The 127,407-nt window shown below is 65.6% G+C and overlaps 37 protein-coding genes across 37 annotated transcripts; 17 read left to right on the forward strand and 20 right to left on the reverse strand.

Annotated features, from left to right (window-relative positions):
• Positions 1-661: 661 nt before the first annotated feature.
• On the forward strand, positions 662-1,214 carry EMIHUDRAFT_358337 (hypothetical protein; the record flags this gene model as incomplete). Its single annotated transcript, XM_005762343.1, has 1 exon — positions 662-1,214. A coding segment is annotated over exon 1 (237 nt), but the record flags the coding sequence as incomplete, so codon positions are not given.
• A 2,958-nt stretch (positions 1,215-4,172) lies between these two features.
• EMIHUDRAFT_452759 (putative ferrochelatase) lies at positions 4,173-6,364 on the forward strand (the record flags this gene model as incomplete). Its single annotated transcript, XM_005762344.1, has 6 exons — positions 4,173-4,580; positions 4,646-5,081; positions 5,160-5,227; positions 5,460-5,757; positions 5,827-5,954; positions 6,136-6,364. 6 exons carry the CDS (start codon positions 4,173-4,175, stop codon positions 6,235-6,237), a joined length of 1,440 nt encoding a protein of 479 aa, XP_005762401.1. The 3' UTR covers positions 6,238-6,364.
• A 3,560-nt stretch (positions 6,365-9,924) lies between these two features.
• Positions 9,925-14,656, forward strand: EMIHUDRAFT_216089 (hypothetical protein; the record flags this gene model as incomplete). The annotated part of the gene is made up of 13 exons (XM_005762345.1): positions 9,925-10,323; positions 10,423-10,947; positions 11,116-11,288; positions 11,360-11,498; positions 11,716-11,880; positions 11,968-12,006; positions 12,424-12,483; positions 12,994-13,053; positions 13,149-13,221; positions 13,277-13,362; positions 13,942-14,113; positions 14,261-14,289; positions 14,384-14,656. 13 exons carry the CDS (start codon positions 9,925-9,927, stop codon positions 14,654-14,656), a joined length of 2,193 nt encoding a protein of 730 aa, XP_005762402.1.
• Positions 14,657-14,872: 216 nt separating this feature from the next.
• EMIHUDRAFT_437959 (plastid transketolase) lies at positions 14,873-18,125 on the reverse strand. Its single transcript, XM_005762346.1, has 6 exons — positions 18,088-18,125; positions 17,787-17,912; positions 16,881-17,507; positions 16,093-16,666; positions 15,730-15,915; positions 14,873-15,615 (listed from the first exon to the last, which is right to left on the reverse strand). The coding sequence occupies exons 1-6, from the start codon at positions 18,091-18,093 to the stop codon at positions 15,050-15,052; spliced, it is 2,085 nt and encodes a 694-aa protein (XP_005762403.1). The 5' UTR covers positions 18,094-18,125; the 3' UTR covers positions 14,873-15,049.
• A 1,935-nt stretch (positions 18,126-20,060) lies between these two features.
• EMIHUDRAFT_358342 (hypothetical protein) lies at positions 20,061-21,252 on the reverse strand (the record flags this gene model as incomplete). The annotated part of the gene is made up of 4 exons (XM_005762347.1): positions 20,980-21,252; positions 20,706-20,873; positions 20,468-20,596; positions 20,061-20,401 (listed from the first exon to the last, which is right to left on the reverse strand). The coding sequence occupies exons 3-4, from the start codon at positions 20,478-20,480 to the stop codon at positions 20,061-20,063; spliced, it is 354 nt and encodes a 117-aa protein (XP_005762404.1). The 5' UTR covers positions 20,481-20,596; positions 20,706-20,873; positions 20,980-21,252.
• Positions 21,253-26,813: 5,561 nt separating this feature from the next.
• Positions 26,814-28,883, forward strand: EMIHUDRAFT_105388 (hypothetical protein; the record flags this gene model as incomplete). Its single annotated transcript, XM_005762348.1, has 3 exons — positions 26,814-27,092; positions 27,176-28,376; positions 28,459-28,883. The coding sequence occupies 3 exons, from the start codon at positions 26,814-26,816 to the stop codon at positions 28,881-28,883; spliced, it is 1,905 nt and encodes a 634-aa protein (XP_005762405.1).
• Positions 28,884-29,556: 673 nt separating this feature from the next.
• EMIHUDRAFT_216096 (hypothetical protein) lies at positions 29,557-29,925 on the forward strand (the record flags this gene model as incomplete). The annotated part of the gene is made up of 1 exon (XM_005762349.1): positions 29,557-29,925. One exon carries the CDS (start codon positions 29,557-29,559, stop codon positions 29,923-29,925), a length of 369 nt encoding a protein of 122 aa, XP_005762406.1.
• A 70-nt stretch (positions 29,926-29,995) lies between these two features.
• EMIHUDRAFT_452762 (hypothetical protein) lies at positions 29,996-31,277 on the reverse strand (the record flags this gene model as incomplete). Its single annotated transcript, XM_005762350.1, has 1 exon — positions 29,996-31,277. The coding sequence occupies one exon, from the start codon at positions 31,275-31,277 to the stop codon at positions 30,153-30,155; it is 1,125 nt and encodes a 374-aa protein (XP_005762407.1). The 3' UTR covers positions 29,996-30,152.
• A 62-nt stretch (positions 31,278-31,339) lies between these two features.
• Positions 31,340-33,402, reverse strand: EMIHUDRAFT_452763 (hypothetical protein). The gene is made up of 4 exons (XM_005762351.1): positions 33,247-33,402; positions 32,371-33,132; positions 31,956-32,214; positions 31,340-31,885 (listed from the first exon to the last, which is right to left on the reverse strand). Exons 1-4 carry the CDS (start codon positions 33,286-33,288, stop codon positions 31,359-31,361), a joined length of 1,590 nt encoding a protein of 529 aa, XP_005762408.1. The 5' UTR covers positions 33,289-33,402; the 3' UTR covers positions 31,340-31,358.
• A 643-nt stretch (positions 33,403-34,045) lies between these two features.
• On the reverse strand, positions 34,046-35,260 carry EMIHUDRAFT_437964 (hypothetical protein). The gene has a single exon (XM_005762352.1). It carries the CDS (start codon positions 35,220-35,222, stop codon positions 34,200-34,202), a length of 1,023 nt encoding a protein of 340 aa, XP_005762409.1. The 5' UTR covers positions 35,223-35,260; the 3' UTR covers positions 34,046-34,199.
• A 752-nt stretch (positions 35,261-36,012) lies between these two features.
• EMIHUDRAFT_43546 (hypothetical protein) lies at positions 36,013-36,609 on the reverse strand (the record flags this gene model as incomplete). Its single annotated transcript, XM_005762353.1, has 1 exon — positions 36,013-36,609. A coding segment is annotated over one exon (597 nt), but the record flags the coding sequence as incomplete, so codon positions are not given.
• A 2,428-nt stretch (positions 36,610-39,037) lies between these two features.
• EMIHUDRAFT_452764 (hypothetical protein) lies at positions 39,038-44,342 on the reverse strand. The gene is made up of 8 exons (XM_005762354.1): positions 44,055-44,342; positions 43,690-43,986; positions 43,408-43,618; positions 43,240-43,301; positions 42,953-43,117; positions 42,365-42,790; positions 39,849-40,283; positions 39,038-39,626 (listed from the first exon to the last, which is right to left on the reverse strand). The coding sequence occupies exons 3-8, from the start codon at positions 43,601-43,603 to the stop codon at positions 39,363-39,365; spliced, it is 1,548 nt and encodes a 515-aa protein (XP_005762411.1). The 5' UTR covers positions 43,604-43,618; positions 43,690-43,986; positions 44,055-44,342; the 3' UTR covers positions 39,038-39,362.
• Positions 44,343-46,126: 1,784 nt separating this feature from the next.
• Positions 46,127-48,043, reverse strand: EMIHUDRAFT_465316 (hypothetical protein; the record flags this gene model as incomplete). The annotated part of the gene is made up of 4 exons (XM_005762355.1): positions 47,912-48,043; positions 47,035-47,838; positions 46,649-46,804; positions 46,127-46,486 (listed from the first exon to the last, which is right to left on the reverse strand). Exons 1-4 carry the CDS (start codon positions 47,984-47,986, stop codon positions 46,127-46,129), a joined length of 1,395 nt encoding a protein of 464 aa, XP_005762412.1. The 5' UTR covers positions 47,987-48,043.
• Positions 48,044-50,265: 2,222 nt separating this feature from the next.
• EMIHUDRAFT_437971 (hypothetical protein) lies at positions 50,266-52,774 on the forward strand. The gene is made up of 7 exons (XM_005762356.1): positions 50,266-50,895; positions 50,963-51,226; positions 51,351-51,415; positions 51,637-51,884; positions 52,080-52,203; positions 52,311-52,314; positions 52,352-52,774. Exons 1-7 carry the CDS (start codon positions 50,287-50,289, stop codon positions 52,703-52,705), a joined length of 1,668 nt encoding a protein of 555 aa, XP_005762413.1. The 5' UTR covers positions 50,266-50,286; the 3' UTR covers positions 52,706-52,774.
• A 539-nt stretch (positions 52,775-53,313) lies between these two features.
• EMIHUDRAFT_216105 (hypothetical protein) lies at positions 53,314-55,353 on the reverse strand (the record flags this gene model as incomplete). The annotated part of the gene is made up of 1 exon (XM_005762357.1): positions 53,314-55,353. One exon carries the CDS (start codon positions 55,351-55,353, stop codon positions 53,314-53,316), a length of 2,040 nt encoding a protein of 679 aa, XP_005762414.1.
• A 343-nt stretch (positions 55,354-55,696) lies between these two features.
• Positions 55,697-56,756, reverse strand: EMIHUDRAFT_465318 (hypothetical protein). Its single transcript, XM_005762358.1, has 2 exons — positions 56,223-56,756; positions 55,697-56,137 (listed from the first exon to the last, which is right to left on the reverse strand). The coding sequence occupies exons 1-2, from the start codon at positions 56,749-56,751 to the stop codon at positions 55,794-55,796; spliced, it is 873 nt and encodes a 290-aa protein (XP_005762415.1). The 5' UTR covers positions 56,752-56,756; the 3' UTR covers positions 55,697-55,793.
• A 1,062-nt stretch (positions 56,757-57,818) lies between these two features.
• Positions 57,819-58,226, reverse strand: EMIHUDRAFT_216107 (hypothetical protein; the record flags this gene model as incomplete). Its single annotated transcript, XM_005762359.1, has 2 exons — positions 57,819-58,134; positions 58,207-58,226. 2 exons carry the CDS (start codon positions 58,224-58,226, stop codon positions 57,819-57,821), a joined length of 336 nt encoding a protein of 111 aa, XP_005762416.1.
• A 7,260-nt stretch (positions 58,227-65,486) lies between these two features.
• On the forward strand, positions 65,487-68,720 carry EMIHUDRAFT_67811 (hypothetical protein; the record flags this gene model as incomplete). Its single annotated transcript, XM_005762360.1, has 1 exon — positions 65,487-68,720. The coding sequence occupies one exon, from the start codon at positions 65,487-65,489 to the stop codon at positions 68,718-68,720; it is 3,234 nt and encodes a 1,077-aa protein (XP_005762417.1).
• Positions 68,721-70,257: 1,537 nt separating this feature from the next.
• On the reverse strand, positions 70,258-71,402 carry Rab5b-1 (GTP-binding protein). Its single transcript, XM_005762361.1, has 2 exons — positions 71,042-71,402; positions 70,258-70,812 (listed from the first exon to the last, which is right to left on the reverse strand). The coding sequence occupies exons 1-2, from the start codon at positions 71,336-71,338 to the stop codon at positions 70,486-70,488; spliced, it is 624 nt and encodes a 207-aa protein (XP_005762418.1). The 5' UTR covers positions 71,339-71,402; the 3' UTR covers positions 70,258-70,485.
• A 172-nt stretch (positions 71,403-71,574) lies between these two features.
• Positions 71,575-73,268, forward strand: EMIHUDRAFT_437979 (hypothetical protein). Its single transcript, XM_005762362.1, has one exon. It carries the CDS (start codon positions 71,599-71,601, stop codon positions 72,922-72,924), a length of 1,326 nt encoding a protein of 441 aa, XP_005762419.1. The 5' UTR covers positions 71,575-71,598; the 3' UTR covers positions 72,925-73,268.
• A 1,393-nt stretch (positions 73,269-74,661) lies between these two features.
• Positions 74,662-75,791, forward strand: EMIHUDRAFT_216116 (hypothetical protein; the record flags this gene model as incomplete). The annotated part of the gene is made up of 2 exons (XM_005762363.1): positions 74,662-75,436; positions 75,754-75,791. The coding sequence occupies 2 exons, from the start codon at positions 74,662-74,664 to the stop codon at positions 75,789-75,791; spliced, it is 813 nt and encodes a 270-aa protein (XP_005762420.1).
• Positions 75,792-78,210: 2,419 nt separating this feature from the next.
• EMIHUDRAFT_216118 (hypothetical protein) lies at positions 78,211-78,868 on the forward strand (the record flags this gene model as incomplete). The annotated part of the gene is made up of 2 exons (XM_005762364.1): positions 78,211-78,678; positions 78,761-78,868. 2 exons carry the CDS (start codon positions 78,211-78,213, stop codon positions 78,866-78,868), a joined length of 576 nt encoding a protein of 191 aa, XP_005762421.1.
• Positions 78,869-79,179: 311 nt separating this feature from the next.
• EMIHUDRAFT_216119 (hypothetical protein) lies at positions 79,180-80,756 on the reverse strand (the record flags this gene model as incomplete). Its single annotated transcript, XM_005762365.1, has 3 exons — positions 79,180-79,531; positions 79,605-79,689; positions 79,844-80,756. The coding sequence occupies 3 exons, from the start codon at positions 80,754-80,756 to the stop codon at positions 79,180-79,182; spliced, it is 1,350 nt and encodes a 449-aa protein (XP_005762422.1).
• A 1,594-nt stretch (positions 80,757-82,350) lies between these two features.
• EMIHUDRAFT_216120 (hypothetical protein) lies at positions 82,351-83,541 on the reverse strand (the record flags this gene model as incomplete). Its single annotated transcript, XM_005762366.1, has 1 exon — positions 82,351-83,541. The coding sequence occupies one exon, from the start codon at positions 83,539-83,541 to the stop codon at positions 82,351-82,353; it is 1,191 nt and encodes a 396-aa protein (XP_005762423.1).
• Positions 83,542-83,982: 441 nt separating this feature from the next.
• Positions 83,983-86,262, forward strand: EMIHUDRAFT_105404 (hypothetical protein; the record flags this gene model as incomplete). The annotated part of the gene is made up of 1 exon (XM_005762367.1): positions 83,983-86,262. One exon carries the CDS (start codon positions 83,983-83,985, stop codon positions 86,260-86,262), a length of 2,280 nt encoding a protein of 759 aa, XP_005762424.1.
• A 122-nt stretch (positions 86,263-86,384) lies between these two features.
• On the reverse strand, positions 86,385-87,050 carry EMIHUDRAFT_216122 (hypothetical protein; the record flags this gene model as incomplete). Its single annotated transcript, XM_005762368.1, has 1 exon — positions 86,385-87,050. The coding sequence occupies one exon, from the start codon at positions 87,048-87,050 to the stop codon at positions 86,385-86,387; it is 666 nt and encodes a 221-aa protein (XP_005762425.1).
• Positions 87,051-91,317: 4,267 nt separating this feature from the next.
• EMIHUDRAFT_105406 (hypothetical protein) lies at positions 91,318-92,923 on the forward strand (the record flags this gene model as incomplete). Its single annotated transcript, XM_005762369.1, has 5 exons — positions 91,318-91,962; positions 92,033-92,293; positions 92,366-92,461; positions 92,590-92,687; positions 92,752-92,923. The coding sequence occupies 5 exons, from the start codon at positions 91,318-91,320 to the stop codon at positions 92,921-92,923; spliced, it is 1,272 nt and encodes a 423-aa protein (XP_005762426.1).
• Positions 92,924-93,112: 189 nt separating this feature from the next.
• Positions 93,113-95,046, reverse strand: EMIHUDRAFT_452770 (hypothetical protein; the record flags this gene model as incomplete). Its single annotated transcript, XM_005762370.1, has 4 exons — positions 93,113-93,157; positions 93,445-93,690; positions 93,766-94,146; positions 94,480-95,046. The coding sequence occupies 4 exons, from the start codon at positions 95,044-95,046 to the stop codon at positions 93,113-93,115; spliced, it is 1,239 nt and encodes a 412-aa protein (XP_005762427.1).
• A 290-nt stretch (positions 95,047-95,336) lies between these two features.
• EMIHUDRAFT_105407 (hypothetical protein) lies at positions 95,337-97,809 on the forward strand (the record flags this gene model as incomplete). Its single annotated transcript, XM_005762371.1, has 4 exons — positions 95,337-96,277; positions 96,599-97,004; positions 97,106-97,390; positions 97,471-97,809. 4 exons carry the CDS (start codon positions 95,337-95,339, stop codon positions 97,807-97,809), a joined length of 1,971 nt encoding a protein of 656 aa, XP_005762428.1.
• Positions 97,810-100,921: 3,112 nt separating this feature from the next.
• On the reverse strand, positions 100,922-105,367 carry EMIHUDRAFT_465321 (hypothetical protein; the record flags this gene model as incomplete). Its single annotated transcript, XM_005762372.1, has 9 exons — positions 105,159-105,367; positions 104,900-105,049; positions 104,535-104,807; positions 104,338-104,436; positions 103,838-104,224; positions 102,948-103,808; positions 102,661-102,888; positions 101,862-102,521; positions 100,922-101,713 (listed from the first exon to the last, which is right to left on the reverse strand). The coding sequence occupies exons 1-9, from the start codon at positions 105,324-105,326 to the stop codon at positions 100,922-100,924; spliced, it is 3,618 nt and encodes a 1,205-aa protein (XP_005762429.1). The 5' UTR covers positions 105,327-105,367.
• Positions 105,368-105,987: 620 nt separating this feature from the next.
• EMIHUDRAFT_216129 (hypothetical protein) lies at positions 105,988-106,293 on the reverse strand (the record flags this gene model as incomplete). Its single annotated transcript, XM_005762373.1, has 1 exon — positions 105,988-106,293. One exon carries the CDS (start codon positions 106,291-106,293, stop codon positions 105,988-105,990), a length of 306 nt encoding a protein of 101 aa, XP_005762430.1.
• A 2,347-nt stretch (positions 106,294-108,640) lies between these two features.
• EMIHUDRAFT_105409 (hypothetical protein) lies at positions 108,641-110,408 on the forward strand (the record flags this gene model as incomplete). The annotated part of the gene is made up of 2 exons (XM_005762374.1): positions 108,641-108,683; positions 109,537-110,408. The coding sequence occupies 2 exons, from the start codon at positions 108,641-108,643 to the stop codon at positions 110,406-110,408; spliced, it is 915 nt and encodes a 304-aa protein (XP_005762431.1).
• A 1,231-nt stretch (positions 110,409-111,639) lies between these two features.
• EMIHUDRAFT_452772 (hypothetical protein) lies at positions 111,640-114,482 on the forward strand (the record flags this gene model as incomplete). The annotated part of the gene is made up of 8 exons (XM_005762375.1): positions 111,640-112,464; positions 112,653-112,744; positions 112,857-112,890; positions 113,026-113,223; positions 113,299-113,402; positions 113,476-113,547; positions 113,620-113,817; positions 113,888-114,482. The coding sequence occupies 8 exons, from the start codon at positions 111,640-111,642 to the stop codon at positions 114,480-114,482; spliced, it is 2,118 nt and encodes a 705-aa protein (XP_005762432.1).
• Positions 114,483-114,670: 188 nt separating this feature from the next.
• EMIHUDRAFT_216132 (hypothetical protein) lies at positions 114,671-115,072 on the reverse strand (the record flags this gene model as incomplete). Its single annotated transcript, XM_005762376.1, has 1 exon — positions 114,671-115,072. The coding sequence occupies one exon, from the start codon at positions 115,070-115,072 to the stop codon at positions 114,671-114,673; it is 402 nt and encodes a 133-aa protein (XP_005762433.1).
• Positions 115,073-118,867: 3,795 nt separating this feature from the next.
• On the forward strand, positions 118,868-120,095 carry EMIHUDRAFT_437981 (hypothetical protein). Its single transcript, XM_005762377.1, has 2 exons — positions 118,868-119,176; positions 119,247-120,095. Exons 1-2 carry the CDS (start codon positions 118,970-118,972, stop codon positions 119,871-119,873), a joined length of 834 nt encoding a protein of 277 aa, XP_005762434.1. The 5' UTR covers positions 118,868-118,969; the 3' UTR covers positions 119,874-120,095.
• A 1,690-nt stretch (positions 120,096-121,785) lies between these two features.
• On the reverse strand, positions 121,786-122,382 carry EMIHUDRAFT_216137 (hypothetical protein; the record flags this gene model as incomplete). The annotated part of the gene is made up of 1 exon (XM_005762378.1): positions 121,786-122,382. The coding sequence occupies one exon, from the start codon at positions 122,380-122,382 to the stop codon at positions 121,786-121,788; it is 597 nt and encodes a 198-aa protein (XP_005762435.1).
• Positions 122,383-125,039: 2,657 nt separating this feature from the next.
• Positions 125,040-126,833, forward strand: EMIHUDRAFT_105413 (glyceraldehyde-3-phosphate dehydrogenase; the record flags this gene model as incomplete). Its single annotated transcript, XM_005762379.1, has 2 exons — positions 125,040-125,843; positions 125,964-126,833. The coding sequence occupies 2 exons, from the start codon at positions 125,040-125,042 to the stop codon at positions 126,831-126,833; spliced, it is 1,674 nt and encodes a 557-aa protein (XP_005762436.1).
• Positions 126,834-127,407: the final 574 nt, after the last annotated feature.

Genomic DNA, 127,407 nt, shown 5'->3' on the forward strand with positions numbered 1-127,407 from the left:
AAAGGCGCGGCCCGACTCGATCAGCAAGAACAAAATCGCCGACAGCGCCGGTACATCTGTGCAAGAGATCCAGGTGTTCAAAACAGTTCGTGGTGAGAGAGGCGACTGCGTGTCAGGCAATCCACGAGCCACGGCAGCATACACGCCACGATTGAGCAAGTGTGTGCGGCGGGCACGCCAAGGGCAGGCCATCAGGGTGTCATGTCCGCAAGTGACGCGAACGAGTAGAGCGATACGAGGCGGCGCTTTGGCGTTGGTCGGTTCGGGGAACTGTGGGGTTGAAGCGATTGGCTAACATGGCCTCAACGCGCGCTCGCAGTGGTGAGCGTATGTGTGTGTGCTGGGCAGAGCTAGCGTACTCGGGACCGAGATGCGCTTGGCACCCCCCTGCTGCTGGGGCTGCAGCGGGCGCTCCCGCCCACACCAGCGAAAGCGCTGATTTCTCTTTTTTATTCTTCAAGAAGCGCATTCTCTAAGAGTACAGAGATTGCGGCGACCCCAAGAATTTTACAAGAACTCCCTCTCACAACACTATCACAACACTAGGCACGGAACTGGCGCGCACTGGCACTAACCAGGTACCTTGGAGCACTTGGAGTGCAGTCACAGGGCAAGGAGGTACGAAAAAAGAATTTTACGAGGAAAAAAGAATTTCGCGGGATTGCCCGGCGCGAGTGAGCCCCAGGCACCTAGCATCAGAGGAGAGCGTCCGGCTGGCTGCCTCGGAGGCGGCCACCCGACAGCAGCATGCTGCGCGTTTTGGCCGAATCGCAAGGCAATGCAACGGCACTCTCACGGGGCATGCCTGAGGCGGCTGAGGAGCACTCAGTCTGGAGGCCGCTGTTCCTTGCCGGCGTGCCCATGGTGCTGCTGAGCATCGCAATGCTCGCCGCCTACCACAGATTCAAGGAGAGAAGGCGCCGCTCCGCGTTGATCCTCTCGGCCAACCGGCTAGTTGACGTTTGGTCTGGCATGCACCTGACCGTTCGGTCTGTCCGCACTTCGCAAGCGGGGGAAAAGCTGCGCACGACCGAGCAGGTGTGAGAGGAGGCCGCGGTAGAAAGTGGCGTGTACCAATTGTGATGCGCCCCGGCGCGCGTGTCCAAAAGATATGTGCTGTGTTATATGTGCTTTTATGGTGTGTCTTGCGCGAGGCGACACCAACGGTGTGCGGCGTCTACGTTGTATGTTTCATAAAACTTGCATCAGAAGGCGGCGCTGCAGCTAGAGCACTCGACATTGCCCCCCCGCTCTCCGCCCGCTGCCGAGGCATCTCTCGGTTCTCCGACATCGTATCGACACCCGCGCGCGGCCGCGCGCCCGCGCCGCGGGCCTCTCCCCTCCGCCCCGGGCCCCGCGGGCCCCGTCCGCGGAGAGAGCGGTCCGCGTCCCTCCCATGTCCCAAGCGCCAACGCCATGCACAGCGGAGCAGGAGGCGGTGCTGGTGCCCTGCACTGGGGATATGCCACTCAGGTCTCGGGGCACGTTCTCTGCCGCGCAGCGGGCCAGCTCCGCGAGACGCGACCTAAGCGGGCTCTCGCGCGCGTGTCGGCCCTGCGCACGAACCTCTCGTGCGCACGTTGCGTCCATCCTCCACCGTGTGCGCCCTGCCCTCGCCGACGTCAAGGATTTAGGCGTCGAATTTAGGCGCTCCGCCTTACCTGCACAGTCTATGCTGGCACTGTGTGTGTGTGTGTGGGGGGTCGATCGTGACGAGCGCTTGCCTTCTGGCACCGTCTCACAGGAGCGAAGACAAGTCCCCCGTTGACTTGTCGGCTCGCTCGGGTCGCCTCCTTCGCAGCTCCGATTCTCTCCGTTTCTTCGCCGTTTCCGCGTTGCGCCGCGTACCCCAGCTAGGGCTAGGGCTCTCTTGCCCGGTTCCGATCGTCTGGCCCGCTGGGTGTGCTTCTTAGCCCCCCGGCCCTGGATGTGGGCTACTAACTGCACTCCAAGTGCTCCATGTGCGTACGGTATCGCACGCTCCCACTCACTAGTGTCTACGAAAAAGTTTACTCACGCCGTGTGTGTGTGGCCTAGCCGGTTTAGAGTGACGTCCTTCCGGTCCCCACCTGCACGAGCAGGATTTTGGAAGGACGCGTGCGAAGTGCCCTCCTCTTTTTTTTGCACGACTCTCGAGCTTATCGCCTCGCCGTCCTCCTATGAACAAGGAAACCTTCTCGCTCATGTGCCAGTCCGCGCCAGTCTGCGCCCTTGTCGTGCAGTGTGAGAGGCGTAAAAAGATTTCTCGCTTAAGGCACTTGTGCCGCCTGCTTTCCCTCTCGGTCGCCATAATTTGTATATGTCGCTTGCTGAGGCCTGTTTCGTTGGCGCGGATCATCAGGTGATCACGCGCACGGCGAAGGGTGTCTCGCTCGACATCGCCGCGGGTAAACTCGCTGAAATCGTCGTTGCTGGGTTTGCGGGAATCGCGGGCCCTGCCGCCTTTGGAACTAACCCTCGGAGACGCGTGTTTACTTTACGGCCCTCTCCCTGCGAACGCGCACCCCCGGGGCTAGGGCTCTCTAGCCCGTAACCCGATCCCGATCATCCGGCTCGCTGGGCGCGCTTCTTAGCTCCCCGGCCCTGGATGTGAGGTTGATAACTGCACTCCAAGTGCTCCAAGTGGCTATTAGAGAGAAAAAAGGAAAGGAAAAGAGACGGGGTGCGAGAGGCAAACCTTGTACATCCTAAGCCGCCGCCGCCTGCCGATCCCTTGCTCTCGCGGCTTCTCCCGCCTTTCGGCGCAACGCCGCCCTCCTCGCGGCATATTTTGGCCCCTCGAGTTTATCGAGCTGTCCTCGCGCAAGACGACTCTTCTGACGCCCACTCCGATCATTTGCCGCCAAGTCATATCGTTGCTCAGGCGGCCCACTCTCGAGTCTCGTGTGACGTGTCGGAACTGGTTGGGTAGTAGTCTAAGTTCTGAGAGCCTCGAGGCTGAGCGGGTCTAAGTGTGACTAGTCACGCTGGGGTGCTTACGCGGTCTAAGATCAGCGAGAGCCTCTTACATCGGCTAAGTCGGCCGTGGCACAGCCTGGGGCCAAGAGGCTCCCACCGTGATCAACGATACGGCGCTAGCCCCCAAATTTTCTTCGCCTGCGGCGGGCGCCTTCTAATCCGGATCGATCCTCCTCATGCCTCAGCAATCGCCGCCTCAGCATCCTCCTCTTCCGATTCTCGTTGCTCTTCTTGAGCGCAATCTCTAGCCAAACATTTCTCACATAAATAGCCTCAAGCTCAAACAAACGCATGTCAGAGAAGCCTGTGTATGCTGGTCCTCTTTGAACGATCCGCGCGTGAGGTAGATCTAGCATAGGGCCTTGTTGGCAGCAGCCAGCTTGTTGCGCTGCTTCGCGTTGCGATGAGCTGATTGGGATCGCACAAGTGCATGCCAAGCACCGCCACGATCTTGAAGCAGAACACATCGCAACCGCATCGTCCGCACTGCCATCGGCATGCCGCGCCCGCCGCTTCGCCGCAGCCGCCTTAAGGCACGCATAGCGGCAGCACATGGTACGGTGCGCGTACTTGAGCAGGAGTTGCGCGCCGCAAGTAGCGCACTGGCCCTGGGACAAGGCGATATGGCGTCGTGCGCGGCATACGTTGGTCGGGACGCGTCCAGGTATTTTTCGGGTACAGGAACTGTAAACCTGGACTTTTGCAGGTATACCCGGGTTTTACCCGGATTTGGCCTTGTGCCGTCTAAGTTCATGGCCCCCGACCATACAGCGTCTAAGTCCGAGCCCGGCTCCGTGCGGGGGCTAAGTTGAGCGCTTGCTCGCTGCAGAGGCTAAGTGTAGAGCGACCCTCTAGCCCTACTACCCAACCATTGTGTCGGACACTTGTACCTCGTCCTGACGTAAGCGTGATGCCAAAAGTGCGAGATTTCCTGCTCCTGTGGTGCGGGCGACGACTTCTGAGGAAGCCGTCGCCCGCGCCTCGCCTGTCGCGTGAATCGTGTCGTGCGACCAAATTGTTGTAAAATTCTTTCTCAAGGCACAAAATTCCTTCTGTGAGGAGGACGGCATCTGTGTGGGCGACGGCTTCTAAGCCGTCGCCTTTGCAGTGCCAGTCCCGTACCCGGTAGGTAGGTAGGTAGAAAGGCGAAGCCCGGTTTCTTGCGAGGGATGGTCGTAAAATTCTTTTTCCTTCACGGCACTCAGCCACCACCAATGCTCGCGCTCGCGCTGGCGCTCGCGTCCTCGGCCTTCTCGCTGCGCCTACCGTCGCAGCCTCCCGCCGCCGCCGCGCACGTCGCGCTGCGCCGCGCCCTCGCGCCGCCTCGTACGGCGGTGGCGGCGGCGGCGGCAACCTCCACTCCATTCGAGTTTGACGAACTGGGCGACAGCTGGAGCGCGAGCGGGGGCTCGTCGGTGGGTGTGCTGCTCCTCTCTGTCGGCTCGCCCGAGACGCCCGACGACGTCGAGGAGTACCTCTACAACGTGTTTTGCGACCCCGAGATTGTGACGCTGCCGCCGCTGCTCTCGTGGCTCAAAAAGCCGCTCGCGTGGTTCGTCGCAAAGTCGCGCGCGGCCGAGGCGCGCGCAGCGATGGCGGAGGTGGGGGGCGAGTCGCCGCAGGTGGCCGCCGCCGCCGGCGGCCGCCGCCGCCGTCCCCTTCACAGCGGCACGTCATGCGGGAGTAGGTTGCGACGGTGCGGCGGCAGGCAGAGGCGCTGCAACGCACGCTGGTGGCGCGCGGCGTGGACGCGTCGCTCTTCATCGCGATGCGCTACTGGCGGCCCTACGCTGAGGAGGCCGTCGCTCAGATGAAGGCGCAGAACGTGACGCGGCTGGTGATACTGCCACTGTACCCGCACTTTTCCATCTCCACGTCGGGGTCGGCGCTGCGCGTGCTGGAGCGGATGCTGTACAACACGCCCGGCTTCCCCACAAAGTCGACCGTCGTCCCCTCCTGGTTCAACCGGAAAGGGTACGTCGATGCGTCGGCGCGCGCCGTGCAGAAGGCGCTCGCCTCTCTGCCCGAGGCGGAGCGGCAGACGGCGCAAGTCGTGTACTCGGCGCAGGGGCTGCCGCGCAAGTACGTCGAGTTCCTGGGCGACCCGTACCTCGGCCAGGCGGGTGGCCGCTGAATGGTCGGGTAGGGGTCCTCAAGCCTCACCTGGCGAGTATTGACCACCCAGGTGGAGAGCGGCGTAGCGCTGCTGTCGGAGGAGCTGCGCGCGCGCGGCGTCTCCAACCCGCACACGCTCTCGTACCAGGGGCAGGTTGGCGCCCGCCCGCCGTCCCAATCCCGGCGCCTCCACCCACGCATCCATCGATAACTACATGGGCAGGTTGGAGACAGCACGCACGCACGCACGCACGCACGCACGCACGCACGCACGCACGCACGCACGCACGCACGCACGCACGCACGTACGCACGCTCGCACACGCACGCACACACACACACGCTCGTTTTGCACACGCGCAGAGCAGGGCTCGCACACTTCCGTAGGTTGGCCCGTCGGCCGTCCCGTGGACAGAGCCCTCCACGGCGGACGTCATCACGCAGCTCGGCGCGGACGGCACGCGCGCGCTCGTTCTCGTCCCAATCTCGTTCGTATTCGAGCACATGGGCACGCTCAACGAGATGGACCGCGAGCTCGCCGCCGTCGCCGAGCAGGCGGGCATCACCTCCTTTGCGCGCGTCGAGACGCTGGGCACCGACCCCGACTTCATCGACGCGCTGGCGAGCGTGGTCCAGGAGGCGCTGCCCGACCTCAACCAGCCATCGATGCAGATCATCAATCAGGGCGAGCCATAGCCGAGATGCCGCCGAGGAATAGCCACGATGCGGATCATCAAAGGGTGGTTGAGACTAGGCGAGCCCGTCGCGCTGAACGTGGTCAACGAGTACGTCTCCCTCTACACCAAGGACCAGCTGCAGCTCGTGCCGCAGGAGCGGCCGTGGGGCTTCACCGAGGAGGCGGAGGTCCTCAACGGGCGGCTGGTGCGCCTCGCCTCCTCGCCGGCGGCTCCGCCGCGCCGCACAGACACACATACACTTGCTTGACTTCGCATACGCACCCCGCCCGCCCCGGCCCGCCCTGTCCCTTCCGCTGCCGCTACCCTCACCGCGCAGCCGTTCTCTCGCCCAACGCTGAGCTCACGCCCGCTGCCCCCGCTGCAAGGCGATGACGGCGATCACCATCTCCGTCGCGCTCACGGCGGACCCCACGCTCAAGGCGATCGTCGCCACGTACCGCGCCGCGCAGCAGGCGCTCCCCAGCTAGGACCGCTCTACCGGTCTACGTTTGCTCGTTCCTTTGTGCTTGTGCACGTGGCGCGAATACGGCTGCACGCAATGGCTAAACTAGGTGTCTTGTGTGTGACATTTCCAAAAAACTGCGAGACCGCCGCTCCCGTGTGGCCAAGTGGCACGGTAAACGGCCGCAGCGGATGCGGAACGGCTGCAAGACAACACACACTGTGCCAACGCACACACGCGCCCGCCAAGCGCCATGCAGGACGTGGCCAAGGTGAGCGCTGTCCTGAGAGCTGCACAAGGGGTTGAGCGTCCCTCTCCTGCTCGGCTCCATCAAGTTACATCACCGAAGTAAGAGCAACGTGACCGAAGTGACCAAAAGTCTGGAAGGCCACGCGCGCGCCATAGCTCCCTGAGAGCACAAGTCAACAGGGTACACAAAGGTAGCCGCGCTGCACGAGCCGGCGAGAGTGGCATCCCAGGCAGCCCAGGAGCGCGGCGTGCTCTCCTTGCTTGCACGCAGCTGCAACAACAGTGTTGCCTCTCAGATGCAGTCCCTGGGTGGTAAGGACACTATGTGTGTGTGTGTGGCCGTCGACTAGACGGCTGCGCGGTCGTCGGTCTTCAACAGCCCCCCATCCTCGCATCGGGTAGCGAGGCTGAGGATCTGAAGAAGCTAGACGACTCCTACATCTCCTACTATCGCGCGCACAATTGCGCAGCCTCCTCAAGGGTGGAGGACAAACATACAGGTGACTCGGGGAGCTCCAGGAGCGCCCATACTGCCGGTTGTCGACTACATTTGATGAAGGGGAAGTCGGCGTTTCCCCTCTGTGCCGTCCTAGGCGGTGTCGTTCATGATCTCCTTGCGGAACGACTCGAACTCCTTGCGCGGGAGCGGCTTGGTGAAGAAGTCGGCGAAGTTCTTGAGGCTCTCGACGTACTCGACCTTGACCTCCCCGGACTCGACGAGCTCGCGAATCTTGAGCTCCTTGCGCAGGATGTGCTTCGTCTTGTCGTGCATGACCGGGTCCTCGGCGACGCGTAGCGCGGCCGTGTTGTCGATCTTGATGACGGTCGGGCCCTTGGGCTTGTAGCCGAGCGACGCGAGGAGCGAGCGCAGGTGGACCGCCTCGCAAGCCGCCAGCGTGCCGGCAGAGATCTCGGCCTCGAACGTCGAGAGGGAGATGTGACCCTGCTTCTTGGAGAAGTACGAGATGATCGCGGTGCCGATCTTGAAGGCGCAGCCGGAGGTGCTCTGGCGGGTGCACCAGTTCGCGTCGGAGCAGCCGAAGAGCTTGGGGTCGGCAACGCGCTCGTAGTGGAGGCCGAGGTCCTGCGTGCCGATGAGGTAGATGAGGCAGCGCTCGGCGGCGGCCTCGATGTTCGCGTCGGGCCAAGCCATGCAGCGCGCCAGCTGCGAGACGGTGTACTGGATGTCGGGGCGCGCGTTGGTGGCGAACATGAGGCTGCCGATGAGGCACTGGCAGCGCTGGAGGAGCTGCGGGTCGGGCGCGGTCTTCTTCTCGGCTGCGCTGATGACGATGGACGGGAGGTCCTTGTCCGCGGGCACCTTGTAGCCCGCGTGCGTGACGCCCGACGGGAAGAACGGCGCGCGCGCAGCATGTCGATGTACTTGCTGGCAGACAGCTTGAAACCGGTCTGCGTCTTGGTGATGGTGAGCCCGAGGAACTCGTGCACCTTTCCCTCGTGGACCTTGAGCGGCTTGCCGACGTGCTTGTTGAAGTGCTCGATGTACTCGTGCGCGAGCGCTTTGCCAGCGGTGGTCCCGGAGTGGAAGATGCCGAAGTCGTCCACGTAGATGACGACGATGAGTTTCGTGCTGTCGTCGTCCTTGACGGCGTTCTGCAGCGCACCGTAGAGTTGGCGGGACAGGGACACCGCCAGGTCCCCGAAGTACTTGTCGATCGTGGCCGGGATGAGGCCGTCCGCAACGCCGACGTTCTTGTAGCGCACGTGCAGCGCGACCGCCTCGGCCTCGCGCTCCGCGCCCGGCCGGATGGTGCCCACCTCGATGATGTCGAGGAGGTACTTGTGTTGCTTCGCCGCGGTCCGCAGGTTGCGGAGCCACTCGTTGAACTCCCGCTCGGAGCCCTGTTTGTAGGCCGGAATCACCAGCTTGTCCGTCGACGACATGTTGTCGTAATGTCCCGGGGATCGTTGCCCCGCCGCTACCAACTGTGAAGGTCTTCAGTGACCACTCACAAGCTGTTCCAAGGCCCGACAGAAATGTACTGTCAAAACTTTGTTCAAACAAAAGTCCTGGCCCGCGGCCCCCACACCCACAATGACTATCAATCCAGGCTGCGGGTGAAGGGCAAAACCGCGCCGCTGCAGAACGGTTTTTGCAAAACCGCGCCGCAGCGGTACGAAACTGCGCAGATGCAGTCCAGGGGTGGTAAGGACACTATGTGTGTGTGTGTGGCCGTAGACTAGACGGCTGCGCGGTCGTCGGTCTTCAACACACCCACAGGCGAGATGGCGGCCTTCCTCGGCATCTCGCGCACTTCGCCCGGCTGGAAGTACGTCATCACCGAGGGTCCGCGCATCGGCACCACCACACAAACGACCTTCTGCGTCAACGAGCTCTGGAACGGCATCGAGTACCGTGCTCCTACCTCCGACCTCACCCCGACGGACATCGAGGGCGCCTGGCCGGAGCTTGTGGCCGCGGACGAGATGCCCGACGAGTCGGACAAGGCTACGCTCGACAACAACGTGACCCGCGGCGACTCCGTCTTCCTCCCCACCACCGACAACCACGCCGGGGGGCTGACCCTCGACGAGGAGGTGGTGATCATGCCAGACCCGGCCAACGACGGCAAGCCCGCTGCCGGCGGGCCGATCGGAGAGCTGGTAGTCGTGGTACTTGGAGCACTTGGAGTGCAGTCATCAACCTCACATCCAGGGCCAGGGAGCTAAGCGCGAGCGCACCCAGCTCGAGCCGGATGATCGGCATCGGGCTACGGGCTAGAGAGCCCTGACCCCTAGCTAGGGGGGGTGCGCATTCGCAGGGAAAGGGCCGTAAAGTAAACACGGGTCTCCGAGGGTTAGTTCCGTGTACCGGGTTTCCCTTTGTGGTACCACCAGGCTCGCCATCGCGCCCGAGACAGGCCGCTCTGGCCCCGTAGACCTTCCCAGAGAGCTTGGCGAGGCTGTCCAGAATGCCGAGAGCATTCTGAGCAGGCTGCCGTCGAGCGACGAGCCATGCTGGCTCGTCGCAGGCTGCGAGCTCGAAGACCCGCGCAGAGCGTCGCCGAGCCTGGCGTGCCCGCCCGCTCGCCCGCGGCCGCAGGCGTGGAAGCCAAGCATCCTGGCGTCCATGGCAAGCGCTCACATGCCAAAAGACACCTCGCACCGCGCGAGACGTGACCGAAACGGCACGCCTCGGCGCCGCGAGAGCAGCCGGTCGACGTCGCCACGTCGGCACCAAGCGCGCGGCCGCCGGGCGCCTCCGAACCGACAGGGGCGCCGCGGCAGTAGAGAGCACTCCACCGCCATACCGTTTTGGCGCCGGTATCAAATGTGATGTTGAATGTTGGAATCGGGAAAAGAATTTTACAACAAAACTCCCTCGCACAACACTGGGCACGGGACTGGCGCGCACTGGCACTTACACAGGTACACTCGGGAAAAGAATTGCAAGAGCCCCGCGCCTCCACACCGCTCCACACGTCGAGGCCCCTCGGAAAAAATGCAAGACGGCGAGGACATCACTCGCGACTCCTTCGAGGCTGCGGCGGCGGCGCTCGAGGCGCTGCTCGCCACGGCGGAGTTTGTGGCTGTCGACGCGGAGTTCACAGGCATTAAACTGCCGGGGACAGTACCGCAAGACCATGACTCGACGCAGGCGCGCTACACCAAGATGCGGAGGGTGGCGTCCGAGTTCTCGCTCGTCCAGCTCGGAATCTGCACCTTCCACCGCCCTCCGCCGGGCGGCGCCGCCGCAGGGAGCGCGCTGCAGGCGCGACCGTTCAACTTCTTTGTCCGCCGCGCGGCTCCGAGAGGCGGAGACAAGGTCGTCCTCGACTGCAGCACCGCCGAGTTTCTGCGCGGGCAGGGCATCGACTTCAACCGCTGGCTCGACCACTCTGTCCCCTACCGCTCCACCGCCGACGCGGCGGCGGCGGCGGCGGCGGTGCGGCAGCGCGTAGCAGCACAGGCCGAGGCTGACGCCGAGCGGCGGGCCCAGGGGAGGGTCTTCTCGCCCTCGAGGCCCGCGGAAGCCGCCTTTGTGAACGAGGCGATGGAGCGGGTCGCCGCGTGGGTGGCGAGGGCGAGGACGCAGCACGCGAGCGGCGCACCGCCGGAGCCGCTCACGCTGCCAGAGTGCAACGGCTTCTTGCGCAAGTGCCTCTACGCTGCCATTGAGCATGCGCACCCGCCGGCGGCCCACAAGTGGCTGGTCACCGAGTCGCTGGAGGGCGAGGGGGGAGGGAACAAGGCGGTGCGGCTGCGCGTGCGGCCCGCCGAGGAGGCCGCGGCGGAGCCCTTCTCCCCCGCCATGCACGCGGAGGCGCAAGTGGCCGAGAAGCTCAGCAAGCTGCGCGAGTCGGAGGGCTTCCTTCGCGTGTGGCGGGCGCTCGTGGCCGCAAAGGTGCCCGTCCTGGTCCACAATGGGCTGTTCGACCTCCTCTTCCTCCACGACGCCCTCATCGGCCCGCTGCCCGCGCCGTGCACGCAGTTCAAGGCGGCCGTGCACGCGGCCCTACCCGAGGTGTGTGGGCACTTCCGAGACACTTCCTTCGTCCACCTCTCCCCCGCAATCGCGACACACGCCTCTCCGAACCGACCCCCCTCGCCGCTTCCCCCGCTCAGCGCGCTCCTCCGCCGCCACGCCACCGCCTGTGGCATGCCGCCGACGCTTCCACCAACGTGTCCGCAGGTTTGGGACACAAAGCTGCTCGCCGACCAGTCGGGCGCCTACTCGGACACGGCGCTCAAGCCGCTCTACGAGGCGTGCTCCGCCGAGGCGGCGGCGGACGCGGCGGGCGACCCGAACCGGCCGCATCAGTCGCCCCCTTTCCCCTCGGGTCGCCTCTTTGCACTCGCCGACGGGTGCTCGGCGGCGGGGCAGAGAAGCACGACTCCATGGCACGTCGTCGACACGCCCGCGGCATGTTTCGCAGGTTCGCCGGTTGGGGCGCCGCCGACCGCAGCCACCACGCCGCCTTCGACGCGCTGATGACGGGCGCCGCATTCGCGATGTTGCGCGCAAAGGGCTTCGCGCCCACCCGGCTGAAGAATGTCGTCCGCTTGGCAAGGTCGGTGCACGACCTAGCGCTCGACGCAGAGGTGCCCCCCTACCCCCCCCCCAAAACTTCCCCTCCAAATCCCCCTTTTCTTCCAAATCCCCCTTTCCTTCCAAATCCCCCTTTCCCTCCAAATCCCCCTTTCCCTCCAAATCCCCCCCCCCCCCCCCCCCCGAGCCCTTCTGGCCCAGCGCCCCCTGGTTCCACCCACTGACGTCCACGGACATGTCCAGGTCGACCCCGTCCTAGCGTGCGGCCAGCGCGACAGCAGTGGTGCGGCGCCCGTGGCGCTCCACGCGGCGCTGGGCGTGAGCGCGCCCGTCGACAGCGCCGAGGCGGCGGTGCGGTGGCTCCGCGCGAGGATGCAGGCGGTGCCAGAGATCTGCGACGCTTCGGCCGTGCAGATCACTTTGGTGGGTGGCGGCCGCGGCGGCGGCGGCGGCGCGCCGGGCGGCGGTGCGGTGGCTTCCCCGTACTGGTCGGAGGCGGCGTTGGTGGTGCCGCAGTGGGCGATCGCCGAGCCGGTGCGCCGGGCGGCGGCGGACGAGGCAGCGGCCGGCGCACCCACCCCCCACGGGCCAGTTTCGCCGCGGGCGGGCGAGGGGGTGGGCGCGGCGGAGGCCTGGCAGCGGATCGACCCGTTGTCCTCGCGGCTCTCGACTTCCCTCGGCGTTTGGGGCGGCGGCGGCGGCAGTGACGGCGGCGGCGGCTCCGGCTCTGGCACGGCACCCCTGAGTGTCCAGCCCTACCTTTCATGGAGGATGGCCCAGGAGGCGGCAGAGACGGCGGAGTTCGTGGCTTCGGAGGCAGGGCGGGAGGGCGCGGCGCCCGAGCCGTCGGTTGAGGCGGCAGCGGCGGCGATGGTGCGAGAGGCGCTTGCGGAGGCACGGCGGGCAGAGGAGGCGGCGGCGGCGGCGGTGGAGAGTGGCCCTCTCGCCAAGGACGAGGAGGGGGAGGAGGAGGCGCGGCGGCTCGAGGAGCTGCTCACCGCGGCGAAGCAGGTGCTAGCTCCCCCCCCTTTCCCGGGCCCCCCCCCCCCCCCCGCCACCCTCTGCCCCTCCCACTCCCTTTCCACCCGACCGACCCTGTGTGTACTGTAGGTGCGCGCGCGCGGCGAGGCCGTGCTAAATATGGCGCGGGCTGCGGTGACACGAGCAGGTGCCGCTTCGGCGTGCGCTAGTGGCGGCGGAGGCGGAGCCGATTCCAACGGCGGCGGCTCCGACGGCAGCGGCGGCGGCGGCGGCAGGGCGCTCGGAGAGGCTGTAGAGCGGGCAGCCGCACCAGCAGCCAGCGGATCGTCTGCCGCGGCGGAGGCCGACGTGGTGATGCCGGCTGCGGCGGCGATGCCGCCGGCGGCAGCGGACGGCGGACAGCACGCGTCGCAGCAGCGAGCGGAGGGGGCGCAGGAGGAGGCGCGGCGGCTCGATGCGTTGCGGCGGCGGGTTGGAGTGCCGGTGGCCGGCGGCCAGGGAGGGGGCGGGGGTGGAGCTGAGGCTTTGCCCCTCGACAAGTGCTCCGCCATCCTCGCCACGCTTCGCAAGCGAAAGGACGCCGACTGGTTCGAAGAGCCGGTGCACCTCGCAAACTCCCTCCCACCACCCGAGCCCACGACCCGCGCCTTGCAACCCCCGCCACAGCTCGCCCCGCACCCGCCCACTCGCGCCAGGTGGCCGCCGACACGCCCGGCTACTTCGAGATGATCCAATCGCCGATGGACTATGGCGGAGCTGGGGCGGTGCGTGAGGCACGGCCCCGCGCCCTCCCCGGACGCTGTCGCCCTCCTCTCTTGAGTAGGCACCATCGGCGCGGCGATCGAGGCTGGCAGCTACGCCGACGCGGAGGCCTTCGCCACCGACGTGCGGCTCGTCGCCTCCAACGCGGTCGCGTACTCGCCCGAGCTCGACAATGAGTGCAACCAGGCGGCGCGCGCCAACCTCGCCGCTTTCGAGGCGCTCTGGCTGGCGGCGGGCTTCGCCACCGACGGCGGCGTGGCGGCGGCGGCCGCAGCCGCCGCCGCCAAGGAGGGGGGATCGGCGGGGGAGGAAAAGGTCCCGCGGCGGAGGGCCGGGAGGAAAGCCTCTTCGTCCATGAGCCAGATTGTGGCCTCCGCCGTGCCGCGCGGGTACGGCAACGCGGCTGACGCCAACCACGATGGCACCACCACTCGCTCGGAGACGGCGTCATTCCTCGCCACTCCCAGCGGCGTGTCGGGGGCGGCGGTGGGCGGGGCGGCGGGCGGGGCAGCGGGGCAAGGCGGTGGGGATAGCGGCGGGGAGAGCATGGAGGGGTCCGATGAGGTGGCGACGACGGACGAGGCGGAGGGCGAGGTGGGGTGTGAGGGAGAGGAGGCGGAGGAGGAGGGGCCGCCGGCGGCGGCGGCGCTCACGGGGGGCGAAGGGGCGGGGATGGGCGAGGGCGCGTCGGCCACGGAGCCAGAGTCGGCGCCCCCCTCGTCGCAGCGGCCCAAGCGCGCCCGCTCCTCGGTGAACCGCTTCGAGGCGGCCCCCGCACGCCGGGACGGTGGGGGTGACTTCTCGGTCGGCTCGCCGCCGCCGGCTGGGAGGGGCGGCGACACGGGCGACAAGAGGCCGCGGCTGGCATCGCGCGCCGAGTCCCAAGGGCAGCAAGGCGGTGAGCCAGCGTCGGGCCGCCGTCGGGGGGCAGCGGCCGCGCGTTCCACTGCGCGCAAGGTGGCGGCGACGGACGCGGGCGAGTCTGACCGCGTACTGCCCCGCCCCCGTCGTCCCTCTCGGACGCGTCTGCGTGCGCGTCCACTAGGAGAGGCGGCCGACGCGTTCGACGCGCTGGTGGGCTCCAACGGGCTCAAGCCGCGCGAGAAGGCGGCGTCGCGCGGCCTTCATCAGAGAATGCGCCGACCCTCACTGCTGCAATCGTCAGCAGGCGGCGCTGCGCGACTTCTTCGACGGCTCCGCCACGGCGCTCCTCGCCGCGAGCGACGACGAGCTGGCGGAGGCCCTCCGCCCCAAGGGGCGTGGCAAGGCGGGCGCGAGTGTTTCAGCCGCCGTCTCGGTCTTGCGCAAGCATCTCTCTTCGGTGTCGGGCCCGCCGGAGGGTTCGGAGGGAGGCAGCGCTGCCGCCGCCACGGCAGCGGCGGCTCCGGCTCCGGCCCGGCGGGGTATGCGCATTCGCACCTCGCTCCTCAAGAAGGAGTGAGAGGCCGCAGCGGCACGTTTGCGCGCGTCCCGCCGTCCGCCACGCAGGCGCAGAGTTGCCCAGTGCCCCTCGTTAGCATTCCCCGGGCCCGGCATTACAGGCCCCGCACGAGCCGAGGACACGGCAGCGAGCTCGGAGCTGCCAGCTGGTTGTTGCAAAGCAATGTTCTGCCGCGCAGCGCCCTACTTTAGGCGCGGGCGGCCACCATATTTGCGCTTTCTTAACATATTTGCGCTTTCTTAACAATCATGCTAGATCATATAGCCCACACACAACGACACGCTCAGCACAGAACTCAGATATGCGCGCGCACGGTAGAGGCGCAGCACAACGTGGGGCTGGGGCGGCGGCGAGGGCGGCGGAATCGTTCAACCCGCCCTTTGGCTCACCCGCCTACTTGGCGAGGGCGACCAACGCCGGGACCGTCAGGCCCTTCGCCTCGAAAACCTCGTCGCCCGGCGCGGAGAGGCCGAAGGAGTCGACGCCGAGCACCTTGTCGGCGTATTTGTACCACGCAGCGGTGTAGCCCGCCTCGGCGGCGGTGGTCTTCGCCTTCATCGCCTTGGGCAGCACCGACTCGATGTACTCGGCGCTCTGCCGCTCGAACGCCTCGACGCACGGCATGGAGACGACGCGCCAGCCCTTGCCGAGCTCCTTGGCCGCGTTGATCGCCAGCTCCAGCTCGGAGCCGACACCGATCAGGATGCCCTCCAGCTCGCCCTCCTCCTTCTTGGCGACGTAGCCGCCCTTGAGCGTGCCGGCGCGCTTCTCCTCCGCCGAGCACGTGTCGATCACGGCGAGGTTCTGGCGCGAGAGGATGAGCGCGGTGGGCCCGTCGGGGCGGGTGACCGACGAGGCGTACGCGGCGGCAGTCTCCTCGGCGTCGCCCGGGCGCATCACGTCCAGGTTGGGCATCGCGCGCAAGCCGGCGACCACCTCGACCGGCTGGTGCGTCGGGCCTGAGGGCGGGCGGAGAGCGTGAGAGGCGGCGAGGGCGCGAGTGGCGGCGAGGGCGTGAGTGGCGGCGAGGGCGCGAACGGCGGCGAGGGGGGCTCTCGGGAGGCGTGTCGCACCGTCCTCGCCGACTCCGATCGAGTCGTGCGTCCAGATGTACGAAACGGGGAGGCCCGAGAGGGCGGCCACGCGGACCGAGCCCATCATGTAGCCCGAGAAGACGAGGAAGGTGGAGCCCGAGACGGTGTGCAGGCCGTAGAAGGCCATGCCGTTGAGGATGGCGCCCATGCCGTGCTCGCGGATGCCTGCAGACAAGTCGCGGTGTCGCCGGTGTGTGGTGTGGCGAGGCGGTGTGCTGAGTGGGCGCGACGGGGAGAGGAGCCGCAGCGCATCGGGCTGCGCTGGAGCCCGACGCGGTGGCGGTGCGTCGGAGTGGGTCGCGCTGCGGACAGGGGTGGAGGTGTCTCGGCGGTGTTCCGCGCCGTAGTAGAAGTTGCGGCCGGCGTAGTTGTTCTTGGAGAAGTCGCCGACGCCCTTCATGTAGTTCTTGTTGGAGCCGTGCAGGTCGGCCGAGCCCGACAGGTAGAAGGGCATCTCCTGCGCAATCGGCTGCAGCACCTCGGCACCCGCGTTGCGCGTGGCGACGCCCGAGCCGACCTCGAAGCCGCCCATCTTAGCCATCAGCTCCTCCGCGCTCGGCGCCGGCTTCTCGAGCATCGCCGCCTTGTCGGCGTTGGCAGCCTTCCACGCCTTGAAGGTCTCCTGCCACTCGTCGTACTTGGCGACCAGCTCCGCCTTGTGCGACTTGAAGTAGTCGTACGTGTCGGGCGAGACGTACCACTTCTCGTCCGCCGGCAGTCCGAGCGCCTCGCGGCCAGAGTCCTGGTACTGGACGCCCGCCTCGCCGTGCGCCGCGCAGGTGCCCGCGATCTCGTCGATGCCCTTGCCGATGATGGTCTTGCACACGATGAGGGTCGGCTTGCCGTTGTCCGAGTCCTTGGCGTAGCGGTACGCCTTGGTGATGGCGTCCATGTCGTGTCCGTCAACCTCGAGCACCTGTGGCGAGGGCGGCGGGCGGGCTGGGCGGCGGTGGTGATGGAGGCGGGCTGGGCGGGTGACGGAGGCGGGCTGGGCGGCGGTGGTGATGGAGGCGGGCTGGGCGGGTGGCGGAGGCGGGCTGGGCGGCGGTGGTGATGAAGGCGGGCTGGGCGGCAGCGGGCTGGGCGGCGGCGGGCTGGGCGGCGGGCGAGGGCAGCAAGGGGCGGCGCACCTCCCAGCCCTGCGCCTCGAAGCGCATCGACACGTCCTCGGACTGGGTGTGCTCCGCCATCTTGTCGAGGGTCACGCCGTTCGAGTCGTACATCAGGATGAGGTTGTCCAGCTTCTCGTGGCCCGCGAAGGCGACCGCCTCGTTGGCGACGCCCTCTTGCAGGCAGCCGTCGCCGCACAGCACGACGACGTGGTGGTCGATGATGGTGTGGTCGGCGGTGTTGAGGGTCGCCGCCGCCTGCTTGGCGGCCGCCGCCATGCCAACGCCGTTGCCGATGCCCTGGCCGAGCGGGCCGGTGGTCGACTCGATGCCCGGCGTGTGCGGGTGCATGCCCTGCCACTCTGGGTGGCCGGGCGTCTTGGAGTCCTTGACGCGGAAGTTCGAAACCTCCTCCTTGGGGAGGTCGTAGCCCGCGATGTGGAGCCACGAGTAGAGGAACATGGAGCCGTGGCCCGCCGAGAGGATGAAGCGGTCGCGGTTCAGCCAGGTGGGGTCGTCCGGGTTGTAGGACATCTCCTGGCCCCACAGGACCGCGCCCACCTCTGCGCAGCCGAGCGGCAGGCCCATGTGGCCAGAGTGCGCCTTGGAGATGGAGTCGATGGCGAGGCCGCGCGCCTCGTCGGCGGCCTGCGGGCGCGGCAGGGGGGGCGGTCGCGGGGGCGATTGCTACGCGCGCGCGATGGAGGAGGAGGCACTCTCTCTTTGGATGCTTTGAGCAGGGCAGGACTCGGGGAGAGCCGCGGTGGCGCGATGGGGCTCGCCAACAGTCCCACGGGTTCGAAGCTGTCGGCAGAGCGGCTCTATGTGCCGCACGCAGGGGACCCGCGTGCAAAACGGGCGGGAAACTCACGCCGGCAAGAGCCCAAGGGAGGAGTTCTCGTTTCTCGGGTACGGCTCTCTGCGCGCCTTTGCGAGCGCGACCGGCTGCGCCACCTGCGCCTCCGCCGCGACCTGCATGTTAACGGCGGAGCGCGACCGCGGGGCGGCGGAGGCGCCGATCGAGAGGGAGAGGGATCCAGCGAAGGCAGCAACCTGAGGCGATGGCGCCGCAGAGCGGATTAGCGTCTCGCCACTGCCGCGCCTCGCAGCAGTCGCGCGCGCGCGCTGAATCACAGCGCGGGTGCAGGCAGGCTGTGCGGAGCGGCGGGCGAAGGCTCGAGGCTGCGCGGCGGTGAGTGCTGGCAGAGAGAATCTCCGCGGAGCATACCAGCATCGCAGCTTGAGATCGGGAGACAGTCGATTCTTGTGGAACCTCTCAAAAAAATTCTGAATTCGCAGTCCCTCCCCAAACATAGGACGCCCAGCCTTGCCCGTGCCGCCGAGTGCATATCCTATGCGAGAGAGATCCCCTGTGCCCTGTGCCCAGCCCTCTCCGCGCGGCGATGCGCCCTCCCCCCTCGCTTTTGCAAAATCCTGCAAATGTGGGGACGTGTCTGTCCTCGACCCAGCCCTAGCTTGGGATGTCCGTTGTATTTATTTATTTATTTATGGGTTTTAGGAGCATTGTCGCTTTCTTTCTTTCTTTTGCAGTCCCTCGCGAAGGCACAAGTGTTCGAAGAGAGAGTGGACCTGAGCAATGATATGACTGGGCGGCAAATGATAGCAGTGGGCGTCAGAAGACTCGTCCTTGCGCGAGGAGAGCTCGATAGACTCGAGGGGCCAGGATATGCAGCAAGGAGGGCGGAGCTGCGCCGAAAGGCGAAAGAAGCCGAGAGAACAAGGGACCGGCAGGCGGCGGCGGCGTTGCAGAACGAGGCAGAGGAGAGCGACGCGACAGAGGAAGAAGCGACAAGGGAGAGCACGACGAGAAGGGGGCGACCGCGAGGTGGCACGAAGGTTGCAGCGAGAATCGGAGAGAAACTGCGAAGAGAGATAGGAAGTGGTAGACGCCCGAGGGTGGGCGACGGCTAGCGCATCACACCCCTCTCCTTAAAATCCCTGTGTGGTGGCGGCGTGCCGTCCTCCCATCCCTCCCCTGGGTTGTCCGTTTTCTTTCTTTCTTTCTTTTCGCAGTCCCTCGCCGCTTCTCACCTCTTCATGCCACCTCGCGGTCGTCCCACTCTCGTCGTTCTCCCTCCTGCCGCTTCCTCCTCTGTCGCGTCGCTCTCGTCTGCCTCGTCCTTCCTGCGACGCCGCCGCCGCCTGCCGATCCCTTGCTCTCGCGGATTCTCCCGCCTTTCGGCGCAGCTCCGCCCTCCTTGCGGCATATTTTGGCCCCTCGAGTTTATCGAGCTCTCCTCGCGCAAGGACGACTCTTCTGACACCCACTGCGATCATTTGCCGCCAAGTCATATCGTTGCTCAGGTCCACTCTCTCTTCGAACACTTGTGCCTTCACCGATGATGTTGGCGCTGGGGTTTATCCATCCTATATTCTTCTCTCTCTCCTCTGCCCGTGCCTTGGTCTTGTCGTTGTTTCGCACCCATGTCTGTGTGTATGGCGATCGAGGCTGCCTTCCCCTACCTGTAGTTCACTCCTCTCGGCCGCCCGCCCTAGCCGGGCGGCGCCGCCCCCGCCTGCCGCGCCGTCCCCAGTGGCACTCTCCTTGGCCTCGCACGGGTGCCCTCCCTCCGTCGTCGAGCGCGCTGTCCGCTCTCAGCGCCCGCCGGGCGGGGGCGGGAAGGCCCGCCGCGAGCCCGCGACGCGTCGGAGAAGAGCTCGCTCCACACTCCGTTGTGGGGTGGAATGTCCCAGCAAAGCACAATCGTGCGCGAATTCTTCTTGAGCGGGTACCCTATCGCTATAGTTGCGCGTTCTCCCCCGGGGAACTCTCCCCGTCGCACACACACTCACAATGCCATCGCGTACTTACTACTTTCGGATATGCGAGCGTTTGTCGAAGCGAAGCGAAGCTCAAGACGAATTCTTCTTGAGCGGGCACCCTATGCTGCTCGAAGATAGCTCGCGCTAGTACCTACCTAGATCCTAGTTGCGCGCGTTCTCCCCCCGCGCCCCGGGAACTCTCCCCGTCGCACACACACGCCATCGCGTACGCTCCGGCTGTCCGTTCGGACCACCCCTCACGGGGCCGTAGCCTTCGGTCACGAACATGGCATTCTCGTCCCCTAAAGCCGTATTGGGAGAGAGAGATTTTTGCTGCTAAACCAACAAGAATCAAGAAATCACGACTCTCACAGTGACTCGCGACTCTCAAGCTGCGAGGAAATTCTGACTCTTTGTCTAGGGCGGGGGCGGAGGGGGCGGTGCCCCTCGCCCCGCGACGCCTCCGGGGCCCCATGTGGCGAGCTCGATCCCTTTTGCTCCCGCGAACTCGGCAAACCGCAGTCCCACGGCGCCCTTGAAGTCGGCCCTCTCGACGTTGGCCTCAAGAAACTTCGCGCTCTTGAGGTTGGCTCCCCCGAAGCGTGCAAAGTTGGCGTCGGCCTGGGTGAAGTCGGCGCCGTCGAGGTTGGCGCCGACGAAGCTGACAGACTTGAGGTTCGCGCCGCCAAAGCTGGCCCCCTTGAGTGACGCGCCGTCCAGCTTGGCGCACTGCATGTCCACGCCGTCCAGTTTGGCACCTTGCGGCGACGAGGGGGCGTATTACCATGTGCCAGGGGCGGTGGCTTGCAGGGAGCGTCGCGTGCCTTCGAGGTTCATGTTGCTGAGGTCGGCGTTCTGCAGCTCGGCGCACGGCGTGCTGCCGTACTTGAAATCGACGCCGGGCCCGGCGAGCCAGCAGCACGGGCAATCGCGCGTTGGGGGAGGGCAGAGACCGCGCGTCTGTAGGGGGTGGTGGGTGGGGGGGGGGGAGAGAATGGGGGGGGGGGGGTTATATCGTGCTCAGGGGCGGAGGTGACGGATTGGCAGCAGGCGAAGACAGAGCGCGCGCCGGCTTGACGAGGCAGCGAGCGCCGTCGGGACGCGGCAAGACGTGCGTGACTTTGGAGGGGAAGTCGATGATCGTGCAGCGCGCGTACTCTCGTGCGTTCAAGCGCTGCCACTTTGGGACGAACTCCGTGAACTCGATGGCCACGCAATCGATGTCGAGAGCTGAGCGGTGCGTGTGGAAATGATATGTGAGGCTACATGTACATGTGCATGTGCGTGTGGTGGTGGTTGGGGCGCGAGGTGGGTGGGTTGTCGAGCAGGCGCGCACCGCAGTACTCTTGGCACTCGGCGAGCGTCACGGCCTGCCAGATGGGATCCGTGTGCATCGTGGTCGGCCCAGCGCACCCGCCAGCCTTGCGGCCTGGGCCAGGAGGCTGCCAAAGGGCCACGCTGTTGGGCCCACGCGTTGTGAAGACCGGCGTCTGAGCAGCGGGCGTTGCGTGAGCGGTGGCCGTTTTGGCAGCGGGCGGGTCTGGGCGGCAGCAACTCGCGCAGTTGCACGACGGCAACTTCACTGCCTGCTCAGAGCAAGTGGTGGCGTCGTAGAGCGTGCGGCAAGCGACGCCGACGCACAGAAGGTCGCAGTCCGGATTCGGCGGCGGTGGCGGTGGCGGGTCTGATGGCGGCGGTGGCGGCGGATCTGATGGCGGGGGTTCTGCTGGCGGCGGCGGCGGCAGTAGTGGCGACGGGGATGGAGACGGCGGCGGTTCTGCTGGCGGCGGCGGCGGTGCATCTGCTGGCGGCGGCGGCGGCAGTAGTGGCGACGGGGATGGAGACGGCGGCGGTTCTGCTGGCGGCGGCGGCGGTGCGTCTGCTGGCGGCGGCGGCGGCAGTAGTGGCGACGGGGATGGAGACGGCGGCGGTTCTGCTGGCGGCGGCGGCGGTGCGTCTGCTGGCGGCGGCGGCGGCAGTAGTGGCGACGGGGATGGAGACGGCGGCGGTTCTGCTGGCGGCGGCGGCGGTGCGTCTGCTGGCGGCGGCGGCGGCAGTAGTGGCGACGGGGATGGAGACGGCGGCGGTTCTGCTGGCGGCGGCGGCGGTGCGTCTGCTGGCGGCGGTGGCGGCAGTAGTGGCGACGGGGATGGAGACGGCGGCGGTTCTGCTGGCGGTGGCGGCGGTGCGTCTGCTGGCGGCGGCGGCGGTAGTGACGACGGGGACGGCGACGGCAGCGACGTCGTGACGGTTGGGGTAGGCGCACCCAGCCACCCAGCGATCCAGCCACCCACCCACCCATCCACCCACCCTAGCGGTGGCGGCGGGGGGGGTGGCGGCGAGGCGTCACACTCTGGACAGCCCGCGCATTCCCGAGCCCATCTGCACTTGGTCTCCCACGGACTGTAAGCAGGAGGGTGGCCGGGTGGCGTTTGGGGGAGGGATGCTCGCGCTCTGGCCTGGGTGGAGCTTGGGTGAGTGGGGTGCAGGCGAGGTGGGTGGGTGGGTGGGGAGTTGGAATCAGGGCGGGCAGGGCGCGCACTTCGCATTCGTTGCGCACCAAGAATTGCATGGCGGCGGTGGTGGCGGTTCTGCTGGCGGCGGCGGCGGTGCATCTGCTGGCGGCGGCGGCGGCAGTAGTGGCGACGGGGATGGAGACGGCGGCGGTTCTGCTGGCGGCGGCGGCGGTGCGTCTGCTGGCGGCGGCGGCGGTAGTGACGACGGGGACGGCGACGTCGTGACGGTTGGGGTAGGCGGCGGCGGCGGCGTGTTCTTGAATTCTTTCGTCGTGACGGTTGGGGGTGGCGGCGAGGCGTCACACTCTGGACAGCCCGCGCATTCCCGAGCCCATCTGCACTTGGTCTCCCACCGACTGTAAGCAGGAGGGTGGCCGGGTGGCGTTTGGGGGAGGGATGCTTACGCTCTGGCCTGGGTGGAGCTTGGGTGAGTGGGGTGCAGGCGAGGTGGGTGGGTGGGTGGGGAGTTGGAATCAGGGCGGGCAGGGCGCGCACTTCGCATTCGTTGCGCACCAAGAATTGCATGGCGGCGGTGGTGGCGGAACTGCCAACACATCTCGACAGCAGCCAGCGCACTTGCACGCTGGCAGATTCACTGCCTGGTCCGCACAGGACTGGATGTCACGGAACTCAGCACACGTGAACCCACCGCACGGCTGGACGCAAGCTGGTGTTGACGAAGCGACGGGCGGATACTGTGCGAAGACGCTGAGGGTGAAGGTGTACACTGTTTGCATTGCATCCACTGGCTGGATTTGGTTCCAGGAGCCTGTGGACTGGGGGTTTGTTTTTTCCTTTTCTTTTTCTAGCCGCACTCTCAGGGTTCGGACTTTTTGCGGGGTATGGTATGGTACCCTCGCGCAACCCACCTCGAGACCATACCCCCCGCCTGCTGACAGACCCAGCCTCCCGGAGACCGGGGATGGGCGGTCAGGACCATACCCCCCCACCCTTTGGGCCGCGAGATTACCATACCATACCCCGCAAAAAGTTGGAACCCAGGCGGCGCTGACGCGCCTTTGTTGGCGCAGTACTGCCCGCCTCGCAGTCGCGCGCGGCAGCCCGGCGCGGCTCGCTCGCGGTGTGCTCGACACACACACACACACACACTGTGCTCGATCGATCGACTAGCGGTAGGTCGAGCAACCAAGATCCCGGTCCCTTCCGTGATGTGGCCAGCTGTGCTACCCTCCCTCAGCTTCTGCCGACCCGTCATTGAGCGAACCGACCGCCGCCCCTGCGGCCGCTGCCATCTCTACTTAACTTGTCAGACTGTCTGGGTCGGTACGGACCAGGTTGGTTCAGCCGCAAAAGGCCCGATTTTGCTTGAGGGATGATGTAGAGTCGTATAGAGCGCAACTGTTGACTGTTCACCCGCGTGAGCTGTGAGTTGAGATGTCGAGAGTGCTGTAGAGGGCTTAGAACGATGTGTATTGAATACGCTTTGACTTGAGGTCCAGAGAGAGAGGGGGAGGGAGGGAGGGACAGGGAGGGAGGGAGGGAGGGAGCGCGCGCGCGCGCGCGCGAGAGAGAGAGAGAGAGAGAGAGAGGTGTCACAGCCTCGGCACCTCTCACACGACAGCCTCGGCACCTCTCGTTCGAGACGGCAGACGCTCCCTCTCGAAGACGCTCGAGGCCACAGTGACCTATAAATTAGCCTATATTAGACGGAGGCAGCACGACGTCTGTCGCGGGTTCGCGGCTCTAACCCTCTCTATCGCGTATCGGACTAGGTATCGGACGGCCAGAGACGGCGTTCGCGGTTCGGGCGGCGGCGCCGGCGGCGGAGTCCAGTACGCGACTTCGCTCTCAGTCTCACTCGCCACGCCGACACCACCGTCAGCGTCACCTCCCAGTGGGGGCAGGGGAGGCGAGAGAGGCACTGTGTGCTCTAAGTGGCTGAAAACTTGATCAATTGTTTTTTGAGCCCCTACGCCCTCGGGACGCGCACCGCGCTACTGCTCCCGGGCCAGGGGTGTAAGGGAACACACTAGGGCACACCAGGGCCGGTCTAGCCAGCCCTATCCCGCCCACAGCCTTCGAAAACGCACAAAAATCGCACCGCCGGAGCCGCGGCGAATCGCTACCGGAGGCCGCGTGAGCTGTGAGTTCCCCTAGCAGCAGGGATGAGCTTAGTTGTGCAGGGGGGGTACCGAGCAGTGTGCGGCCGCTCTGGAGAAATTTACCTTACCTTACCTCTTACCTCGCCTCTGTCAGACTCTGGTCTCTGCTGTCTGTTTGTTACTGTACGTTACTGTTGTTCAGTGGTCAGCAAGCAGAAAATGCCAAAAACCCCAGGTAAACCCCGAAAATACCTGGGCGCTGGGGTTTTCCGGGTATTTTCGGGTATTACCCGCACTGGACGCTGGAGATCGTCGTGGGTCACTGCACACTGGTGTTAGACTAGTATGGGGGGCTACCTGGCTACCGCGAGAGCGACCCAACTCGTCGACATCGTCCGATGATGGTGCCGCAAAGTCAGCCTCCGGAGGCTATCGTGGGGTCGAGGCGAGCCGGCAGTAGCCGTGACATGTGGTTCCACCACCCCTCGCAGGCTTTGCCTCTGACCGCCACCGTTCCCAGGCTGCCTAATGGGATGGAAAGGAAGGCTGGGCGAGCGTATAGAAGCGTGCTCGACCTTGTCGTGGCAGCCTGCACGGCAGCGCTGGCAGGCGCGATGAGCGTCGTGCCACCTGACCCGAGACGGGTCGCAGGCGTCGTACCGAGCGCGTCGAGACTGTGTCCTGATGCGCTCTGTACGGGTGAGTCACGTCGGCGTCAAAGGAGCGACGTGTGACCTGTCAGAGCTTGCTCTCCGATCTCAGCGGCGTCGAGTCGCCTTCGGTGGCGACAGCTAGGATGCATCTCCTCCGTCGTTTTTCGCGCGATGGCCCTGGGAAGCTGGCGGCGCACGCAGGCGGACCTTGTGTGTGCGCGGAACGCTTAAAAAGGGGGTGCTCTCTACGTCACTTTTTGCCCGGCCGCGCGCAGCGCTAATCGGGCGTCCTTTGCTCCTCCGCGAGATATAGGGGCTGTAAAAAGGACGGGTCGGCTGCAAAAATGCAAAAAGGACGAGGCCTCGTTCGAATGGCGCGCAGCGCCGGCGCGCAGCGCCACGCCGCCAGGCGTCCGCCGGAGACTTCTGCTGCGGCCACACTCCGGCAAGCTTGCCGCGCGCAGCGCCCCGCGCCGCAGGCCCGCCGGAGGCTCCCCGGCCGACACATCCTGTCGGTCTTTCAAACGCGGCGGAGCGCTCGACGATCTGGGGCCCCCACTATCTCCTCTGCGACGACGTCTCCAGCCGAAAGCTCTTGGCTCGAGCTTCACCACCTAGTTCCGTCGCCGACCGCCCGCTCGCGCCGAACCGATCTCGGCCGCCAGCCGCTGCCGCCTCTCGGTCGGCGCACACGCACCCCCCCCCCCCCCCTCCCTCCCGCCGCGCCCGAGGCGGCGCCGAGGCCGGCGCCTTGCACCCGGCCCGCGGCCGGCACCGCCTCGTCCCACCACTGACCGCCCTGCGGCCCCTGCGCAGGCGTGCCACAGTCGTCGCTCAAAAGCGACGGCCGGGTGTGGGCTGCTCCCTTGCCCCGTCACCCGCCGCGCCCTCGCCCGGCCGCCTCACCGCGCACGGAGCGCTCGCTGCTCGCCGCCGCCGCCGCGCGTCCCCGCGCCGCCACGCTTGCCCTTGCCTTGACGCGCTCTGCGCCAGAGCGCGCGTCTCTGGCAGACGGAGCAGCGTCCGCGCCAGCGGTCGCTGCTCCGCCCCTCTGTCGCGCGCGCAGCGCGCGCGCTGCCGCCGCCGCCGCCGCCGCCCCCTCCTCGCCGTCTTACCCTCCGTGGGGTGTGTGCTGCGCGCGTGCGCGCGCGCGCAGCGCACGGCAGCGTCCCCACCCCTACCCTCCGTCGCACGCTCGCGCGCGCCACGCCGCACGCGCACAGGCCACACAGGCGACAGACAGGGCGCTGCGCCCTGCGGCCTGGGCGCCTGCGCGGTGCGCGCCCCCGCCCGCCGCCCCCGCCCCCGCCCCCGCTCCCAAGCGCCCCTTCCGCGGTGTGTCTCGTGTAGAGAGAATATGTGATTATGTGAGACCCTGTGTGGCTGTGTGCGTGTGGGTGTGCGTAGCAAGTGGAAGATCGGTGCGCCCCCCGCCGGCGCCTCCGCTGCGCGCTGCCGGAGCCGCCGTGTCGCGTGTGTGCGACACATATAGCTGTGGCGCAAGTTTGTGTTTGAGACTTTGAGAGTGAGTGAGAGCCTCTAACTATCAAAGAATAAAAGATGAGTTTGTCGTAGCGGCTAAAAAGAAAGAAAGAAAACAGACAACCCAAGAGAGGGATGGGAGGACGGCACGCCGCCACCACACAGGGATTTTAAGGAGAGGTGTGTGGTGCGCTAGCCGTCGCCCACCCTAGGGAGTCTGCCTCTTCCTATCTCTCTTCGCAGTCTTCTCTCGCCGCTTCTCGCTGCAACCTTCATGCCACCTCGCGGTCGTCCCACTCTCGTCGTTCTCTCCCTTGTCATTTCCTCCTCTGTCGCGTCGTTCTCTTCTGCCTCGTAGCGGCTGTTAGGGACCCGTTAGGTTTTTGCTTTTTCTTTCCGAGACCCGCACACCTAGCGAGCAAGCGGCACAGCAAAGACGTAAGCGTCTTGGTGCGGATGCAGATCGAGCACGAGGAGGAGAGCCGAATGCAGATCGACGATGAGGAGAGCTGCGCGCTCGGCGCCACATCCTCGCCGCAGCCGTCGGACGCCAGCGCCACCCTCGCCACTGCGGCGCCCGCCCGATTCGACGTGACGCCCGCCGCCGCTGAATCTCCCGACGAGTCGCTTCCGGACCTACTTCAGCAGCACGCTGCAAATTTGCTGCAGCAGTTGGACGCTGAGGGGGAGATTCCAGACGGCCTCCCCGTCAAGGTTGGAAGGGACACGCCATCGGTGTGCTGCTGCTCTGCCGCCCCGCTCGTACACCTCCCGCCGCCACATATCAAACTGCTCATGCCCGCTCCCCATCCCAACAGTGTATCGATGCCGCGCTCGAGCACGAGCGCACTAAGGAGCCGCTCGGATCGATCCTCCGTCGGCGCGGGTCCCTTGACAAAAACACGCGGCATGTCACAAAGTGGCTGCCTGCGGTGCGGAGGCTGCTTGAGTGCGGCGTGCTGCATTTTGGCCCCGTCGGACCGACTGCGGAGCAGGCTGCGCTGCGAGAGCGGTACGCCGAGCTGGTCACGCAGTCGCGCCGCGCTCTCGTAGAGGCGAAGCTGCCTCGGCGTCGCGGAAACGGCGGCGACGTCAACGGCTCGCGGCCGTTCTTGGACTGCTTCGAGCCCGCACTCACCGCCGCCGTCCGCTTTCGAGCGGGCGACGCGAGCTCCGCAGAGCAGGCGGCTGCCGACTGCGGCGTCACGAAGGGGGCGGTGCTCTTCTGGGACGAGCAGCTAGAGTGGGCGGCAGACCCGGCTAAGCGGCAGCGCGTCTTCGCAGTGCCGCAGCCCTCTCGGGACGCGGCTGGCGAGCCGAGCGGCGTCGAGGCGAGCGGCGGCGGCGAGGCGAGCGGCGGCGGCCCGCCTGCCGCTGGAGCTGGAGATGCGGCTGGCGAGCCGAGCGGCGGCGAGGCGAGCGGCGGCGGCCCGCTTGCGGCTGGAGCTGGAGATGCGGCTGGCGAGCCGGCCGGGCTGCGCGATGAGGGGCAGCAGCTGCGCGAGGAGGTGCAGCGGCTGCACGCAGAGGTGCAGCGGCTGCGCGCAGAGGGGCAGCGCTCTGAGTCGCTCTCGAGCGAGCTCGAGAAGCTGCAGCTCCTCCCACGGCCAGGGCCGCCGCCCGGGCTCCCCCGCTGGAGGTTTGGGCCCGATACCGTTTGGGACCGGCCGGTCCGGAAGCACTGCAGCGAGATTGCCCTCGGAACGTTGGAGTTCGGCGCCGGGATCGTGACCTTTGAGCGGGACGAGATTCGATGGACCTTCTCCATGCCGGAATCCCACTCGTCTCACTGCTTCCCGTGGCCCTCGTGGACGCTGAAGCTGAGGACTGCAAGTCTCTGCTCCGCGTCCGCGAGCGACATCGACTTCGACCTCTCCCTGCGCGGCTTTGTGGACGTGCCGTTGGACTTGCGAGGCTACGACCTTTCCTGGGAGTTGTGCCGTTTTGCTCCCAGGACGTCGCCGACCACTTCAATCGGCACGTCCATCGCCGACCACTACGACCCCTTCTCCCAGCCCGGTGCGCGGCACTCCGCTATGCGACCAGCGCGCCAGCACACGCGACCCGCCCCTTCCGACGCTCCTTTCCTGTTGTTGCGCAGGCTCGGCCAAGAGCTACATCCGCCTCCGGTTCGACAGCAGCAACGACCGCCTCGAGGCGCTCGAGGCTGTGCCGAGGATTCGCGAAATTCTCCGACTAACAATTATGACGGACGACTGTGGCGGCTACTATTGGGGGCCCTTCCACCCGCGCGCGCAAGATGAGCCGTGGATGGCCGCAGAGCGAGAGAGGCGCGGACGGAGAGACGAGCGGTACGACCCGGCAGCGGTAGCGCGTTTGTGGGAGGAGGGCGAGAGGGCCAGAGAGGAAGCGGGAGAGGCAAGCGCAGCCGCGGCGTCGCAGCCGGCAGCGTCACCGCGGCAGGGCGCGGAGCCGGAGAGGCAAGCGCTATCGGCCTTCTTCGACTATCCGGCAGCGCAAGCTCTCGCCGGCTGTCAGGCCTCGTGGAACCCAGCTGGGGTCTAGCTGTGTCCTGTGATCCGTCGAACTTTTATGTACGTAAAAGAGGAATGCAGAACATCGGCCAGGGGAGGGACGACGCGGCCAGAAAGAGGTTAGCGTTTGTTGTTGTCTTAATTTCCAGCAACGACGAACGAGCAAGCAAACCCCTGCCTAGACCGAGTCTAGGACCGAGTTCGAGTACAGCTAAATAAACCTAAAGAGACCCACCCGGGGCTCCCCACCTTCGTGTGAGGGCCCGTGAACATCTTCAGCTTGAGAGAGAGAGAGTTTTGAAAACCAACAAGAAATCGCGACGGCTCACCCTCTACCTACCTACCTAGCAACACAAACAAACTCTCTCTCCTACCTAGCTAGCCAGCGCGAACTCGCCGTCTGAGCCTAGCGCAGCGCGAACTCGCTCTGAGCCTAGCGCAGCGCGAACCCGCGCACATAAAAGCTTTTGCGCAGCAACCCGCGGCCGGGCAACCCTCACAAAAACTTATTCCAACATTGCCTTTCATTCATACCACAGACTAAAAAATAAAAAGAAAACAAACAAGGGAGAAGGAGTCTTCTCGTCAAAAGAAAAATCCGCGCGCACGGAATGCTGCTCGCTCGGCCGCTGCCGCTGCTCGTCGCTCTGACCTCGTCGCTGCACGGCAGCCGCATCGCCATGTGTGCGACGGCTGGTGAGGACATGCTGCGGCAGCCGACGTGGGCTGTGATTGGGGACGTGCTCCATCCCAGGAAACCAGCACGTGCGGTTGCTGAGCGCCTGGAAGCCCTTGGCAAGACCGTCGTGCGAGTCAATCCTCGCGTAAAGCCGGGCACCGACCCGCACGGAGTCATCTTTCGAAGCCTCCGCGACGCGGCAGCGAAGAGCGACATCGATGTCGTCGACCTAATCATCAACCCGCGGGATGGGCTCGTGCAAATGGAGCACGCGGCCGCCCTCGGCATCAAATCTGCGTTTGTGCAGCCGGGCGCCGGCTCGGACGAGATCCTCGCCCTGTGTGAGCGGGAGGGCATCGCGGTGCATGAGGGGTGCGTGCTGCGAGAGACATGAAGTAGAAGATATCGTGGTGACCCGTACGGCTTTAAAAAAGCAGAGTGTCTTCCTCTTCCGTCTTGGTATGTCTTGTTTACAATTTCGTGAGTATTGCGTACCTCGCACGCGCGGAAAATGTTTCCGCATCCGCCATCACGAAACAAAGCGGAAACTTTCGCGCGGTACCCTATTGTGGCGGCACTTCTCCTTCTCTGAACTCTGAGCTCGGAGACGGGGTGGACACACTATGTCGGACTAAGCTCGTGCCTCGGCCGCTGCCAGACGAGGGGCTCCGACGAGGACGAGGACCTGAGCGACGTGCGCGTCGAGGACTCTCGCCGCTGCAGCGCAAGCAGGCACTCTTCAAAGCTGGCCTCGGCTCCGCCCTCGTCCGCACCGCCTCCGGCCCCGAAGCCGGCGGGCAGGAGGCGCTCTTCCACTGCGGCGTGCAAGTCCTCTGCGGCGGAGCAGAGGTGGAGGCGCGATCGCAGCTTGCTGGAGAGGAAGGTGCGCACCAGGTTGACGAGGGCGCGCGCGTACCACGGCGCACCGACGATCCAGAGGCCTCGCACCCGGAAGGCGGCCTTGCTGCCGAGCAGCGAGGCGAGCCGCTCGGTGAGCCGAAGCATGTCTGGCCGCAGAGAGGTCGAGATGAGGGCCGACGAGGCGCGCCGCAGGTCGACGACGACGGTGATGCCGCAGAGCTGCGTCCGCGGCTCGAGCGAGAGCGCCTCGATCAGCTTGAGCACGGCGAGGGTGAAGCCTCCGACGCCGAGCCTCCCCCACGCAACGAGGAAGTCGCTCGAGGGCGAGAGGAGCACGACTGCGCTCCCGTCGCGGGCACGACCGGGCACCGTGGCCAGGAGCCTCCTGTCCAGGACGTACCTCACGGAGCTATCCTCGATATGTAGGTCCCAGAAACGGACCGCCGCAACTGCCCCGGGCTTTGCGCCGCCCGTCCGAGCAGGCAGGCCCTCGAGGTAGCGGGAGAGGGAGAGGTTGCCTCGCAGCGCATGGAGTGCCCTCGCGCTGTCGTACTTGCGGGTGCGCAAGAAACGAACCAGCCACAGATCGGGTTGCTCCAGCGCCCTCTGCAAGTCCTCCCAGCCCGCCACCCGCTGCTCCACCAGCGTCGCCAACTCCGACCGCAGCTGCTGCAGACTGCCCGCGCGAAGCTCAGAGGTCTCGCCGAGCTCCTCATATGCGCGGAGCGTGAGCGATGAAGGGACATCGATGCGGCGGCTGTGCCTGCGGCTGCGTGCTGTGCGCTTGCTGTCGTTAATGCAACGCTCAGAGCAAGGCAGTGTCGTGGCGCTGGCCCTCGTCGTCGCCGTCGGGGTTTCTGCATCTCTGCTGCTGCTGCAGCCCATGAGGGAGAAGAGCGGGTAAGGCGGCTCCTTTCGCGGAAAACATGGGAATTTCGGGATTTCTTTTTTCTTTTATATCATTTTTCAGTGACACCACTGCGCCCGCTTCCGGTCCCGCTGAGTTGCCGACGCGTCGCGCCGCTCCGCCCTCGACTTTTTGGCGCCGAGCCGAGCGGCGAGCGCCTCGGCGTCCTCCTCCAGCTCCCCGGGAGGGCAGCCCGCGTGCACCACACAGAGCGGCGAGGAAGCGCCATCTGCCGTGCCTTCGGCCGCGAAGCCGAGGAAACGCGCCACACGCGGAGGCACGTGCAGCGCGCGTCGCCCCGACGGGGAGCGCGTGAAGAGGCGCTCGCCCTCCCTCCCAACCGGCGCCTCCGCCGCTCTTGCCTCCGCCGCCGGCGCCTCTGTCGGCAGCGGCCGGAGCGAATGGCCTGCTGCGAGCTGCGCCGCCGCGCGCTGCTTGGAGAGCGGCAGCGCCTCCTGCCCGTGCCGCTGCCCTCTCCTCCCCGGGGGCAGCGGAGCTGTCTTGCGGAGAAGCGCCACAAAGAAGGCGCCCGTGTCGGCGAGGTGGGGCAGGAAGCGCATGCAGCGCTCGAGCGGCGGCGCCCCGTCTGCCGCCGCGCCAGCGGGGTTGCACGGGTCAGCAGGGGGGGCGTGCGCCCCGGTGTCGGCGGGGCGCACGAGGCAGGGAGGACGAGGGGGGCGTGGGCGACGTGCCTCCTCCTTTCGGCGGGAACATGCCGGCGCGGAAGCGGCGGCGGACGGTGAGCGGCTCCGACGAGAGCGAGGCGAGGGAGGGCACGCGGCGCATCGCGTCGTCGATGACCTGCCAGTTTCTCAGGCCGGGCGCCCGAGGCAGCTCCGGCAGCTGGCCGCTCGCGTCGACGAGCTCGAGCGCGCCGCGCGCCGCGCGCAGTAAGCTCGCAACCACCGCCTCGTCCTATTCCACTCGCGTCGTGGTGACCTTTCTGACTCGTGTCCTCGCCGTCCCCACACCACGCCCCTGCCTCGAGCGGGGAGAGGGAGCAAGTCGAGTAGCAGAGCAGGCCGCCCACCCGGACGAGCGCCTGCGGGGACAGCCGCAGGGGCACGTCACGCCCATGCAATCCGAGACGCCCGAGCCGCCAGCGCGGACGAGCGCCGCCGCGCGCAGTGCGATCTGCAGCTGGAGCGAGTGGAGGCGCAGCGAGAGGCCTGGCCGCCACGAGGCCCACAGCGCCGGCTCCTTGCGCAGCGTGCCATCGCCGGAGCAAGGCACGTCGCACAAGACGCGGTCGTACTCCTCGCCAGCCCTCGGGAGGGTCTGGCCGCGGTGCGTCACGACGACGGCGTTCAGCCCGGCGCCGAGCGAGCGGAGCCGGTGCGCCAGCACGTACGCGCGCAGCGGCTCCGCGTCGTTCGCGACGACGACGCCGCCCTCCGCGCCGTGCGAGACCATCTCGAGCAGCTGCGTCGTCTTCGAGCCTGGCGCGGCGCAGACGTCGAGCACGCGGTGCGAGGCCTGCACGCCGAGAAGCAGCGCCGGCACCATGCTCACCACCTCCTGCCGCATCACCAGCCCACAGCCCGACGCACGCAGTAGCCACGCCTGCAGAGCGGCGGCCGCGCCGCTCGCTTGCGCCTCGCTTCGCAGCTCGAGCCGGGAGAGTGGCAGCTGGTACCCGTGGCACCAAGGCAGGGCGCGCCCTTGCCGCCCACTCGACTCCTCGAAGGCGCGGATCAGCTGCTGTCCCTCGGCCCAGCACGCCTCACTCGCCGCCGAACGGCTCGGCAGCCCGCACCGACGAAATGTGATAGGGAGCGGAGAGCGCATGGACTGCCCGAAGGCCTGCCAGTCGGCCGCCGACGAGAGCAGCTTCTAGCGCGCGTAGTACTCGCGGAAGAGAGCTCGGCCGGCGGGAAGCTCTGAAGGCTCCTCAGACGGAGGTTCGGGCGGCGTAGCTGCTGCGGCCGCAGCCGTCCGCGACCGCACTCGGCGGCCTGCGCGGCGGTTGAGCACGCGCTTGCGTCCCATGTCTAGCTCGGGCGACACGGCGGAGGGAGCGCGGGAGCCTCTCTCCAGGTGTGTGTACTTCTTGCTTGGTGTAGCTGTGTTAGCGCCAGTCCTGTGCCTACTCGAGTAGTGTCGAGCGACGGAGTTTCTCGTAAAATTCTTCAAAAACCCGGCCGGCCCCTGCCCTGCCCCTACCTACCTACCTACCTGCCTACCCACTTATGGGAAACTAAAAAACAAATTACCGGACCGGTTAAGGTGGGGAACCATACGAACTAAAGTGATGGTTGGTGGTACTCTCCTGCCTGCAACCACAGTCCTTCCTGTGACATGGCAGGCCACTCTCAAGCCCTACACGCACCAGATCACCCATTTGGGGAGGGTTGACATCGTGATTAGGCGGAAAATTATTTTTCTGCTGGGAAAATTCCAGCGTGAAGAGAGCAGAGAGGGGAAAACCCGACGGGAGGGCCCAGACCTACCCTACCTACCCCGGCATGACTGCCGCCCAAGCAAGAAGTACACACACACCTGCTCTCTCGGATTTTTTCTGGCGAGAAGAGTTCAAGATCAAAATCTCTCTCTCTCTCTCTCAACAAAGCTCAAAGGTCAAAGCTCCCTCGCACGACACTGGGCACGGGACTGGCGAGAAAAGAATTGGATTGATCCGCGGAGAAAAAGAATTTTACAAGAAAGCTCCCTCGCACGACAACGGGACCGGCCCCAGCTTCGGCTGAGCCTGAGGGCTGACAAGCTGCCGAGCCCAAATTTTCACTGTGAGAGTCGTGATTTCTTGTTGGTTTTCAAAAATCTCTCTCTGGGCACGGCACTGGCGCGCACTGGCACTAATTCTGCCAGGAAAGAAGAAGAGGGCGCACCGAGGATCCTACCCGGGTATCTGAATCTAGCTCTGCACGGCAAAGAAATGGGTCCTATCTGTATCGAACCTCGCCCATGGTCACGCCCAGGCGCTCCTCGTCGTCGCACGCCGGCGCGGCCAGCGCGCACGCACGCTCCACACGGAGCTCCACGCACACCTGCCCCCACCGGGTCCGGCGCGCCACGAGCGCCTGGAGGAGAGCGCTCGCGGCGACGTTGCCGCCGTCGGCGTCGCCGGCGGCAGTGCGGACTACTCCGGAGCGGCGGCACCGGACCAGCAGCCACCAGGACAGAGTGACGGTGACCACGCGCCCGCGAGCGCCCTGCCCGCGCTCTTCGCCGCTGAGGACGAGCATCTGCCTGCGCGGCGAAGCGAGGGCGTGGGCGAGAGCGTTGAGGTGCTCGGTGCGCGAGAACGAGAAGTAGCCCCAGTAGTAGCTGTCGGAGCGCTGCTGCACCTCTGGGAAGCCGACCGCGACCGGCATGGTCACACGCCCCGTCTGCTCGTGCACGCGCAGCTCGGCCGACATCGCGCGGTGGAGGGTCAGTCGCTCCGCGTACAAACACGGATGCCGCTCCGCCAGCCGCGCCGCCTCCGTCTCGTCGACCTCGATCGCCCCTCGCGAGAGGCGGGCCAGGGCAGGCGCGCGGCAGAGCGGGCAGGTTGGGTTATCCGACTTTTGCTGGGCCATCCACTGAGCGATGCATGGCTTGCAGAAGCGGTGCTCGCACTCGCTGTCGGCGATGGCCGGCCAACGCGAGGGCTCGCATAGCAACGAGCAGCAGATGGCACACTCATCCTCGTCCGGCATGCACTCATCCGTCACCGCGCTTGCGGCTTGGAGCTGATGCTTCCACGCGCGCACGCGCGACTGGATCTTGAGGCAGGCGAGGACCTGGTCGCGTGTGCCCAGTAGCGCCGTCGAGAGGTCGCTGAGCGATGGTGCGGAGCGAAACACGCAACGCCGCTTGGTCTGATGACTCTCGGCGCAGCAGGCCAGGTCGATTGAAGCACAGCGCTCGGATGTGCGACCGGAGAGGCGGGTGGCCGTCTGTGGCGTGAAGTTCTCGTTCATTCGCTCGCGGACAGCGTGTCAGGAAAGCCCTTGACATCCAAGACAACCAAAAGCGAGCGCTGAAAAAGAATTTTGGGTGGTGTGCGAAAAAGAATTTCTATAAGAACACACTGGCACGACAAAGAAGAATTTGCCGCACAATTCACACAACAGGCAAAGCGCGGACGACGACTTCTAAAAACGACGGCTTTTCTAAAAATAGAAGCCGTCGTCCTCACAAAAGAAGAAGAGCCGAGCCTCATTTCGGCAAAGAATTTCAAAATATTCGGCAAGAGACAGAGAATACCCATGGAACAGACAGAGAATACCCACGGCACGCCACCCTGGGAGCTAGATCTAAATCTACACACAGCTGCAAGCCTCTCCGCACTCAGGCCTCGAGGTGCGACACGCAGAAGCGGACCGCACGGCCCGCGCGGCGCAGCTTGCGTATCGAGGGGCTCAGTCGCGCGCTGCGGGAGCGGGGCGTCAAGGAGTCCTCGGACGATGATGACGACGCGCTGGGAGCTGATCTGAACCCCTTTGTTCCCCTGGGCAGCGCCGGCGCCTTGACCTGGTTGGACGGCGCGAGCCAGTACTCGACAAAGGGCGGCATCAAATTGTAGTGCGGCATTTGCGGCGCCCAGAGGGACAGATGGTACCACCACGGGAGGGTGACGACGCCCGCGTTGCGACCGATGGCCGCGATCATGTGCCGCACCGCCTCGCCGGTCGGCATCGTCATGGACGCCAAGAAGCGCTTGGCAAAGCCGGGGCAGTTCGTCGACGGCAGCCAGCCCGACTTGCGCGCGTCCGTGCCGCCAACCATCTCTGAATCCACGAAGCCGGGGCAGATGGTGGTGACGCCGACGCCCGTGCCCTTGAGCGCCCCGCGCAGCCCCTGCCCATAGGCGCGTCCCCAGACCTTGCTGGCGGCGTAACTGACGCTCGAGGGGTTAGTGCTCGAGCCGGCAGAGGCCACCGAGGCCATGATGACGAGCTGGCCGTGGCCGCGTGCAACCATCCGCTCCATCGCCGGGCTCACAGTGTTGACGACGCCCATGACGTTGGTCGAGTTTACGGGGCCCGCCTTGTGCCACAGGGGGCTGCCACCAGGCACATTCGACTCGGAGCAGCCCGCGTTCGCGATGACCAGGTCGAGCGGCGCGTCCTCGTCTGCGGCGGCCACGATGGACGCCATCATTTCTGCATTCGTCACGTCCGCGGGGGCGGTGACTACCACAGCTCCGCGCGACTCGCAGTCAACCTTGACGGCGTCCAGTTTGGCCACCCGCCGCGCCGTCAGCACGAGGCGGACGCCTGGCTTTGCGTACTGACGAGCGAGCTCCGCACCAATGCCGCTGCTGGCGCCCGTGATCAGGACCGAGGTTGGCGTGCGAAGAGAAGTGCCCTCCGCGCCAGGCTGAAGGATTCGCGCCACCTGCCAATCTCGGAGTGACCGCGCTAGACTGGAGATCATCTGAAAGGGACCGGCAATGGCAAGGAGCACTGCAGCGAGGGCGGCCCAAGCCGACTTCATGTACAGAAGCAGGATCGAGCCGTAGACCTCTTCGTTCGTCACCTCACCGGTCTGCGTTGGATGAACAAGCTTCAGGGCCCCAGCCATCAGGGCACTAGAGGAGAGCAGCACAAGGAAGGGTGGGAGCATCACGGGGACCAGAGCCAGCTGCACAAGCGCCGCGGCCACCACGAGGGGTAGAGCGAGGAGCTGGGTTGCGACCGATAGCACGCCCCTGAGGCGAGCGTCGAAAGAGGCTCCTGCTGCGGAGGGCATAGTCGTCAGTCACCACGCGCTCGAAGAAGGATGAAGGAGGCTGCGCGGGGGCCCCTTTGCTGCGAAATCCGGATGAAAGGTGGACTTGAGGAAAGCAAGCACGACTGGGTATTATTTTGTCGTTACGATCTTCCGCGAATTGTCCCTGCATCGCACATGGACATGCACAACATGCACATGACATGCACATGTGCATGACATATGTCATGCACATGTGCATGTGCCGAGCTGCCGACCGCCTCAGCTTTGTATTTGCCGGGGAGCCTCTTCGTCAGCAGCTACGCGTAATTAATTCCCTGCTCTCCCCCTCCTTCTCTCTCTCTCTCTGCAAGAAGAGGAAGGGGGAAGCCGCCCCAGCAGTTGGCGAGTACAAACCACACACCCGTTCTTATTACTTAGGGAGCGAACCCGGGAAAGGGAACATGCAGCGTTGCTGCCGCCGCCAGCCAGGCAAGGCAGGTGATGAGATGTGAACAGTGGGGGTGGACGTACTAGGGCATGTATGTAGGAAGGTGAAGAACAGCCAGGCTCGCCAGCTGACCGATTCAACACCCGGAGAATCGGGCCATAAAAGCGATCGGGTGAAACGACAAAATTTGAAATGCCCGCCGCGGCGGATTCGCACGCCGGATTTGGAAGTAACAGAATCTCGAAAGGCCAACAACGGGCGTTTCGCGACTCTCCCTCCGGTGAGCGGCTTGCCGTCGCCGCCGACGGGGCAGGCGATGCGGTCACGGCTGCTCATTCTGCTGGGAGCCTCTCTCAGTGCCTCAGCAGCCCAATCGACCCCTTGGTGGAAAATCCCCCCACCGCCATCGCCGCCACCGCCCTCTTCACCGCCTCCGCCGTCATCGCCTCCCGCCTCACCCTCGCCACCGACTATTCCGCCGCCATCGCCGCCGCCGCCGTCGCCGCCGAGCCCGCCGGCTACGCCGCCGCCTCCAGCCTCGCCGACACCTTCGCCGCCCCCGCCGTTGTCTCCCTCCCCGAGCCCGCCGTCCCCGCCGTCTGCTCCAAGCCCGCCCTTGGCACCGTCACCTCCGAGCCCTCCACCACTCACGCCGCCGAGTGAGCCTCCTGGCCCTCCGCCAAGCCTACCCCCGTTTGAGCCGCCCAGCGCACCACCCGCGCCGCCGCCCGAGACTCCTCCTTCTGCGCCGCCAGCTCCGCCTGCCGAGCCGCCGCCGAGCCCCCCAGCCGTTTACACCACCAACACTCTGCAGCTGAACACGCTCGCCTGCATCGACGCGATGCAGTCCGCCTACACCGAGCTCACCAACTGGCAGGACTGCGTGGTCGTCGTCGATGCGCGCGGGATTGAGATGTGCAGGTTGCTGATGGAGAACGCGCCCGTCCTCTCGTGCGAGATGGCTTCCTCGCTCGCGGTGGCCGCAGCCAGCTCATGCGCCTCGACCATCGGCCCCGAGGACTGCATGACGACCGAGTACGGCACGGTCTCTGAGCCGGCATCGGAGGATGCCTGCACGGCGGCCAACCCGGGCATGGGCGGCAGGGCCCTTACGGTGCAGAACCCTGCGACTGGTGTCACCACCTGCCTCGGCGGGATTGCCATAGCGGGCAAGTCGTCGAAGGCCAGTAGGGAGGCTGCTGCAGACACCGCTGCCGCCATCATCTTTGCCTCGCAGTAGGTCTATGCCTCCGATAGGCAACGCATAGCTCCACCGTCGTGCCCCCCGAGGGCAATGCGCGATTCTGTCCCCCGTCCCCGCCGTTTTGTCAATTGCTGCTCGATTGCTCGCCGCCTAGTCCTGTCGAATGTCACCGTCGCTTCCTCCCGATTCTTGGCCGGTGCCTGATGAGACGCACGCATACCAGCGCGGTGTCACACGGTGCGTGAGCCTGGCAAAAAAGGGTGTATGCTGAACGTGTGCCGCTCACGGCCTCACGCGGGGGGCGCGGCCGCGGAGCGCGGTGTGTGGGCTCGCGAGAGAGACTCTCGTGTTAGACGTATGTCCGTGATTCTGTGTCTGAATCTCTCGACGAACGAGACTGTTTCTTGTGTCTGATCAAAGCACATTAAGACATAACGCACCTACCTTTTTTTTACCCGGGTACGACACTGGTCACTGCACACACACTGGATGGCGCGCACGCTCCCAGGGCGCGCTGTGGCTGCCCACTCACTCTCGTTCCGCCCTCCCGGGAAGAACAAACCGAGGGGCTCTCGGCCGCCCAAGAAAGCCGCTCCCCCTCCCGCCCCCCATTGCCCTGCGCACTTTTCTCGGCCATGTTGTTGGCTGTGGCGCACGCGGGACGGCCCGTCTCTCGAGCACGAAACACGCGCTCGCCTCGCCGCGCCGCCAAGAGGCGGGCCTCGGCCGCCGGGCCCTGCATCGGCGGTGCGCTCAGGCGGTGCGCAGCAGGAGGTGCGCCCCTCGCTCTGTCTCGATAGGCTGACTCACTCCGTTGACGGCGAGCGCGCGCGCAGCCTCCTCAAGCTCGGCCGGCAGGTCGCCGCCGCAGACTTCGCCGAGGTCGCCCCCCTTGGCGCGAGTCGTGTCGTCCTGCGACTGCGTCCGCGCCGCCTCGGCGAACCGCTTCCGGATCTCTTTCGGCTTGGCCGGAAGCTTGACGTTGAAGTCGCACGGCGCGAGGACCTTCTCCCGCAGCTTTGCGACACGGCGCATCGCGTCGCCGCCGATGTCGCCGGGCAGGATCAGGAGGAGGGAGAAGGTGCCAAGCAGCCCGCCCGGGGAGACGGGCCGCGCGGCGCCGCCGCCCGCCGGCCCCGGCGGCGGCGGCGGCGGCGGAGCGGCCCAGCTGGCACCGTCGCTTCCGCCGCCCCCGCCCCCGCGCAGGTGAAATGCCTCTGCCGCCTCGAGCTGCTCGACCTCCTGCTGCAGCTGGTACAGGCGCTGCTCGGCGATCCGCAGCTCCTCCCGCAGCTGCTCGAGCTCCGGGTCGACCTGCGGCGGCCGGCTCACCTCCCGCTCCTCGTGGGTGCCGCGCCGACCGCTGTCTTCGTGTCGGTCGTCGCGCCGCCGCGCGTGCCGCTCCTCGCTGTCGTCGCGCCTCCGGTCGCGGTCGCGCCGGTCGCGGTCTCGCCGACGCGATCGCTCTTCGTCACTCGACGAGCGCGAGCGCGAGCGGCGCCGACGTCGGCGGTCCTCATCGCTCGATGAGTCGTCGCGGCGGTCGCGCTTGCGCTCGCGGCGATCGCGGTCGCGGTCGCGGTGGCGCTTGCCCTCGCGCTGCTCGCGCGACTCGTCCTCCTCGGGCTTCCAGCGGTCCACCTCGGACATTGAATTCTGCAGCAGAGTGTACCGCTATCGAGGAACTCCGGGCATGTGGGGCAAAAAGTATTATGGCAAAGGAGAGCTTGTTGGCGCAGGAGAGGTGACGAGAGAACTACAGGTAGTGGGGAAGGCAGCCTCGATCGCCATACTGACATGGATGCGAAACAACGACAAGACCAAGGCAAGGGCAGAGGAACGAGAGAAGAATATAGACAGGGTGGATAAACCGCCTGTTCACATAAACGCACAACCCCGCCTGTTCACGGCATGGAGGGTGAGCCACGCTGAACGTGCTGAACGTAGAGCCGAATGGGAGGAAGCCGGGGAAGACGGCTCTGAGGAGGACGAGCCAGTGGAAATCCCGTCGTCAGCTGTCACGATGCACCCGAAGGGGACCCCAGCGCCGGCATCATCGGTGGAGGTACAAGTGTCCGAAGAGAGAGTGGACCTGAGCAACGATATGACTTGGCGGCAAATGGTCGCAGTGGGCGTCAGAAGAGTCGTCCTTGCGCGAGGAGAGCTCGATAAACTCGAGGGGCCAGGATATGCTGCGAGGAGGGCAGAGTTGCGCCGAGAGGCGAGGGCAAGGGATCGGCAGGCAGCGGCGTCGTCGCAGAACGAGGCAGAGGAGAGCGAAGCGACAGAGGAAGAAGCGACAAGAGAGAGAACGACGAGAGTGGGAAGACCGCGAGGTGGCATGAAGGTTGCAGCGAGAATCGGCGAGGGACTGCGAAGAGAGATAGGAAGAGGCAGACGCCCAAGGGTGGGCGACGGATAGCGCCCCACACCCCTCTCCTTAAAATCCCTGTGTGGTGGCGGCGTGCCGTCCTCCCATCCCTCCCTTGGGTTGTCCGTTTTCTTTCTTTCTTTCTTTGCTTGTATGTTGGCGAGCCAAAATGGTGATGTCCAGGCGTTGGGGCAAAAAGAGAATTCATGCCCCTCGCAGCAGACTGGCTCAGACTGGCACTACAAATGGCAGCAGGCGACGGCCCAAAAAGAATTCGCTGGAGGACAAGAACCGTGTTATGGCCCTGCGAGTCCAACGAGCCCTCGCTCGACGGGGAGAGCGACGAAGAGCTCTAGAAGCGGCCGCCGAGCCCTCCCCGCGGCGCAACTCTAGCAGCGCCGCGGGCAGGGCGGCTCGCACAGCGCCCGCGCATCCGAGCGAGCGAGCACACACACACACACACACACACACACACACACACACACACATCGTACACACACACACACACACACACACACACACACACACACACACACACACAACACCCCAGAAAGCCCTTGGAGCCGTGCAGCGCCTAGGTATATGTCTGTGTGCTGTGTGGTGCACGCCCTCGGCGAGCGGGAGGCGGGGTCTGCCCGTCGGGTTGTCGCCATATCTCCCCAGGAGATGTATGCTCTATTTATTATTTGGCTCTGCGACCGCGCACCCCCCAGGGCTAGGGCTCTCTTGCCCCGCAACCCGATCCCAATCGTCTGGCTAACTGGGTGGACCAGTGCAGTGCGCGGGTGCTGGGGTCCGTTTACTCTTTTGGGGTAATTGGGGAGAGGAGGCTCGTTTCTCGTTTCGGCTGGTTTTCACATATGTTCCCAGGCGCGCGCTAGGGCGCGCGTCCGGTGTGGGTTCCCCCCCTGGGGGTGCGGGATCCCCTACCCACACTGGGGGTGAACCCTGGGGAGATTGCAATCTCCCACACCGCATCATGCGCGTGAGAGCGCGTGTGTGTCGTGACAGCTCTCGTCACGTCTCAGCTGACACACGCCCCGAAACCCCCCGTGTCACGCTCTAAGTTCTCTACATGGGTCCGTTTTCTTTCTCTTTTCTTGGCATTCAAGGCATCCCTGGGGGAAAGACCCCCCCCCCCCCCCGGGGCCGCCGAGGAACGAGAAAGACTCGCGGAACGCCGTCACCCCCTCGCTCGCTTCTCGCCCGCCTCCTCTGCTGCGCTCCCACCCGCGGGCGCGGCGGGCGCGGCAAGCGGCGCGGGTGCGTAGCCGGCGGCCTCGGCCGCGGCGGAGGCCTGGGCGGGCGTCTTCCGCTTGGCGAGCTGCTGCGCCTGCGTCGTCGAGCGGCGGTCGCGCGGCCCGATCGGCCACTTGGGCCGCACCTCGACGAAGAGGTCGAGCTCGTCGCTCTCGCGCAGGGGCGGCTCCGCGAGGCCGAGCCAGAGGCGGAGCATGCCCGCCCACGCAACCATCGTCCCGTTGTCCGTGCAGAGCCGCACCGGGGGGCACACCATCGGAAGTCCGGCGCGGCCGCACGCGCCGCTCAGCTGCCTCCGCACCTCGCCGTTCGCGGCGACGCCTCCCGCGACGACGACGCAAGTGAGACCCGGCTCCGCCTCGCGCGCCCAGCCGATGGCGCGCTCGACGCGCTCGACGAGGTGCTCGACGGCGACCCGCTGGAAGGAGGCGGCGATGTCGGCCCGCCGCTGCGCGCCCCCCGAGCCTGCTGGCGTGGCGGCGCCATCGGGGGCAGCTGCCCCGGCGCCGCCCGCGGCTGACGCGCCGCCATCGCCGTTGGCCACTGCGGGCTCGGGCGCCGGCAGCTGCTGCTGCTGCTGCGGCGGCGGCGGCTGCTCCGGCTGCTGCTGCTGCGGCTGCGGCTGCTGCTGCTGCCCCTGTCCCTGCTGCTGCTTGCGCTGCTGCTTGCGCTGCTTCTTTGGCGGCTGCTGCGGCTCGAGCAGCATCCGGACGGCCGACTTGAGGCCGGCGTACGAAAAGTCGCAGTTGGAGCGGAGAGCCTCGTCGCGGGTGCGCGAGAGCGGCCGCGGCAGCGCGTACGCGCGAGGGTCTCCGCTCGCTGCGAGCCGCTCGAGGGGAGGCCCGCCCGGGATGGCCTCGATGCCGAGGAGGCGGGCCTGCACGGGGGGGCGGCTCGGTCGGATGGGCAGTGCCGAGCAGGCGGGCGGGCGGGCGGGCGGGCAACGCATGGGCGGGTCGGACGGGCGGGCGGCAGGGGGCAGCGCGGGCAGCGTGGCACCGTCTTGTCGAAAGCCTCTCCGATCGAGTCGTCGAGGGTCGAGCCGAGGACCGTGTGATCGCCTGGCAGGCGAGGGAGGGGCGGCGGTGGGGCGGGGGAGTGAGGGCGAGGGGGCGAGGGGGGAGGGGGCGGGGCGGCGGGGTGTGGCGGCGCGGGAGGGCGGCTCGCCCACGGCGCGCGAGAGGACGAGCATGTTGTGCCCGCCAGAGACGAGCAGCGTCAGGAAGGGGAAGGGGGGCAGCAGCCCCGACAGCAGCGGCGGCGGCGGCGGGGCTTGCGGCACGGACGCGGACGGCGGGTGCGGGCGGGGTGCGTGGTGCGCGTGGCAGGAGGGGAGCCACGTGACGAGGGCGTGAGCTTCCATGTGGTGGACCCGCACCTGCTCACGACAGGTGAGGTGTGAAGAGACGCGGCCCGCAGCGGCGCCTCGGCGGCGGGCGGAGGGCGCACGAGAGGGATGCGGTGCTCGCGGCAGAGCGAGAGCGCCTTGCGCACCCCCACGTCCAGGCAGAGCGCCTAAAGCGCCGTATGTGCTGGCGGGTGGAGGACGGCCCGTCGACGTCTTCTTCTCTCGCCACGTCCGTAGGGCGCCAAGCCCGGACCGACGGTGACGGCGACGGCGGAGAGGTCGGCCGGAGAGACGGCGGCGCGGCGAAGCGCCTCGGCGACCGTCCCGTCGATGGCGGCGCGGTGCGACTGCTGCGCCAGCTTTGGCACCACGCCGCCCCACTCCTCGTGTACGCCGACCTGCGAGGCGAGGGAGCCCTTCAGGACCACATGTCAGCCATGCTTCACTCTCCTCGTGCGACGCCAGCCTGCGACGCGATCGCCTCGGCGAGGACGGTCCCGTCCCCCCGCACCACCGCCGCGCCCGTGTCGTCGCAGGACGACTCGATCCCGAGCACGAGCATCTCCCGCCTACTCTCGCGCAGCCTCGCACTCCTCTCGAGTGACCACTCCCACTCGTCCGCACCTCTGCAGCATCCCCCGCCGACCAGCACCCTCCGGCACGGGAGGGACGACCCTCGCCGCGGCCTGTCCTCCGCCCGCCTCGCCGCCGCCGCCGCCCACGCCGTCGCCCGACTCGCCGTTGCCCGCCTCGCCATCGCCCGACGGCAGCGCAGGCGGAGGCAGCGGAGGCAGCTCGACAGTGACGCGACCGGCGGCGACCCACTCGGCAAGCATTGGCGCCCAGCGAGGGCCCACCGCCGTCACCGTGGCGGCGCGGCCCGCCGCCTGCGGCCCGATCCCGCCCAGCCGCACCTCGACCCGCTGCGGCGAGTGCGGCGTGCAGAGCTGCGGGCCGAGCCGCTGCGGCCACTCGACGAGGCAGACGCTCGTCTCAAAGGCAGACTGCAGGTCGACGAGGCCGGCGACGCGGCCCTCGGGCAGCCGGTACGGATCGAGGTGCAGCACGCGCACTCCGGGCAGCCGGGCGCGCCCGCGAGGCCTCAGGGTGCGGCCGGAGACCGCCGCCTTTGCGCCGCCTGCGTCGTCTGCAGTCGCTCCCGCCGGGCTGCCGTCCGGTCCGTCGTCGGCGTAGCTCAGGCAGATGAGGTAGGACGGAGACGGCACCTCCAGCTCCGGGTCGGCAAAGAAGCGGCGCAGGAAGCCGCGCGAGAGCGACGTCTTGCCGGCGCCGAGCTCGCCCGAGAGGAAGATGACGTCGCCGCGCTCCACGACCTCAGCGAGCTGAGCACCCAGCAGCTCCGTCTCCTCGACCGAGCCGAGCTCGAGCTCGAGCGTCGCCGCCGTCATGAGAGGTAGCTGAGGAGCGGCCGCGAACGTGGACAATGGAGCTGGACGTCTGCTTTGCGCGGTCCGTTTGCGCGGTCCGCGTCGTCCGGTGGCCAAAAGAATTCAAGGAAGAGAACTCTCTCGCACAGCACACAGGTTCGACACAGGCCAAAAGAATCTTATCATAAAACTAAACTCCCTCGCACAACACTGGGCACGGGACTGGCGCGCACTGGCACTAACACAGGCCAAAAGAATCTTACAAAAGAAACAGGAAGATGACCACACTCCCCTTCCCCCTTCCCCCTCAAGACCCTCAAGGACGACGACACACACAGGACGCACCTCTAGCGAGGCCCGGATAGCATGTAGGAGACTCCTGCCGCCGCCCCTGCCACCCCTGTAAGTGTGCCTGTGGCAGCGAGAGACTGCCAGTGAGAAGCTGGAGGCAGGTCGCTACACGCACATGACATGTACATGTGCATGCACATGTAGACTGAGATGAGACCGCCAGTGGAGTTGGGAGTCCACCGTGCACCGCGCTGCGAGCCTGTCGTGTCCCTTGTCAGGAGCAGGAGACGCGCCCCACCTGTGGCTGTGCCCCTGATCGTCCTTCCAAAATCCTGCTCGTGCAGGTGGGGAGCCTGTCCTCCTCCCCCATCCCTCGTTTGGGCTGTCTGTTTTCTTTTTCTTTCTTTCAGGCTCGACACAGAAAATGAATTCGACCCAAAACAGCCGAGCAGTCACACACCGACTGCGACTCCCACTCCGGCGCCCGCCCCACCCCACCCCGCGACACCCCCACCCCACAACCCCACCCCACCCCCCGTGGCCGTGAGCTAGCCCCCACGTGCCGAGCCCGAGGCGGCCCGACGGCAAACCCCGCCCCAACCCCGCCGACCCGACCGCCCCGATCCAGCCCCGCTGCGCTCTCCGCCGCGCGCCGCCCCTCACAGTCCGCCTCAGAAAATAAAAAAACGCCGGACATAAATACCAATAACCATCGACGTTTGACAGTTGACACTAGCCCGCCGTCACCGGGACACGACCAACGACGCGGCCGTCTCCGCTCCCCGGGGGAGAGCCGTCCGGCCATCACGTACACCGACCGGCCTGCCTCCCTCTCCTCCCCCCGCCCCGCCCTCCGGGATCATGTCTTCTGCTTCTTCTCCGCCCCGTTGGCGGTCCGGCTGCGGTTGCCAAACTCGAGCGTCTTTGCGTCGAGGCCGAAGGCGGAGGGCAGCACGCACTCGGAGGCGTGCTTGCCGTCGATCTTGCCCGAGGCGGTGAGGTACTCCTTGCCGATCAGCTTCTGGTTCCACAGGATCATCTTGTCGATGCACGGCACCGCGACGCCCACCATGTTTGCGATGTCCTTCATCGTGCACAGCCCGAAGGGCAGGTCCGTCTCGAAGAACTTGTGTGCGAGCGTCGGCACCACCCCGCCCTCGATGGCCGTGTACGGGATCCTGTGCTTGGCGAAGGCCTTGTTGGACATGATGCAGCTGACCTGCGGGAGGCGGAGCGCGCGCGGGCGCGTGTCGCGGGGCGAGCGCGGCGCAGAGTCCTCGCTGTCGCGGTGTGGCACGGGCGGGGCAGCCTGTCCAGCACGCAAGGGGCTCCGCTCGGCGCATCTCTGGCGGAGGTGCGGCGGAGGTGCGGCGCATCGCACCGTGTCCCACGCGCAGGTGATCTGCTCCTCGTAGTTTTGCATCACACACGCCTTCATCGAGAAGTCGCTGTCGACGAGGTGGCCGTTCTGCGGCAGCGCGCCGCGCAGGCCGGCGACGATGGCGCAGAGGTCGGTGTCCATCTCGACGAGGGTGACCTGCCCGCGGGGAGGGGAGGGGGAGGGGGGGGGGGCAGGCTGGCGGTGGAGGGAGGAGGAGCGGCGGGGCACGGGGAGGGGGGGCCGGGGGGGAAGAGGAGGCGGAGGCGAAGGCGGGACCCGGGGAGGGCGGGGCGGGGGGGGGGTGGCGGCGGAGGCGGTGGCGGGGCCCGGGGAGGGCGGGGCGGGGCGGAGGAGGGGCGGGGCGGGGCGGAGGCGAGGAGCGGCACCGCGGAGTCGGTGCGCAGGTCCTTGTAGATGAGAGTGGGCACCTGCCGCCGAGAGGAGGGGCGGCCGGAGTGTCGCGGCGGAGGTGAGAGGCGGCGCTGTGAGAGGCGGCGCTGTGAGAGACTAGGGGAGGGAGGCGGCGGTGGGAGGCGGGATGCGAGCGGTCGTGCGCGTTGCGGGTGGGAGCGGCGTCGGTCGTGTGGGCGCCGCTCCTTGTCCGGGTCGTACGGGCTCTTCCCGTCCCAGTCCTTGAAGAGGCCGTACAGGATGGGCGGGTGCAGCGACGGGTTGTTGGGCCAGAGCGTGCTCGCGATGAAGTCGGTGTCGGTGAGGAAGGGCATCTTGAGGATCTTGGCGAGGATGGGCTTGACGCCGTCAGAGTCGCGTCCGTCCTCGGTCGCGATCCGCAGCAGCCGCTTCGCCCCGATGACCAGCCCCGTCCGCCCGTACTCGAGCGTGCCGCAGCACCACGGGATCAGCTGCGTGCCAAAGAGTGAGTAGTTGCCTGGCCCGAGCGCCTCCGCCGCCACCCAGTTGAAGCCGCCGTACGCGCAGATCGAGCCGATGAAGACCTTCTTCTGCATGTCCAGGTGCGGCCGGATCCGCGCCAGCACCGTCGGGTTGTGGTGGATCGGCAGCCCGGCGATGAAGATCAGGTCCGTCTGCGGAATGCAGAGCGCCGGGTCGTCAGTCACGAGGTCGATGCCGACCCGCAGCTCCGCCTGCGGGAAGTAGTCGAGGTCCTCGTTGACAAAGCCGATGTCGTCCTTGTTCCAGTCGGCGGGCCGCCGGGTGAGGATCGCCACCTGACGGCGAGGGATCGAAGCGTCAGCGGCTGAGCTCTCGCGTCTCAGCCATCCGCGGCGCGGCGGTCGCGACCTCGTGGCCGGCGTCCTTGGCGAGCGCAGCGAAGATGGGAGTCGAGTTGCCGCCTCCCACGACGGTGATGTGCATGACAGTGCCCTTGTGCCGGGTCGGTGGCAGCGGCGGCAGCGGCGGAGACACAAGGTGCCACAAAGAAAGGAATTCTGCGGGGAAAAATTTTTACAAGCTCTCACAACACTGGGCAAAGAAAACGGAGCCGCCAATGGAGCCACAGTGCGCGGCGCAGATTTCTTTTTCAAATTTCGCCCAGGGTTTCTTCTTCGGGCCTTGCCGGATTGGGGTCTGTGGACATTGACCTATCCCCAGTCGCGACGTGCCCGCGCTGCGCGTCGGTCGCGACCTACGCGCCGGCGCTCGGCGCACCTAAGTCAAAACAAATAAATCTACCTAAGTCCAAGCTGGGGCTGGAGTTGATCGAGATCGTTGTGGTCGCTTCCCTTTCGCGAGGCGGTGCGGACTGCCGGAGGCCTCGGTCTGCTCCCCTCTGCCCGTGCGACTTTCGCTAACTCCCTCGAGCGTAGATCGTCTCTCTTCGGCGCGCTCGAGCACGTTTGGCACACCAAGTCCAAGAGGCTTTGACTGAGTAGTGAGGGAGGGTGTAGAGGATGTAGAGTGTAGAGCGCTGTACAGTTCCGGACGGGCATTAAGAACCTCTAACGTTAAGAACCTGAGGCTCATATTTCGGCCGGATCCCTAAGAACTCCCTAAGAACCTGAGGCTGGGCCAACGCCTGCAGCCGGCGCCCCTGCCCCCGCGGCCGCAGCCGCAGGGGCAGCTCACGGCAGCGAATGACTCTCTTGTCACGCCATGCGCGAACTTACTGTTCCAAACTTCCAAACTGTTTTAAGACCCATTTATTGATTTTTAATCGAAGCCGAAACGGTTTAAAAAACCATCCACCCGGTTAAGAACCTGAGGCTCGGCCCCCGACGGACCGCCGACTTAGCTAAGAACCTGAGGCTGGGCGAAGAACCTGTGCGTTCTTAATGCCCGTCCGGAACTGTAGAGCTGTAGAGATGTAGAGCGCTGTAGAGCTGTAGAGCTCTACATCCGCCGCGTGACGAGGCGCCTGCGTTGTAGAGCGATGTAGAGGCGCTCTACAACGTGAAATCTCTACAACAAACTCTATATCAGCGGCGAACGAGGCACGGTCCTCTCCGACATGAGGCGCGTTGCACTTGCCAGTGGCAGTGCTGCCCTGGCCTTCTGTCTGCCCGCCCAATGGGTGGGAGGTGCCTCTGCTGCTGTGGCATGCCTCACGGCTGCGACTGGCCGGCGCCTCGGCGCGTCAGCTCGGCTAGGTGTAGCGATAGTGGCCAGCGCAACTCGCCTGGACTCAACGCTCAGCCACGGAGCTCCCGCACGCGCTGGCGCGAGGCATGGCGCATGCAACGCGTCTGAATGCTCGCCTCGCCTCACGCAAATGCGACCGTCCTCGCAGCCGACAGTCCACCGCCTGCGCTAAAGAAGCACAGCGACGAATGCGGCACCGGCGACGCATGGCAGGCTGGTCATGACGCAGTTATAGGGTGTTGTGTGCTGTCAGAGTGACTCTCTGTGTGTCAGGGATAGTCAGGGCCGTCCATCAGAGCTCCAGTAAGCTCGGAGACACCCCATTAGTGCGACTCGACCTCTTCGAGTCACTGCCTTCCCGGCGGTTTGGCTGTAGAGCCTCTACAACAAACTCTACAACAAAATCGCGCTCTGCATCGCTCTACAACGCAGGCGCTTCGTCACGCGGCGGATGTAGAGCTCTACAGCTCTACAGCGCTCTACATCTCTACAGCTCTACAGCGCTCTACACTCTACATCCTCTACACCCTCCCTCACGCCTCCAGGGCTTTGATTCTTACGACCCACCCGCCAAGGCAGGTGTGCACTCTGCTAGTACTTGTGTGCTCACACCACTACACTGTGGGGGGTGCCCGGGCATGATGTATGTGCGCGTCTGTGCGTGTGTGGGACAGACGTTGTTGCCCATGCGCGGGGCTTCCCGCGGGGACTCGGACCGAAGACGTAACAGCAGCAATCCGCGCAGCGAAGCGAAAATGGAGGGAAATGGCGAAAACCAAACGATGTGGGCCAAACAAGCCCAAACCTAAGGAGAGTACTTTATATGAAGTGGACGGACCCACCGCCCTAAAAATCTCTGTCCCACTTGGGGAGGGGGTTGACATCGTGATTTCGCGGAAAATTTCTTTTTCTGCCGTGTAAATTCCGGCGTGAAGAGAGGGAAAACCCGACGGGAGGGCACAGACCTACCCTACCTACCCCTGCCCAAGCAACGAAACACCTTCCTGAAGACGAACCGGTTTGTTGGCCGGCCTCCTCCCTCCTCTCCGCCGGCCCTCGCTCGTTCACTCTCTCCTATGCTGCCCGCGCTGCTGGTCTTTGCGCTGTGGAGCCCGCCGCGACCAGCCGTGCTGAAACCACGGATGTGCGCGGGCGCGGCGCCCGCCGCGCCGCCGGTAATGCTGACGCCGGAGCAGGTCGCCATCCTACTGGCGCGGGTACAGGCGCTCGAGTCGCGCGTGGAGGCCCTGGAGCAAGGCTCGCTCTCCGCCCGGATCCCGCGCCGCATCGTGTCGCACTTCGCAAACACGGCCGCTCGGCTGCGCGGCGCGGCTCCGCTGCCAGGCCTGCGTTCGCGCCTGGTCGACGCCGCGACCATCGCCGCAAGCAGCAGCCTGGTGGGGCGGCGCGTCGAGCAGGAGGCGGACGCTTCCGCCGACGACGCGGACGCGGACGCGGACATGATCCGAGCGCTCGCTGAGGCGGAGGCGCTGCTCCAGTCCCTCTCGACCTCCGCGCTCGACTCGCTCACGAGAGGCGACTTCGAGCGGCTGACTTGGTCGGCGGAGCAGATGGCAAAGGTGTCGGCCAAGGTGGTGACGGACCGCGTGGCCTCCGACATCGAGCAGATGGCGAAGGTCTCCGCGAAGGAGATCACGGACCGGGTGGCCTCCGACATCGACAAGGTTTGGCATCCGGCGCCGGCTCCAGTTCGCAGGGCCCTTCCCTGACCTTCTCGGGGCCTTCCCGCAGGTTGTGTCGGACGCGGGCAGGCTCGCCTCGTCGGTGATCCAGCTGCCGGACCTGCCCGACGGGCTCACCCTCCCCGAAGGCATCCAGCTGCCCGAAGGCATCCAGCTGCCGGAGCTGACTGCTGCCGCCGCCTCCGCACCGCCTCCCGCCGTCGCCCCGCCAGCCGCTGGCCGCGTGACGCCCGCGCGGCTCGCCTCGATCCTCCACTCGCGCGACCTGCTCGTTCGGCAGCGCGAGCGGCTGCGGCGCACCCAGCCGGGCGAGGTGACACCTCCTAGACACCTCCTAGACACGTCCTCGACACGTCCTAGACACTTCCTAGACCCGCGGCAGGCAACTCGACACTGGCAGTGAGAGTTGAGAGTTAGCGATGAAGTCCACCCAACAGGTGATCGACCGCGCAATCACCTCGACGCTGGGTGCTCTCAACTCGTCGCTCGCACTCGCGAGCAGGTGCAGCATCGCCTCATCGCCAGAGCACTCGTCCCACGACACGTCCACGACACGCCCACGACACGCCCACGACACGCCACGACACGTCCACGACACGCCCACGACACGCCCACGACACGCCCACGACACGCCCCGACACTCCACCACCCGCACCACACAGGCCCACAACACGCCCCGGCGACACGCCCCAGCGACACGCGCCCACGGCACCCGCCCCGCAGGCAGCTCGCCTCGCGCCGCTTGCTCGGCGCCTCCTTCGCGCTCGGCTCCGCCGCCGGCCTGGCGCTGCACTACGCCCTCTCCGGCCTCGGCGGTGCGGGCGCGGCCACCGCCGCCGCCGCAGCGCGCGCGATCGTCGGAGGGTGTTTGCTCGCCTACTCGACCACCCTCGCGAACCAGCTCGGCGCCCTGTCTCGCCTCGCCGCCGCCTTCGCCCTCACCGTCTGGGATTGGATCCTCGACAAGGCCTGTGACTTCTTATGGCGGAGGCGGGAGAGAGCCGCGTGTGACGGTGCGGGGAGGTGCGTGGCTGTAGGTGGGCATCCTCGAAAAGTGGCGCCAGGCGCGCGGCGCACCGGCCGCGAGACTCCCCCCGAGCCTCCCGCGCCTCCCGCGCCTCCCGCGCCTCCCGCGCCTCCCGCCTCTGCCTCCCATTTCCCGCGAGGCGCCACTCTCCACTCGCCGCTCTCCGCTGCTCCGCCTCAGGCCGTCTTTGTGTACCGCACGGGCCGCTTGTTCGAGAAGATGGACTCGCAAGTGCAGGCGATGAAGCTCGAGCGAGTGGCGAGGTCCGCTTCTGCAGCGCTCGAGGCGCGCCGCCCCTCCGCCCGCCCACCCGCCCGCCTCCAGCTTGCCCGACCACAAACGCCCATCACCGGCAAGGAACGGGCGCTAGAGAGGTGCTGCCCGCGCCACACCCCTCGTGCCTCGCCGCAGGCCACCGCCTCCTCGCTCGAGTCATGGTTCGCATCCACCAGTACGTCAGTCGGGGCGGGATGGAACGCGACCGCGGCGTCGGCGGCCGGCGCTGCCGCGAGCAGCAGCGCCTCCCTCTCCGCGACGTGGGCGCGCGTCGACCAGGCGGTGGGCAAGGCGTTCGGCGCGAGCAGCGATTGGGTGGCGCAGATCCAGCGCGAAATCTTCAACGAGAGCGCAAAAGTAGAGGAGGCCGCGACCCCGGCAGCCATCGGCAGCGGCGCCAACCGCTCAGGCATAGAGGCGCCTGTCGAGGCCCCGCCCGAGGTGCCGCGACCGTACTTAGCGAGTGACAGCGGGTTCCCGTTTTATTAGTGGCCTGTGTCGCCATGTACCATTTGTCCAGCAGGCATCCAATCTCGAAAGATCTAGTAGAATCTTTACTAGGCGAGGCAGGGGGTAGCGCCAAATTCTCAGAGTTTTCTCGCGCGCGTCTCTCTCTCACTCTGTGCGGCCGACAAGCCGCCCGACACGCGACACGTGCACACGTGATTCCGTGCGGCTCTTGCGGGGAGAAGACGAGAAATCAGGAAAAGACAAAAAGAGCGCAGGGAAGAGCCGCGCCGGCCGCCGCCGCCGCCGCGGCGCATATGCGCCCCCCGGGCGCCGCCCGCGCGACCCGCGCGAGTGTCAGAGACACCCCACTCCCCACGAGACACACACAGCGAGACGTCTCAGTGCTCAGAAGACGTCACACGTCACACCAAAATTCCCAATTTGAATCTGCTATTGGTGGAGTACGCACCGACCTGTACGAAAAGAAACAAAACCAATTGTGGGGAAAGACCTAGAGGACTCGCGCCAAGGGCGCTAGGGGTGGATGGTGGGGCTAGGGGATGGGCGCTAGGGCCGGGCTTCGCGCGGTATGTAAATGACCCGTTTTGCGCCCCTCATCGAGGCCAGGCCACCGAGCAGGGAGCAAGTCAGAGAAGAACAAAGCTGTGTCGCCGCTTGAGTTCGGGCGAGAGGTAGACGTTGCTGTTTTGCAGCCCGAGCCTGTCCAGCTGCGTCCACTCAAGGGTGCTCGCCGTCTCGCTCGTCGAGGCCTCGCTCCGGCCGGAATCTTGCCAAGACGAGATGGAACCGGCAAAGGACGCATCGGGCCCTCCTGTGACGGGGTCGGCGCGGCCGCGCAGAGCGGCTACAGATGGGCGGACCCTTGTCATGCTCTGAGGGGTCTCTGGCCCCTTGCTCAGAGACTCCATCTCACGAGAGCGAGTCACCAATGTCGGCAGGGACCGCGAGTAGCGCAGCCGTGGCGGCTTGCCCAATCCCGTCGGTGGCACCAGCTGAACTCCCGGGGGGAGCAGGAGCGCATCTGCCTCGCCGTTATCTTCTTGCGCCGCCGCGCGGGGCCCTTCTTGCGACGACGAGAGCACAACTGTGTGCGCATCGCCGCACGCAACGCTCGTGCAGCCGTGGACTTTGTCGACGAAGGCACGCAACCGTGACGGCGACTTCCTCTTCGACTGACCTAGAGAGCTCTCGGAGCCGCACTGGATCTCGAGGTTCATACCAATGGTCAAGACGGCGCCGGTTCGCGTCACGACCGCGGTGTGATGCGCTCCACACGCCGCCTCAATCGCATCACGGTGCGAGAGAGCAGGGATGACCTGGGGCTCGAGGCTCTTCCGCTGCCGCCCCAGCTGGCCGAAGCAAGACGAACCCCAGCCCCAGACCTCGCCGTTGGCAGCGACGGCGACAGTGTGCGCACTCCCGCAGCTTACCTGCACAATGGGCGCACCGAGCAGCGCGGCAACCCGGCGCGGGACCGACGAACGGAATTGGCCCGGCGCGAGACAGACTTCCTTCTCCAGGAGGGCCTCCTCGACCCGCGCGTAAAGCATCGCCTGGTCGTGGCTGCAGAGCGCGTCGCCAGAGCGTAGAAGGGTCAGCACCCCCGCCCAAGCCTGCTCCTTCTCCTTTTCTGGTCGCAGCTTGGCCACGACGTCTAGGTCAGAGTAGCTGAGCGGCGCTCCTCGGGCCAGTCGGAGAGACAACCTGCGGAGCTGAGCCTGGCTCGCGGCGACGCTCGAGGTTGTTAGACCGAGCCGATTGTCTGCGCAGTAGCCCCACGTCCATACCTCCGAGTTGCGGCACATGAGCGCGCTGTGGTTGGCGCCGGCGGACACCTGGATGACGTCGAGCTGCTGCCGCGTCACCTCGTCGATCTCGACGGGGGAGCTTGAGTCGACGTGGTCGCCGTGGCCGAGGCAGCCGGCAGCACCCGATCCCCATGCCAGCACGTGCAGCTCCCGTTGGTCGTGGGAGCGGAAAGTGGCGACGGTGTGCTGTGCGCCGCAGGCAATCTCTCGCCAGCCCCACGTGCGGTCCTCCACGCCGGCGACAAACTCCGCCCAACTGCCGCGCGCATGGAGGACCTTGCGGCGGAGGACGTCGGCGTCCTCGATCACACACGCCCCGTCAATGCCCGATGCCTCATCCCCGAGGCTGAAGCGCATGGAGCTCTTCGATCTCGTCAGCATGGGAAGCATCGGCCGGTTTTCGCTCTGGGGGAAGCTATCGCACGTCTTCAAAAGGGTTGGAGGCGGTAACGACACCGGCTGCGGGCACGGCTTGCGGTGTCCAAGACCGAGTTGACCAGAGTCATTCAGCCCCCACAGGAATGCTTCTCCAGTGTGCGTGACGGCACTCGCGTGTTGTGCTCCGCACGCCACTTTGAGGGCATCCCTTCCCGCCAGTGCGGGCACCGGCTTGGCACTAAATGCACCCACCGCAGAGTTGCCCAGCTGGCCGGCGAGGTTGCAGCCGCTGGCAAAGACGTCTCCAGACTTGAGCAGTAGGATGGTGAAGTCGGCGCCGCAAGCAACCATGACGACAGTGTTCTCTTCTGATAGCTTTCGGAATGCGAGGGACGGCGGGACCGCATGGCTGCCTCGATACTCGTCGTCGAGACCAAGCTGGCCCCGCACCGCACGCCCCCAGCCAACGACATGCGGCATATCAGCGAGAGGTCAATCGGTGACGGAAGCACGGATGCTGCCAACAACTGAGCGGAGCGAAACCGTCGATGAAGGCAAACACTGGCTGTGAATAGGTAAGCGACGTGTTTTCTTCTCAATAACAAGGTCTGTGACGCACCGCAACCCCTCCAAGCCATTGCCAGCTATTTTTTTCTCAATAGACAATAGTCAAACTCAAAGCGTCATGGGACTGACGGACGGACTGTGTCTGTGAATGAATGGACCTTTTCCTGGAAATCTGCCCGTCGGCTCTGAGTGTTTGTCCTTCGCTACTGTCCGCCGTGGCCCGTGGGTGTGCGCGATGTGGTGCGCGACGGACGTGGTTCACGCTAAACGAGCTCTAACTGAAAAAGTGCTTCTCACGCCTCCGAGCGACGAGCACGCCCGGGCGCGTTGCCACACCGCACACCGACGGTCGTCTAGGCGAGCTCGGCGACGATGACTCGCGTCCGCTCGAGCAGCTCGTTGAGGTACTCGGCCAGCAGGGCCTGCAGCGCCGACCCCGACGGCATGCCCAGCACGACCTCACCCATCTGGTCCTGCAGCGCCGACTGCAGCTCGAGCGGCCCGCACACGGGCTCGGCCGTGGCAACCTGCCCGCGCAGAGTCTCCTCCCACTCGTCCGGCTTCGCGGCGAGCACGGCGCGCAGCGCAGCCGCGAGCCCCGAGCCATCCTCCAGCCTCGGCTCGACCAGCGCAAGCAGCCGCTCGGCCGCGAAGAGCTGCAGCACCTCGCGCAGCATCTCGACGAGCCCCTCCATGCCTGCGGCGGAGTGCGCGACGGACCTCAGGCGAGGAGAGCCGGCAGCGGGGCTGCGGCAGTCGCCGCGCGGGGGGGCCGCGCGCACCGTCCTTGTCCGCCTTTGACATGTACGCCTTGATGGTCGCGACAAATCCGTCGTCCAGCGAGCCGCCGCGCTCGCGGATGGCGGCCCGCACGGCCGCCGCCCGCTCCGCTGGGATCGGCACCTCGAACTCGCCGCTCTCGGACGCGGCGATCTGGAGGATCGCCTGCGCTTTTGAGCCGTCATCCTGAATCTTCTCATCCGCGAGCCGGAGCAGCGTCTCGACGGAGCTGGCGACACTGCTCGCGAGCTCCGCGATCGAATCGCGATCCGCCTCATCGTCGGCCGCGTCTGCCAGCTCGGCCAGCCGCAGGAAAAAGCGCTGGTCAATGGCCTTCATGTCGTTTGCCACTATTGCCGTGAGCCCGTCGAGCGGCGCGGCCCGCAGCTTGGCGATCAATGCGTCCTGCGCTTCCGTGGCTTGCGCGACGCAGACAGTACTCCGCGCACAGGCAGCATGAGCGCGCGGGGACAGCAGGCGCGGAGACGCGTGGAGCGCCAACGCTGTTGTGAGTGCGACTGCGAAGAGCATCGACACCTCGCAAAATAACGCACGTGAGTCTGACTCCAGCCCTCCAGCGGCGTGGCGTGGGGCGGTTGAGCATTCCTCCGGGGGCCCCTCTGCGCCGGGGAGGCGTTGTTGGAGGCTAGGACGCAAGCGTCCGTCGCCCTTTTCAAACTCAGGGCCCACTCCGCTACGCTCCGACCCGATTTTTGAGGGCCATGAATTTTAAGGTGTTGCTGCGCAAAAGGGGCGGGGCGCGGGCGCGCGCAGCGCGCCGAGAGCTCCTTTTGGAGATCAGACCTTTCGATGGTTCATGCTTTCTATGTCTATCTATCATGCTTCATGACACGACACGCGGTGGTGTGGGAGCTGGTGGAGCTGTCTACAGCTGATCGATCCAAGCGGGTGGGGAGTGGGGGCATGGCTGGGCATGCAGGTCCGCCAGTCGGCCCGGCCTCTGACGTGGTGCTGCCGCTGCATTCGCTGAAGAAGAGAGGTGCGACTTGATTGGAGGCACCGGAGGCGAGGGTGGCGAAGGGAAGGTTGGGCCGGGCCGTGAGGGGCTGATGGCGCTGGACAGCGCGGGGTGTGAGATGTTGTCGTCGTCGTATACTGCTGGCCCTCGCCCTCAGTTGCCAGGGCTGTGGGCTGCAGAATTGGCGTCTGTGGCGTCTACGCAGGCTCTGCAGCGTGATGGCTGGCGGGACTGCGAGGCCGGCGGCAGCGGAAGGAGAGGCTGGGCACGAACCAGGAACAGGCTGGCCAGGTCCGCAGGTGGCTGCGCTCGGGCGAGCGCGCGTGCGCATGGCAGGCCGAGAGGCTCGGCATATGGTGTACCCCCGAGATGTCGCGATGCCGGTCCCGCTTTTCCCGCGATCCTTTCGTCCGTCCAATCGAAGGAAGCGCTGGATCGCCCATGTTATGGAGTTAGCCAAACTTGCCACCGTTCTTCGTCTCACGTTCCGTGGTTTTTGCACGATTTTCGGGTTTTCGCTATTTGGTCGTGTGGGTGTGTATTCCGGGATTAGTCAATGGTACCGCGTCGGCAACGCGGGCGCCTTGCGGGCAGAGCCCTTGGTTCATGCTTTCTGTGTCTATCTATCATGCTTCATGACACAGCTGGAGAGGAGCGGGGCGTCCGGCACGTCCGAGAGCGGCGCGGGGAGCAGGATCGAGGAGAAGTCCGCCTCGCCCGCCGCCGCCTCGATGGCGGCGGTGTCGCGCACGAGGCAGTCGAGCTGCGGCGGCGTCGAGGTGAGGAAGGCCTCGCAGCGCTTTTGCGAATTGCACTCCTGCAGCAAATCGTCCTCGTCGAGCAGCTGCTCGAGGGTGAAGCCCTCCTCGCTGTTGAGCAGCGTGTCGATGGTCGTGCAGCGACACGCGTGCAGCGACCAGAACATGGTGCCGCGCCTCCTCGCGGCGACTTTCAGCCGGCATTCCGGCCTTGCCCGCACAGGCGTCGCGATCTACGGTACATCCAACATCCCCGACGCCTTCAGCATCGGTCCTGGGGGGGGCGTCTGAATTCGGACGCCTGTGCTACCCTTCACACACGCTACACACGGTGTACTAGCACGGCGCATCCTGCGCCGTGCCCCATGAATGTCAATACTCCAGCATCACACCCTCTGTGCCACAATCGTGTCACGTGGACGTCCCTTAGTCGGCGCGTCTTGTCTGTCGCGATGTCCTACAGTGGGTTGCGGGCATTAAGAAAACAGCTAACAGGATCTTGCGCCACGCCGCCGTTTCTAAGCCTTTCCACCCTCCTCCCCCAGCCATGTCGGGGAAAAAAGCCGCGAGAGCAAGGGAGCGGCAGGCGGCGGCGGCGTCGCAGGACGAGGCAGAGGAGAGCGACGCGACAGAGGAAGAAGCGACAAGAGAGAGAACGACGAGAGTGGGACGACCTCGAACGACCGCGAGGTGGCATGAAGGCTGCAGTGAGAATCGGCGAGAGACTGCGAAGAGAGATAGGAAGAGGCGGACGCCCAAGGGTGGGCGACGGCTAGCGCATCACACCCCTCTCCTTAAAATCCCTGCGTGGTGGCGGCGTGCCGTCCTCCCATCCTCCCTTGGGGTTGTCCGTTTTCTTTCTTTCTTTATGTCGGCGACGGCTAGCACCACACTTCTCCCCTTAAAATCCCTGTGTGGTGGCGGCGTGCCGTCCTCCCATCCCTCACTTGGGTTGTCTGCTTTCTTTCTTTCTTTTTAGACATGTCGGACTTGTCTGAGTTCTGAGAATAGCGACTAGCACACCTCTGTCAAGAGTCCCCAGAAACCCGAGGAGTCACACAGTCCACCTGTGTGATGCACGCCCTGCGAGCGGGGCGGGGTGCGCACTCGTGCCTCTGTGTTCGCAATACCTTACAATACCAAACAACTCTAACACTCACACATCATTTGGGGCCTGTGTTCGTGCGTCGCCCGCCCATCTCTCCTGGAGGTGACTTGGAGCACTTGGAGTGCAGTCATCAACCTCACATCCAGGGCCGGGGAGCTAAGAAGCGCGCCCAGCGAGCCGGATGATCGGCATCGGGCTACGGGCTAGAGAGCCCTGACCCCTAGCTAGGGGGGCCCGGGCGAGTTATTTCTTTTTTTAGTGGCCATTCGGCACCCAGGGGCCGCCCCCGGCCGCCCGCGCGCACAAAAAAATACTCCCCCGCCCCTAACGCCCCCAAAAAACACCATACTAGCCCCACAAGCGTCACGAGTTTACGAGAGTACTCGAAATAAATTCCCGGAGTGCCCAGCCGCGCCGGCAGCAGGCGGCCGCACGAGTGCGATATCCGCACTTCGCGAGCTCATTAGCGGGGCCGCAGCACGCCAGCGGGTGCGCCGAGCCTACCACCGACGGCCTGGTGGCGCTGCCGTCGACACGGCCCCCACGGGCCTGGATTCTCGTCGCCCGACCGCGACAGAGCGGGTGTGCCGGAGCGGTGCCTTGGAGCCTACGCGCGCAGCCGCCCGCCTCCGACGTGAGGCCAGGCACGTCGAGCCGCCGCGAGCTCACGTCGAGCCGCCGCGAGCTCGGTTTCCACGTGCACGAGCTCCCCGCGCAGCGAGTCGAGTTGCTTGCGCAGCGAGTCGATCTGAATATTCGCGTAGAACAACTCGTCCGAATCGGGCACGGCGGCGGCGGCGCGGAGGGACTCCGCCTGCGATTGAGCGAGGGCCACCATGCGATTGAGCGCTTCCTCCGCTGCGGCATCTGCGGCGTCGGCGCGCTCCGCCTCGGCAGTGACCTTCGCCTCGGCGGCAGTGACCTTATCCGCCGCGTCGGCCGCGCGTGCCTCGGCCTCGCGCCGCCGGTCAATCTCGGCGTCGAGCCTTGCCGCGCGTGCCTCGAGCCATCTCCTCTCCTTGGGCCCAAGGGGGGAGGGGGAGCCTATCCCACGTCGGGCGGCCGCCGCGAGTGGGAGCTCCTCGTACTCGCCAGGCGACGGCGGGCGGCGGTGGCGGCAAGGGGGGAGGGGGGCGGCGGCGAGGGGGGCGGCGGGTGGCGTCGGTTCTGGGTCGGGATCGTTGTCCGCCTCCGGCGTCGGCACGTCCTGAAGCACGGCCGGCACCGCGGCGAGAAGCGCCTCCTCCGCGCCGTCTACCCTACGCCGCTTGCGCAGGCCCTGCTCCTTCTCGACGCCGGCCGCGTGCGTCTGGAGCCGCTTGCCGTACGCGACCGCCTGGCCGTGGCGCGCGCCCGCCAGCACGCCGCGCAGGTCCCACACGAGATACGCCAGCGCAGCCTTTTTGAGGTCCCGCAGCCCGAGAGCCATCAGCGCGTTGCGCTGCGGCGATGAAAAGAGCGCGTCGACGGCAGCTTTCGCGGCGAGAATGGTGCCGTTGGAGACCTCGCTGGCGACGCTCACCTCGTTGGAGGGTGCAGGGACGGGATGGTTGCCGAGGAGCATGGTCTCGAGGCGATTTGAGAGCGCGGTGGGCTCCAAGGCGATCTGCGCCGAATTGGAGCGAGTCGGCCGCGCCGCAACTGCTGGCGCCTCAGCGGTGCCGGTCGAGGCGGACGCGGCCGGGTCCTTCTCCACCGCCTCGAGGGTCTCCATCCGCGGCGCTGCGCCGCGGGATCGAGAAGCTGCGCGCTCCTGCTCGCCGGCTGGCCACTCGGCAGGGCGCTTCGAGAGGGCGGTCGTGAGCGGCGACGACGCGGCATCAGGGCGAGCGCGCAGGTCGGCTGCGCGTCGACGCGGCCGACCAGCCGTGCCATCCGACGGTACTGCCGGCGCGCCAGGCGCGCTGCCGTCCGCCATCGCCGCCGGCGGCCACAGCAGATCCGCCATTGCGACCGGTGGAAAAGCCCGCCGACTGTCGGCTCGAATGGCCACGGGGGGGGGAGGGAGCCGGTATCGACGAAAGGGACCGCTAGCAGGAGACGGTGCCCAGCCCTACAGGTAGTGAACGATCGTCTACACACATCAACTGCACATGCGCGCACTTCCAGTAGCGGCGCAACACGACGCCGAGCAACCGACGTCGGCACATACAGCTATACATACTGACTAACAGCTAACTACTCAAGTATTGATATTAAACACGGCCATGCTCATACACCATTTTGGACAGATCTTATGTGGCGAGCACAATCGTCGCGCTCTAACGTAGCAAGGGTGGCTAAAGTCCTCGCCGGGCGGCTCGAAGGGCATCTTCGTGTGCAGCACACGCGCCCGAGCCTGCCTCTGTGGTAGGGGGCGGGGGAGTTGGCTCTCGGCGGTGACGGCGCAGGGTGGCATTGTGCTGCAGGCTGAGTTGCCACGCAATTGCGAAGTATTCAGTGTTGTCACGCACGATTGCCACGTGCACCTTCGGAGGGCCTTCCTCAAACGTGTTGATGCTCCCTTGCACGCGTGCGAGCACGTCGCGCACGTCGAGGATGTCGTCCTCCACACAGGCATCAGGTTGGGCGTCGCTCGCCATCCAGGGGTGAGACGAAGACACGCTCTCGTCCACAACAGCTGTCTGCAGGTTAAGCATGTCCTCTTCTGACAGGCCCTGCGAGACGGAGTCGAGGTAGAGCATGCGGCCCACCTGATCCAGAAGCGTCGGGTGGAGCAGTCGCGCCTTGACATCTGCCAGGCTGAGGGCGAACGGCTCAGCAGCAGAAGCCAGTAGGCGGGCCGCAGCAGCGGCAGTGAGTGCACTCCCGTTGGCGCTCGCGGTCGGCTGCATGTCCAAGTGCGCCGCGAAGAGGGTGCGCATCTCGTTGCCTCCCAGCGCGCTCGCAACCTCTTTTGCAGCCGGGCAGCCGTGCAGGTCGATGAGAACCGAGCGCCCTGTGTAGCCATCGACCGGTTTGTAGCACCTGGCCCGTGGGCAGCACACCGGTGCGGATCGAATGCACGCACTCCGCGTATGTCAGTGGGTTGGTCACTGACGGCGCCGGCCCGTCGTTGTGTGCCGTGAGAGCCTGCTCAATCGCCATGTCGTCCTCGGGGCCATATTCCGGACCGTAGAGCAGCTTATTCATCCAATCCATGCGCGCCGCCTTGGAACGATCGCGGCGGATGCGGAACCAGATGTTCTGGCAGACAGGCGACGGCTTCTGCGTGGTTCCTGACACGAACATGGAGTGCGGCTTCCAGAACCCTTGGGAGGTGGCGAGGGAGGCGAGCTTGGCGACGGAGAGGTTCAGAGGTGTGAAGCCTTGATCGTGGTCGAAGTACTCCATCTCGGGCAGCAGGTTCGCGCGCGTCAGCAGGGGCACCTTCCGCTTCTCGCCTGGTCCGGCGTGCGCCTTTTCGCTAGCTTCCCCACCCTCGTTTTCGTGCGCCGTCGAGCGGTAGTGCTTGAAGGCGGCTTTGAGGTAGTCCGGCGTGAGCATCTGGCCGACCCGCGTGTGGAAGAACTCGTCGAGGTTCGTGTATCTGAGGTGCTGCTTCCAGGCGTACCCAAAGAGGTACAACGGGTCGGTGTGCTCGTGCGCCCTGCGGATCTGCCACTTGATTTTCGCATCGCTCGAGAAGCGCGGCTGGTTGAGGAAAGTGCTCATTTTGCGCTTAAACTCGTTGATTATTGCTTCGGCCGATGGTTTGGTGCTGATTACGGTGCATGTCGTCCTCCACACAGGCATCGACGAAGTACTTCGACCTGATTCCATGCCAGGTGGCGCTTCGTGCGCGTGACGCCAATGGCGGCGGCTTTGTCTTTGACTGCAGTGCGCACACGCGCACCTGCCTTCTCGGGAATATCATTGCGTACACGCCATATGCGTTCGACATCAACAACTTCGTCTACGCGCACCTGAACAACCTGGCGCAGGAGGCTCCCGATGTAAAGCCGTTTGAGGAGATGTCGCCGCATGAGTGGGCATCCGCTCTCGAGGACACTGTCAAGCAGTTCGTGTACCGGATCGTCAAGTACCGCGACAAAGGCTTCCGCAGGCACGCTGCGCAGCAGCAGGCGCAGCTGGCGGTGCATCCGAACATGCTGCTGACCAACAACAAAAGTTTCGACATGCCTTACTAGATCACCCAGTTGAGTACAAGGATTAGCCCCACCGACGGCCGCTGATCTGCCGCATGTTGTTAGTAGCTGAGGACTTGTTGAGTAGCGCGTCTCTGAAGATGTTCATATTGGAACAGTGTGCATACTTCCGTGTCAGTAGATGTGCGTGGTGACTCGGTTTCCTTGACAAACATTCTTCACTGAAAAGTGTTTTTCTTTCAAAGCCAGTGCGCGCGAGTCCCGTGCCCCGTGTCGTGCAGAACGCATCGTCAAATTCTTATTCGACGCGAGACGCGAGCCGCCGGCGCCGACTCGATCGCTCGCGTTTGGTGACCTGCTTTGCCAAACGCACCATCTTTGACAATCACGACGGCAGCTGTTGTGTCTCAGAGATTGACAGCTGCCGTCGTGGTTGCACTCGCTCGTAGCCCACCTGGCTCGCAGCCGGTCCGCTCGACGCGAATCGCCACGAACGTCGACTTCGAGGTGCTGCCTAGAGCTATGCGCTGTAGTTGCAGCGCCGCGCGTACCTCTCAGCACCGCGCCAAAGCAGCACACCATCCTCCGCTGGTAGCGTGCGCGTGGATTGCACAGGCGCACAGCTCTCTCTCAGCCATCGCGAAACGGCTGTGCTTTGACGTTTGAGGTCAGCAAAACGCCACCGAGCGCGGTGCCGAGCCGTGCTGCTGCTGCCCGCTAGCAGACAGTGCATCAGCGGGGCTGTGGCCTCATTTTGCCAGATTTTAGCGATAGTGCTTGCATATAGTATATGCGAGCACCTATCTCGCTACCGTTGCGGATTGAGGTCCCGCGCACCTGTTTTTCGGAACCACCACAGCTAGCTGTGGTGGTGGGAGTGGTAGAGGATGCGATAGAGGATTAGAAGTGTGATGTTACAATGATTGACACATGAATATCAAACATACTAGCAAGCTAACAAGGAAAAAAAAACTGTTCAGTTTTCAAAGGCAGCTAGCGACTGTGATAAGCCGACTAAGCATGATATATTGAAAATCATTGCAATGAAACATGGTACATGCGATGCTTGATCTTCTTCTTTATACTTTCGTTCAATTTACTTTAGTTCAGGTTCTCTATTAGCGCGCCTACCGCCCTGGGTGGTGGTGGGCAATTCAGGAAATGATGTCATAATGGTTGGGTAGTAGGGCTAGAGGGTCGCTCTACACTTAGCCTCTGCAGCGAGCGAGCGCTCAACTTAGCTCCCGCACGGAGCCGGGCTCAGACTTAGACGCGGAAGGCCGGGGCCTATCATCACCGGCTTCACGAGGCCAACTCCGGGTAAAACCCGGGTATACCTGCAAAAGTCCAGGTTTACCCGAAAAATACCTGGACGCGGTCCCGACTAGCGTATGCCGCGCACGACGCCATATCGCCGTCTCCCAGGGCCAGTGCGCTACTGCGGGCGCGCAACGCCTGCTCAAGTACGCGCACCCGTACCATGTGCTGCCGCTATGCGTGCCTTAAGGCGGCTGCGGCGAAGCGGCGGGCGCGGCATGCCGATGGCAGTGCGGACGATGCGGTTGCGATGTGTTCTGCTTCAAGATCGTGGCGGTGCTTGGCATGCACTTCTGCGATCCCAATCAGCTCATCGCAACGAAGCAGCGCAACAAGCTGGCTGCTGCCAACAAGGCCCTATGCTACCTCACGCGCGGATCGTTCAAAGAGGACCAGCATACACAGGCTTCTCTGACATGCGTTTGTTTGAGCTTGAGGCTATTTGTGAGAACTATTTGGCTAGATGTCGCCGAAGTGCGCTCAAGAAGCAGCAACGAGAATCGGAAGAGGAGGATGCTGAGGCGGCGATTGCTGAGCATGAGGAGGATCGATCGCCCGCCGCGCAGGCGAAGAAAATTTGGGCGCGAGCGCCGTATATCGCGTGCCATGGCCGACTTAGCCGGTGTAAGAGGCTCCCGCTGATCTTAGACCGCGTAAGCACTCCAGCGTGGCTAGCCACACTTAGACCCGTTAAGCCGCGAGGCTCAGAACTTAGACTACTACTGTCATGGGGGAGTGGCGGCACCTCACTCAGCTTTTGGTCGCCAGTTCGAATCTGCTCAGAGGAGTCGTCAGGAGAGGGTAGCAGAGAGGGTAGCAGAGAGGGTAGCAGAGAGGGTAGCAGAGAGGGTAGCAGAGAGGGTAGCAGAGAGGGTAGCAGAGAGGGTAGCAGAGAGGGTAGCAGAGAGGGTAGCAGAGAGGGTAGCAGAGAGGGTGAGGGCTACACGACGGCAAACGACCTAGCAAAGAAGTTCTTCACCTTTTACAAACTGAACCAGGACCTGCTCTCTAAGCAGATGCACTACGACTGGGGCCTGCGCGCCATCAAGTCGGTGCTTGTCGTCGCCGGCACCTTCCTTCGCGCCGAGCCGGATCAGCCCGAGGCCGGCCTGCTCATGCGCGCGCTCCGCGACTTCAACCTGCCAAAGATCGTGGAGGACGACATGGTCGTCTTCATGGGCCTCCTGAAGGACCTGTTTGCCGATGTCTTCGACGCCATGCCGCGCAAGCGCAACTATGAGTTTGAGGAGCTGATCAAGACCGTCGCCGTCGAGCAGAAGCTGCAGCCGAGCGACTACTTTGTGCAGAACGTCGTCGACACGCAGGACCTGCTAGACATCCGGCACTGTATCTTCATCATCGGCACCTCTGGGAACAACAAATCGAGCACCTGGTCCACGCTCGCCAAGGTGTGGACCCGGGGCGGCGAGCGCGGCAAGACCATCTACCGCGACATCAACCCAAAGTCGATCACGCCCAACGAGCTCTATGGCTTCATCAACCTGGCGACCCGCGAGTGGAAGGACGGCCTGCTCTCGTACACGATGCGCGACCTGGCCACGATGCCCGACACGAACCCAAAGTGGATCATCCTCGACGGCGACCTCGACGCGAACTGGATCGAGAACATGAACTCGGTCATGGACGACAACAGACTGCTCACGCTCGCCTCCAACGAGCGCATCCGCCTCCTCGGCCACATGCGCATGATCTTCGAGATCCGAGACCTGGCCTTCGCCTCGCCGGCGACTGTCACCCGCGCAGGCATCCTCTTCATCTCGGAGGCGCAGCAGTGGAAGAATTACGTCCAGTCGTGGATCGATCACTACACGGAGGAGGAGCCGTTCCAGGTCAAGGCGGAAGCCAAGGCGGCGCGCAAGGCCAAGCTGGAGGAGCTCTTCGCAAAGTACTGCGAGGCGGTCCTCCTCGAGCTGCGCATGAACTACAAGCACATGCTCCCCAACCTGCTCGACTTTGGCCTCGTCCAGGCGCTCTGCAACCTGCTTGATGACCTACTTGTCGTCGAGAACGTTGGTGTCGCCGGCGCGGAGCACTTCGAAATCTACTTTGTGCTCGCGTGTGTGTGGGCGTTTGGTGGAGCCATGTCCATCACCTCGGGCGTCGACTACCGCAAGAAGTTTTCGCAGTACTGGAAGGATACGTGGAAGACGGTCAAGTTCCCCCACCGCGGTGAGGTCTTCGACTGCTTCGTTGATCAGACCAAGCATGAGTTCACGCCGTGGACGGAGATCGTCCCGGAGATTGCGTTCGACTCCGCCACGACGCCGATGGGGCAGGTGACGGTGCCCACCTCGGAGACGGTGGCCATCTCGTACTGGCTCGACAACCTTATCAAGAACAAGCACGGTGCCATGCTCGTCGGAGGCGCCGGCTGCGGCAAGACGGCGATCATCAACGGCAAGCTGCGGCTGCTGCCCGAGGAGTACTCTGCTGAACTCGTCAACATCAACTACTACACCAACGCGAATATGTTCCAAAAGATCCTGGAGGCGCCGCTCGAGAAGAAGGCGGGGAAGAACTACGGCCCACCCGGCAACAAGAAGCTCATCTACTTTGTGGACGACCTCAATATGGCGGCCCTCGACGCCTACAACACCGCGTCGAACATCTCGCTCATGCGGCAGCACGTCGACTACGGGCACATCTATGACCTAAACAAGCTGCAGCAGAAGGTGCTGCTCAACACGCAGTACCTGGCGGCGATGAACCCGACGGCCGGTTCCTTCATCGTCAACCCGCGCCTGCAGCGCCGGTTCAACACCTTCGCCATCAACTTTCCGTCGGGAGAGTGCCTCAACAGCATCTACTCCACCTTCCTGCTCGGCCACCTGTCCAAGTTTAACGAGGAGGTCAAGGAGCTTGGCAAGCGCATTGTGCAGGCCGGGCTGATGCTTCACAAGCGCGTCTCCGCCACCTTCCGCAAGACGGCCTCCAACTTCCACTACGAGTTCAACATTCGGCACATGGCCGGAGTCTTCCAGGGGCTGCTCAACGCCAACCCGGCGCAATTTGGCGACCCCCTCAAGATGGGCCAGCTGTGGCTGCACGAGTCGGAACGCATCTACGGCGACCGTCTCGTCTCCAAGGAGGACCTGAAAAAGTACAAGGAGCTCGCCGCCGAGCAGGCCAAGAAGTTCTTCAAGGAGATGTCGCCGACCACGCTGATGGCCGAGCCGCTCATCTTTTGCCACTTTGCTGGCGGCGTGGGCGAGAAGTGCTACGACCGCTGCCCGACGTTCAACGACCTGTCAGGCCTGCTCAACGGCGCGCTTGATGAGTACAACGAGCAGAACGCAGTCATGAACCTGGTGCTCTTCGAGGACGCGATGCGCCACGTCGCGCGCATCTCGCGCATCATCGAGTCGCCTGGCGGCCACGCGCTACTCGTCGGCGTCGGCGGCTCGGGCAAGCAGTCGCTCGCCCGGCTCGCGACGTTTGTGTCCGGCTACTCCGCGTTCCAGGTGGTCATCACCGCCCGCTACGGAGTCAACGACCTCAAGGCGGACCTGCAGGTCATGTACCGCAAGGCCGGTCTCAAGGGCGAGGGCATCTCGTTCATCTTCACGGACCAGCAGATCGCGGACGAGCGCTTCCTCGTCTTCATGAACGACCTGCTATCATCGGGCAACATTCCCGGCCTCTTCCCGGCGGAGGACATGGACGACATCATCAACGGCGTGCGTCCCGCCGTCAAGCGCGCCGGCCTGCCCGACACGCGGAGCTCATGCTGGGACTACTTCATCCAGCAGGTGGTGCAGAACCTGCACGTCATCCTCTGTTTCTCACCGATCGGCGACCCGATCAAGGTGCGCACGCGGCGCTTCCCTGCGCTGGTCAACTGCGTCGTCATCGACTGGTTCCAGCCCTGGCCGGAGGAGGCGCTCGTGTCCGTGTCGAACCGCTTCCTCTCCGACGTGGACCTCGGCGATGACGACGTCCGCCTCGCCGTCTCCAACTTTATGCCATACTCCTTCCTCGCCGTCAACGAGAAGTCGGAGGAGTACGCGCGGGTGGAGCGCCGCTACAACTACACGACGCCAAAGTCGTTCCTCGAGCTGATTGCCCTCTTCAAGAGCATGCTTGCGGACCGGCGCAAGCAGACAGAGACCGCGATCACGCGCCTGTCCAACGGCGTGCTCAAGCTCGAGTCGACGGCCAAGTCGGTCGGCCAGCTGGAAGAGGACCTGAAGGTCAAGTCGGTCGAGGTCGAGGAGAAGAAGGCGGCCTAGCAATCAATGGGAGGGGGGAAACCTCTCCTTCTACTCGAGTGAGGGATTGATGGTCCACTATTCCGAAAAGGACAGAGAAAAGAAAAACTTCGCGGCGACTGGGGTCTAAATAAATAAATAAATAGAGCAGTCATGCGACTGGGGTCTGACATGAGCTTAGAGCGTGTCCGTTGTATTTATTTATTTATGAGCTTAGAGCGGCGTGGGCCGAGCGGAGAGAGAATGAGAAGCGTGGCACACGCGCTGCTGACGCTCTACACTGCTCTCGCTCGGCCGCTCGATCAAACCGCGCTCGATCACGTCGTCGCGACTCTGTCCGACTTGGTCGCGAGCGAGGTCGAGACGGGGATACGAGCAGTGCACGCAAACGAATTGGCGTTGGGCTCGCGGGATCCATGCTTCTCTTCTGCGGCTGGAGCGCACCTCCGCGCCCGCTGCTGCACCTACTACTCGGCTCTCGCCGCCGCTCTGATCGAGGCACGCTTCGGATTCGATTCCAGCATGGCAGAAGTCAACGCGACAAAGGGCGTCGGCAGATTCTACGGGCTCATGGCGGCGTGGTTTCTCCAGCCACCGGCTCAGGCTACCGACGACGAGAAGCAAAGGGCGCGGAAACTCGCTCGCGAGGCAGCGCATGGCGGATTTCGGGACGGCATGTCGGGACTGCATTCCGCCGCGGGTAGGCTGCCCGGGCCGCTCGGGAGGTATTGGGCCGACATTGCCGTGGGCGGGGTGCGGGGCACGCTCTGGCGGTGTGAGGCGGGCACCGTGCACACCTTTCTGGTCTTTCGACCGGCGGGACCCTCGGCGGTCTCCGATGCGGACGTGCTTCTCGACGTGACGCTCCGCCAGAATCTCCTCGTGGCCGATTGGCTGGAGGACCGCCACTACGAGGCGTGCGCCGCCGACGGCCTCCTCGCCGCCGAGCCCGACTGGTGGGTTGGTACTGCAGAGCAGCTCGGCGGGCTGCTGTCGGCGGATTCGCTGCGCGAGAATATGCGGCGCGTGTACGAGGCAGCGGGCGATGACCTCGAGAGCGCACCTTGGGCGGATGAGCGGACGCTGCAATACATGCACACGCTGCGAAACGCGCAGCTGTATGCGATTGACAGCCCGGCACGGCGCGCTCAGCGGTGCCGCATGGTCACGCGATGACATAGGTCTCCACTCGTTATCTCCCTCTCTGGATATTAACTACGTCGCAGGGCGCTACGTCGTACCGTGTGTGGGTGTCGTGCGGCACATATCGCGCGAGCATGCGCGCGAGTATCTCTCGCGCGAGATGGCGGATCGGGATGGCGCGGCGCCCCGTCCGGGTCCGTCCGCCGATGGCGATGCTCGATGCCGCCGGCTGCGCGCGGTGTCGTTCGTCTCGTTATCTGGCCGCAGATTATGGCTTGAATAGTATACAGCGTCGCCGTGTGCGGTGTGCCCCCTGGCAGAGACCGCGCCCGCGCGCAGTCCTGGCGCAGTCGCCCAGTCCGCCGCGTACACACCCTGTTAGGACTGTTACACAGAGTTCAGTGGGTCAGTCAGTGCGTGGTAAATATTTTAATATTTGGTCACAGAAAGTACACACGGCAAAATATAGCTTCGTGTCGGCAGTCGGGCGTGCGCGGCTGGGCGAGCCGCACGCATCCACTCTCCGCGTGGGCCCTAGATGGACGGCGCACACCCTACCTCGCCCGGCACGCAATCTCTCCACGCTGGCCTCTCTCCGAACAGCTCCTGCCCCTACCGCTGCAACCCGCGCGTCCCCTTTACCTCAGCAACACCCCTTCTTCGCCTCCGCGGCAGCCTGCCCGTTCTGCCCCGCAATCACGATGCCCGAGCCGCCCGGCCGCGGCTGTGGCGTGTTCTTGGGCAGCTTGCGCGCGATCGCGACAAAGAGCTCGTTCACGTTGGTCGCCGTCTTCGCGCTCGTCTCCATGAAGAAGATGCCGTTGTCGCTCGCATACGACTCCGCCTCCTCCGGCTCCACCTTGCGCTTGGACGCCAAGTCAGACTTGTTGCCCGCAAGCGCAATCACGATGTTTGGGTTGCCCTGCCTCTGCAGCTCCTTCACCCACTGCTTCCCGCGCTGGAACGTGTCCTGCGCGGCAGCGAACGCTCCTCAGGCCGCGACGGGCGCAGGGGAGGACGGCCGCGGCGCGGCAGACGCGCGCGCAGGGCGCGCGCAGCGCACGCGGCGCGGCAGACGCGCGCAGCAGGCGCGTGCAGAGCCGGCCCTCGCGCGGGAATGGCTGGAGGGGGGTACGGCCGGGGGGGCGCCGGGGCGGCGCGCTCGCGAGGGCGCGTGCAGCGGGCGCGCGCTCGCGCACCCTGTTTGTGATGTCGTACACGACGATTGCTGCAGCAGCGCCCCGGTAGTACATGGGCGCGAGCGAGTGGTACCGCTCCTGGCCGGCCGTGTCCCAAATCTCAAACTTGACGGTCGTGTCGTTGAGCGCGACCGTCTGCGTCAGAAACGCAGCGCCGATGGTGGACTCCTGGTACTCGAAGAACTGCCCGCGCACAAAGCGCAGCACAAGCGAGCTCTTCCCGACTGCGCTGTCGCCGAGCAGCACGAGCTTGAACTGGAAGACGCGACCGCTGGCCGGCGGGGCGGCCGCTGCCATTGCGGGGGGGGGACGCGGAGCTGCGGGGGTTGACAGAGACAGGAGGGGCGGCCTGCCGCCGAAGTCCTTCTAGAAACAAAGAAAGTCCGCGCCGGTGTGCGGTGAAAGATATCTAAAAGATAAATCTAACCCACGTGTCTCTCTCCTCTCGTTTCAGCATCCCGCGTCCCTGTCTGTGATTGCGTGTACTGGTGGCACCGTTAATGAAACAGCGAGCCGAGCAATTCACCACCCTGCGCCGGCTCGCTCGCCCACACACAATGGAGCACTTTGTGATCGCGCTGGCTGCCGGCTACCAGGCGGCGGCGCGCGCGCCCGCCGCGCCCGCCTCGCGCTCGCCACCGCCGTGCATGGTGGCGGAGCTCGGGCTCTCTCTCCCGACCGCGGTCGGCTCGGCGGCGGCGGCCGCCGAGCCGCGAGGGCACAGCGGCATGACCGCGCGCTGGTACCCGGTCGCGCTGTCGGAGCAGCTGGGGACGGAGCGTCCCTTCGCCACCCGCCTCTTTGGCGAGCCCATCGTCCTCTACCGCGACCGGCTCGGCGCGCCGGTCGCCGTCGCCGACGTGTGCCCGCACCGGTCGGCGCCGCTCTCGATGGGCGACGTCGAGGAGGGCCAGCTGCGCTGCTTCTACCACGGCTGGGCGTTCGGGGAGGAGGGTCGGTGCACGAGCATCCCCACCATCCCCGGCGGCAAGGTGCCCGCCAGGACGGCCAGCTGCGAGAGCTACGCCGTCGAGGAGCGCGCGGGCGCGTTGTGGGTGTGGCGCGGCAACGCCCTCTCGGCGGACGGGCGTCGGCTGCCCGAGGCCCCTGCGGAGGGGCTGTCCGTCTGCACCGTGCTCGACTACGAGTGCGACTGGGCCGCCGTGGTGGCGCACCGACTCGACGCCGAGCCGCTCGCCGCCGCCAGCCCGCTGCTGCGCGCCCTGTCTGCCGGCGCCGCCCTCGGGGAGGCGAGCTTCGACGGCCCGACGGTGGCGCGGTCGTCGGCGAGCGAGCCGCGGCTGGGCGAGGAGGTGAGCGTGCAGCCGATCGCGCCCGGCCGCTGCCGCGCCCTCGCTCGCCACTCCTTCCCTCCCTCGCCGCTGCTCGGCGCGCTACAGTCTCTGCCGGGCGGCGAGGCGCTTCTCTGCCGCGCGGTGCGGGCGGAGGCGACGCGCGCGGCGGCGGAGGGGTACGAGGCCCTGCGCGCGCGCGGCGGCGGCGGCGGCGCGGCGTCGCCCTCGTCGGTCGGCGGGGGTGCCCTCTTCCGCGAGTGGTTTGCGCGTGCGGAGGAGGCGGAGGGCAGCCTGTACTTTGCGGGCTGGGAGGGGAGGGCGGCGGGCTCGCAGCAGTACGTGTCGTCGGGCGTGTACGTGCGGCACGGGCAGCAGCGGGATGACGACGAGGCGACGGGCACTCTCGGCCTCAAGCGAAACTACCGCCAGAGCAACCCGCCCCTCGAGTTTGGGCCCGCCCGCCCACAGCCTCTGGCGGGCGCGCGGCACACGCGCGCTGAGCAGGCGCTGATCGGCGCGGCGGTGGCGCTGCCGGTCGCGCAGCTGAGCCACGGCGCCTTCAGCGCTGCCCTCCGCGTCTTCGGCTAGCCGGCGCGCCCTCTTGCGCCGCTCGCTCTCTCTCTCGTCGGCCGCCGGCGGGGGGGAGAAGAGCCGTGCGTGGCGCCCCATTTGCTAGTCGGGGCGCGGCGACGAGAGCCGGAGCTACTGTCGACTCTCGCGCTCCCTATGAGTTGGTACCGGCCAATCGCCCGCGGCTGTGTGCATGCGCATGTGTGTCTCTGTGGTGGTGCGATTGTCGGCGCACACCCGATCGTGTCATCGTGTGAGGCTGGGAGTCCCACGGTGGGAGGGGGGAGGAGGGGACAGCGAGATACATTCTGGGGCTCGTTTCGGGAGCTTGGTAGCCGAGTTTTACAGTACACACTGGCCGCAAGGACACACTGGCAGTGCCTACAGATGACATGGAGAGTAAATTGCAGCTCTGTCAGGCGTGAACAAAAGCGTGAAGAAGGTTGAGGGAGGGAGAAATCGCAAGGTGATTGATCATGATGTAGTGGATTGCGTGTCGAGCTATTTACTAAAATGAACTCGTGTCGAGCTACCTACACCAAAATGACCGCCACGCACCAAAACTCGCTGCTTTCACTATGTATCGTACCTGTTAATCAACGCATGTTACACGGTCAACCGCCCCCTTGGGCTTAGCCTTGATGTGCGGGGACTAGCTCGCCTCCCCCTGTGGCTCTCTCTTGCTTGCCCTGGCTCCTCCCATGGTGATCTGCGAGTGCGCACGGGAGGTGTGAACACACCGCTCGCTGTGGCCGTGCGTGTGTGTGAGGACCTCTCTCCGTAGTGAGAGGACCTCTGGCCGCGACAGTGTTGTCACGGGTATGGCTCTCTCGTGCCCCATGAACTTCCTAAAATACACTCGTGATCTGACCGGAGGGTGCATGGAGGGTAGTTGTTGGTGGGAAGTTGGGTGAAGAATTTGGGGGGAGGGGGGGGGGGGGGCACCGCACAGTGAGGACCTAGCTGATGTGAGGACCTCTCCGTAATGAGGACCTCTCCGCAGGCGCGCGCAGGGATGGCTCCGCGTGCCCTTGACAACGTGTCCCGAACAGGTCGCCTTCCCTGCAGGGTGCCAGCCACTGTCACAGACAGCGCCCGTCGCGCAAAGCTAAGGACGCATACCTCCGTGTGGTGCCGGACGAGGCTGGTTTGTGTGGAGAGATTGCAAGATACAATAGATTGGTGAAATTTGTTGTTGTCGTTGAAGGATGTGCGTCCGCGTGTGGAGCACGCACATTTTAGCAATACCATCCACCACTCATCAATTAGAATGTGCCGGTGTGTGTGCTAGACCATCCACCACTCATCAATTATAATGTGCCGGTGTGTGTGCTAGTCTGCGCCAGTCCGCGCCCTTGTTGTGTCATGCTCTGCGAGAGGCCTGTATTTTATTACTCCAACTATAAACGAGAGCAACTTTGGGCTCCTCTCGAGTAGGGCAATCGCATGCCGCCGCCTCGGGTGACATGGAGAGCAAATTGCAGCTATTGAGCGTGAATGACCCAACACGAAGGGCAAGCACAACCAACACCAAACTCTCTGCTTTCACCATTCATCTATATCAACGCGTTTTCCACGCCTTCCGCGTCGACTAGGCCCCCCCTTGTGTTTAGCCTTGTGTGCGGGGGCTAGCTCGCCTCCCCATGTTCACATATCAATCCGCATTTCACACCCCGCACTGCACGAGGCGCCGTCCTGTGTGGGCTCGGCAGCACTTATTTACACACTCCGTTGTTTAATTCTTCGTCGTCATATATGCTCGACGCCGCAGGAGCAAGTTGCTCGGCGCCGCCCTGCGTGAGCAACTACACAATGTGGGCGGAGGAGACGACGCGGCGCGTCCTCAACAGCCGTCACCACACGTATCCCTGGAAACGGAGGGGGCGCGAGGCTTTCGTGTGCCCCGACGTCCGGCATGCGGGCGTGCCCTGCGCATACGTGCCGCAAGACGACCGGCTGCTGTTGCCGCGGCTGATGCAGGAGCTTGGCTACCGCGGCGACTCTGCCGAGCTGGGTGTTTGGATAGAAGACTTCTCCAAGCTGATTCTCAAGGCGTGGCCCTCGGGCAGGCGGCACATTGGGTTTGACCCGTACCTCGCGCAGCCTTGCGTCAAGCATGAGCGGGACAAGCACTGCATCACGTCGCAGAGCGATTTTGACGGCATCTACAGCAAGACCAAGAGTCGGCTCGAGGGGCAGTTCACCGCGGGCCGCGTGAGTGTGCTCCGCAACACCTCTGTCGAGGCGGCTCAGCTCGTGCGCAACGGCTCGCTCGACTTTGTCTACGTGGACGCGAGGCACGACTACAGGTCGGTCAAGGAGGACATGGGCCTATGGTGGAGCAAGGTGTGCCGCGGCGGCGTGCTGTTGGGCCACGACCTCATCTGGCCGGGCGTTCGCCGCGCCGTCGTCGAGTTTGTCGCCAAGCAGAAGGACGACGTCCACCAGGTCTTCATCACGGCAGACCACGTCTCGAGCTGGTTCTTCTTTCGCCGCCCGCGAGAGTGTGGCGCGGGGGAGGCGCGGGCAGGTGACACTGTGAACCATCTGTGATCTGAGTTCTGACCGCGCCCACTTTTGAAACGATCAACGCACGCCGCGGTCCGACACGCAGAGTGCGTAAGTCGTAACTCGCACAGAGAGAGCGCAGAGCCTCTGACTCGTGAGCTCTGAACTGTGAGAGCTCGCTCCGCTCCGGCGACCTTCGGCCCTGCGGGCGCGGGGACCGCCCGGGGTGCGCGGCCCTGCGCGGCCTCCCCCGCGGCCAGCCGGCCACCGCCCGCCCGGTCTGTTCAGGCTGGGGCTCACAGTTCAGAGATCAGACTTCACGGCGGGGCCCACCCATAGGCCTCGCACTTGTGCGGCTGCATCGGCAGCTTTCCTAGCAGACGGGCGACGAGCTGCGCGTTCGCCTGCACCTGGCCCGTCTTTGGCTTGCACTCTCGGCGTGCCGCGTCGGGTATCTTGGTGTCAGGGGGGTCTTCAAGAAGTCGGTGGGGGCGGCGACGCCGACGGCCTCTGGAGGCGGCGAGGGAGGCGGCGGGCTCGGAGGCGGCGATGAGGGCTGCGGGGCGGCGAGGGCTGCCGGCTGCGGCGGCAAGGGTGGCGGCGGCGAGGGCGGCGGCGGCGGCGAGGGGGAGGCGGCGACGGCATGCATTGTGAGTGGCTGCTAGATGGGACGGAGGGTGGACGCGTGGGGAGGGTGGCTGCTAGGTGGGACGGTCGAGGACACGTGGGGGGTTGGATAGGGACTGGATTGTGGATATAGGGAGAGAGAGACAAGACACTAAGTCGCCGCGCGCCGCGCTCGCGGCATGGCTCTCGCGGCCTCCTTTCGTTGATCCATTTTGTAATCTCGCACGGATCTACATCTATCGAAAACATCAGTGCAGTCTCATGCGGTCCCGGTTGTGTGTGTGCACGTACACTGTGCGGCGAGTGAGTGTGCTCTCGAGTGCTCAACCGTCGTCGGCTCTCGGTGTTGCCGCCCTATAATCGTCTTCAGCCTCCTGCTCTGTGCCACCGTCCGGTGGCTTGAAAGGCTCGGTGTCGTGCCAAGTCGCGAGCGGGCCGGGAGGAACGAACGAGGGAGAGATTTGCACTTGCAGTGCGCTCAAGCTCCAGTCTAGGCGGGGCGCCTTCCGCTCAGCCCCTTCGCGTGCCACCTCGGTGCAGTCCGCTGCGGTTTCGTCTGTTGTGTCCTGGTCTTCCGTCGCCGCCATGTCCTCGCCCGCACCCTCAGCAGCAATCGCGTCAGCATCGTCGCCCTCTGCTTCTGCCTCTCCATCTGCATCCCCGTTGCTTTGCATCGCCGTGAGCGCGCACCGCAGCACGCCGGCGGAGAATTCGCGCTCGAGCAGCACCTCATAGCGCATGGTGGTCTCGCCAGACTCGAGCAGCGTCTCCGGTCGGCAGAGGACGGAGCTGCTGCTGCCCACCGAGAGCCAGCGGAGGCAGTGCAGCCATTCGCGCCACGCATCTGGCGCCGTCTCGTCTAGAAAGTAGTCCCAATCGTCAAAGGTGCAGCGGCCCGAAGCCAGCACGGCACCACCGTGTGGCAAGTGCTCGAACGTGGGCTTTGTGTGGGCCATGTCTGCTGGGGCGTCCGGCCCCTCCACCCGCAGCATCCCCTGCATCTCGAGCCGGTACGTCTTTTCGAGGACGTCCTCGGCCGCGCTCACGTGCAGCTCGGGCGGGAGGACGACGTGGAGCGGCTCGTGCTCATCCTCGACGCGGCAGGTTGCAGCGAACATGCCACGGAGTGTCTCCTTCACCGCCGTCGAGCCCGCCTCCACCCCTGGCTCGAGAGCAGAGAGCGAGTCGACAATCGACGCAAGGCGGTGGAGCGCGTCGCTGCGGAGGCTCTCCGCGTCCTCTGGCACCGTTGCCTTCGCCTTGGGCTGCTTGCGGTAGCGCCGCTTGTCGCGGAGCAGCGCCGATCCTGCCACCTCGAGCAAGCTCGGATTCGCTGACAGACTGTCCTGCTCCGAGCGCAGCGTGGTGGGCTGGGCCATGAGGCGCACGAGGGAGGCAAAGGGGCTGTCGTCAGCAGCCTCGTCCCACGCGCCGCAAAAGAAATCTGCCAGCCACTGCACGAACCCGCCGTACGGCAACACCGCGGTTGCCGGCCAGGCAGAGAGGCGTGCGCAGACCAGTGGTGGCAACAACCTCCCCACGAGCTCACTCAGCGGCGCCTCGTCCGCCGTTGCGCCAGGCAGCGAGCGAAACGCGAGGGTGGCGGCAGCGGCGACGCGCGGCGGGTACGCAGACACGAGCGAGCTCCACAGCTTTCCAGCTGCCCACCGGTTCGAGCACAACGCCAACTGCAGCGAGCCAGTGGTTGGAGACCCTGCCGCTGGCGATGCAGCCGACGCGCGGCCTGGCGGAGCATCGGCAGGAAGCAACGGCTCGTCGACGATGTCTGCTGTGAGAGAGAGAGAGAGAGAGAGAGAGAGAGAGAGTTCCTCAGTTACTAATCACCTCTTTTTGCTGTGATTCTGTGTGAGCTCTGTGTCTTGTTTTGCCAAGCACTTGGAGCACTTGGAGTGCAGTCATTAACCTCACATCCAGGGCCGGGGAGCTGAGAAGCGCACCCAGCGAGCCGGATGATCGGCATCGGGCTACGGGCTAGAGAGCCCTGACCCCTAGCTAGGGGGGGTGCGCAAGCGAGCGAAATTCTTTTTGAGGCGGCTCCAGTGGTGTACCTGTGTTAGTGCCAGTGCGCGCCAGTCCCGTGCCCAGTGTTGCGAGTAAAATTCTTTTTGCCGCCGACGATTTTGGCCGTGGTGGTGAGGCAATAGCGGCATGGATGGATCAGCCGACCGAGATGCGCTGCGGTTCGTCTTCGAGGCGTGTGCACAGGACGACGACGGGCGGGTCAAAACGTCGGAGCTGTCCAGCAAGCTGCAGCAAGCCGGCGGCCCCGCGAAGCTTGGCGTGCTCCTCAGCGTGCTGCAATCGAGTGCAAACGCGGCGTTGGACTGGGAGGAGGCGCTGAGTCTGGCCCAGCTGGACTCGGCCGTGCCCAAGTTGGGGAGGCTTCCGAGCAGCGAGGAGAAGCGCGAGTCGATGGAGGCTGACCGGGGGTGGGCTCCTGGACCTGGGCTGTGCGGACCGGGGGTGTCCCTCGGCGAGGCCTCGCTGCTGCTGCTCTTCGAGGGCGCCGAGTGGGAGACGCGCGTCGACGTCGGCCTCACAGTGGAGTACGTCAAGTTGCTGGCGCGAGAGCACTTTGCCGACTCGCTGCGCGGAGTCTACGCGGACGCCCAGCTGGTGCTACGCGAGTCGCGATCCCAACCCCCAGCCGCGGCGTCTGTCGCCCAGCCTTCGTCCCTCCCCTCTCCCCACCCCGCAGGAGCTGCGGCTCGACGGCAAACCGCTGATGGACCCGATGTCGCTGATCGATTACGAGATAGGCGCCGGAACGAGCTCGAGGATCGACTGCTCGGTTCGCGAGGTCTGACGGTGCAGCGCGCAGTGCGAGGCGTCTCGCGAGCCTTGGTAGGGCCGCGCCAGGGCAGTGTGTCTGGACCAGCACAGCAGGGCAACACGCGAGGCTAAACACGCGAGGCTACTCGCAGCCGTCTCTCAGAACGAGAGCGCACGACGAGTTGAGAGGAAGAGAGAGCGGGAGAGCGATAACTGGCGATAACTCGGGGGACAGCGTCATCCAATGTCGTCTCTTTTATCATGTAATATGACGAATACACAACGGCCAACACAACCAACTACAGACTCGGAGCCCACGGCGAGGAGGATGACTGTCCTTACGTATTAGGGTTGCCTGGAGGCGGTCACCCACCCGTCTGGCGCCTGCTGCTCGACAAGCAGCAAGTGCCTCCGCGTGGCCTCGGCGATCTCCGAGACGCGTATGCGGTCGAAGTTGCCGGCGAAGCGTGTCTTTTGGGCGAAGGGGTCCTCGAGGGCGATCATCAGGTTGACGAGGCCGGCCGAAGCGAGCTGGACGGCGCACGCGAACAGGATGGCGAAGAGGAGCGCGCGGTCGGGGTCGTCGCCAGACTGCTCCGCCTCCTCGACGATGGAGGCGTAGTATGGGCCGTACAGCACGGGCATGATGAGGACGTAGACGCGCGAGAAGGCGCGGAACACCTGCGGTGCGGCGCTCCTTGATCTAGACTCAACTCACATCAACTGACATGGACAAGAACAAAGCGCGCAGTGCCTGCGGCGTGCGGTACTCCTTGATGGCGGTGAGCTGCTCCCACGCGATGCCGATCTGCGAGATGTACGAGTCGAGCCGGTGCGCCTCTCCGCCCGGGAGGCCTATGGGAAGGCTCCGAGCCGCTCCCGAGAAGGTTCGTGGAAGAGCCGGGGCCCGCCTCTCTGGTCTGGAGGCCTCGCGTCTTGAGCTCCTGCACGAGCGCCTGCGGAAGGGGAGGGAGGGGGGGGGGTGGCGAGGGGAGGGGGGAGGGGCGACGGGCTCGTCCGGGAGGCCCCGCGTATCTGCCCCTGCGCGCCTGCAGCTGCGAGAGGGAGCCGTCCACGAGCAGCTTGAACTCGTTGGCAAGCGCGTGCCGCCGCGCTTGGTCCTCTGCTGCGCCGTAGAGGCGCATGACGTGCCGCAGGCGCATGTAGCGGGGGACGGCGAAGTAGGCGACGAGCGTCGAGAGCAGCCGGCCGAAGAGGTCGTGCAGCTGCTCTCGCCCCGCTGGCGGCTCGAGCAGCTCGCTCATCCTCCTCCACTCGCCGCCGTCTTTGACCTTCCAGGTGTGCACCGCACTCCACAGCCGGGTCACGAGCGACATGACCGTGCTCAGCAGCGAGAGGGCCATCTCCCGCCGCCCAAAGGACCAGCCGATGCACTGCGAGATCGGGAAGATGACCGCCATCGACACCAGGTTCCAGTCGAGACCGAACGAGAGCCCCACCGAGGCGCCGCCGCGGCCGTACAAGATGACCGACGCGACTGCAATCACGCAGCCGAGCACGGAGTCGAAGGAGAGGAGCGCCCGGAAGGCGAGGTTGAAGGCGGCGACCAGGTTCAGGACCGTCCCGCATCCCGGCACCTTGCACCTTGCTGCCTCCACGCGGGACTGCAGCGTCTCAAAGTCGTCGGACGGCGCCGCCTCGGGGAGGAAGGACTCGTGGAGGCTGAGGAGGGAGGACGCGGCGGCCGTCCGCTTCCCCATGCTGCCGCTAAGTTCAACCTCGCATCGCTCAACCTCTGAGACGGGAAGGCTCTGCCGCAGATGGATGGCGTGGCCGGAGAGGAACCGGTTGTACGACGCCATCGCGGGCGACTCCAGCGGACCCGGCTGGCGTCCCGAATAGCACGCGTTGATGAGACGGCGGCAAGGCGAGGGACGTGGCGGTGACGTCTGCATGGGCATCTCCGGTGTGCGCGCCACTGGTGGGGTGGCCTTGCCGTCGGGGAAGCGTTATTTGCTCAGAAGAAAAAACATTTTTTCCGGCCGCCTAAGCGATTCCTGCGAGGACGGCGAGGCACTTAGCTCACTTTACCGCCCTCGCCGCAGGCAAGCTCATTCACAATCTCTGCTCTGCGATGCCGATGGCACTGTGATCTGTGTGCTGTGAAGAACGAAGATACGTTGCTCCTGCAGCCCTAGCCAATTCTTGGTGGTCCAAGTCACCTCGTCGAGGTACTGGGCCCGCGTCAGCTTAGACCTTAGTGGTGTTGTGTGCCGGTGATAGTACTAGCACGCCAGTTCGCACCTGTGTCGAGCCTGTGTGCTGTGAGAGATAAATAAATAAATAAAAACGGTCAAACTCTGAGACGAGATGGGATTTAGGGACATGTGTCCCCGCCCTGCACGATCTTGGTGTGAGGGATCTTCAATCCGTCCCCTCACCCCCTGGTCACTACCCGACACTAGAAGAGCAGCAAGAGTTGGGGCTGCGGCTACGCGGCTGCGGCTGCGGGAGGGGCTATGGTCGCGGGAGAGCCGCTGCGCCGCGTGGGCGCGCCTACACCGCGCTTGCTCCGCTCGCCACCTCTCGCAAAGGTCCAAAGTCGGCTCGTTGTGCGAGTATATGGGACACGGTGTCTCAAATATGAGGGGTTTTGACTCCTACCGGCTCCTGACGCTATCCCTGGCAGCTCTAATGACCAGGATCAGTAGTGCTATGATAGAGGGTGCCCATACTAGCGCAGGAGCTGCCACACTCGCCCGGACCGTCCCCTTCTGGGGCCGGTTCCGCAGCCCGCGAGAGCCAACAGCGGGGCCGTGCCGCGGGTGCCTACTGCCGAGTGCCACAAACACTGCGCCGTCCCGCCATCACCTACAGGCTGTCTTGTGTGATGGTTGGGATGTCCAAACGCCACCATCTTGGCTCTTGCGACCTCACACCCGCGAGCTGTATGGGTGGTCCTGACGTCGACAGACGCCCGATGACCACGGTGAAGCTGAGCCGGAACGCGTCGACAGGTCTCGTCTGAGCCCGTGGCGGTCGCCGGCTGAGTCGCTGTGCACGGACCGGTACCTCAGGCGTCACCTCCGCAGCCTCAGGTCTCACACTCCATCACCTCCGCCGGGACGCCTTCGATGGCACGCTCGGCGGCGAGTTTGTGGCAGCTCCATCTCGAGTACGGCGTCGAGCCTACTCACTCCTGTTGGATCTGTGCACTCCCTGGGACCCAGGGAGTGCACAGATCCAGCAAGTGGTGCGTCCCGGCAGCCCGCGCTGGCTGCGGAGCTGCCACAAACTCGAGACACGCTTTTTGGGACATTTTCGACGCTTTTGTCCCATATACTCGCACAACATGCCAGTCATAGCTGTGAGAGAGAGTTGTTTTGTTTAAATTTTTTGTTCAGCACGAAGCACGTTCGTCGTTCGCCGCCTTCCAGAGGAAAAAGAATTTTACCCCGTCGCTCTCACGACACTAGGCACGGGACTGGCGCGCACTGGCACTAAGACTAACACAGAAAAAGAATTCACGCAGTCCTTGTACAATAGAGCGTACGATCACAAGGAGTCCTCCAGATGCGTCTCCGCCGCGCGCCAGTCACACGGCAGCGCGAGAAGCCGCAGGTGCCTCGCAACAGCGGCAAAGGCGCTCCTCAGCTCCATGCCCGACGTCGCCTCGACGCCTGCAAGGATCGCGGCTCGAGCGACCATGAGCGCCTTCCCCAGCGCGTTCGCCTCACAACATAGCCGAGTGTGCACCCGCCCCTCGCGCGACTCAAACTCGAATGGCGACTGCTGAACCGAGTACAGGCCGAACGTGCGAGCGAGCGCCGGCGCCTGCAGAGCGTTTGATGAGTTTGCTGCGACGCCCCACGCGCCGTCGTGCGGCGCAGCCTCAATCAGCAGGACGCCTTGCGTGCTGAGCAGGAGGCGGCGCAGGCCCTCGTCCTGCGAGAACTTGAGCAGGCAGACGACCGACCCCACCAGTACGTGCACCCCGTGGTGGCCCCACCACGTGTAGTCGGCCACCCGCCTCGTTGCTCTTGCGGCCACCTCCTTCGACTCGGCCGCAGTACGGATCGTAGCTTGCGTGCGAAGGGCGTCCGCCAGCGATTCGTGTGGCGGCACGCCACCGCTCGGAGCGAGCAAATGCTGCTTGAAGGCCATGAGCAGCGCCTCTGACGTGGCGAATCGCAGCCTCATGCCACGATGGCTCACAGTCACACCGGCGCCGCAGGGCCAAAAGTTGCTAAACGGCGAGTTGTGGAAGGCGATCACGCCCGAAGGCGCGCCGTTCCGTGGTGTGCAGTCGAAGACGGCTCCCTTGAACTTGGGATTGAAGATCAGGATGGCGGGATCGTGGAGCTCAGCGCTCCAGCCAAGAGGGTCGCTCGGCCTCAAGGCCAACACCAGCGCCCGGCGACGCACGCTACCTGCCGCGCAATCGACTGTAGCAACCGCACTGTGGACATCTGCAGCGGCCTCGTCCGTGATGGTCAGCTCATCGCCATGGTCTCGGAATCCGAGCTGGATCAGCGCCGCCTCAACACCAGCAACACTCAATAGCTCCGCGGCAACGCGCGGGTTTGCGCGGCGCAGGGTCCGTTTCGCCGGGTCGGCGGCATTCAGCAGCAGTTTCCGAAGGAGCCCACACGCATGGAGGAAGGCGTCGCTGCTCGTGTACTGACTGTCGGCGAGCGAGGCCAGCGCGTGCGAGAATGGGCCAGTGTCGCCGGCTGCGAGACACATACACACATGCACAGGCCAGGACCAGGTCGGACCTTGGCGGCTGTGCAACGGGAATTCTTGTTTGTAAAATTTGGGAAACAAGCTAGCATGAGCCCGATCCGTCGCAGTGCTCTTGCGTTACGGCGGTAGTGATCTAATCAACAACATACCTAAAACCCGAATGCCACGTTCGGATCGCTTCTCATCGCAAACCCTGTCAGCAGTCCACCCTCGGGTATGTTCGTAAGAGCTACATACACTGAAAACCTTTGAGTTTGATTTGAGGGTACGTTCGCAAGAGCCACATACTCGTACCCGGTAAAAAAACGGAAAACGCGGCCGTTCCCTGTTGCGTGTCAACGAGAGTCACATATCGCTTGGGGGCGACGCGGCTGGCCGCTGTGCAAGGCAGGCAGGCGACCCAACATAGCACCACCGCCACAGCCGCATCCTCCATCGTACATGGCAGCTACGGTCGGTGACCCGCCGCAAGTGCAGGACCTCCACCCGGGCCTGATCGCATTTGTGACGGAGAACCCAACCCCCGATATCAGTCTCGCTGTACGACAGTTGCAGGGCTCGCAGGGACACGTGCTAGCTATCTCGCCGCCGCGGACTCAGCATGCCGTGCTCTCCGTGGGCGCGAATTGGGCCAACCTGACACGTGCAGAGGAGGCCACCGAGCACTGGGCGCGCCTAGCAGCCCGGCACGGAACGTCGTCTGACTCCACAGTCCAGCGCAATATCCGCCGCTGGCTGATACTGCGCGAGGTGATCCGCGAGAGGCCGGATATTCGTCCAGACACCGCGCTCGTCCTCGTCGAACGCAACGTGCTGCTCTTCCAGGACATCAAGCGCTGGCTGCACGTCGTGCGGAGCAGTCCGTCGCACGGCGCGAGTGTCGCGGCCCTCGCGGGTCGTGCAGTCCTAATCCTATCTCCCGAGGCGCTGGCTCGCTTCGCCACCTACCTGAGGTGGCTCACTGCCGGTCCAACCTCGCGGCTCGCGGCAGAGCTTGATCGCTTCGGTGTGCCCGCTGCGCAGCGCAGCGAGGCTGCGCGGCCACAGCTCGCGGTGGGGAGCCGTCATGCGCTGCTGCACCGTCGCTGCACCAATCGGTCAGCCGCGCGGGCCAACTGCACCTTTCTGCGTGCGCCTCACCGCAGAGCTTTGCCCGCGGATCTCCCCACGGCCACGGCTCTCCCCATGTGGGCGGAGTTTGACGCGGTGCGAGCCTTTTGCAAGCGCTCCAAGGAGAGCTCTCTGGCGTACAGTCTTCTCCCGATCCGCTGCTCCCTCTGTCGGTCTGAGGCCGACCCCTTCACCGGCAACTGCGCAAGCTCGGACTACCGAGAAGACCACCGTGCCCACCTGGAGCAGGCGTACGAACAGCAGCCCGCCGGCCCGTGCTCGACGGAGTACCGCACCGACCCCGAAGGGACTGTCGCGTACCGCATGGATAGCGTGCCGTGGGGCAGGAGCAACGCGGAAAGCGTGCAGGCGCTCAAGCCCGCGCCATCGCTGGCTGGGACGGACGCTGGGCGATGGCTCGCATCACTGAGGCTGCGGGGCACTTCTTGGCTAGTTCGAAGCTCCAGCGGGCATCTGCACCGCTTGTGCCTTGCCAACCTCAGAGGACCCGCCGCCGTCACGGCGCCGTACATGGGCCTGTTGGTGTCCGGACGCAGGCAACCCTCGCCGCGGGGCGGCGCGGCGTTGCAAATTTCCGACGGTAGCGAGGCGGGCGGCAACAAGAGCAGGGGCAGCGTGGGCGACGGCGGCGGCGAGAGCGGCAACTTCCTCGTCCTCACCTATGGCCGAGCCGGCTCGACCTGGTTCATGGAGCAGCTGGCTCGGTACAACTGCGTCGCTACCGTCACCGCCGAGCCGCTGACGGTCCTGCAGGGTTGGATTCCCACAAAAGTGGCGCCGATGACGCTGTGGCAAAACTGGACGCACAGCCAGAGCGCCGAGCGCGTGCTGCACGACCTCGACAGTGCCTTTTCCACGGCGCCCTGGGAGCTGCACCGGGACGGGGCATGCCGCAAGCCGCCCTGCCGCATACCACCGCCGCGGAAGCTTTGCAGCGGAGAGCCATCATGCTGTTCGCGCGCGTCCCGCGGAATGAAGGTGATGCTGCCGCTCTTGCCTCCCAGGGGTGGCGCCGATGCGCTCCTGTCCGCCGCGGTCGAGCGGCGGTGGCAGGTGCTGCACTTGATCCGCGCGTCCGTCATCCGGCGCGCAATCTCGGTGCAGCGGATGCAAATCACGGGCGTGCACCACACAAAGGCGCAGAAAGAGAGCGCCGCGGGCACGGGCAAGATCGACCGCATCCAGGTATCGCCGGAGGCGCTCGCGGGCCTGACAATGGACTACGTCGCCATGATCACGCGGCACCGGAGGGCCATTCGCGACGCTATTCCCGAGGCGCGCACCCTCGAGCTCTTCTACGAGGACGTGCTGATGCAACGGCCTGGGAACCGGTGGCGAGACATCCTTGACTTTCTCGCCTTTGCCCCTCGGCAGCCGACCGCCCACCAAGCGCGTGAGTTGCTCCAGATCTCGCCCACCACCCTCGTCGCGTGCGAGCGCCTCGTCGAGCAGTACGACGTGCTCGAGCGGCTACTGCGAGAGCAGCTGCGCTCGCTCAAGGACGACCAGCAGGCGATCCTCACCTACGCCTTGAGCGAGTGCAGACGGCCAAGCGGCACGCCACCGGTCAGGCGGTACCTGCGCAGATGAGGCACCAACTAAAGATACTGTGACGATCCACGAGACCCTCTTAGGTGCAGGTAAGCATTTCTCAACACAAATCTTTTAGTAAGAAATGCTTGCCGATGCCCGCATGCGGCATGGACACGTGTTTATGTATTCACGGTGTGTTGGGGGCCTGGCTGAGCGCGCAAGCCGAGCAGAGGCGCAACGAGGGACCACCACGCGCCAAGCAGGTCCAGCGGTGGTCTGCCCCCTTCGCGCGAGCACGATGCCGCGTCGCGCATCATTGGCGATAGGAGCTCGGCTGTGTGGCACGCGTGCAGTGCGACGCACGGCAGCCCGAGGCCTGGGTGCTCTGCCGGCGTCAGCATCTGGTCCGGCAGAGGCTGCGAGCCGTTCGCCTGCCTCTGTAGGTACGCACGTGCCTCGTCGACGTCCCATGGCCGCCCGTTCGAGCCATGGCAGCCGAGCAGCAGCAGCTGCGGCGTCTGGTACGTGGCGGAGCGGCAGATGTGTATGCTCAGCAGGTCGGGTTGCGGCTGGTCGTCCAGCGCAGACACGTCGAGTGCAGATGAGTCGGCCGTGCTGCAGATTGGCTCCTCCAGCACCGGAGGGTCCTCCTCCTCTCCGCCCTGCCTGCGGGCGGCGATCGGAGGCTGCACAACAATCGGACTTGAGCGGAGGAAGCCAGGCGGAGGCGCAAAGGCGCCCGAGTCGGATAACGGCCCGGGCTCGAACCAGGCCCAGGTCGGGGCCGTGTGATGCAGAAGGGCGAACTGACGTGCCATCCGCTCGAACTCGGACTGGGAGAGCATCTAATGGCACGACACTCCCGGCGACAGGGTTCCAACTTTTCCGGGGTATGGTATGGTTAGCTGCCAGCTCAAGACCATACCCCCCCGCCTGCTGGCAGACCTGCTTGGGGGTATGGTAGGGCTAGTCTTGGGCGGGCAGGACCATACCCCCTACCCCTTTGGGCCGCGACCCTACCATACCATACCCCGGAAAAAGTTGGAACCCAGGCGCAGGCGGGATAAAGAAATACACCGGCGCCCCGGCCCTGGATGTGCGGCTGCTGACTGCACTCCAAGTGCTCCAAGTGCTCCACTGCAACATCCAAAATCCTGCTCGTGCAGGTGGGGACCACCCTGTCCTCCTCCCATGCCTCATTTGGGTTGTCTTTTTTCTTTCTTTCTTTAGGGCGAACATGGCTCATGGGACGTCGTGTAAAGCAAGACTAAGGCGCTGTTTCCGCCAAGGCGGGCACGCCCCTCAGCGTCACGGCCCGCCGCCTCTCCGAGCGCACGAATCGGCGGGGCGAGCCTCCCGATCCCGCAGCTCCCGCTCCAGGTGCCGGCCTCTCCGAAACGGGCGGCATGCGCGGGGCCCCGCCTGCGCGCGGCGACAGGGACTGCCTGTGCGCCCGCTGGACTTGGCACCTCCTCGGCTCTCGCGTACGCGGCGAATCTGGCGGCGATGCCGCCACCGCCCGAGTTGGCCGCCTCGGCGTGGCGTCGAGCGATGCCGTCAGCCCGTCCAGTGTTTCGAAGGAGCGGCGGAGCGACCTTGCGGTGTGTCCGTAAGCTTGACTCGTAGTCTCTGCCGGCGCCTTGCTCCTGCCGAGAGCTAGATTGGCGCGGCCAATGCGGGCGAGCTTTTGTTGCAGCGCCGCCAGCTCCTGCTTTGACCGCTCGAGCGCGCTCTCCGTTTCGGCGAGGCGGTGGGTCGACCTCAGAGTCGCGCGCTCGGTCGCCGCCTGCCGCTCCGCCACCTCCTCCTCTGCACGCGCGGCGACGCGCCGCTCGGCCTCCGCCTCCTCAGCGGCATGCTCCTCGCGCACTCGCCGCAGGTCATCCGAGAGCTGCAGCCGCGCCAGCAAGATTTTGAGCCGCCAGTTCTCATCAATCAGCTCTTGCAGGCGTTCCTCGTCGTGCATGGCGCCAAACTCGCGCCGCCGCGCCTCGACCGGCACCGAGCTCGATTCAACGAGCCGCACAGCCGCCTCCCGCCTCGCATTGAACGCGGCTCGATCAAAGGCGGCTCGTTGCTCCAGCTGCTCCTCCTCGTGCCGGCCTTGCGCGATTAGCCGCTGTGAGGTCCGCTCGGCAACGGCCGCGCGAAACTCGGTAGCAAGTCGCTCACGCACGCGGCCCTCGAGCGAGTGCGCTGAGGCTTCCGCGTTGACGAGCGCCTCTTGCAAGCGGTCGGCCTCGTGCTGCATTTTTAGTCGCCGCTCGACCGCGGCGACGCGGATAGCCTCGTCCGCATCATTTGAGAGCTTCGCACAATCGTCGCGCGCCGCTGCCGTCCGCCTCGCCGCCGCGTCAAGGCGCGCCTCAAAGGCCGCACGCTCACGCCACTCTGCCCCCCGGTCGCGAAGTGCTGCATCATCCATTGAGCGTAGATCGCGCAAGGCCACAACGTCAAGGAATGGCTCGAGTCGCTGCAGGTCGGCGGGCTCGCCTGCGTCGAGGAGCCGGCTGAGGAGCTGCTCCGGGACGTGCTGCGCCCGGGGAGCGACAAAGGGAGGCTCGATCACAAGCGGGGGGCGCTCGCCAGCGAGCACATCGCGCCGTGGCCAAGCCCAAGGGGCACCCTCGTGCTGCACCGCCCGCATTGCGTGATCCATGGCGAGGCGCAGCGCCTTGCCACCGCCGCTCTGAACCCACGGCGAGCCCGCACCAAAGGCTTCACGCACGAGGGCAACAATCTCGTTGTCGTTTGAGGCTGGCCCGCTGCCGCTGACGGATGCCTCTCGTGAAGACAGAGCCGGTGTCGCGCCCGATTGCATGCCGACGCGGAGCCTGTGGAGCACATCAGGGTCGGTGGCGAGGCCCGACTTGAGGAGCGCCGCGTCGGCGAGCGCCCGCACCTCGGCAGGCCACTCGTCGCTGCGGCAATCACCATTCCCGATTGCCCGCTCCGCCGACAAGCTGCCTGGCCACTGAGTGGCGCCTTCGGAAGCTTCTCGACCGCGCTCCTGACACTCCTCCTCCTCCTGTCGCAGCCAGCGCAAGGCAAGAGCCACCGCAGCGGAGAGTCGCATGAGCGGCGCTCCAACAGCCACGGCAGCACCGACGGGCAGCGCGGCGAGGGCTCTCGCTGGAGTTAAGACGCGCGCCTCGAACATAGCATCAAACCGCGCATCGTCGAGAGGAGGGCAGCGCGCGCCGACGAGGTTGCGCAACGAAGCGCGCGCGTTCAACGCCTGCAATTCAAGCCGGGCGGCCTCGGCCTGCACTAAAAAGCCAGCCGGCGTTGTGCAAGTCAAAGTGGAGCTTGCTCTCGCTTGCGCCCATGCCGGCGCCTCACCTGAGCGCTGCTCTGGACGCCGCTGAGGTGGAAACGACGGCCCATCCTCCCAATGGGTGTCAAAGATCCATTTCCGTTTAGCTTCCAGGTTATTGTCGGGTGAGTCTTTGCCCAGAGCCCACTCCAGTAGCTGCCCAGCAACATCCTGCGGCTCGTTTACGCTCATCCACCACCCGTGCTTGCCTTCCACATCGCCGGTATGAGCTGCCGCTTCCATCGCTGGCGACAGTCTCTTCAACGCTGCTGTCGCGGCAGGCCTGCTGGATTCGCAAGAGGAAGACAGCAACAGCAGTGAGCCGCCTACCTGAGCGTGCGCCGCCCGTAAGTGCGAGAGGGTCGGCTCGGAGAGCAACGCAAGGTAGGCACCCGCAGAACCAACGGCCGACTCAATCGCCGCTGCCGCATCCAGTGATGGTGCGCCGCAAGTGGCGTCCCTTCCTCCGTCTCGCAGGCGCGCACGCGTCAACGGCGCGGATGGCGGCAGCCGAACAAACTGCGGAGAGTCACCATCGAGCGCCAGGTGACGTAGCCAACGTGGCGGCGACATGGTCGTGGCCGGGTGCGGTGACTGGGGTTGTACAGTCGGCGCTCCGCCAATGGTGCAACCCGGTGGCAGTGTGGCCTCTGCGCACGCGTCGAGACCACCACGGTTGCTGCCCGGAGAGAGAGAGAGGAGCGAGGCAAGAGCTGAAGCTAGGAGAGAGACGTCCTCTGCCACGCGCCGTTCCTCGCAATCCGCACCGTCAAGAGTATCGGCGCCACACCGGGTAACGGCGCTTCTTGCTGATGCGGCGCACGCACGAGCTTTCCCCACCACGACTAGGCAGCGCTGGATTGCGAGCTGCAGTTGCAATAGCCACGCCTGCAGCCGATCGCTCAGCGCCTCCACCACCGGCGAGGCCGACTCGGCTGCGAAGGACTCAGCTTCGACCGGAGCTGAGCCAGCGGCTCCAGCTGCCATGGCAGCGGCAACGACTCCTCCTGTCCCTGACGGGAGCTCGGACTGCACAGACGAGAGCAGCTGGCGCAGCTCTTCGGCGACAGCCCCTTCCCCGACGCACTCGACCTGGGACACGGAAAACGGCAACGCGGACGAAGGTGGGAAGAGTACTGCGTCGACACGCTCCCCTGGGTGGACGAGAAATGTCCGCACGTGAAGGAGCGGCAGCAGCTGGAGCAGCCGAGAACAGGCCGCCCCGCCCGTCGCAAGCGCCTCTCGTAGTTGCCCTGGCAAAGGGCAGCTCTTGCGGAGGGCGGAGAGTGGCGTGGCGAGCGACGACAGCTGACTCAGGCTGCTGAGTTGGCCTCCGTCATTGAAGATGCTCTCAACTTCGGTGGCGGCGTCGCTCATGAGCCCGAGCGGCTCGACTTGCAAAGGCCCAGTTGGGCTCGCTAGGTGTCGAGCTTGCAATGCCAGGGCTCTCGACAGCTCTGCCCAAGCGGCTCGGAGCGCAGGGTTGACGAGTGCCTCTCGCCTCCACGGCTCCACCGCGGTGTCGAAGAGGCCCAGGTAGCGCATGACGCCTCCGGACGCATTGGCAGCGAATCGGCAGGAACCCGCGTTTTTGCACGCCCTTGCAGCTTGTAGCCCGTGCTGCTGCTCGAGAGGTGCAGCTGCAAGCCCTTCGCCTCCGTTGCGAGCGCACCCCCCGAAGCCATGTATGCTAGGAGGAGTGAGAGGGCCGTCAACCCAAACCCACTGCTGTGCCGCGAATTCTTTTTTCTTTCGCGGGCCAAGAGAAAGAAAAAAGAGTTACAAAGACTTACACGATGGCGGCCCTCGCTGCCGCCCTCGCCACGGCCGTGAGTGCGTACAACAACGGGATGGGCGAGCGCCCTCCCATGGGCTGGCAGACGTGGTGCTCCGTTGGCGAGTGCGGCGAGGACCACTGCTTCGACGGCCAGATTCGGGCGATGGCCGACACGCTGGTCTTGAGCGGAATGAAGGACCTCGGCTACGATTGGGTCGTCCTGGACGACTGCTGGCACCCGACGCGAGACAACGCGACGGCCGAGCTCGTGCCGTACCCACGCTTCTTCCCAGACGGGATGAAGCCTGTGATTGACTACGTCCACTCGCTCGGCCTCAAGTTCGGCCTGTACACGAGCGTGGGCGATCGCACGTGCCACGGTGGCTGGTCACCAGGGTCATTCGGCCACTACGAGAGGGATGCGCGCACCTTCGCGGCGTGGGGCGTGGACTATGTCAAGATCGACTACTGTGGCTCGCACGATTCGGTCGAGGGCCACCGTAACATGTCGCGCGCCCTCAACGCGACCGGCCGGCCGATGTCGTACATGCTCTGCCGCGGCCCGTACCAGCAGCAAGATCACTGGGGCTACGCGCCGGGCATCGCCCAGGGCTGGCGCGCCACGGGCGACCACCACGACAACTTTGCGAGCGTGAGGCAGCAGGTTGGGGCTGACCTGCCACTCGACCGCGGCTGCCCTGCCACTCAGCCACGCCAGCGAGCTCTGCCCGCAGGTGGAGGCTGTACGCGGGAAGGCGAGCTGGAGCGGGCCGTTTGGGTGGGCCTACCTCGACATGATGATGACGGGCGGGCAGGGCTGCAAGGACCAGTGCGTTGGGCCAGAGTCGGACCAGGGACACTGCAACTGGACAAAGCCGGAGCACTGCCCCGGGATGAGCGAGGAGGAGTACCGCACCGAGGCCTCGCTCTACGTGGTTGTCTCCTCCCCGCTGATGGTCGGCACGGACATCCGGCTCATGACTCCAATCATGAAGGTGCGGCGGCGCGGCGGGGTGTGGAGCACGCGTAGCAGGCCGGATCACGACGCCCTCTCCCGCCCCGCGCAGGAGCTGCTGCTCAACAAGGAGGCCATCGCCATCAACCAAGACTACAAGGCGGTGCCAGGCGACGCGATGCCCTCCTGCCACGGCTCTTCTCAAGAGGTGCAGCCGTCCCGCCGCGAGACCTGATTCACCTGAGTTAATCCACTTTGACTCCGCCGCCCCACCGCGATTTCCGGGCGCTGCGGGACCTCTGCCCACCTGCGTCCCCTCTCCCCTCCCCTCCCCAGGCGTGGGTCCGCCGCTTGTCAAACGGCGACTCTGCGGTGGCCCTGACCAACTGGGGCAACCACACCGCCTCCTTGGCAGTCTGCCTCGATGCGATTGGGTTGCACCGCGTGCGGGGGCACCGTCGCTGAGCGCCAAGTCTGAGGACGCCCACCGGACGATAGGTGGACGCACGGCGAGACGGCAGGCGCGCGCAACGTGTGGGCGAGGCAGAGCCTCGGCACCTTCTCGCGCCGCTTCGAGGCCAAGGTGCGGGCCCACGACACGCTGTTGCTGCTGCTCAGCCGAACTGGTGCGGCAGGGTCGCCGGAGAACAAGGTAGCGGTGGCCATGTAGTCCCCACGGCGGCGGCGCGGGGCGCGGGAGCCTCGATGCTCTTTCCCGCAGCGCCGGAGGGGGTGTCGCGCGCGACAGCGGCTTATGGTCCGCGAGGCGGCACAACCCCGAACATTTCCGCGGGCCCCGCTCCTCTTTTTCTCCACGCCGAGGCTTCGGTTCATCTTCATGCATCACAGAGACACAGTCCTAAAACATCATTGCGGTATCGCTCTCACGGTCTGCCGGCATCGCCTGTGATGTCGTCGTCCCAATATTTCTTTATTTGTGTGAGTGGATTCAATTTCAAGATCAAAAATTCTGGGGATTTTGGCCCAGACGCCAGAGCCCAGAGATCAGCTCCTTCGCAGGAGACGCTCGGCCATACACGCGGCGGCAAGGGCGCCAATCAGCACCACTGCACCCCAATCTACGCCTGAGCCCGCGATCACTCCCTCGCACCCGCCCGGCACCACCCCCGCCCGCCCGGCCTCCTCCGCCTCGGCCTCCTCGGCCTCCTCGGCCTTCTCCGCCTCGCGCACGCGGCGCAGCACGAGCCCGGCCAGCTCGTCCGCGTCGAAGGCGGCGGCGGGGTCGGCCGGGGCGACCTCGACCAACCGGCCTGCGCGCGAGCCTCCGCCGGAGCCGGTCCCTCCGTGGTTGGCGAGGTGAGCGTCGTAGAGCTTGTCGTAGTAGTGCAGCATCGCGACCGCCACGGCGCTGAAGTCGCCTGCGCGCATCGCCGCCACCACCTCGCCCACGCGCGCGGCTCCGAGCCTCTTGGTGAGCTTGCGCACCTACCGGACGTGGACATGTCGTGGACGTGTCCCGAGGTTCCTCACCGCCCGGCGAGCTGTGCGGACCGACTCCTCCATGCGGGCGAGCCACTCGCCGGCGGCTGGGCCGTCAGCGTGCCCAGCGACGTAGTCGTCGAGGAGGAGGCGAACGCGCGCCTGCTCGGGCAGAGAGACGCGCACGACCAGGGGCGCGCACCGCAGCGCCGCGTAGACCGGCTTCGGGACAGAGACGTGGCCGATGTGCGAGTCCTCGTCCTCGAGAAAGACCCAGCCGCGGCCGCGCCCGCCTTTGGCCTCGCCCCGCGCCTCGAGCCGCCGCCACTCGCACGCGAGAAGGTTCGTGAAGTGCTCTGACGACGGCTGCGCGCCGCCTCCCGCCTCCACCGTGCCAACCCACCCGAAGGCCGAGCCGCGGTGCCGCGCGAGGCCCTCGAGGTCGACAACCGCCTCGCCGCGCGACCGCAGCGCATGCAACACTCGCGTCTTCCCGACGCCAGTCCGGCCGCCGACGACACACACGCGCGGCCCCGGCAGCGCGCGAGCCGCGGCGACAACCTCTGCCATCGCCGCGCCTGCCGCCGCCGCCGCTGCCGCGTCCGCCGCCGCTGCCGCCGCCGCGCCCGCCGCGGCGCCTGCTGCCGCGGCGCCTGCTGCCGCCGCGCCGCCCTCGCACGCCTGGGAGGCCTGGGAGGCCGCCGCCGCCAAAGCAGGGACTCCTCCTGCTCCGCCGGCGCCGCCGGACTTGCGGCCGTCTCTCTTTGGGCGACGCGCGCCGCGCACTCGCGTGCGGGCGTGCTTGGGCGGCATCTCGACGCTGCCCCAGTAGGCGGTTGCCCAAGCCCGGAACGCCTTGTACCCACCTCCCAGCGTCCTCGCCTCGATGCCGTGCTGCCGCAGCAGCCAGGCCACCGCCCCGGACCGCAGCCCGCCTCGCCAGCAGTGCACTAGCACTGCGCCGCTGCTCTCGCCGGAAGCGCGAGCCACCGCCAGCAGCTCCGCCGCCCGCTCGACCAGCCAGCCGAGCTTGGGCCGCACGAGCCGCATCCCGAGCTCCATCGCTGCGCTGCGGCCCGCCGCGTGGTACAGGGTGCCGACCCGCGCCCGCTCATCGTCGGAGAAGAGCGGGACGGAGGCGGCGCCCGGAACATGACCCTGCGCGTACTCGGAGGGCGAGCGCACGTCGAGGACAGGCACGCCTCGGTCGGCCGCGTCGAGGAAGCTGTGCACGTCGAGCCGGCCGGCCGCCGCTTGGATCTCCTCCGTCAGACGAAGGAGCGCTGGCGGAGTTCCCTCGGCGTCGTCGCACGCGAGAGCGGCGAGGAGGTCGTCTACGTGGAGCTCACACATCGACACATATATCGGCCTTCCGTATTTTTTCTCGAGGGACGGCGCTGTGCCTCGGGTGCGTGCTTTCATTTTTTTATTTTTGTCTATTAATTCTCGCGTCATGTGTGTGTCCGCCTTGCTTGTTTCCTCACATCGAAGGCTCCCTGTAAACCCCCTCCTCCGGGAACGAGAAAAAAGAAAACACTGTGGCGCCTCGGCCCACTAACGCGCCACAAACGCGAGAGAAGGCCACAAACGCAACAAACGCGCCGCCGCAAAGATCCCGCTGCAACCAACGAAGCAAACACCACATGCGGGCCGTCGTCACAGGCGCCGCAGGTCGGATCGGGCGCGGCGTCGCCACCGCGCTGAGGGAGCGCGGGCACACGGTGGTCGGCGTGGACATGGCGTCTGCGCCACCCGGGCTGCTCGGCACCGGATGCGACGACTTTGTCACGATCGACCTGGCTGCAGCCGTGGCTGGGCAGGAGAGGGAGTGCCTCACCGCTGCGATGGACGGCGCGGACGTGGTGGTGCACTGCGCCGCCTGGCCAGGGCCGTCCGCCACACCTCCGCCTGCTGTGGTCGCGAGCGGCGACGCCACGAAGCCTCCGATCGGGCTGGAGACGGCGCCGCCGGCGGTGCTCCTGCGCGACAACGTGGCATCGACGTCCGCGGTGTGCGACGCCGCCATCGCGGGCGGCGCCTCGCGCTTCGTCTTCTCCTCCTCCGCCTTCGCGATGGGCTTCAGCCACGTGCCACGGGGCCCCCAGGCGTGGAGCAGCAAGGTCGGCTACCTCCCTGTGGACGAGGCGCATGGCGCGCAGCCGCACGAGTCGTACGGGCTGTCCAAGCTCGCGGGCGAAGAGATCCTCGAGACGGCAGCGCGCACCGCCACCGACACGAGCTTCGTCTCGCTCCGCTTCACAAACATCGTCAAGCGCGAGCTCTGGTCGTCGCTGCCGTGGGAGGCGCCCACCTCCGCCGAGCCGCTGCAATTGGTGCTCTGGGCCTACGTGCACGAGGACGACGTCATACGCGCCCACGTGGCGGCTGCGACCCGGGAGGACGCGGCCGCGCGCGGCTCACACGAGGCCTACCTCCTCGCCGCCCCGGACTCGCGCTTCGCCGAGCCGACGCTGCCGCTCCTCGCGTCGGTCCTCGGCGTGGAGGGGATGCCGCTCCGCTCGCCGATGGAGGGGAACGCGTCGGTGCTCTGCGCGCGCAAGGCGACCGAGCGGCTCGGGGTCGAGTTCAGGGCCTGGAGCCGCGACAGGGCCTGGAGCCGCGACAGGGCCTGGAGCCGCGAGCGGGAGGCGAGCCAGTCGTTAGTAGATGCCTCGCCGCCTCCGCCTCGACTCGTTGGCAACCAGGCGAGCTCGCCTCCGCCTCCGCCGCCTCCGCCTCCTCCGTCGCGCGGCTCCCCCGCCGCGAGGCGCGCACTCTCCGACCCGGACCCTAACCCCTACCCCTACCCCTGCCCCTGCCCCTACCCCTGACCCTGACCCTACAGCGCCCTCTCCAACCCGGAGGCTGCTATTACTTAATTAACGAATGAGTAATTACCTGACAGGCGCGCCCTCTCCGACCCGGAGGTGCAGCACTTCGACCTGGCGGGCTTCGAGCTCGCCTGCGGCCACGCGCTGCCGGCGGGGGCGACGCTCGCATACAAGGTGCACGGCCCGCCTGTCGGCGCGAGCAAGGGCGTCATCCTGCACCCGACGAGCTTCGACGCCGTCCACGACGAGCTCGAGTACAGCATCGGCGAGGGGCAGACGCTCGACACGAGCGCCTACACGGTGGTCGTGCCGAACCTGCTCGGCAACGGCGTCTCGTACTCGCCGTCGCGCATGCGCCACGCCGAGCGCCTTGCCGGCTACCCGCCGCTGCTCTCGATCGGCGACAACGTGCGCGCGCAGCACCTGCTGCTCGAGCACCTGCACGCGGCGCGCGGCGCGCCGATGGCGCCGCTGAGCCTGGTGTACGGCTACTCGATGGGCGCGCTGCAGGCGTGCGAGTGGGGGCCGTCGCTTGATTAGAGATGAGTTGGGGTCGATGAATGAATTGCATCAAGCTGCAGGCGTACGAGTGGGCCGTCGCGCACCCCGACCACGTCGAGAGGGTCGCCGCGGTGTGCGGCGCGGCGCGATGCGGCGAGCTCAACGGCGTCTTCCTGCGCTCGATCGAAGAGGCGCTCAAGGCGGATGCGGCGTGGGATGCGAGCCGCGGCCACTTCACCACGCGCCCCGATCGCGGCCTGCGGGCGTTCGGCAGCATCTACGCCGGCTGGGGCGTCGGTGCGGGCTGGTACACGCAGCGCGGGTACGCGAGCGCCGGGTTCGAGTGTGCGGAGGCGTTCGTGCGGGTGCGCGAGCGGAGATTGATAAGGCGGTGGTTGGCCTGGCCCCTCACCCCGCGCCTCCTCTCCCGCGCCTCGCCCCCCAGGACTCGTACCTGCCCGCCTTTGCCAACTGCGACGCAGACGACCTGCTCTCTCAGATTCGCACGTGGCGCCACGCCGACGTCTCGAGACACACGGGAGGCGACTTGGCCGCCGCGCTCGGCCGCGTCCGAGCGCGCGTGCTGCTGATGCCGTGCGACGAGGACCGCTACTTCACCCTTGGCGAGGCGCAGCACGAGGCGGCGCTGCTCGGCGAGCGGGCCACGCTGCGACCGATCGTGTCGGCGGCGGGCCACCGCGCGGGCGACCCGCACCGGCCAGAGCTGGCAGCCGAGGCGGCCTTCATCCGGAGGCACGTGCACGAGCTGCTGTCGGAGCGGTAGCGCGTAGCGGTGCGGCAGCAGTGTTGGTAGCGGCTAGTGCCATTTCACTGTGGCACAGCTCGCGTTACAAAACCTTGATTTGACCATTTGCGCAAAAAGGTACATGTCGGTGCCTTCCAGAGGCAGCTGCGACCCCGCCGAGTAGACGGTTGCACACAGCAGGTGGCGCTGTGTGACGCGCTGACGCCGTCTACTCGGCGGGATCGCAGCTGCCTCTGCGCGTCCTGGAGATGTACCAAATCGTCGCCGCCGGAGACGACTCGACGCCGCAGAGATCGGAGATCAAGCTCTGACAGGTCGCACGTCGCTCCTTTGACGCCGACGTGACTCACCCGTGCAGATCACATCAGGACACGGTCTCGACGCGCTCGGTACGACGCCTGCGACCCGTCTCGGGTCAGGTGGCACGAGACGCTCATCGCCTACCAGCGCTGCCGTACAGGTTGCCACGACGAGGTCGAGCACGCTTCTATACGCTCGCCGAGCCTTCCTTTCCATCCCATTAGGCAGCCTGGGAACGGTGGCGGTCAGAGGCAAAGCCTACGAGGGGTGGTGGAACCACATGTCACGGCTACTGCCGGCTCGACCCCACGATAGCCTCCGAAGGCTGACTTTGCGGCACCATCATCGGACGATGTCGACGAGTTGGGTCGCTCTCGCGGTAGCCAGATGACCTCTCTTCCTAGGAGCATCGGCCATGGCCGCAGGGAGCGCGGGGGAGGGCGCTGGAAGCAACACGGAGCTCCGTTGGAGACGGTTTCAAGATTAGCGTGTCAGAGTGAAATGGCACTACGTAGCCAGCGTGGGCTGCCATCTTTTACGTTTATACGGGTCGTGTGCCTCTTCACCATTTCCTATTATTCTTTTTCATATCGGTTTTAGCAGTCGGTCTTACGAGTCACTGAAATCTGAGATTCTGAATACACGAATATACCAATAACTTAGGGGACCCCTAGGCTTAAAAGGGTGGGCCCTGGGGCGCCTGCGGCTTAAACGGCTTAAAGCGGGCCATGGCCCCATTTTAAGGCTGCCTGGGCCGCCGATTCCTTAAACGGTCTTAAACGCTTAAACGGTGCGGGAGAGCTCCCGAGGTCGATGGTCCGGGAGGCTCGGCGCCCGGTAGACGCCGGAGGCCGGGAAGCTGGCTACAGTCAGCTAGCACGCGCCCCCTATGCGAGTATGGCTCCTGCCAGTGCACCAGACTTACAGATTTGTCTTCAGAGGCGGGTTTGTGCCTAATAACGGCAGTATTGGAGAAAACGGCGCGGAACCCAGCGACGCATGCCGGCGAGGCCGATTTTCTTAAACGGTCTTAAAAGAGGATCCCCCCCGTGCCTGCAATCTCTTAAATGGCAAGTTAAGCCCCCAAACCTCCTCGTTTCTTGAAAGGTCTTAAAAAATCCGGCCCTCAGAACCCTAGGGGTCCCCTAAGACCAATAACGCAACTCCTATAAGCTATTATGCAATATGGAATCTAAGCCGTATGCGGCAGGGCCGAGCGTTTTTGATCTCTCGGTAAGTGGGCGCCCGCCCGCCGCCTCTGAGGGGGTCGGGCCCCCTAGACTGAAAACAAAAACAAAGTGTAGAAACCGTCAAAAACAGCCTGCGAGAGCGGCGCTGCGCGCCACCTAGAGGACGACGACATCGAGTAGGGTTGCCTAACGTTAATTTGGGGCCTAACAGTTGCGCTATTGTTGGCTGAAATCCTCAACGTTGTTCAAGTGTTCTCCCCAGCCCAAGCTGTTACTGTTTGTTACTGTTGTTACTGTTGTTCAGCGGCCAGCAAGCAGAAAATGGCAAAAAACCCGGGTAAAACCCGAAAATACCTGGGATTTTCCGGGTATTTTCGGGTATTACCCGCACTGGACACTAGAGATCGTCGTGGGTCACTGCCAGGCCTTCCTTATTGTTGTTCAGCCGGCCTAACGTTAGCTACTGTTGTTGGGGGGCCCCACTGTTGTTCTGTTGTTACTGTTAACACTAGCAACACTGTTCAGCTCTTAACGTTAGGCAACCCTAACATCGAGGATGTCATGTTGCGCGATGGCGTCATCCATTTCGTCAAGCCACCACCCTCGCCACCGTCTCGCCTACGTCGCCGCCGTCGCCATCGTCGGCCTCGCTGCCGAGACGGTGCTGCTGCACCTGACTCAACTCTCCCACCCCCCTGGCTCCTATGCCGACGTGTCCCGTGCTCCCCCGTCCGCCGATGTCTCTGCTGCCGCCCGGCGGAGCTCTGCAGCGCGGGCTCTCCTCGCCGCCTTCGCTGCCGCTGCATCGCTGTCGGCTCGTCATGTCTGTCTAGGGTCATTGGGGGCGTGCCATCGCTCGTCTCTCTCTCTCCCGGGGTCAGCTCCAAGCTGCCGTGTCGGGACGTCGCCCCCTCGGCTCCCCCCCCCCCCTCCGCTGAACGGTACTGCACATGCTGCGCGTTCTCGCCTTGTCCCAGGAGCCAGGTGCGTGTGTCTAATCGTAGTGGGGGCCCTGGCCCCCCTCTGTTTTCTGTTTTCTGTTTTTCAACACGCCCGCCCGCCCGCCACCCCGAGGCGGCTCGGCCCCCCACTTACCGAGAGATCAAAAACGCTCGGCCCAGATAGAGACATATGAAACTCATGGAGAGGAGAGAGCGAGAGCGCCCAAAGCCAAACAAAGGCGCGCGGATTTTATTCTTGTATCTCTCGCGAAAAAAGTCACTAGTCGGGGTACTGACGCGTAACGTAACCTGCAGCGAGTCTTTCTCCCTCCCACTCTCTCGCTGCTCGCACGGTATGTGTTCTCTCTCGACATGCTCGACATCGTGACATGCTCCCGGTCCTTCCCTCAGTTCCCTCGCTCCCCATCCCCCCTCTCCCCCCACAGTGCCAGACCACGCAGCGCAAGCTCGCGTGCCATCAAAGCGCAGTAGTGGGAAGAGAACGATTCCGGGTCCCGGAAGAGCAGGCGGCAGCGGCAGAGGGTGGCTAGCGGCAGGCCGGGGCGGCAAAGCCGTCCCCTCGCGGCAGCTGGAGCGCAGAGGCGCCAGTGCACGGTGCGGTCTGCCGCCCCCACAGCCGGTGACGCACCGGCGCGCGGGGGGGGCGCTGCTAGGGCGCCACGCCCCGACGGGGCGCAGCTAGTTGACCGCCGTGAGCGCCTTGCGCGACGCCGCAGACGCCCCGGCCGGCTTCTTGCCGCCCGCCGCCCCGGCGGCGGCGCGGTCGGCGCCGGACGGGACGGTCCGCGTGATGGTCGAGACGCCGTCGACAAACTTGGTGCGGAAGAGGACGTTCGCGTTGTTGAACATGCCCTCCTTGAGCGAGACGACGAGGAACTGCGACTGCTGGAAGTGCGACTTGATCATCGCGCCGATGTTTTGCGTGTGCGAGAGGTCGAGCGCGGCGTCGATCTCGTCGAGGATGTAGACGGGCGCGGGCTTGAAGCGGAGGAGCGCGAGGACGAGCGAGAGCGCGACGAGCGAACGCTGGCCGCCCGAAAGCTCGAGGAGCGACTGCTTCCAGACCTTGCCGAACGCAACCTTGACGCAGAGCCCGTCCTCGACCGCCTTGCCCTCCTCGGGCTCGAGCTTGGCGTCGGTGCCGGGGAGGAGGGTCGAGAAGATGGAGCCGAAGTCGGCGTTCACCTTTGCCCACGTCTTTTGCAGCGCCTCGATCTTCTTGACGTCGCACTCGGCGATGACGGCCTCGATCTTGGCCTTGTCCTTCTCGACAGTGGCCTTCTTCCCCATCAGGTCAGAGTACTCGGCCTGCGCCTTCTCGAACATGGAGAGCACCTTCTTGTTGATGCGCTTGGAGAGCGCCTCGAGCTGCGAGCTCTGCTTGGCCAGCGCCTTTTGCTGCGCCGCGACATGCTTCGCCGACTTGAAGTCGTACTCGCCGCCGGGCTGGCCAAAGCTCGACCGCTCCGGCTGCGCGGGCGAGGAGGGGGAGGCGGGCGAGGAGGGAGGGTGAGAGCCGGTCGGGCCGTGGCGAGGCTGCGAGGCTGGGCCGGCGGGCGGGAGCTGCGACCCCCCCTCCCCTCCCTTCCCTTTCCGTGGAGCGAGCCAGCGCGCGCACCTCCATCCACGGGTTCTTGGACAGCAGGTCGCGGCACATTGCCTCGGCCGCCTCCTTCTCCTTGATGGCGCGCGAGCAGCGGTGCTCGAGCTGCTTGAGCTCGACCTCGGCGTCGGCGACCTCCTGCTCGAGCGCCTCGCGCCGCTCGCCAATCTGCGCCAGCCTGGCCTCGTGCGCCTGCTGCGCCTCCTTGTGCGACTTGAGCCCGCCCGTCGCCTCGTCGAAGGCAGCCTTGGCGGCCGTCACGCGCGCCTCGATCTCGACCAGCTCCGCCTCGCCCTCGGCGCTCCGCTTCCTCGTCTCGGCGAGCGCCTCCTCCGCGGCGCCGGTCTGGTCGACCAGCGACTGCAGCTGCAGCCGCAGCTTCTGCTCCGCCTGCTGCGCCTTCTCGAGCGCCTTGGCCGACGCCTTGGCCTCCTTCTCGGCGCTGGCGATGGCCGCCTTGGACTGCTTGAGCCGCTCGTCGCGGTTGCCCTCGAAGTCGGTCAGCCGCGCCGCGAGCGACTCGCGCAGCTCCTTGGCGGCGGAGAGCGCCTCTCTGGCCGCCACGCCGGCCGCCTCCGCCTCGGCGAGCTGCGAGCGCAGCTCCTCGCGCCGCGTGGAGAGGACGTGCGCCTCGCCGGCCTGCAGCGTCTTCTGGTGCATCGCCAGCTTGTGCGCCTGCGGCGAGGGGCGCGGCACTGAGCTTGGCCCGACCCTTGGGCTCGAGGTCGGAGGAGGGCGACTCTCGGCGACTCTCGGCGTCTCTCGGCGACTCTCGCGCCTTGAGCTCGAGGTCGGAGGCAAGCTTCTCGTGCACCTCGGCCTGCTTGCGCCACTCGTCGAGGGCGGCGGAGGCGGCCTTGAGCTCCGCATCGGCGGCGGCGAGCTGCTCGCGGCCTGCCTGCAGCCCCGCGATCTTGACGAGCAGGCACGCGTTGCCCTTAGGGCGGGAGCCGCCCGTGACGGTGCCCTGCGGGTCGTACAGGTCGCCGTCGAGCGTCACTGTCTTGAGGCGCAGCTTCTCGCACACGAGGCGCGCGGACTCCTTGTCGCGGCACACGAGCGACGAGCCAAACACGTACTCCATCGCCTAGTACCGCGCACCCACGCTCCACAGGGGGGCGTGCGACGGCGAGGCGGGCAGCCGACGGCGCGTCGCGCCGGCTGCAGCTCCGCTGCGCACGAGATGAGGGAGACGGCGGCGACGGCGCGGTCGCCGACGAGCTTGTGGACCTGCTGCAGCTGCGCGGGGGAGGCCGTCGTCGCCTTGATCTTGTTGAGCGGGATGAGGGTCACGCGGCGCTGCAGCCCGCCCTTCGTGAGCAGCAGCATGCCCGTCTTCTCGTTGTCGACAACCACCTGGTGCAGCCGGCCGCCGGCGAGCGCCTCGAGGGCGGTGGCGTTGGCCATGTCCTGCACGCGCAGGCTAGACGCGATCGTCCCTTTGACGCGCGAGCGGTCGAAGCCCGGCTCCGGGTCGCGGAAGCGGAAGTCGGCGCCGCCGCCGATGGCTGCCGCGGCCGCGTCGGCTTGCTTTGCGAGCGCGTCTCGCTTCTTTTGGGCGGCGGCGTGCGCGCCGGTGAGCGCCGCCTCGGCCGCCTCGTCGAAGCCGAGCTCGCCCACCTTGGCTTGCGCGGCGGCGACCGCGTTTTGCAGCGAGTCCTGCTCCTTGAGCGCCTTGTCGCCCGACTTCGAGGCGGCTGCGAGCTGCTTCTCCACCTCCTTGGCCTCCTTCGAGAAGGTCTTTCCGCGCATCTCGGACTGCTTGAGCGCCGTCTCCTGCGCCTTGACCTCGGCCGTCGCGTCGCTCAGCTGGCCCTGCAGGTTCTTGACCCCCTCGCCCGAAGCGGACGCGCCCATGCCGATGTCCGCCTCGTACTGCTCGCGCCGCGACTTGACCTTGCCCGCAACGGCGCCGTGCGCAGCCTCGGCGGCCGTCGCCGCCTCGAGCGCCTTTGCGTGCTCCTTCTCCGCCTTGGCCTGCGGGGGCGCACGCCGGCGGGGCGTGAGCCAGTGCGGGCGGGGCGAGGGTCGGGAGCGGTGCGGCGCGGCGCAGTGCGGCGCGGTGCGGCGCGAGCCTTCGCCGCCTCGAGCTCCTTGATCGAGTTGGCGTGGCCGTCGGCGGCGGAGGCGTGGCCCGCGATGGCGTCGCGCCGCTGCTTGAGCGAGGCGGTCGCCTTGACGAGGTCCTTGGACGCCTCGTCCTCCTTCTTCTCGAGCGCCTTGACCGCGTCGCTCGCACCGCTCTTCTTTGCCTTGGCCACCTCGGCAGCATCCTTGCTGAGCGAGGCGTCCTCCGCCTTGGCGTCGGAGAGTGTCTGCTGCAGCTCGCGCTGGCGCGCAAAGTCGCCCGCCTGCTCCTCCTCCACCTTCTTTTGCACCTACAGCGGCGCGGCGGCGCGGCGCGGTGGGAGGAGGGGGGGGGGCGGCGCGGCCCGGACCCTCCCCCCGCCTGCTCTGCGTTGTGGAACTCGTAGGCCTGGCAGAAGCGGACGAGGGACTCGTTCTGCGACGAGAGGGTAGAATACTCGAGGTACTGGGCGCGCTCCGAGCCGAGCTTGTCGAGCCGCGGCGCGATGTCGTCGTTGATGAGCTGCGGGACGGCGGCGGATCGGCGGCCGCGGCGTCAGCGTGGGAGCGCGGCGGCGGGGAGAGGCGCGGCCGTGGGGAGAGGGGGCGCGGCGGCCTCACCCGCTTGATCTCGTCGAGCTTGGTCTCCTTCTTCTCCATGATCTTGATCGACTGCTGCTTCTTGAGCTCGAACATCCGCGTGCCCGCCGCCTCCTCGATCATGCCCAGCGTCTCGACCGGCTTCATGTTGAGCACCTTTGTGATTCGGCCCTGCATGATGAGGAAGTGCGGGTTGTTGACGTTGAGGCCGACCGAGTGGAAGAGGTTCTGCACGCGCTGCAGCTGCGCGTTCTGGCCGTTGATCAGGTACTTGTTCCGCCCGCCGATGGCCACCTGCGCCCAGCCGGCCGCCGGACTTGAGCCGGCGGGCGGGCGGGCGGGCTGGGGCGGGCTGGACTGGGCTGGGCGGGCGGGCGGCGGCGCACCTGGCGCGTGACGGTGATCTTGCTGTAGTGGTCGTAGCCGTGGGGAGACAGCTCGCGGTTCGAGTTGTCAAAGACGAGCGTCACGCTGGCCTTGGTGACGCCGGCCTGTCCCTGCTTGTAGATGAGCTCGTTGAGGTTGCTCGCGCGCACCTGCGAGCGAGGCGGCACAGCGCGCCGGTGTGAGTCGGGCGTCGCCCAGCGCTCCGCGCGACCGCAGATGGGCGTTGCAGCGCGCGCTCGCTGAGGGTGCGTGGCGCGCCTGCGACAGGTTGGAGATGCCGAGCACAAAGCAGATCGAGTCGAGCACGTTGGACTTTCCCGAGCCGTTGAGGCCTGTGATGGCGTTGAACTGCGGGTCAAAGTCGGTGATGACGGTGCGCGTCGCGTACGACTTGAAGCCGTCGAGGACGATCTCCACGATGTGCATTGGGGAGACAAGCGGCGGCGGCGGCGGCGGCAGCGGCGGAGGAGGAGGAGCCTTCGCGTTTGACTGCCAACCGGTTGGCAGGCAGGTGAGACAATATTATTGTTTTCTTTTTGAGCTCAGCTTCGATGTTGTTAGGAACAAAGCAAGGCGGACATGGCATATCGCTCTCGGGCCCACAGACATCCCGCACACCCGCCGCCCCCGCGCGCGCCCACCCCGGCCCCCGGGAGAAAGGGGAGTGACAGCTTGGTTGGGCGGACTCAGGGCCGGTGCTTTGACGCAGTATATTGTACTTCGAGGTAGTATGAACTCAGAACGGCCCCCCGAGAGCGCCTCTTCGACGCCCACGGGTCCCAGGGGGTCGGAGGGGTTGCGAGAGGGCCTTGGCTATTTTTTGTTTGAATCCCGGAGGCCGTTCGAACATGTAACGTGCGTTCCACGTGCCCGTCCCCAGCAAGGACAACATGCTAGCCCAGCAGGCCGCTCCCACCGCCGCCCGCGGCGGAGGCAAGGCGGCAAAGGGTGGCAAGGGCGGCGGCATGGGCGGTGGCAAGGGTGGTGGCCGTGGCGCACCAGACCCACTTTGCGCCGCCGGCCTCAACGCCCGATACTCGGTTGAGCCGGCGGAGCGACGGCGGCAGAGTTGCGGCCGCCGGCGACCTCACACGGCGTCGAGCGCCGTAGAGACGGCCCCGAGAGCCGCCGCCAGGTGTGCCACGACCGCGGTCGCGAGGCTCGTGGCGATGGATGCGCCAGACCCACTTTGCGCCGCCGCCATCAACGCCCGATACTCGGTCAGAGCCGGCGGAGCGACGGCGGCGGAGTTGCGGCCGCTGGCGAGTCCGACCTCACACGGCGTCGAGCGCCGTAGAGACGGCCCCGAGAGCCGCCACCAGGTGTGCCACGACCGCGGTCGCGAGGCTCGTGGCGATGGATGCGTCAGACACCCGTCTTGCGCCGCCGCCATCAACGCCCGATACTCGGTCAGAGCCGGCGGAGCGACGGCGGCGGAGTTGCGGCCGCCGGCGACCTTCCCCTCGACCACGCCGCCGACCCGTCGACAAGCACTTGCGGACTGCCATCGAGAAGAAGGAGACGGAGGGCGGCGCATCCGGAGCCCGCGGGCGCAGCGGGCGCGGGTCCGGGCGCGGGCGGGCGCGCGGGAACCCCGCCAGCGGCAGGCGACAATGCCTCTGGCGGCTCTGGACTGCAGGCGGCGCGCGGCGCGCCCCTCGCCGGTCTCCCGCACGCTCCTGAGGGCCGAGAGGGCCGAGAGGCGGGGTCGGTGACCCGGGGGCATGGGCGGTGCGGCCCGCGCCGCGCGCGGGCGCGTGACAGCCCGTGAGTGCCGAGATCGGGTCCGTACTTCGACGTAGTATGGGCCCCCGGGGGCCCTCTACAGCAGCGGCGAAGTGAGCGTGTTTGTGGTGTTGGTGTGGCGTCTGAGCTTGGATCTGTGACTAAAGCCGGTTACCACTGATGGATCCCCACCCGAATAACACACAGTGAGCGCCCCAGCGCTTCACTACGCCCTCCGCGCGAAATCGCTAGTGGTGCTTTGTGGTAGTATATTGTACTTTTGAGTAGTATGGGTACGGTTCCCGAGACCGTGGGGCGGGCGGAAAGTCGAGTATCTCGCACTCCATGTGCGAGAACGCAGGCAGGGTAAATGTAAGCCGGATGGCTCACAAGTCCGGCTCACGCGCCTCAAGCGTACCATCTACCGCGCTGGCCACTTCCGCCCCCTCGCTCCCAACCCATCCAACAACAAGCACGTCTGCACGTCTCGCGCGCGCGTGAACAGGGCCCCCGCAAACTTTAAACCTCCATAAACATCATTGTGCAGGGGCTCCAGGCCCCAAATGACGTGTGAGTGTTAGATTTGTTTGGTATTGCTAAAAATCTCTCCCATCCACCTCGCCTCGGGTGCGGAGCTCTGTCTAAAATAGAAGATAAACGCACAAACGCAAGGGAAGTTTAAGCAGATCTGACTTTCAACCAAGGCAAGTTTCACGTGCCCATCTCGACGCGTTGTCAACTCTGAAGTTTCGCATCCCCGAAATTGTCCGTGCCGTCCGTCCGTCCCTCGCAGTTGCCTCGATCGCTCTTTGATTTCTTTGACTTTGGTCAAGTGTGTTTTTTCTCGATTACCTCCTCTGAGACACTGTTCTCTAGCGACAAGCGAGATGAGTGTATTCCGTGACAGCAGGCAAACAACGCGCGCGCACGCACAAAAAACATCACTTAATTAAAACCCGCGCTCTCTCATGTGTGACTCAACAACGATCAACGTGTGAGAGCAAGCGCCTCACAAGCGCTCTCCGAATCCGGCCTCGAAGGTAGCCCCTGCTCCGAGGGGCGCTCGAGAGCCGCGCTCCCCGGTTCGACCGGGGAATTCGGCGGGTCCTCCATATCCCTCGTCCGGTGCCGCCCGCCCGCGCCGTCCCCGCTCACTCCTCCAGCTCGCGCGGCACCTGCACGCCAAAGGGGAGCACCCCGATCCCGTGCCGCAGAAACTTCATGTGCTCCAAGTGCGGTGAACAACCGCTCGAAATAAAGAATTCTTCGCTTTCGGTAGGCGGACTCCCCTTCTCCCCACTCCCGTTCCCCTGTGTGAATCTCAATTTCCCACCCCCCTTAGGCCCGCGGGTAGTCTCACCCCATCCCCAGGGCCTCCAGGGCTCGCACCTCAACCTCTCACAGACCAGCGCACAGCGCCATACGAGGTACTTTCTTCTCAATAACAAGGCTGTGAAGTCCCTGATCGTCCTTCCAAATTCCTGCTCGTGCAGGTGGGGACCCTGTCGCTGTCCTTCCTCCCATCCCTCGTTTGCGTTGACGGTTTTCTTTCTTCCTTTCTAGGCACATAAAGAATTTTAGGATCGGACTCCCTCGCACAGCACTAGGCACGGGACTGGCGCGAAATCAAGAATTTTAGGACCGGACTCCCTCGCACCACAACAGACAACACTAGCTAGGCACGGACTGCACTGGCACTAACAAATAACAAAACAAGAAATCCGGCCTACTAGGCACTTCGGGCCCCGACCGCCTTCGCCGCAGAGGCAATTTGTGCCAAAATGTGTCCGAGCTCTGTATCTTGATTTGGCAACAACAAGAGCTCTATCTACCTGATCGCCGTGCCAAGCTCGCTTCCGAGCTCTCACGCCGCGCGTAGGGCCTTTAGATTTTCGCCTCTAGGGGCCTAGAGAACACACCCACTCACCCACCCTCCCCGTTAAGCTATACTCCGGCACGCCGAAAGTGGAGCTAAAAAGTCGTCCTTGACTTCTCAGCGCCCTGACGGCCCGCCGATGGCAGACCCGACTCCCTCCATCCGCATGGCGCCGCCCGATGGTGCCGGTAACCCTATTCCGGAGCGGTTTCTCCTAGGGTTAGCGCCGAAAAAGCCGGCTCCCTTAGCTCCGGCTAGGGCTAAGGGGCCTCCGAAGCCGACCCGAGGAAGGGCCGACTTAAGGGTTAGTATAGCGGGCCGATAAGGCTGCCCACACCCGCGAGGATGGCTGTGTGTTTGCCTCCCCGACTCGGACGGCCGCCTCAGAGGGCGGGAGTGCTTCCTATCGCCCTCTCACCCGCGGGTGATGGCCGAGTCCACGGAGCCGCACGCTGCCTCTCCTTCGACGCAAGGCTCCGACTTCTATAGAGAAAACCCCATCTGCACCAGCGTTTTAAAGTGAGATCGTCAAGAGAAATCGATGCCCCGGGCTGGGCTTTGGGGTAGGCAGCCACCTTTTTGAAGGTGAGGCGTATCTGCCGACCTGTGAAGACGCTTTACTTGCGAGCAGTGCGAGGACCAGATGGCGCGAGGGCACCGCAACATGGCTAAGGAGGCAGGGAAGCTTCTGCTCCAAGACGGCCGCTCAGGACCGCAAAATGGTGTTCCTACGGGGGCGCCGCGGCAGCAGAGAGCCTCCACCCACCACCGACCATACACACCGTTTTTATGGCGGGTATCCCTAAGTCAACTCAATAATTGCCTCTCCAGGGCTATCACCTGGACCTATCAACAGGCCCCTGCGGCGCCGTGGTCAGGAGCTGCTGTTCACACTTGCACAGACTTTGAAAGGGGGGGGGGGGGGGGGCGCTACGGGTACCACTGGAAGATCCGGTTTTAACAGCACTTCTTCTTTGCACGAAACGTGCGAGTTGTGGAAAAATTCTTCTTTGCGGTTCGGCGGTTTCCTGACAGCGCGCAGACTCTCCACCGCCGCGCTCGATCGCTATCGCGCGTCCGCCTTCCACCGCGTCAACCTCTCCCTGCCCGGTCTCGAACTGGTCCACTCAGAGCCGTACATCTTCGTCCACCGGCAGTTTCTGTCCAAGGCCGAGTGTGCGGCTCTCCGGGAGAAGGCTGCAGCCACGTTGGCGCCGCAGACATTCGACAACGACGCCACCGCGGGTGTGCGCACGTCTCGCGGCTGCGTCGCCCGCAGCGAGGAGGTTGCATCGCTGCGGCAGCGGCTAGCGGGCCTCGCGAGCGTCGAGCTGGGCCAGCTGCAGCCGCTAAAGATCTCGCGGTACGAGGAGGGCGCGCGCTTCGACATTCACACCGATGCCTGGCGGGGTGACCTGCAGGGTGCGCCGCCCGACCCCGATGACTGGTGGGCGGACCGAGCGCGGCTCGAGTACGGTGTGCGTGGAGCGCCGATCAGCGGCGTGAACCGGATCGTCACAATCTTTGTCTACTTGACGACGTGCGTGCGCGGCGGACGGACGCGGTGGCGGTGGACCGACTACGACGCGGCTCTCGGCGGCAACCACGGGCGCGCGTTTTACGAGCAGCCGGGGCCGGGCACGGGCGCGACGGACGTTGCCGGCGGCTCGGGCGCCGGCTTCTCAATCTCCCCGGAGGAGGGCATGGCGGTGGTACACTTCCCGGCGACGAGCGCCCGATCAGGTGGCTACACCGACTACAACGCCTACCACGAGTCCGAGGCCGCCGTGGACGACAAGTGGGTTCTGCAGCAGTTCGTGTGGAGCCATTCCAAGCTCGCGTGGCCACGCGTGCTCGACGCGGAGAACCTGGAGCCGGAGCGCTGCCTCTCGCCCAGCCAGCTTTGAACCCCCCCCCAGGCCCAGCGCCATCGAAGGAGGCAAACACACGTGCCTTCGAATGAGGCTTGTTCGCTTGAGAGTTTGAGCTCACCAGCCCTAAACACATTCTTCTACGTGCCGCGTCCTGTGCGCCCCCGAGTTCATTTGATTTTCCCCCCTCCTTTTATTATACCAGAGAATATCTCTCCCCTTGCACGTAACATGCAGGTAACATGGCGAGGGGGGGGGGTGTCCGCAGAGAGAAAGAAAGAAAATAGACAACCCAAACGAGGGATGGGGGAGGGACGACAGGGTCGCCGAGGCGCGACGGTAGCGGGAATAGGGTTGTCAAACGTTATCGTTAACTTTGTGTGGGCCTAACAGTTGCACTATTGTTGGCTGAAATCCTCAACGTTGTTCAAGTGTTCTCCCCACGCCAGCCCAAGCTGTTACTGTTGTTACTGTTTTGTTTTGTTGTTGTTACTGTTGTTCAGAGAGTTTGTTTTGTTCAGTGGTCAGCAAGCAGAAAATGCAAAAAACCCCGGGTAAAACCCGAAAATACCTGGGATTCTCGCCCCACGTCGCGCAGCTGGTCAAACGGCGCCACGTACTCGACGGGCCGTTCCCTTTTGAGGTGGAGCTGGCGGGGCCTTGACGCTTGAGGCTTGAGGCAAGAGCTAACGGTAAAGCAGGTTAGCGTGCTGGTTGAAATACAAAGTAGGTGTTTTTGTCGGCAATGTGTCGCCATTCTCGTCGGCACATTACGCCAGCATCGTTGACTCACTTAGTAGGTAGGTAGTAAGGTGAAGAACAGCCAGGCTCGGACTGGACACCAACGCGGTATGGGTGGACGCTGGACAGATGATGACTACACGCACGAGCGACACACAGACACAAACAAGCTCACAAGACACACAGCCAGCTGGCTGCCACACACCCTGAGTCGGCGTACACATAACTCAGGGCCACATCCTCCCTGTCGCCCCCCCCAGCACTCCACGGTGCCAAGGGCACAAACAAGGGCACAACTCAAACAACAGACGACAAGAAGTGACATGTGAGGCTAGAGCAGGCTTGCTCTACCTCCAGCAATCTCTCCGGCCGGCGAGGCACGGACGAGACCGTATGTGGGGTCTAGTGAGGTGTCTCACTTGCCAAGAAAAAGAAACGCGGACCGGCCCTTACCAACTGGCACTCCAAGTGCTCCAAAGAGCGCCCCCAGTGGCAGTGCCGGAAAAAAGCATCAGTCAGCTTTGGCATGCCTCGCACCTCCTCCAGCATCTCCGAAGGTCGCTTTCCCATCTGGCTTGTGTTTCTCCCGTTCGCACTGGTCGGCATCGTCAACGTTGCCCGTGCGCCGAGCCACGCGCCCGTGGTCTCGCGCCGGCAGCTAGCCCTCCAGAGGAGCCGTCAAAAGCCGCCGGATAGTGGATGGGCAGCTGTAGAGACATCCCGCAGCTCTGCCGCGCTGTCCTCGGAGGAGGCCACCAGGATTGCTCTCGAGAAGGGCTCGCAACGAGTGCGCGCAGCGGCCGCGGCCGTTTCGTCGCCGGTGCGTGGCGTCGTCACCGCCGAGGCACTCGACGCTGTCCTGCCAAAGGGGGCCGTCGTGTGGCTTACCTTTAGCAACGCCGCCTACCTTCACTTTGCGCAGAACTTCTACCTCTCCTGCGCGGCCGTCGGACGGGCGCACCAGCTCGCCATTGCTGCGCTCGACCCTCCCTCGCTCTCGAGCTGGGCAGGGCTCGGTGTTCCGGTACTCAATTTCTCCGTCTTCGGAGATGCGTCCGACTTCCGCGGCATCGGCGCCGACCAGGCGCGCTTCCGGCGGATGGGCGCGATGAAGGTCGCCGCCTTCCTCTCCCTCCTCCGGCGCGGCCGCCCCGTCCTCTGCAGCGACGTCGACACGGTCTGGCTCGCCGACCCGGAGCCCTTCCTGCGCTCGCGCGCCGCCGCGGCGGACATCGCTGTCACGAGCGACTGCCTCTCGCGCGAGGCAGACGCGAACAAGCGCGGCGACTCGAGGCGCTTCGACCCCAAGGGCGTCTGGTTCTGCGGGCACAACCCTCAGAACCTCTACGGAGTCACCTTCAACACCGGCGCCTCCCCCCCCCCCCTCCTCTCCTCCTCCTCTCCCCCTCCTCTCCCCCTCCTCTCCCCCTCCTCTCCCCCTCGGACGGCAGGACGGCGGGACGGCACACCTCGGACACGTCCGTGACACGTCCCCGCGGCGTCCCCCGCAGGTCGCCCTCCGACCCGACTGGTGCCGAGGACTGCAAGTCACTCCTCCTCACCACTGCTACCCACTCCTCAGGCGTCCTCTTCCTCAACCCGACGCCGCGAACCCTCACGCTGGCGGAGCGGTGGCACGCAAAGCTCGTCGCGCCGACGGACGACTGGCGCGGCCCCTGCCCCTGCCGCGGCCCGGCGCGCCTTCCCCGAGCCGCTTGCGAGCCGCTCGCCCTCTTGCTGCAGGCACCTCGAGGACCAGCGCGCCTTCAACATGCTCGTGACCGAGGCCTTCTGCCCCATCCATCTTCAGCTCATGCTTACATAGCCATACTCATACTCGTTGGTTATTGATCCTCGCGCAAGGCCTTCTACCCTATCCCACTCTGATTGATCATGAATCCTCGTGACCGAGGCTGTCTACCATGTCTACCCCGTTGATGAGAACCAGGCGTTCTACCCCGTCGTCGCGGCACCGCCTGCCGCCGAGACGGGCGAGATCGTGCTAGCCGCCAACCGCTCGCTGTGGCTGATGCCGCTCCCCGCCGGCCTCTTCTGCGGCGGCCACACTTTCTTCGTGCAGCAAAGCGGCGAGCGGCGCGGCTGCCTCAACGTGCACATCACCTTCACCGAGGGGAACATGTCCAGGACACGTCCATGGCAGACATGTCCGAGACCCGTCCCGCAGGTGCACATCACCTTCACCGAGGGGGGCGTGCACGGCAAGCTCTGGCGGCTGCGCGAGGCGGGGCTGTGGGGCCTCGAGCCCGAACAGTACTACGACGAGGGGCGGTGCCCTCTACTACCTCTCCTCCCGCGCCCCGTGCCGGCAGGCATTCCTCAATGCCTGGCTGGCTACTCATAGGTACCTCTCCTTCCGCCCGCCGCCCGTGCCGGCAGGACCGCTGCCCGCCGCGCGCGTCGAGCCGTACGACGAGTGCGTCGCCCGCGTCGCGCGCGGCGGGGCCCCGCCCGCGGGTGCGGTCGGCTGGTGGTCGCCTCCGGGCAGCGAGAGCCGCTGCGTCAAGGAGGTGCGGCAGTACGACGACAAGGAGGGGCTGCACGGCGTAACGATTCAGGAGGCGATCGCGCAGTCCCCGCGGCTGCAGGCACACCTCCGCATGGCCGACCGCTACCTCGTCGCGCTGCGCGACGGCATGGCTGCGGCGTGGCTGCTCAACCGCACCTTCGTCTTCCCGCAGTTCGCGTGCCCCTGCGCCCGGGGCGAGAGCGGCCGCCGGTGGACAACGCCTTTTCACGCCTGCAGCTGTGAACAGGTGCCTCTGCGACCGGAGCGAGTGGCCCGACGTGATGCCGACCTGCCGGCTGGAGAACTCAGACCTCGAGTTCCCCTTCCGCTGCCCGCTCAACTTCCTCCTCAACGTGCACTTCATGCAGGGCATCGAGAACGGGCTGCAGGGCCGGCGCGGCCTACCGTACCGCGAGCACTCCTTCCTCACCCACCCTTGGCTGAGCCGCCGGCTGCGCGAGTCGCGCACAGAGGTGCGGTTTCGGAGCGACGCGCCGTCGGCGGCGGCCCCGGGGCTGGTCGAACTCCCGCGAGGTGCGACCGACGCCGAGGTGCTCGCCGCCCTCGGGCCGGGCACAGTCGCCGCCGGCTCGGCCGTGATCATGCTCTCCGAGGCGGAGGACGTGCTGGGCGGCTTCGAGGACGCGGCGACGGGGGCGTACGTGCGCAGCCTGCTCGACCAAAAGGTGCTCTACGGCAGCTGGTGCTGCTCGAGGACCAACTTTCACCGCCCAGGCGCCACCGCCTTCTATACGAAGCCCGCAGAGCTCCCGCTCGGCGTGCGTGCCACGGCCGTGCGAGAGGCGCGCTCGTGGCGTTTGCCGCTGAAGGGGGAATTTTAAACATCGTTCCAAATCTCTCTCCACTTGAGAAACCCTGTTAGACCATTGGTGTCATCTGTCAAGCATTTTACCAACATATTTTGCGATGTGGACTCCTCAGACCTCACACTGCGCGCCGTTTTTCTCCACACACTTACACTTCGGTCCAAAGCCAGATCTGGTCCTCCTTTCACTGCCGTTGGTGGTCCTCACGACGTAAAGTAACCCCCTGTTGGCGTTCGCTTGCTGAGGCCGGTGTGGAACGGGTCTGTGTAGGCGATTGTGCCGAAGCCGGTTTTTTCCCAAACCGGATCGCCAGCCCGTGAGTACTCATCCATTTGCTTCTGCACCTTCTTCATCTGCACACGATCAGACTCAACCTGCTCCTGAAGCTGTTTGATCTGCAGCTCGCTCCTTTCGATCCGCTGCTTCAGCGTCAGGTGCTCCTTTGAGAGCGCGATCGCCTTGAGCTTGCCCTCAAGCTCAGGGCTGGGCCGTGCGACCTGTGGCGACGTCGCCCCCCCCATCGACTGGAGCGTTGCGCGCAGCTGCTCATTCTTCTGCAGCTCCTCTGCCACCAGGCCGCTCACCTCGGCCGGGGCCGCGACCATGAGTGTCGGTCCGCGTCGGCCTGTCAGTGAGGCGAGTAACCGATGTGGCTTACTCGAGTTTCAGGCGCGTTTTCTCTTTCGAAATGACAGGTATGTTGTTGGCAAGTCAAGACACAGAGCTCACACAGAATCACAGCGGGAGGAAAGCGGAGTCGCAATTCCAGGGGTCGTTGTGGCGGGCCACCCTGTCCAGAGAGAGAGGCATGGATGCCAGCCAATCTGGGGTCTTTCAACCGAGTCTATGAGTGAGCCCTGCCCCTGGCCGCCTCCCGATCTTGGCCGAACAGGGCGACGGAAATGGCGCGGGAGAGTACGGGTGTTCCAGGGGATCACGACACGCACCGACCCTTCACGAGCCGAAAGGCTGTGCCCGGGGAAGGCACAGTAATTCGGCACGTGTTGGGCGCCCCACCCATTCCGTTTGGCGGCTAGGTCGGCTCAGGGCCCCGTCCACTTCCCTCCCACTTGGCGCGTGATGATGAGGAGATGCCCCCCAGGCCAGCCAGGGCAGGCGGCAGGGGCGGAGGGCGAGGGCGGGATGGGCGCCAAGCGGGAGGGAGCGGACGGAGTGGAACGCACAGATGGGGGATGGCGAAGGCGGAGGGGTTTCGAAATGCATGTAAAAGAAGGAGAACGGATTCTGGAGCCTGACAACAGCCTGACTGCTGCTGTTACGTCCTCGGTCCCCGCGGGAAGCCCCGCGCATAGGACAAGAACGTCTGTCCCACACACGCACACACAGTCCACAGACGCGCGCACATACATCATGCTCGGGCACCCCCCACAGTGTATGTAGTGGTGTGAGCACACAAGTAGGAGCCTGACTCGGGTTTGCAAATACGCCACGTGGCCAGCGCGTGGCCTTTGAGGTGTATTGTAAGAGCACAATGCAATCAAGAGAGAGAGAGAGAGAGAGAGATTTGTTGTTGTGTTTGTGCAATCAACGAGAGGGGACACACAGACAGACAGACACACACACACACACACACACACACACACACACACACACACACACACAGAGAGAGAGAGAGAGAGAGAGAGAGAGAGAGAGAGAGAGAGAGATAAAGAGAGAGACAGACAGACAGAGAAAGAACTCCACTCCGCGCAAACTCTGCGGTGGCATCATCATGAGGATTGGAGCCGGGCACAGCAGAGCGCACGGCGGCCGCGGCCGCGGCGCGACATGGACCTCCCTCCAGAAGCCGATAGTGAGCCCGAAGCCCTTCAACCTACCGTCGCGACGATCGGAGGGAGTCACGCCCTTGTCCGTCCAAGCTGCCGGCGCGGCGGCGCCAGCAGACTACCCCTCCGCGGCCGACGGAGGGCAGGGAGATGAGAGCGCTGCGGCTGCGCGCGGGTCGGCCGACGGCTCGGGCAGCGGCACGTCTGCGACCGCCGGGGGGAGTTCCCGCGAAGGCCCCACGGCGAACGGCGTGAGCGCAGCGGCGGCGGCGGCGCCGTCCGCCAACCGGGAGCTGAGCCGCGAGGCCTCCGCGCTCAAGGCGCTGATCGAGGACGCGCCGTACGAGGAGATCGATGAGTCGGCCCACCACTCCTCCGCTGCGGCCGGCGGAGGCGGCGGGGCGGACGCCTTCGACGAGTTTACCTTTGGCGAGCACCCGGTGGACGCTCTCGACCAGTACATCCCGGACGAGTTCGAGCGGGTGACGGCGCGCTCGCCGAGCAAGGGGCAGTCGTCGGGAGGGAAGGAGGAGTGGGGCTCGCGCGACGATGCCCTCGACTTCTCCCTCCTCCCCGCCTTCGCCGACGGCAAGACGCTCGCCTACGAGCAGGAGAAGAAGGCGGCGTTCGAGCGAGAGCTGCAGGCGGCGCGCGCGCAGGCGAGGGCGCAGGAGGAGCGGCTCCGCGCGCAGCAGGAGCAGCTGGCGCAGCAGCGGGGGCCGGCCGCGCCGCCCGCCGACCGCGTCCGCTCCGTCGACCCGCGCCACGGGGGCGGCGGAGGGCGCGGCGTGGCGGGCCGCGCCATCGACGACAGCAGGCCGCCGGACAGCAGGCCGCCGGACAGCAGGCCGCCGGACAGCAGGCCGCGCGGCGGAGGCGGCGCTCCCCAGCAAGTGGCGGCGGCGGTGTCGATGCCGGTGGCGGCAGCGGCGAAGCCGGTGCCGGTGCCGGTCGCGCCGGCGGCGGCGGCGAAGCCGGCGCCCGAGCCGCCGGCGGCGCCGACAGACGACGACTACGTCGCGCCGCAAGACATGAAGGCAAAGATGGCCGAGCTGGCTGAGCAGCGGAGGCGGGCGAAGATGCGAGAGGAGGAGGAGGAGAGGCAGCGGTCGGCGGCGAGCGGGGCGGCGGCCAAGCTCGCCGCGCTCGAGGCGGCGCGCGCGGCGAGGCTCGCGGCAGAGGCGGCGGCGAGCGGGGCGGCGGCAGGAGGAGACAGGCGGCAGGCGTCGGCCGGAGACCGCACCGTGGGCGAGTGGCGGAGGTCTGGTGGGGCGCCGCCTGGCGGGCCGGAGAGGGTGGGCGGGAAGGGTCCGCCGGGGCGTGGGGCGCAGGGCGGCGCGTCCGACTGGCGGCGCGGCGCGGCACGTCACTCTGCGCCGGGCGGCGAGGGACTTGCGGACGAGCGACACCTGCCTCACGGGTGGGCGCAGAGAGTCAGCGAGAGCGGGCCGGCCTCGCCTGCGCCGGCGGCGGCTCTCGGCGACACGCCGAAGACACGCGCGCGGCGTGCGGCCGTAGGCGCGTCTACTACGTCAACCTCAACACGAACGAGTCGTCGTGGGAGGCTCCGCCGGCGGAGCCGCTCGGAGGAGGCACACCTCGCCGCTGCAGGCAGCCGCAGAGAGCGGAGGCAGCCTTCTCCGACGGCCTCGCCTGTGGCCGCTGTAGGCGCTCTCATGCTGCAGCGGCCCTCCGGCCGCGAGTTCCAGCGCCGGTCCGCGCTCCCTCCGCCAGCGGCGAGTGCGCCGCCGTCCGCGTCCGCGTCGCAGGCGGTGGGCGAGGCGGAGCTCAGCGAGGAGGGGCCCTCCCGGACCCTTCTCGGAGCCTTCCCGCAGGCGCTCGACGAGCTGCAGCTCAGCAAGGAGGAGGCGGCGGGGCGGAGCGAGGCGGAGCAAGCGGCGTTGCTGCAGCAGCGACGGCAGGAGGCGTCCCGCGCGCGCGACGTCTCCGCCCGGCAGGCGCGCCTCCCCATATCTCCCCACATCTCCCCATCTCCCCATATATCCGCCCGGCAGGCGCGTCTCGAGGTTCCGCGCGCGCGAGAGGGAGTGCCGCTCAGCCGCGGCCCGCCCCTCCCCGCAGGCGGAGCGACTCAAGCTCGAGCTCGAGGGGGCGCCCGTCGACGAGCCGCCACCGCGGAGCGGCGGGCGGAGAGGCGGCCGCGCCGAGCGCGCCTCCAACGCGTCCGAAGAGAGCCACACTCCGAAGAGCCCGCGCGGCCCTCGCGCGGTTCCGGCGAGCGACGAGCCGCGGTGGGATGAGCTGCGCAAGCGGAGGGAGAACGCGCCGCCGCCGCCGCCGCCGCCGCCCGACGTGCGCGGGCTGGCCGAGCTGCTGCAGAGCTGCAAGCTGCAGGACAAGCTGGCGCCGGCGCTGCGCTGGTGCGCGAAGAAGGGAGTCGAGTCGGTGGAGCAGCTGGTCGAGGTCGAGATGGAGGCGGCCTTCGCCCGCTCGCTGGGAGGGCTCAAGGAGGCGAAGAGCAAGCTGCTCCTGAAGCGGCTCGAGGCGAGGCGCGCGGCCGTCCTCTCCGCGCGACAGCGCCCCGGCGCACCAAAGGCGCCGCCATCACAGCCGCAGGGCGGCGCGCGCGAGCGAGGCAAGAGGGGCGGCCGCGGCGGAGGCGCGAGCGAGCCTCCGCTGCCGGAGGGGCTGCCGCCGCCGCCATCGCGGAGGAGGGAGAGGCGGTCGGCGGAGGAGGAGGCGCCGCCCTCGCCGATGCTCGCGTGGGTGGACGACTTGCTCGACGACTCGGACCCGGCGGCCCTCCCTTCGCCTGCCGGGGAGGGCGGCGTGCCGGGCGGCGCCGCAGGCCGGCCGAAGGTTGCCCCTCCGCCCGCGTGGGGCTTGGCCGCCTCGTCCGCGGCGCCGCCGTCGAGCTTGCGGATGGTCCAGATCGAGATGGAGAGCGCCGGCGCCGTGCAGGCGGCGTAGGCCGACTCGCGAGGAGCCGTCCCGTGACACGTCCACGACACGTCCACGGCACATGCCGCAGGCGATGGAGCTCGAGCTCGCGAAGAAGCGGCGCCGCGGCGGGGACAAGGACGCGCGGCAGGCGGGCGAGCGGACGCACAGGTCGCTCGCGCACGGCTCTCAGCCGGGGCAGCAGCAGGGCGTTCGCGGCAAGGGCGACGGCAAGGGCGACGGCAAGGGCGACGGCAAGGGCGACGGCCGGCAGCAAAAGGGGAAGGCGCAGCAGAAGGCGCTTGCGCCGCGACAGGCGCAGCAAGGCCGTGAGCCAAAGGAGCTGCAGAGGTCCGAGCCGAGACCGCAGAAGGAGCCGCGCGCGCAGGCCGGCGGGGGTCAGGCGCAGGCCACTCCGACCGACGCTCCCGGAGAGGGAGCGGGCAAGAGCCGGCGCGAGCAGGAGCGGGAGCGCAAGCGCAAGCAGAGCGAGGCGCGCGCCGCGGAGGGTGCGAAGGGCGCAAAGCCGAGCGATGGCGCCACCAAGCTGCCCGAGTTCCTGCGGCTCGATTTTGTCTCCTCGAGCGCCATCGCTGTCCAGCTCGACTTCGATGCCCTCGTCAACACAGCCCCCGCCCGCTTGCCGGCCGCCCACGCGCCAGCGACGCACCGCGGGCAGCACCGGCGCGGCGGCCGGCGGCCGCGAGGGGTGGCTTGACTACGAGATGGTGGGAGCGGAGAGGGAGCGGCGGGTCGCGTGAGCAAGAGGCGTCGGGCCGCTCGGGCGTGCAGCTCCCCGCGGCCATATGTGCGTCGATGCGGCGGTGCCAGTGCGAGCGGAACGGGAAAGGCGAGGGTTGGACCTCGTGGTTGTCAGCAAAGGCGTGGGGAATACCGAGGTTAATTGGGGGAACATGGGGAACATCTGCTTATGGGAAAAGGCTCCTCACCGAGACAGCCAGCCGACTCGGCCGTCTCAGATGTTGACACACACTGAACCAAATTCTAACGTGCGCTGCTGGGGGTGTGTGCTGACTGCTGTGGAGAGTGTTTGTGTTGTCTGCTGTGGTGAGTGCGAATAAAAAAATCGATCGAGAAGAAAAGCTGTTAGTAATTGAATACAATTTGTTACCACGATGGGAGACGGTGTTTGCGCTGGGTGCTAAAAAAGGTCCTCGCTGACAATAGGGTTTGTGGAGCGTCCAGACATGTACAGAATGTGCAGAGGTGTACAGAAGACGTACAGAAGGTGTACAGAAGGTGTACAGAAGGTGTGCAGAAGGAATGTACAGAAGGATGTGCAGAAGGTTGAAGGAAAAGAAAGCTGCATCAGCTCTCACTGGCTGGTTGTACGGCCCTCAAGGCATGCCCAGACGAGACAGGGCACAGGCAGGAGCAAGCCCCTCTTGGAGCAGTGACATCCACACACATTGTCTGTGCAGCGGCCGGACAGTTCGGAGAGGCCATGGGTACCTGTGCACATTCTGCTGAAAAAGCCTGCTAAAGGCCTTCTGCACATCTGCTAAAGGCCTTCTGTACATCTGCTAAAGGCCTTCTGTACATTTTGCTAAGCTTGCTAAAGGCCTTCTGTACATTCTGTACATCTTGGCGCGAAGCGGGGCGCGCGCTTTGCAACGTCTCCTGTCGTGTCCGGCGTTCGCCCTCATAATGGCACCGCCGTCGTGGATACACGGGCAAAACATGCCAGGCGGTCGCGCGATGCGTATGCAAGCCTTGGGATGCCTTCCGCCCGCCATCACCCCGGGCGGCACCACCGCCGCGACCAGTTCGCCGGTGACGAGCAAGCAAGCGGGTTGGGCAGCATGCTTTTCTCCATGATTTCATAGAGCCGGGGTTTTCTAGATGCAAAGAGCCGACCCTAAGCGCCATCCTTCCAGCTTCCTGCTCTCACACCTGAATGCTGCTTCCCCGCGCCTCCTCCTTGTGGCCCCCTCTGGCCCCCATTGGGCGTATTTTCGTCTACTCCACCAGGACCCCCGCCCCCCCCCTTGTTTTCTGTTTTCTGTTTTTCAACACGCCCGCCCGCCCGCCACCCCGAGGCGCCTCGGGCCCTCGGCCCCCCATCACAGAGACCGAGAGGCGAGAAATAAATAAATAAATAAAAACGGACACCTCTCTACTGTGAGATGGGTAAAAAGGAACAGGCCCCCGCCCTTGCGATCTTTTAGGCGAGAGATCAAAACGCGACGGCCAATACAAAAACGTCTCAATACTCAAACATGGGCGCTACAAAAAGAAAAAAGAGGGCAAGGAGCTGCATGGTAGCTGCTAGCTCACGCCATGCTCACGCACACGCACACGCTCGTGCGCTCTCGCTCCACCCCGCTCCCCACCACGCACGCCCCCATTCCCTGTACGGCTTTATTGCTCTGCTATTTCCCCCGCTGCTCGCCGCGTGGCTCTAATCCAGGCGGCTTGCTCGCTTCGTTGCTCGCCGCGTGGCTCTAACCCAGGCGGCTTGCTTGCGTCGAGGGTACATGCGTGCCTCTAGCCGGAGCGACAAGAGCATGCATGCGTACAAGAGCAAATGCGACGTGTCTGATATGCGTGCATGTGCTTCAAGCACTGCAGAAGGTTCATGGCATCAAAATTGGCCTCAGATCTGACGCCTAGATCGAGCTGTTCTGGCATAGCCACGCCTCGAGTTCCAAATCTGTCGCCTCGTCTGCATGTCCTTCGATGAAACCAAGTGCGCTCTCCTTGTCCAGCGTGGCGAGCAACTCCTCAGCCTCCGCGTCCCACAGCGGTGGCGGCTCTGGGGCAGGAGCGGGCGGCGGCGGCACGAAGGCGGACTTGGCGGCGGAGGCAACCTCGCGCTGAAGTTGCACGAGCCGGAGGGAGGCGAGGCCGGGAGAGGCCAGCTGGTACTTTCGGCCTTGCTCCTGAGCCCGCGCCACGACTTGGTGGAGAGAGCTCATGCTGGTGATTTGCGGGGGTGGAGGGACCATGGGGGTAAGCTGCGAGAGGAACGAGGCGTCCGACTTGACGCTCGTGGGGACGGGGCGCGCGACCCGCTTGGCGGGCACCAGGGTGGTCTCCTCACGGCTGCGAGTTCTCGTCAGCGACGTGGAGAGCGGCGAGTCGCCAAGGGAGGAGGAGCTGATGGAGGAGGAGCTTATGGAGGAGGCAGAGTCGGTGCGGGCGAGACGCATCTTGGAGAGGGATGCGTCGCGGCCGTCGCGCACGACGCCTTGCATCGTAAGCATTGCTCCGAGCTGCTGGGCAGAGAGTCCTTGCCGACAAGTGACCGCGATTGTGGGCGAGCCGCGCGTCGGTGAGGCTGACGCACGCTTGGGCGTGGTTCTCGGCGGCGGTGGCGGACTGGAATACCCGCCGCACGCAAGCATGGGAGCTGGACGGGCGCGGACGGAACCAACGGCGCTCGTATTCGTGTTGCGCCGCGGCACGTGGGTGCAAAAGGCGAGAGTTGCACAACGTGCTGTTTCCTTTTATTGATAGTTACAGAGGGGTACAGCAAAGTCGGACACTTCGCAAGGATTCGCTGGAACGCCTTTGAGGGAGATCGCACGAAATCAGCGTAACGTACACTGACTGCACTCCAAGTACGTACTGTGTTTGCTGTTGCACTTGGATAGGGTCGATTCCGCATGCTATACGGGAGCGGCGCGGCGCGGTTGGTTTGCAGAAGCTCCTCGGCGCGTGCTCGGGCGCTGGAGGTCGGTGGCAGGAGCCAACTGGACCGCGTTTGTTGCACAGGGGAAAGAGTGAATCGCAAGCGGTGTGCGAGAGCCGAGAGAAAGGCGGGGATGAAGATTTTGCAAGCATTGAGCGGAGATGTAGGATAGCGCGTTGGGGCTTCCCAAAGGCTGTTCGCGAACAGACGACGCTGCCACGTTCGGCCGGATCGTCCTGCCTGGGCGGGCAAACGCCCGCCCCGGCGGCCGACTCTGGGATTGTAGGTCGAGTCTTGGTGGTTACGGAGCGACGGTCACGAGACGGGACGGACGGGACCTCTGGACTCTAGGACGACGCCACACGGGACTCTAGGAGAGGAGTGTGTGTGATGAGAGTGTCTGGCGGGCTTCGGCCCGACGCGGGACCCCTACGTACGTACTTTAGACCAGCTGGGGTCGGAGACCAAAACCTGTCAGCAGTCCACCGTACACTGTCACTGTACACTGAGAGAGAGGGCCTAGAGAACACAACCCCCTCTCCCTTTTCTCCAAGTAAGCTATTTCTTGTTGGTCTTCAAAACTCTCTTTAAAAGGGTACACTGAAAAGGAACACAACAAGGCGGAAAACTACCCAAAAATAAAAGAAAAAATGCTGCAAGAAAGAAAGAATTTCACGGCCGAGTCCTCGCTGCGCCTGCGGAACTGGGAGTTTACCTTGTGCAGGGCGTGAACTGCCGCCGGACCCGAGGCGTGAACCACCGCCTTGGGCCCGTGAACCGTCGCCCTGCAGCCTTTGACGCAGGTCGCATGAAGGGCGACTGCCACTTCCCGGGCCGGGCCCTGGCGAGCGGGCGCATGGCGCCCGGCGCTCTCTGCCATATGACCTCCGGGAGGTTGAGTCGTTGAGTGGCGACCTCGGGTGGTTCTTGTTCGTTCTAGTTTCTAGAGCCCTAGCCCTGGGGGTCTGAAGAGAGAGAGTTTCAATACCAAACAACTCTAAAGGTAACACTCACACATCATTTGGGGCCTTTTGTGTTGCACTGTGTTGCACTGTCTGTGCTCTGGTGCGTGTGGTGGGCATGGTGGTGGGTCTTGGCCCGCGGTTATGTTTCGCGTGAGTGAGAGCTGGTGAGAGAAGCGAAGAATTCTTCGCTCGGTCCCTCGCACAACGAACACCGGGCACGGATCCCTCGCACAACACCGGGCACGGACGAGAGAGAATTTTACGTGTTGAGGTGGTCCGAGATCACTGCCAGTGATTTCTTCTTGGAGGTCCGTGCCCGCGTCGTCAACGTCATACCTCATAGTTACGTCAATTATTTCATCAGTGGTGACCTGGGATCCGGCTCCTACCCAGATAGGCAAGGGGGTCTGTTCCCACCCGTTAGACCCTGTGCATAGGTAGGAGGTCCGGTTTTGACCGCCCCAGAGGGCCCCGCAATAGGTAGGTAGGCGTGGTGGTGGTGTTGCTGTTGGTGGGGTGCGTGGGTGGGTGGGGGGGGGGGGTCCGAAGAGAGGAGTGGGAAAACCGCTTCGGCGCGTTTAGCCGCGAACGGGGCCATGCCAGACGAGTCGCCTGCGGTTGGGACGCCAGCCGAGACGGGTGCGGCGTTAGACCTAAAGGTCGGCGCTTCGACCAACTAGGCCACCTTTTGCGCAAAGGGTAGCCTAGTTGGTCGAAGCGCCGACCTTTAGGTCTAACACGGCGGGCGCTGGGAGCCTATTCATACACAGAGGGCTCAACGGGTATTTTTCGCTTCGCTGCGCGGCCTGGGAATAGGTAGGGGCACGGAGCCTGGCGGTTGGCGCCCGCAATAGTAGGTAGGTAGGTAGGGGTCCCGTACCATGCGGAATCGACCCTATCCAGTGCTCAAGTGCTCAAGGGCGTTTTGGCGCACTTGGAGCACTTGGAGTGCAGTCATCAACCGCACATCCAGGGCCAGGGAGCTCAGAAGCGCACCCAGCGGGCCGGATGATTGGCATCGGGTTACGGGCTATAGAGAGCCCTAGCCCCGGGCGGGGGTGCGCGTTCGCAGGGAAAGGGCCGTAAAGTAAACAGGGTCTCCGAGGGTTGGCTCCGCGCTCCGGGTTTCCCCTAGCAGCAGACCGCCCCCTCTACTCGGAGCTACTCGAGGATGAGGAACACCAGACATCCGCGGACTGGGTCTAAATTCATAGAGTGCTTTGGAGCTCGCGCCGCACCGCCGCGCTCGCTGCCTCGCACAGCAATGTTCGTCCTCCTCCTGGCACCGCCGTTGATGAGCGCGAGCGCGCCGTTTGCACTGCCGACCGCTCCACCGGCATCTGTCGACGCCTCGGATTCAATGTGGGACAGTCGACCCTTCGTGGATGGCCGTAAAACTTGTATTGGCGGCGCGGTGGAGGCGTGGAGCGGGCCCAGCGAGGAGGTGACATCGCCCGTGTTTGACGCGAGGACCGGAAAGCGCCTCGTCATTGGCCAGCTCGCGACGATGGGCGAGGTGGACGCCGTGCGTGCGGTAGAGGCGAGCGCGGCGGCGTGGGACCGCGGGCAAGGCGCCTGGCCGCAGATGTCGCTGGCAGAGCGTATCGAGCGCGTGGAGGGGGCGGTGGCGGCTTTGAAGGAGCGACGCGACGAGATTGTCAACGTGCTCATGTGGGAGATTGCAAAGAACAGCGCCGACGCGGCGGCTGAGTTTGATCGGACGGTGGCCTTCATTGGCAAAACGATCGAGACGCTGCGTCGGCTGGACGAGGAAAGTGCTGGGTGGCGGGTCGTGTCGGGCGTGATGGCCTTCGTGCGGCGCGCCGCAGTGGGCGTGATGATGCTCCTCGGTCCCTATAACTACCCATTCAATGAGACGTATGCGGCTCTCATCCCAGCGCTGCTGATGGGCAACGTCGTGCTGATGAAGATCCCGAATGTGGGCGGCCTCGCGCACGTGCTCACCTTCGAGGTGTGGGCAGAGGCGCTGCCCAAGGGCACGCTCTCCTTCATCTCCGGCTCCGGTCGCGCAACTGTTCCGCCAGTGATGCGCACCGGCCTCGTCGACGTGAGCGCTCTTCCTGCCGCCTTGCCGCCCTCCCTGCCGCCCTCCCCGCCGCTCCCTCCCCGCGCCTCCCTCCCCGCTGCCCCGCCGCGGGTGCTGCACCCTACCCCAGCCCGAACCTAGGTGCTCGGCTTCATCGGCGGCTCCAAGGCGGGCGACGCGATCCTCAAGGAGCACCCTGCGCCGCACCGGCTCAAGGCCTTCCTCCAGCTCGACGCAAAGAACCTCGGCGTCGTCGCGCCGGACGCGGACCTCGACGTCGCCGTCGGCCAGTGCGTGGTCGGGTCCACCTCGTACAACGGGCAGCGCTGCACCGCGATCAAGCTCATCCTCGTCCACCACTCGATCGCCGACGAGTTCGTGCGCCGCCTCGCGTCTGCGGTCGCCGCGCTGCCGCGCGGCCTCCCGTGGGAGGAGGGCGTGCTCATCACTCCGCTCCCCGAGCCGAAGAAGCCCGCCTACCTCGCCGAGTTGGTCGGCGACGCGGTCGCCAAGGGCGCGCGCGTCGTCAACGAGGGCGGCGGCACGCTCGCTGGCGCGCTGATGACGCCTGCCGTCGTTTTCCCGGTGAGCCGCGAGATGCGGCTGTGGCACGAGGAGCAGTTCGGGCCTGTCATCCCGGTCGGCGTGTACCGCGACGAGGCCGAGGTGGTGGAGTACGTGCGCAGCTCGCCTTTCGGGCAGCAGGCCGCGCTCTTTACCCAGTCGACCGACGCGGCGGCGCCGCTCATCGACGCGCTCTCCACCTCGGTCGGCCGCATCAACCTCAACACGCAGTGCGGACGCTCGCCGGACGAGCTGCCCTTCTCGGGCCGCCGCTCGTCCGCGCTCGGCACGATGAGCGTCTCCGAGGCGCTGCGCGTGTTCTCGACAGAGACGGTCGTCGCGGGCAAGGCGGCGCAGGAACCCAACCGCCGCCTCGCCAAGGAGCTGCCCTCGAGCTCCGCCTTTATGCGCGCGCTTGCCGACACCCCGTACCGTGACGAGTTGTGAGAACAGGGGTGTTTTACGTCCGATAGCGAGAGAAATAAGCGGCCGGCCATAGGTTACTGTGTCTGAGAGCTGAGAGAGAGAGCCGCGACCCGCGAGAGAGAGGCGAGCAAGCGCGCGGGGTGAGGGTGACACCTGACACCCAGCTGCGAGATAGATCGACCCCGACCTCCGCGCGCGTACCACAAACGCACTCCGCACTCTGCTGCGCGTGGTTACCATCTCTTCGCTCAGTAGGTTAGAGTTTGAGTTCCTAGACGTCTAGTTGCTGGTAGCTGGACCGCGTCCGCGAAGGCCTCTTTGGCGCATTGGCTACGCGCTCAAAGAAGGCTGCGAGCCCGCGCATGTGCTCGGCCGGCCCCTGCTGCCTTTTGTCCTCTGTCCGACGTGGCAGCCACCGTCGGGTGCGGTTGCCGGATCTCTCCTTGACCGTCTGCCTAGCCGCGCGTTTGAGATGCTGGAGGCGCCATCGGCGGCGAAACAGCCGCGTGTCCTGATCTTCTACGGCAGGGTCGGTCGCATCAGGCCATGTTTGTGCTTGCCATCTCCCACTGCGCAGGAGTGGCAGCGAGATCCC

The sequence above is a fragment of the Emiliania huxleyi genome (assembly GCF_000372725.1).
Source record: "Emiliania huxleyi CCMP1516 unplaced genomic scaffold EMIHUscaffold_68, whole genome shotgun sequence".
Lineage (NCBI taxonomy): Eukaryota > Haptophyta > Isochrysidales > Noelaerhabdaceae > Emiliania > Emiliania huxleyi.

Coding starts and splice junctions, on each gene's coding strand:
- EMIHUDRAFT_437964 (XM_005762352.1), bottom strand. CDS start 35,222: ATGAACGAGAACTTCACGCCACAGACGGCCACCCGCCTCTCCGGTCGC.
- EMIHUDRAFT_437959 (XM_005762346.1), bottom strand. Junction 15,916..16,092: donor CGGCCGCAACTTCTACTACG/GCGCGGAACACC, acceptor ACTTGTCTGCAG/GCATCCGCGAGCACGGCATG. Junction 15,616..15,729: donor GATCGGAGTCGGCGAGGACG/GTGCGACACGCC, acceptor GCCCGCCCTCAG/GCCCGACGCACCAGCCGGTC.
- EMIHUDRAFT_437981 (XM_005762377.1), top strand. CDS start 118,970: ATGCTCGCGTGGGTGGACGACTTGCTCGACGACTCGGACCCGGCGGCC. Junction 119,177..119,246: donor AGAGCGCCGGCGCCGTGCAG/GCGGCGTAGGCC, acceptor CACATGCCGCAG/GCGATGGAGCTCGAGCTCGC.
- EMIHUDRAFT_452763 (XM_005762351.1), bottom strand. CDS start 33,288: ATGGGACGCAAGCGCGTGCTCAACCGCCGCGCAGGCCGCCGA. Junction 33,133..33,246: donor ACCGCCGCGCAGGCCGCCGA/GTGCGGTCGCGG, acceptor TACGCGCGCTAG/AAGCTGCTCTCGTCGGCGGC. Junction 32,215..32,370: donor GCGTCTCGGATTGCATGGGC/GTGACGTGCCCC, acceptor CGAGTGGAATAG/GACGAGGCGGTGGTTGCGAG.
- Rab5b-1 (XM_005762361.1), bottom strand. CDS start 71,338: ATGGCAGCGGCCGCCCCGCCGGCCAGCGGTCGCGTCTTCCAGTTCAAG. Junction 70,813..71,041: donor TGTACGACATCACAAACAGG/GTGCGCGAGCGC, acceptor GCTGCCGCGCAG/GACACGTTCCAGCGCGGGAA.
- EMIHUDRAFT_452764 (XM_005762354.1), bottom strand. CDS start 43,603: ATGGAAGCTCACGCCCTCGTCACGTGGCTCCCCTCCTGCCACGCGCAC. Junction 42,791..42,952: donor ACGCCGGCCTCAAGTCGGCC/GTCCGGATGCTG, acceptor CCGGCGCCCGAG/CCCGCAGTGGCCAACGGCGA. Junction 39,627..39,848: donor TGTACCAGCTGCAGCAGGAG/GTCGAGCAGCTC, acceptor CGTGTCGCAAAG/CTGCGGGAGAAGGTCCTCGC.
- EMIHUDRAFT_465318 (XM_005762358.1), bottom strand. CDS start 56,751: ATGCTCTTCGCAGTCGCACTCACAACAGCGTTGGCGCTCCACGCGTCT. Junction 56,138..56,222: donor GTCAAAGGCGGACAAGGACG/GTGCGCGCGGCC, acceptor ACTCCGCCGCAG/GCATGGAGGGGCTCGTCGAG.
- EMIHUDRAFT_437979 (XM_005762362.1), top strand. CDS start 71,599: ATGGAGCACTTTGTGATCGCGCTGGCTGCCGGCTACCAGGCGGCGGCG.
- EMIHUDRAFT_437971 (XM_005762356.1), top strand. CDS start 50,287: ATGCTGCCCGCGCTGCTGGTCTTTGCGCTGTGGAGCCCGCCGCGACCA. Junction 51,227..51,350: donor GGCGCACCCAGCCGGGCGAG/GTGACACCTCCT, acceptor TCCACCCAACAG/GTGATCGACCGCGCAATCAC. Junction 51,885..52,079: donor TTGGATCCTCGACAAGGCCT/GTGACTTCTTAT, acceptor ATTTCCCGCGAG/GCGCCACTCTCCACTCGCCG.